The 144179-nt window shown below is 42.9% G+C and overlaps 5 protein-coding genes across 7 annotated transcripts; 4 read left to right on the top strand and 1 right to left on the bottom strand.

Moving 5' to 3' along the window:
- The first annotated feature begins 76752 nt into the window (after window positions 1-76752).
- On the top strand, window positions 76753-84325 carry LOC109900714 (heat shock factor protein 2-like). 2 transcript variants are annotated; one of them, XM_020496482.2, is made up of 12 exons: window positions 76790-76953; window positions 77390-77498; window positions 77587-77714; window positions 81038-81151; window positions 81655-81779; window positions 81885-81960; window positions 82112-82170; window positions 82261-82342; window positions 82562-82674; window positions 82763-83017; window positions 83167-83278; window positions 83576-84325. In XM_020496482.2, exons 1-12 carry the CDS (start codon window positions 76861-76863, stop codon window positions 83933-83935), a joined length of 1626 nt encoding a protein of 541 aa, XP_020352071.1. In that variant the 5' UTR covers window positions 76790-76860; the 3' UTR covers window positions 83936-84325. The 2 variants fall into 2 exon arrangements, with proteins under 2 accessions (XP_020352072.1, XP_020352071.1); XM_020496483.2 differs by lacking the exon at window positions 81038-81151 and having other exon boundaries at window positions 76753-76953.
- A 43-nt stretch (window positions 84326-84368) lies between these two features.
- On the bottom strand, window positions 84369-90623 carry LOC109900716 (serine incorporator 1-like). The gene is made up of 10 exons (XM_020496484.2): window positions 90492-90623; window positions 89062-89223; window positions 88755-88948; window positions 88519-88598; window positions 86880-87017; window positions 86558-86727; window positions 86342-86432; window positions 86095-86239; window positions 85733-85957; window positions 84369-85317 (listed from the first exon to the last, which is right to left on the bottom strand). The coding sequence occupies exons 1-10, from the start codon at window positions 90528-90530 to the stop codon at window positions 85179-85181; spliced, it is 1383 nt and encodes a 460-aa protein (XP_020352073.1). The 5' UTR covers window positions 90531-90623; the 3' UTR covers window positions 84369-85178.
- A 5406-nt stretch (window positions 90624-96029) lies between these two features.
- Window positions 96030-125964, top strand: LOC109900246 (cAMP-dependent protein kinase inhibitor beta-like). The gene is made up of 3 exons (XM_020495934.2): window positions 96030-96250; window positions 116107-116266; window positions 125104-125964. Exons 2-3 carry the CDS (start codon window positions 116134-116136, stop codon window positions 125190-125192), a joined length of 222 nt encoding a protein of 73 aa, XP_020351523.1. The 5' UTR covers window positions 96030-96250; window positions 116107-116133; the 3' UTR covers window positions 125193-125964.
- A 1222-nt stretch (window positions 125965-127186) lies between these two features.
- Window positions 127187-128932, top strand: LOC109900713 (fatty acid-binding protein, brain-like). Its single transcript, XM_020496481.2, has 4 exons — window positions 127187-127359; window positions 127517-127689; window positions 128072-128173; window positions 128648-128932. Exons 1-4 carry the CDS (start codon window positions 127287-127289, stop codon window positions 128696-128698), a joined length of 399 nt encoding a protein of 132 aa, XP_020352070.1. The 5' UTR covers window positions 127187-127286; the 3' UTR covers window positions 128699-128932.
- Window positions 128933-136978: 8046 nt separating this feature from the next.
- On the top strand, window positions 136979-143698 carry smpdl3a (sphingomyelin phosphodiesterase acid like 3A). 2 transcript variants are annotated; one of them, XM_020496479.2, is made up of 8 exons: window positions 136979-137243; window positions 137610-137823; window positions 139063-139207; window positions 139493-139589; window positions 139780-139943; window positions 140155-140335; window positions 141666-141790; window positions 142469-143698. In XM_020496479.2, exons 1-8 carry the CDS (start codon window positions 137141-137143, stop codon window positions 142769-142771), a joined length of 1332 nt encoding a protein of 443 aa, XP_020352068.1. In that variant the 5' UTR covers window positions 136979-137140; the 3' UTR covers window positions 142772-143698. The 2 variants fall into 2 exon arrangements, with proteins under 2 accessions (XP_020352068.1, XP_020352069.1); XM_020496480.2 differs by lacking the exon at window positions 137610-137823 and having other exon boundaries at window positions 136982-137243.
- The last annotated feature ends 481 nt before the right edge of the window (window positions 143699-144179 follow it).

Here is a 144179-nt window from a genome sequence, read left to right as displayed (position 1 = left end):
AAAAGAGAAAACAATCATTGGGTACCATCCAGCTTTTTTATCCTGGTTATTTTAACCTATTAGCAATTCATTGCTGAGTGAGAAAGTCATTTTATTGTTGAAATGACACAATCATTCATTTTGTCAATGACTGAAAATCCCACTGAGTGAATGTTGAGGCTTGAGCTCTTCACACTTTTAGAGTTCAAATGAGGTTGTCAGATTCTTCCTTATTAAAAAGAGATATTGAACTGCAAAGTCCTATTTTAGTACAAAATCACATTGATGCCAATATAAATGAACTATTTCATATGATTGCGCCATGCTAGGGTAGTTTTTCTGTTATTCTCCCAAGACACAGTAGGCTACTGGCAAACATTACCATCATTCTGATACACATGTATTACTAACTGTTATGTTTGTGAAAGATTGTCTTCTTGCCATTTATTCAATGTAATGTTTAAAGCTCATACTGTAGAAAGAACAGTTCTGTACTTTACACAATACAAAGCAGGATAAAGTCGTTAACATGCATCTGGCAACACTTCATGAACCTACAAATGTGCTTAAATTCAGTCAAATAATTTGGCTGACTTATACAGTGTAAACCTTTCCGAGGTAATGTTCTCAAATGACTAACAGTAAGTATATTAGTCAAGAAGTGTTTTATTGCGGTACTAGAGATGAATTGGTCATAAAGGAAGAAAGAAGGAAGCGTTCCTTATTTGGACTCACTATCGCTTCAATCAGTTTTATCCAGACAATCTGGAGGCCCAGTATACAGAAGTCAATTTGTGTTCTTGTATTCTAGGTCAACTGGAATAAACACTACATATTAGAAGCATACTGTATTCAGAGCATGGTACTGCAGACAGAAACATTGCCATGCATTCGGCAATTCTCCCACACACAGGCAATTGCAAATGTAAGCAATACAGTGCTATAAATGACAACTGTGCCTATTTAGCCTTGAATTACTGTCGTTGAGATGCATTGGTGGAGGGGGTTGTATACAGTACAAGAAAAGACGAACTGTCTTCTTCACCTTTAGTTCCCATCTCTAACATAGCAGAAAATCCTTCCTCAGTTATAATATGCTCCAACATTTGTCAGTAGTGGGTGACATGAAACACTCACCTCCTGCAAGGTCTCTGCAATTTAGGGCAATAGGAAATGAACAAAATATTATTGTCTGAAGTGTGCATGTACCACATCTATTACCCTAATTTATGGTCAGAAAAAAGCTCACTGACACATTTAGAAACCTGAGGACACTTAAATTCACCATGACTTTGTTTTGAAGTCAAGCTGCCATAAATCACAGACAAACAGGCACATTAATATAAATTCAACAGTATTTGGAACAGATATCCTGTTTTGTATGAAGAAAAGATTGGCTTCCTTTCACTTTATAGATACAGTAGATGGGTGTGAGTCATAAGCCGTGTGTTGTAAAACGGGTTCAAACCAGGACACAGGCCTACTATTGCACAGACCTCAATAAAGGAAGAATGAGTAATACAACAAAACAGTCTTGTAGCCTTCCATTAGTTCTCCAATAACAGCCGTTAAAGCATGTTTTGTTTAAAGGAAAACTCTTTGGGCATTTTTTTCATTAGTCCACTGTTGATTCAGTCCCAGTTTTCAAGATATTGGATTTTCAAGAAGCAAAGTGCCACATCATCATGATGAGTTTTGCATCATATGATGCATTTTGCATAATCATGATGATGTGGCATTGGACACTTTGCTTCTTGAAAGTCCAATATCTTGAAAACCTGATTGCCGACATGCAAAACATGTTTGGACTGTATTAACAGTGTACTAATGGAAAAAAATCCCCAAATAAAGTTTGTGTGGATTCATCTTTTAAACTTATGCATATGTTAGATTTTCATCACATAACAATGCTTTAGGATTTTGCCAACCTTAGCACCCTGCTCTCTGCTGGTTATCATGTGAAGCTAAGCAGGTTTGGGCGTGGCCAGTGCTTGGATAGGAAACCACCTGGGAAGATAAAGCTCCTACTAAAAGTGGAGGGTACTTATCCTTCTGGTCCAAGAGCCCAATACCTCAGGGTGAGGGTACATTGTCCTTTCTTGATGCATTTTCTCAAACTTAGCTCACAACAATGCATTTGGGCAGCAGAAACGGACTCTCTTAAACTAGCTAGGCTGTTCCATGCCTTGTGTACTCATTGTTGTAGCAACTTCCATAATTAAGATGAATGACCTTGTCAAAATGCTTCAAAGGACAAACCTTAGACATAAAATATTTATTTGTGGGAGAAAACTTACTGTATGATGAGTATCTTAGCTTTTAGTCATGGAAACAGACTATACGTGGAAAGCATTTATGGAAATGCAATTATTTCAAAGTAAAATAATTTGTAAAATGTCTGAAGAGAGACAACATTTCTTTCTGATTAGCAAACATGAAGGTAACAGTGTTTTCCTGGTAACTAAGACAGGACACTGACTTCATAAAATATTGGATAAAAAAGTAGTAGGGCCAGATATAGACCAAATATACAACGTTTTATGGACACGATATCAGACAACTTTCTTTGAACTTATCTCAAAGTCCTGAGTGACTTAAAAGGCAATGAAACATATGCTGCCGTAATTTCCATTTTTGGATGAATCCACATGCTGTCCCAAAGCTTTCCAATCCATTGTCACAGAAATAACAAACCCCATGGGAGGTTCATCATCATAGTTATTACTCATTTAAACTACAGCACCCGGTTTCACAGGAAGGCCAAGAAGATCATCAAGGACCTCGAGCCACCTGAGCCACGACCTATTAACCCCGCTACCATCTAGAAGGCGGCGACACTGCAGGTGCATCAAAGCCGGGTACTACTTCGGATTCTGGAGATAGAAACTGAAAAACAGCTTCTATCTCCAGGCCATCAGACTGTTAAATAGTCACTACTAGCCGGCCTCCGCCCAGTACCCTGCCCTGAACCTCACATGCTGACGTTGCAAAATAAATGTACACATACATGTTATTCATTAATTGCACCCACACCGCTCGTGAGCGGCAAACTAGCGTGTGTAGCCAGGCGCTAAAATAGAACATGGTTGTATTTGTGATGCTTGATGTGCTGCAAGTCCTGCCTCTCCCATCTCCTCATTGGGTTTTAGAGCATATTCCCACGTGCCATCTCCTCATTGGTTTTTAGGAGCATATACCCACGTGGGTGATTGAAAGATGAACTGAGGTACTGGGGTACTGTCACGCCTGACCATTGAGAGCTGTTTATTCTCTATGTTGGTTAGGTCGGGGTGTAGGGTGGGTTATCTAGGGGAATTAGATATCTATGTTGGCCTGGTATGGTTCCAAATCAGAGGCAGCTGTTTATCATAGTCTCTGATTGGGGATCATATTTAGGTAGCCATTTCCCCATTGTGATTTGTGGGATCTTGACTATGTTTTTGTGTAACTGCTTATGAGCAACCCAGAGCGTCACGTTTCATTTTTTTCTTAAGTTTTTTTTGGGTGAGTTTATTCTTTATTAAACATGTGGAATTCTACTTGGTCCAATCATTATAACGATCGTGACACTTGTACTCTAACCTGCATCTAACCTGTACTCTATCTTGCAACTAACCTGCACTCTAACCTGTACTCTAACCTGTACTCTAACCTGTACTCTAACCTGTACTCTAACCTGTATCTAACCTGTACTCTAACCTGCATATATCCTGTTACCTAACCTGCATCTTAGAAACTGCTGCCCAATTGTTTTGTGTTGTTAGGTATTGCTGCTCTGTAGTCGCTAGAAAGATAAGCATTTCGCTACACTTGCAATAAAATCTGCAAAAAATATGAGTACGTGACCAATACATTTTGATTTGATTTTATTTGAAAGTGTGTCATAGAAATACTCACTGCCTCTTTGTAATGTATCTAGATAAAAAGGTATCAATTCAAAGTCAATGGTCAGTCAAAGGTCATATTCAAGTTAGTTCCATTACATCCGTAACAGTGAGAGACACAGACGACAGAACCAACTCGAAAGTAGCCTCCTACAAGTATTCAAGTCTCCCTGCTTGGCTCCTGCAGCCAGTTGCCACTGCATGCAAGTTAGAGTACGCTCTTTGGGCGGGAGAGTGGGGAATGTTCAACGATTCAAAAGCTTATGAAATGAGCTAATTTGATGTGCAATTTGTTATATTTAACATTAAAAATGAAAAGAGACTCAAAATAAAATGTGAAAGTCATTCATAAAATAAAATCCACAAGATGTGAGGGCACTTTAGTGTTGGTCGGCAAAAGGCAGGTGCTCAGGCACTGGTTGAGCCCTATTTGTGCAAATGCCTGGCAATGTGCAATGCAAAGTTTTACACATAGTTTCTTTAGGGGTTAGCTATTTGATTTAGAATGAGTTTTCATTCTTGTTATTCCTTGAAGGAGAGTAGTTCTGCTTGAGTTGTGCACCCGAACTGAACAAAAGCACCATGAGATTTTGTCTTTGGCTGGGAAAACGTGAAGAGCACACTGAGGACTGGGACCTTCATGCTGCCTCCATTGAGACCCTCCATGGCTTGCAATTGTGCCAAAATTGGAATAAAAAGCTCATTCTGCTTCTCCCAACAGTGATTGAGTGCTCCCTCCTTACCCGGAGCCCTGTTTAAAGCCCTGAAAGTCAGAGTATTCTCCTTTATGAAAAGGCAACACACTCCAACGCTATCTGGAGCAATTTTGCTTTGGTTGTAATTCTTTTATTATTTCGAATTCAGGCTATATGAGCTGGTATATTAGTGGTGTGATGTTCAAAAACACACTTCCACATCTGGGAAAAGGCCTAGCTTTTCAAAGAAGCTGACATGATAACACACAGCCAAGGGGTATATGAAAAATGAAGTCTGTACTGAGGGTCAAATTGGGGCTGAAGTATAGTACTAGACATTGGATATGGTGGGAATTTAATTGATTGCTGTTAGAAAATTATCATGGTGTAAGGAACCAAATTGGAGTACAGTTGCTTGACACAGCCTACATATTCCCCACGAAACCACTTGTAGAATCACAGACACAAAACAAGTCTATTTTCAATGGTAGGATGATTGTTGATGATTCCCAAATACTCTTTGTGAGGCAGGTCCTGATGGAAATCACCAGATCAATTAAAGGGTGATTTACAGTATCTCCCTGCAGCAATCTCCAGTTAATACATCACAGCTGTGTTGTGACCTTTGTATTACTTAAATTCATTTGGTTTGTGTCAAACTTGTTTTAAAACTAATTGAGCGATGGTTCATGTTTAATGGAGACCTATTTTGTCTATGGAATGAAATATTGAGTTGGAAAAGGATTCTAATGATTTGATAATGTACGGGTTGTTTGTCTCCTGTAGTTTATTGTAACTCTGCTGAATTGTGGTTTCTGGCAAAGAAACTTATTGTATTATTTGTTGAAACCTTTTAAAGACCTGACAAATATTGCACAGACATTAAACTTTTTTTTGACCCAAAAACCTAAATCATTCTTACAGAGCCTTGTTTCTCATGGTTCTAGCATAAAAGTATATAATCGTGAACAAAACACAAAGGCGCATATCCTGGATAACTGCATACTGTATCTCTTCATAGTGAACAGCTAATCACTGTGCTGATCCTGTAAGAATCATAGGAGACATACAGTATCAAGAGGACATAGTGTTCATTTGATCCCAGCGTGATTGCCTGCTGTGGGACTCATCTTGTTGCAGTGTCCTCACTTGGCCTTGCCCAGCAAAATAAATTAATGGGTTTCAGCATACCCATGCCAACAGCAGTCCTTATAACCCAACCTGTGTGAGACATCCAAGACTCGTGCTTCCACAGGACTGTTTAAGGAGTAACAGGGTGCTTCAGTTCTGGTCAGAGCAGGGGTACTCATGTCAATCAGGGCTCTTTGCTGCTAAAGCCTGAATGCTCTCTCTCTCTCCCCTCCTCTTTCTCATGCCTACCCTCTTTTTCCTCTCTCCCGATCTCTCTCCATATGCCTCTCTCTATGCATGTATGTCTTAACTCACTAATTCACTCCCCTCCTCTCTATTCCCTCCCTCCCTTTCTCTCTCTCTCTCTCTCTCTGTCTCTCTCTCGGCCTCCTCCATCTCCCTCTCACTTTCTCCTCCTTCCTCCCCCAGAGTCATGGCAGGTTCCTAGCCTCCCAGGGGCTGCAGGGCTGCAGTAGGAGGTAGCTGGGCGGTTTGCAATGCTCCCATCGACCCTTTCTGACTGTGCGTAGCTTAGCCGCTTGTAAAGCCCTGTCAGCCGGACATGCCATTCAGACTGGCATGCTAATTGAAAACAGCACTGTTCCTAGGTTCCTGGGCTTTCACCCCCTTCGAGAGTCCCAGAACACATGCTGTAACGCGGTAACAGCTTGAAAATAGCATTGTTAGGTACGCAGTAAAATTGTTCTTTATACCCAATTTAGCGTTTTAAAATATAGAGCCTTGGTGCATTCCCCTGGTTCACTATATACCAATAAAGTCTACCTCTATGTGGAATGGAGAGAGAATGAATAAAGACTGTATTTTCCAGAATCCTATTTCTTTTAATAGTCTGATTATTTGGTGCCCTTGTTCGAATGCAGCAGTGATCTGCCAACACGCTGTACCTTTTGTGCGTCCAAACTGAAAAGTGATACATACTCTTAGAAAAAAAGGTTCCATCTAGAACCTAAAAGGGTTCTTTGGCAGTCCCCATAGGATAACGCTTTGAGGAACCCTTTTTGGTTCCAGGTAGAACCCTTTCCCAAAAAGGGGAACGGACTGATTGGGGGCCATCCCTCAGATTGCATATGAACATGTCATAAGCCATGGCAAAATGTTTAGAATTACAGGAAATGTGCTTAAAAACTGCAACATTTTCTCTCTGCCCCATGGCAAAATGGAGCTCATGAAACTACGGTATGTCACTGTGCCATTTCATGAACTTGTTCAATGTACTGTAATTCCAAGGGTTTCCCAAAGTGTTGTGTTTTTACAGTACTTCTGTTACTAAAGGGCTCCTTGTTTTAGAAGTGATAAAAACATTAAGTAAACACTTTAGGGCGGCAGGGTAGCCTAGTGGTTAGAGTGTTGGACTAATAACCGAAAGGTTGCAAGTTCAAATCCCCGAGCTGACAAGGTACAAATCTGTCGTTCTGCCCCTGAACAGGCAGTTAACCCACTGTTCCTAGGCCATCATTGAAAATAAGAATTTGTTCTTAACTGACTTGCCTAGTTAAATAAAGGTAAAAAAAATGTTTTTAAAAAAATTACAAGATAATTGTATGAATAAATATTAACTACGGCAAACTGGTGCAAAACCTTAGACTGCACCAATGCAATTCTGCAACAGACTAACAGACACCTCTTTGCAAGTGCTATATCAAATTATTTTTATTTAAATGTTTTATTTCACCTTTATTTAACCAGGTAGGCTAGTTGAGAACAAGTTCTCATTTACAACTGCGACCTGGCCAAGATAAAGCAAAGCAGTGTGACAAAAACAACAACACAGAGTTAAACATTGAATAAACAAACGTACAGTCAATAACCCAAAATAAAAAAAGTTGATATACAGTGTGTGCAAATGGCGTGAGGAGGTAAGGCAATAAATAGGCTATAGTAGCGAAGTAATTACAATTTAGCAAATTTACACCGGAGTGATAGATGTGCAGAGGATGATGTGTAAATGGAAATACTGGTGTGTAAAAGAGCAAAAAAGTAAATTAAAACAATATTGGGATGAGGTAGGTAGATTGGATCGGCTATATACAGATGGGCTGTGTACAGCTGCAGCGATCGGTAAGCTGCTAATATATCTGATGTTTAAAGTTAGTGAGGGAGATATAAGTCTCCAACTTCAGCGATTTTTGCAATTCGTTCCAGTTATTGGCAGCAGAGAACTGTAAGCAAAGGCGGCCAAAGAAGGTGTTGGCTTTGGGGATGACCAGTGAGATATACCTGCTGGAGTGCGTGCTACAGGTGGGTGTTGTTATCGTGACCAGTGAGCTGAGATAAGGAGGAGCTTAACCTAGCAAACACTTATAGATGACCAGGAGCCAGTGGGACTGGCAACGAATATGTAGCAAGGGCCAGCCGATGAGAGCATACAGGTTGTGGTGGTGGGTGGTATGTGGGGCTTTGGTGACAAAACGGATGGCACTGTGATAGACTGCATCCAGTTTGCTGAGTAGAGTGTTTGAGGCTATTTTGTAAATGACATCGCCGAAGTCGAGGATCGGTAGGATAGTTCGTTTTACGAGGGTATGTTTGACAGCGTGAGTGAAGGAGGCTTTGTTGTGAAATAGGAAACCGATTCTAGATTCAACTTTGGATTGGAGATGCTTAATATGAGTCTAGAAGGAGAGTTTACAGTCTAACCAGAAACCTAGGTATTTGTAGTTGTCCACATATTCTAAGTCAGAACCGTCCAGAGTAGTGATGCTAGTCGGATGTGCGGGTGTGGGCAGCGATCGGTTGAAAAGCATGCATTTAGTTTTACTAGCATTTAAGAGCAGTTGGAGGCCACAGAAGGAGCGTTGTATGGCGTTGAAGCTCATTTGGAGGTTTGTTAACACCAGTGTCCAAAGAAGGGCCAGATGTGTTCAGAATGTTGTCGTCTGCGTAGAAGTGGATCAAAGAATCACCCGAAGCAAGAGCGACATCATTGATATATACAGAGAAAAGAGTCAGCGTGAGAATTGAACCCTGTGGCACTCCCATAGAGACTGCCAGAGGTCCGGACAACAGGCCCTCCGGTTTGACACACTGAACTCTATCTGAGAAGTAGATGGTTAACCAGGCGAGGCAGTCATTTGAGAAACCAAGGCTGTTGAGTCTGCCAATAAGAATATGGTGATTGACAGAGTCGAAAGCCTTTGCCAAGTCGTTGAAGACGGCTCCACAGTACTGTCTTTTATCGATGGCGGTTAGGATATGGTTTAGGACCTTGAGCGTGGCTTAGGTGCACTCGTGACCAGCTCGGAAACTGGATTGCACAGCAGAGAAGGTAAGGCGGGATTCGAAATGGTCAGTGATCTGTTTGTTATCTTCGCTTTCGAAGACTTTAGAAAGGCAGGGCAGGATGGAGCTTTCCAATCTTTAGGGATCTCGGACGATACAAAAGAGAGAGGTTGAACAGACTTGCAGTAGGGGTTGCAACAATGGCGGTGGATAATTTTTGAAAAAGAGGGTCCAGATTGTCTAGCCCAGCTGATTTGTACGGGTCCAGGTTTTGCAGCTCTTTCAGAACATCTGCTATCTGGATTTGGGTGAAGGAGAATCTGGGGAGTCTTGGGCAAGTAGCTGCAGAGGGTGCGGCGCTGTTGGCCGAGGTTGGGGTAGCCAGGAGGAAAGCATGGCCAGCCGTAGAGAAAAGCCTTTTGAAATGTTCGATTATCGGTGGTGACAGTGTTTCCTAGCCTGGGAGGAGTTGCTCTTGTTTTCCATGGACTTTACAGTGTCCCAGAACGTTTTGGAGTTAGAGCTAAAGCTAGCCTTTGCTAGCTAAAGCTAGCCTTTGCTTTCCTAACTGACTGTGTGTGTTCGTTCCTGACTTCCCTGAAAAGTTGCTTATCGCGGGGACTATTCGATGCTAGTGCAGTCCGCCACAGGATGTTTTTGTGCTGGTCTAAGGCAGTCAGGTCTGGAGTGAACTGTTCTTAGTTCAAAATTTTTTGAAAGGGGCATGCTTATTTAAGAGGGTGAGGAAATTACTTTTAAATAACGACCAGGCATCCTCTACTGACGGGATGAGATCAATATCCTTCCAGGATAACCGGGCCAGGTCGATTAGAAAGGCCTGCTCGCAGAAGTGTCTTAAGGAGAGTTTGACAGTGATGAGAGGTGGTCGTTTGACAGCGGACCCATAGCGGGTGCAGGCAATGAGGCAGTGATCACGGAGATCCGGATTGAAAACAGCAGAGGTGTATTTGGAGGGCAAGTTGGTCAGGATAATATCTCTGAGGGTGCCCGTGTTTATGGATTTAGGATTGTACCTAGTGGGTTCCTTGATCATTTGTGTGAGATTGAGGGCATCTAGCTTAGATTGTAGGACGGCCGGGGTGTTAAGCATATCCCGGTTTAGGTCACCTAACAGAATGAACTCTGAAGATAGATGGGGGGCAATCAATTCACATATGGTGTCCAGGGCACAGCTGGGAGCTGAAGGGGGTCTATAACAGGTGGCAACAGTGAGAGACTTATTTCTGGAGAGATTCCTTTTTCAAATTAGAAGCTCGAAACTGTTTGGGCATAGACCTGGAAAGTATGACAGATCTTTGCAGGCTATCTCTGCAGTAGATTGCAACTCCTCCCCCTTTGGCAGTTCTATCTTGACTGAAAATGTTGTAGCTGGTGGCCTTCCTAAGCCAAGATTCAGACACAGCAAGGACACATTTTTTATTTTTTTATTTTACCTTTATTTAACCAGGTAGGCAAGTTGAGAACAAGTTCTCATTTACAATTGCGACCTGGCCAAGATAAAGCAAGGTTGCAATTGTAAATGAGAACTTGTTCTCAAAAGGCACCTAAATGACTCTAAGACCATAAGAAACATTGTCTGATGAATCCAAGATTGAACTCTTTGGCCTGAATCCCAAGCGTCACATTTGGAGGAAACCTGGCACCATTTGCACGGCGAAGATTCACCTTCCAACAGGACAACAACCCTAAGAGTACAGCCAAGACAACGCAGGAGTGGCTTCGGGACAAGTCTCTGACTGTCCTTGAGTGGCCCAGCCAGAGCACGGACTTGAACCCAATCGAACATCTCTGGAGAGACCTGAAAATAGCTGTGCAGCGATGCTCCCCATCCAACCTGACAGCGCTTGAGAGGATCTGCAGAGAAGAATAGTAGAAACTCCCCTAATACAGGTGTGCCAAGCTTGTAGCATCATACCCAATAATACTTGAGGCTATAATCGCTACCAAAGGTGCTTCAACAAAGTACTGAGTAAAGGGTCTGAACAGTTATGCAAATGGAATATTTAAGAATTAGACTGTAACATAACAAAATGTGGAAAAAGTCAAGAAGTCTGAATAGTTTCCGAATGCAGTGTATATTTAAGTCAAAACTGTAACTTGGCCACTCAGGAACATCTTCTTGGTGAGCAACTCCGGAGTAGATTTGGCCTTGTGTTTTAGGTTATCGTCCTGCTGAAAGGTGAATTCATCTCCCAGTGTCTGGTGGAAAGCAAACTGAACCATGTTTAACTATAGGATTGTGCTTAGCTCCATTCTGTTTATTTTTTATCCTGAAAAACTCCCGTCCTTAACATTTACAAGCATACCCAGAACATGATGCAGCCACCACTATGCTTGAAATATGGAGATTGGTTCTCAGTAATGTGTTGTATTGGATTTACCACAAACAGAACACTTTTTATTCAGGGCAAAAAGTGTATTTTTGCAGTATTACTGCCTTGTTGCATACAAGTGAAAAAAATCTAAATGTATGCCATTTTAAATTCAGGCTGTAACAGAACAAAATGTCGAGGGGTGTGAATACTTTCTGACAAAAGCAGTCAGTGGTCGAGCAACCAGTGATTAATTTGAGTACCTGGTATCCTAGCGGTTAAGGGTGTTGGGCCAGTAACCCAAAGGTTGCTAGTTTGAATCCCAAGCTGACTAAGTGAATAATCTGCTGATGTGCCTTTGACCAAGGCACTTAACCCTAATTTCTCCGGATATGAGGTTCTTCTAAATGATGTAAATGTAAGCAATGCTCTAAACATCCTTACATGCTCAGATAGGACGTTGTACCCAACTAGGGCATCAACACGCAAGGACATCAACATGCAAGGGCATCAACATGCAAGGGCATCAATATGCAAGGGCGTCAACATGCAAGGGCATCAACACGCAAGGACATCAACATGCAAGGGCATCAACACGCAAGGACATCAACATGCAAGGGCATCAACAATCATGAAATACAGAGAGCACTCCTAAGCAACTCTTCCTTAGGAAGTCATAGTATCTCCACTGAGTAGCCAACATTGGAGTTAAAATTACTCTTCTTTATCAACTTACACACACTCAACAACAAGCATCTTATCTGCAGCAGTATGAGTCATTGGCAGAATAACATGGCACAGATTCTCTGATAACAAGGCTGTGTTTATCTCTCAGACGTTTGTTTTAACAGCCCTTGGTAGAGGCCAGGAGTGATGCTGCTAACACAGACTGATGAAGGTCATAACATGAAATATACCTCAGTGGAAACAGAAGTACAGTTACTAAATCTTACTGTCAGAATTAGTCTGATGATAAGATATTTATTTTCTCCCCCTTTCTGTTTTCCCTTTAAAAATCATTCTCTACAGCACATCTTACTGAAGCCGTTGGAAATGTTGGATTGTAGTCCTCTGATGAAGCGGCATGTCTGTTATTATTCACCATGTCAGGGTTAATGACTTAACCACCCAGAGAAAAGCCTGTTGTTTTCTTAATTAAGTCACCCATCAAGGGCACCGTTAGACCGGCCTTATTTGGCTTTGAATAATAAAAGGCAGTCACACAAACACACAAGCTGTTCCACTCAGTTCAAGGTGAAGATAGACAGTGAGAGAAAATGACTGTTAAACCCAACAGCCAGTGGTTTACCAAAATACTTATTTGGCCTGGTACAGTATGTGACCAAGATGTCATGAAATGGGTAATTTAGCAATGTATTGAGGTTAACCCCCTGCCGACACGTAGCCAATACATTATCTTCTATGAGTTTGACCTACAGTGCCTTGCAAAAGTAGTCCGACCCCTTAGATTTCTTCACATTTTATTGTTTTACAAAGTGGGATAAAAGAAAATGTAATTTTTGTCAACAATGTACATAAAATACGTACATAAAATATATATATATATTTCTTTTTTTAATAACCCCAAAATATTACTTGCATAAGTTTTCAGCTCCCTGAGTCAATAAATACATGTTAGAATCCCTTTGGCAGAGATTACAGCTGAGTCTTCTTGGGTTCGTCTCGAAGAGCTTTACACAGCTGGATTGTGCAATTTTAGCCCATTATTCTTTTAATAATTTTTCAAGCTCTGTCAAGATGTTGGGGATTATGGTTTGACAGAAATGTTCAAGTCTGTCCATATATTTTCAAGCACATTTTAAGTCCAAACTTGGCCACTCAGGAACGTTCACTGTCTTCTTGGTAAGCGACTCCAGTGTAGATTTGGCCTTGTATTGTAGGTTACGTTTTTTATGTTTCTTCCACTTGGACATCTATTTTGTGTAGATTGCTGATAAAACAATACAATTAAATCCACTTTGTAAGACAATAAAATGGAAAGAAATTCAAGGGGTATGAATACTTTTGCATATACTGTATATAGGCTGTGACTGTAAACTAGCGCTCACAGACTCACTTTAAATGACGTTTTTATCATGTTGTTTTAGTAGCACTTGTTTGCTCAACAGATTTGAAATGCCACAACAGGACACCACAATTAGCCTTCTTGCTCTTTCATTTCCCAATCATCAATGTTACTGGTGTAACACCATGTGTCATTGATGATTGGGAAATTAAAGCGCAAGAAGGCCAACTGTCAATATGGGTAAATGAACATGAGGTAATGACAACATTGCATTTACATTGTTGTGTGAAGTCTCCTTTGGCAATGAATTAAGAATATAATTGTTGTATTGGGTTTCTTGGGAGTCCAATTAGTAAAAAATTACCATAAAACCAAACGTTCTGATGCTGTGATTTATTTTTAGTGACTTGTGGTATTTCAAATCAGAGGTGGCTTGAAGTTAGTGCACTGTTCCAATGTACCAAACACCCAGTGAGGGGGGTCAGTCAATGTACCATGATGGGGGCTTCTGGCCTGGGGTTTGAAGTGCCATTCATTCCCAGGCATGTGTCACTGTTCAGGGGCTCATTACAAGGCTCTCCTTGGAGGCTTGTACCAACCGAAGGCATGCTGACTAAGCACTTCATTTCAGGAAACTGGGCTTGCTCCGGCCCACTCAGCACAGAGATATATAAATCAATCTCTCTCTCTCTCTCTCTCGCTCTCTCTCAGAGTTGGAGGGCCCAGGGCCCACTCAACCAACCAATGCTGACATTGTGCAGTAATAAAACTAATCTGTAATCAGTTTTGTGTGCTCTGAGGCTGACGTGCTGCCGCTATCTCCAAAGAACATCTCCTAATTGCCTGCAGACGTTTGCAGATCTACAGTACATACCTAGACAGTTAGAATACTGTTAGTATGCAACATGTTTGCTGGCTGGTTGTGATCCCTTTAATTAAAAAAATAAATGTTCTCCAGGACTTCCTGGCATTTCTGATGAATCGCAGACACACTAAACACAGTGAACACAATGAGGTGCCTGCCCAGGTTTCCCCAGAATGATGAACAGGAAGGGATGGGACGACGGGCGTTGTACAGGATGTGGCCCGTGCACAATCATCTGGAGAGGGTATGTGTTAAAGCTGTTATAACAACCATGTTCCATAGACTACTCTGCTGACGTATGTGTGCCACTGTGTCCAAATGGGACTGAGACCTTGCAATAATAACAAAATTATGGTGGCATTTGGCTGGCAAGACAGTTAAACTAATACTTGTTATCATTCTCACGCTACAACTTGGATACCAGACACAATCTGAAATAGGACATTTTTCTTTTGTCTCTCTAAACTAATGCAGTACAATTTGTTTGGTTTTGAAGTGATAATCAGCATCTGGATGCCATAGGGCCACGGAGCAGTCCTTTGCCATGCCGCTCTCTGATACTGTAACCTCTCCGGGTTTGGTCGGTTACCACACCTTGTATTTGTGCCTAAGGTCAGAGAGCGCAGGAGAAACTGGCCTGGCACAGCACAGAAAGAGGCATTAGATGCTCATAGAGATATGGAAGGGGCCTATGTCACATTTTGGTCAGACTACCCTGCTCATTATTTCCTCCTCTGCTTCTCGGTCGGGAAGTGAATAGTGAGTGACTGAGGGAGGTTGGGTTACACCTCTTATAGAAGGATGTCATGATGCCGCTCCTCCCTTCCTCTTACTCACACAAACCTACAGACGGACTCTGGAAAAAGGAAAAGAAAGTAAGAGAGAGAGAGAGTGGTTGCATCCAGTACCTTTCTACATGTCTGTTTGACAGGATTCTCAAACGAGTGTTTGAGTGAGTGTGTACGCTTGTGTATGTATGTCAGCCCACTGAATAAGGCTCCAGAACCTCAGGGCTGACAGGGTTCTGATTCCTCCTCCTTACACAGTTCCCATGGTGAACAGTTCCTGTAGTTCCACAGTGGGGGATGTTTCAGCACCAGCAAAGGCTGTAAACAATGTCTGTCGCTAGTGTGTATGTATGATAGCATAAACATACTCTTGCATTACATGCAGAAGCAGTTCCATAATGACTTTAAGCCTCCCACGCCATTTTTGCCGCTTTGCAGGATGTTTGCAGTGAGAGCTGTGGGCAAGGACCACTCAGCACGTGCTCACAATGTTGAAACCAGTTGAGCTGGATCCACGTGTTACAGTGCTCTCCAAAAGTATTGGGAAAGTGACACAATTGTATTATTTTGGCTCTGTACTCGAGTACTTTGGATTTGAAATGATACAATAACTATGAGGTTAAAGTGCAGACTGTCATGTTTAATTTGAGGGTATTTTCATCCATATTGGGTGAACCGTATAGATATTACACTTTTTAGCACTTTTTAGCACTTTTTGTACATAGTCTCCAGATTTTAGGGGACCAAATTTATTGGCCCAAATTCCCTTATATGTGTATTAAAGTAGTCAAAAGTTTAGTATTTGGTCCCATATTCACAGCACCCAAAATCCTGTGACTCTTTTGCTGTTTGTGACTCATTTGCTGTTTGTTTTGGTTGTGCTTCAGATTAGTTTGGTTAATAATGTATTGTGTCATTTTGGAGTCACTTTTATTGCAAATAAGAATAGAATATGTTTCTAAACACTTCTACATTAATGTGGATACTACCTTGATTAAGGATAATTGTGAAAAATGCTAAGAAAGTTACAGGCTCACAAATATCATACTCCCCCCCCCCCTATAAATGCTAACCTCGCCCTGTTATTGTAATGGTAATAGGTTAGTTAGCATGTCTTGGGGTATGATATTTGTGCTTCTGTAACTTTCTCACTCATTATTCACGATTCCCCCCTTTTGCCCCCAGAACAGCCTCAATTCGTCAGGGCATGAAACCTACAAGGTGTCGAAAGCGTTCCACGGGAATGCTGGCCTATGTTGACTCCAGTGCTTCCTACAGTTGTCTCAAGTTGGCTGGATGTCTTTTGGGTTGCGTGAAAAACCCAGCAGCGTTGCAGTTCTTGACACACAAATCGGTGCGCCTGGTACCTACTACCGTAGCCCATTCAAAGGTACTTAAATCTTTTGTCTTGCCCATTCACCCTCTGAATGGCTCATATACACAATCCATGTCTCAATTGTCTCAAGGCTTAAACATAATTATTTCATCTGTCTTCGTCTACAGTGATTGAAGTGGATTTAACAAATTAAATCCATAAGAGATCATAGCTTTCACCTGAATTCACCTGGTCGGTCTATGTCATGGAAAGAGCAGGTGTTCCTAATGTTTTGTACACTTAGTGTAAATCCACACAGTGCGCTAACATGCAAGGCTCCTGCATCATCTACGACCATAAACTGCACTGTGAACCTGATGACCAGTTGAACTGATGTTACGTACACAGCAAATTGGCCAGTGTTACCTAGTGTTGATTTTTCAGTGTGACATTTCTAGTGTTGATTCAGAAGGTAACTTAACACTCAATAGTGTAAAATAACCCTGTGTTGGTGTTAATAACCAGAGTTAAACCAAAACCATGCCCTTCATATTTCCCAGCATACCCAATTGCAGGTAGATTTTTTTATGTACATTACTTGATTAATTAATCTTATACTCCTCAAATATAAATAACATACAAACATGGTCTTGTTTCACCTGTTACTGAAATGGTTGTTCCAGTTTAGACGTCTCATATCTTAATCTTCCCAAGCCGACAGTCATTCAGAGTGCAGGTTGCAGGTGAATATTTGCAGTGGGATATCCCCACTCTGGCTGAATTCCAATAGGAATTACACATGACTTTGCAAGCCAGCAGGCCTGATGTTGCCTGTAAACCATGAGTTTCAGGACACTGTATTAGGGTAAAACTATGCCCTCAAAATAACATTTTAATTATAATATATTATCTTAGGATCTCACTAGGCCTAGTGAGATAACAAATACAGTACCTAGTCAATAACAAATACAGTTATGGGTGGTAACTTTTACAAAAACACTTTCTGAAAAACACTTTCCAACACTTCACTGCCACTGACTCTAAGGCAGTTGTGCTCTATTTGTGTTCCTATATTGTGTTCCTATATTAGGTTGGCAAACCTGCGTTCATTAGAACCTGACTGCTGAGACACAAATCAAATCTCTGACAATGCTGCTGCTACTGATTCAATAGAAGAGGGATGACTGCAAATGGCCGGCTGGCTGCTATGGCCCAATAACACCTCATGTTTTTACATCGTCTTGTGCATTACAAACAGAGCACGTTAGAGTTCAATCTGGGCAAGGCAGATGCACAATATCAATGCTGGTCCAGACACTGGAACTGGTTTGATGGATTGTTGGATATAAACAAATTATGTTGCGTGCCTTTTCCACTCAAACGACCTTGAGGCATGAAAGCAACTGGTTGTTTGGGATAATACATTTGAGTTATTGGATTTTATTCTGCCACACATATATTAATATATTTAATGCAAGGAATCTTAACAGAAGGTTTACCTAAAGTCCCCAGTTTTAAACATATTATATGCTTGTCTAGTTGTTATCAGCAGTATTTTCAGCATAATGGCCTTTTGTAGATGTCATGCCATAGACATTTACTTAATATCCAATAAGACCAGCTAGCCTTAACACACCCAGGACCTCACAAATTACTACCTAATTGGGGAGCAGTATGTCCTTAAATTAAATCAAAGTTTTACAGTGCACTCTTGACCTTGGACTCTCTCCTAAGAGCTGCCCTGAACAGCATTCTTGAGTCCAAGTACAATACAAAACTAGATTTGCCTGTGTTTTCTATGTCTATTTCCACACTATGCATTTGGAATAACACTGTGAAATTGTGAAAAGTATGATAATGCCCTTTTAGTGGAAGAGTTATTTGAAATTACCATCTGAAATTTCAGCCTGTTTCGGTGGGATGGAGTTTTGGCCTGCCTGGTGACATCACCATGGGGTAAGTTCGTTAATAGACCAATAAGAAAGAATTTCAAACCACTCTGCCATTAGCTAGTTTTTAGTTTCCCAATCCCCACTTAGATCACTTCGAGATAGTCCTAGCAAAATTCTTGCTTGTCAAATTGCTCTTTGTCAAGCTATTTTTGTTTCTTTTTTAAAATCATTTTAATTTAAAACAATCACTGTATGGTACTTAATTGTTAACCAGAAATGATTTGATATTAAGATTTTTTTTAAATGGCTGCATTGGGCCTTTAACAGATAATAATAAATGATAGATACACATTTTGACGGAGTGAAATTTCTAAATTACATGCACACTTAAAATTATAGTTCAGATAATATAAGAATCTGAAATATTGACTGGTAAAGTCTCAAATCGCATACCAGGTCATGTTTCTACACTGACTCTCACTGGCCGCTATTGGTAGCTAGTGGCACACAAGCATTGTTGGGCCGCTCTAGAGATGTGATTGTGGATCTATGGTACATTACCATTTCCACGTGATGTTTAATGTCAGAACCGACAATGTGGCACTGGTAAACAAACAGGCTGCACCGCTGACCCTAAAAGCTAGTTTATTTTCCAGACAAATGTCAGCACATCGGACAGCCTGTTCCGAGGCTGGGGCAGCCTGCTCTATGTCCGGGCCCTGGCCCAGGCTAGGCAGAGAAACAAACTCCTATGCCCCTGACACACAATTGAAAACATGGGAGTTGTGTTTGTTTTCACTCAACATGAGAGGTAGAGTGAGAGTTCAGAGCTCCAGTTCACTGCCACGCTATACGCCAGCAGTCCAGATGTGAACACTTCCTGCTTTGGAGGTTGTGTGGGACTGAATGGGACTGGGACATGCTGCTGATCGCTCAATCGTTTTCAGCAGGGGAAAGATCGTCGTGTGCAGTGATGGAGTTTTCAGACTTGAGTCATTAGGGGAATTGCGGTCTGCTTGATATAGGACCTAGTAAAATAGGAAAGGAAACCAGCAATAGATCATACAGGAATTCTGTTTGCACTTGTCGTCCACTGCAGGAAAGGGAGGAATGTTGGGATTCTGTTCATAATGTTGAACATTTTTAAAGGCTTTTCAATCTTTCATGTACTTTTATTTATTTCTGCAGATGATGAATGTCTCTTCCTCCGCTGCATATAGAGACTGTGTTTGAAGCAGAACATGTGTGGAAGCATTTGCCGTAATTCACCCATGATCTGATCATCTTGTCTATTCTGCCTGATCGGGTCTTCTTGAAGATATGGTGGACCATACGAAGAAAACTGGATACGGAGTTCTCCCAACAAACTGTCACTCTGAGGCTGTATGCTGATGTCACACTGCTTCAACCTGTACTTTCAGAATATTCAAAATTGTATTCACCATCACCACCACCACCACCTCCTCTACAAATAAACAGTCAATCAGTCAATGCCCTCCCCAGACTGGACGGAGAGGCCTGTAGAGGCCTGTGTGATTCATGCAGCTTGTCAGTCCAGGCACAGGGACGGGACACTTTGAGAAGATCCAGTGTCTCTTAATGAGTCTCCCAGTCTGTGTACGTTCTCACAGGGACAGATATTTCATTCATACCAACTGGCATCAGACCAGACAGAAAGCTTAATTAAAGAATATATTGCATAGAGAAAATATATCTGGTACTGTATGTGCATGTGATATGTATGTGCACTCTATGCATTTTTTAATACATATTTGACTTATTTGTTTCGTTCTGTGAATTTCTCTCGGCCTAGTGGCGGACTTTATGCAATATTCCTATTCGAGAAGAAAGGTAATTCTGAAGATCACCGATAGTCTCTAAGGTCAACATCAACATAGCATTAACCTCTTTGTTTCGGAAGGCCCTTGGCATGATCTGTGTGTTTGTGTGTGTTTTCTGTAGACTCTGCAGTCTGCCTGTTTGACTTGCCTCAGATCACATTGTCAGCTGAACAGCAACTCTCCCCCCAGGGCCCGGGGTCAAACCAACTGAATCACCACATTCACTGGGAATACATTTCATAGAATGAAGAAACAATACTCCAAGCCGCAGTTCTATACTACTTGTCAGACACAGAGAACCAATACTATATAGTCGTTGTTGGGTTAGGATTGACATGGAGTGTGGAGGGTCTGTAGGTGGCTTTTGACCATTCCTTTGTATTCCTCGGGTCTAACTCATTGTTAGAAAAAAGTTTGATACAATTCTGATCTTAGGTACTATATTTACAGAATTTTATATAAATCTTATCAATTAAATGTATTTCTCAGAGATCAAATTATATTTAAACATAATAATATTGCAGGAATGCTAATATTATCTGTTTCTACAACAGAAACGATTTCAGAACAATCTGTCAAAATCCTTTTTCTTGTGCTTTTTGAGGTGGAACGACTCACATGTTGCTGGACGTGCTGAGCAGACCTGATTTAGCCATCTCATGCAACGTCTCTGTGAACATCTGTGTTTTGGTGTCAGGCAGCAGGAACTGATAGAGAAAGGAGCATGAGTTCACACAGCATCCTAGGATGGAGCAGCCATAGCCCCTGCCTTCACCCTGGCCTGGACAGCACTGCACTGCCAAGACACAGGCAGCTTTAGGAGGCAGAGTAGAGGGCCTGCTAATAAGGTGGACTACCCGCACACCCTCTGAGTTCAGCACCCTCTACACCGGACCTCATACGCATAAACATTTACATATCTATCTGTACAAAACACGTCCAGAGAACTAAACAAAGCAATTACACTTCACAGAACATTGCTGCTCAGTTGTATTGTAGACACATCACTCTTTCCTGGTGGTGGTGGAAATGATGTCTGGATGAAGTAACCTGTGGCCAGACGGACTGGCAAATATTATGGTTACCATGTGTTCACCACGCACACATGCCTCAGTGCTGGAAACGCACTCAGTAGTCACGTCAGCCCTCACCTAAGCAAAGCATCGTCTTACTATTGTGAAATAAAATATTGTATCTTCACATGTTTATTTTGGATGAAGTCGGTTTTGTTGTGAACTACATCACTGACAGCACACAGGCGTCTCCAGACGGAGCAGAGTAAAAGCATAAACCCAAGCTGCGTGAGAGAAAGAGTAAACTTTGAGGGAGGGAGGACCCAGCTCAGCCCATCGCATCAATTAAGAGGCTAATATGACAATCTATTAGAAATGTTTACAGATGGCAGGCTCTACTGAGTCACAAGTGTATGCATACAGGAATCAGCTTCATTGTTCTAATGCTGGTATATGAGCAGGAAAAAGAAGGCCCTCAGATTGCAGTGGGGATACATTTATCTGTACTTTAGTTCTTCCACGAGGCGTTGAGTGCTCCCCCCCCCCCACCTTCTCCTAACATCTGCAGAACACATGACAATGCAAGGTATTTCAACACCTCCAAATCTTTTAAAAGGTAAGAAAAAACACACTCCCAAAATGGACAGAAAAAATGTCTAGGAGAGTGTGCTGTCTCACGTCAAAATGTTCCAGAATATTTTTCAGTCTGTGGGCCTTGCACAGACAGTACACCCACCTTTTCCCTTTTTAACTCTAACCAGGGGTCCAGTAATGGGAAATGATGATGGGAGAGCCACCGTAGATTTGACCAATGTGATGTAGGCCTACGTGTGTTCTCATCCTCATCTTGTCTCCTCCAATGAAAGCTGATCTAAACTTAGCCCAAATATTGATATGACAAAGATGAGTGCTGTTTGGCCCCTGGGGGGATGTGTATCTATGTGGCGTGGAGGGGAGGAAGGCCATAGGAATGCACCAGACTCTATTTCCTTTAGGTTACTCCATTAGGGCCAAGTGGTGTCCTGAAAAGACTCCCGGGTACTGACCTCCATTCCTTTTTCATAATGATTGTGGATCAATCACCACATTGTTAAACTGCTTGTGACATCAATAGTTATACATTGCCAATAATGTAAAGGTTTAACACTATAAATGGACGTTTAGTGAATTCCTACGACAAAGTTAAACACACAGTTGGGTCTGTTTCAATCATAGAGGAGCTTTGGATGTTCATCATGTCCTTCTCATTGTGTTATAAGCCGTACCAGATCCAAACTCTGGATGGAACAACTCCCTCCATCTAGGGGATATTATTATATGCCTCACTTGTGGTCACAAGTGGTTACTAAGGCTCACTTCCCCAAATATGCAATATGATATAAATAACCCAGTCTGACAGGGCTGACCATCACATACTAAGAGTTATTGAGAAGGCATGAACTTATGAGGGGGTGAGTAAAACCTTGGCTTGTCTGTCAAAGCTGGTTGTAGCCCTTTGTATTTCTGTTCAACACATTTAACTTACAAAGAAACATGCCTACTAAAAATGCTGCCAGGAAGACAAAACCGTTGATACACTGATACTGACAGAGATCAAAGATTCATGTGATACCTTTTCATGCACTTACTGTAATGTACTGTAATGTTTCGTGATGGCAGAAAATAAGTCATCCACACAGTAAGTCATCCAAAGAATTAGTTAACACAAAATAAGTATTACATGTAATAGGGTCACGCCAATACTATTGCATGATGCTTAGTCTGCTTTAACACAGTGCCTCGGAGATGGCCAAACAGTGGTGCTAGATTATGCACATAGGCCCATATGCATCTGCATTCCCAATAGATCTGCGGGATGATAGAACATTGAGTACTAGTTCATTATCCACTTATCCAGTCACTACGCTGCCATAAATTATGTGGCGATTTATCCGCTCTGGAAATAGCAACGCTCTGTTCTTCGCTTCCCATCTCCTCTTTAAAGAGACTTGATGGAAGATACAAAGCAGGGCAAGCTGCTGCTCCACACTGACGTTTGTGTGTGTGTGTGTGTGTGTGTGTGTGTGTGTGTGTGTGTGTGTGTGTGTGTGTGTGTGTGTGTGTGTGTGTGTGTGTGTGTGTGTGTGTGTGTGTGTGTGTGTGTGTGTGTGTGTGTGTGTGTGTGTGTGTGTGTGTGTGTGTGTGTGCGTGCGTGCGTGCGTGTGTGCGGATAAGAGCGTCTGCCAAATTACTCAAATGTAAATGTAAAATGTTTGTGGACCCTGAAGCAGGGACATTAAAGCGACAGTACATGCCTTTGGAGACCAGCCGCAAATGATCTTCTGATTTAGGAGGAAATGATGGCGCCGGAGGGTAGGGCTGCCGTCTTATCAGCTCTCTACCAATCATGCTATTTTGTTTGTTTTTTCACGTTGTTCGTATCTTGTTTTGTACATAATGTTGCTGCTACCGTCTCTTATGACCGAAAAGAGCTTCTGGACATCAGAACTGGGATTATTCACCTCAAATTGGACGAGGAGTTCTTCTTCAATGAGTCGGACGCAAGGGATATACTGCAGACACCCGACCAGCGTGATTTGCCGGAGAAGGAAACTGAGATTTCAAGGCAAAAAAAATCTGGGTGCCTTGCGAGGATCAGGCGACGAGTGGCTAATCTGCCCTTGCCTTCCGTTCTGCTAGCTAACGTTCAATTGCTGGAAAATAATGGGACGAACTGAAAGCATGTATATCCTACCAGCGGGACATTAAAACCTGTAATATCTTATCTTTCACCGAGTCGTGGCTGAATGACGACATTAAGAACGTACAGCTGGCAGGTTATACACTATCGGCAAAACAGAACAGCAGCCTCCAGTAAGACACAGGGCCGGGGCCTATGCAATTATGTAAACAACAGCTGGTGCACGATATCTAAGGAAGCCTCAAAGTTTTCTTCACCGGAGGTAGAGTATCTCATGATAAGTTGTAGACCACACTCTCTCCCTAGAGAGTTTTCAGCTGTATTTTTTGTAGCTGTCTACATACCACCACAGAGCGAGGTTGGCACTAAAACCGCACTCAAGGAGCTGTATTCAAATCAAATCAAATGTATCTATAAAGCCCTTCTTAAATCAACTGATATCTCAAAGTGCTGTACAGAAACCCAGCCTAAAACCCCAAACAGCAAGCAATGCAGGTGTAGAAGCACGGTGGCTAGGACAAACTCCCTAGAAAGGTCAGAACCTAGGAAGAAACCTAGAGAGGAACCAGGCTATGAGGGGTGGCCAGTCCTCTTCTGTCACGTTCTGACCTTAGTTCCTTTTTATGTCTTTGTGTTAGGTTGGTCAGGGCGTGAGTTGGGGTGGGTAGTCTATGTTATTTTTTCTAGGTTGTTATATTTCTATGTGTTTGGCCTAGTATGGTTCTCAATCAGAGGCAGGTGTCGTTCGCTGTCTCTGATTGAGAATCATACTTAGGTAGCCTGTTTTCCTCATTTTGGTTGTGGGTGTTTACTTTCTGTTTAGTGTCTGTTCACCTGGCAGAACTGTTTCGTTTTCTCTTCGTTATTATTTTGTGTAGTGTTCATTTGTAATGAAAAATATGACGAACACTTACCACACTGCGTATTAGTCCGATGCTTCCTACTCCTCCTCAGAAGACGAAGACGAAAACCGCTACAGAAACATCCACCAACCAAGGAAACATCCACCAATCAAGGACCAAGCAGCGCAACAGGCACGAGAGGCAGCCCCCCAAAAATGTTTGGGGGGGAAACGGGGAGTGTGGCACACGGGGAGTGTGGCAGAGTCAGGTTGGAGACCTGAGCCCACTCCTCGTGCTTACCGAAAGCAGCGTTGTACTGGTCAGGCACAGTGTTATGCGGTTAAGCGCACGGTGTCGCCAGTACGCGCTCATAGCCCGGTGCGCTATAGGCCAGTCCCCCGCTAGTGCTATGCGAGAGTGGGCATCCAGCCAGGGCGTATTGTGCCGGCCCAGCGTGTTTGGTCTCCGGTACGCCGTTTCGGCCCAGGGTATCCTGCACCGGCGCTGTGTGCTGTGTCTCCGGGGTGCTGGGAGGGTGCAGTTCGCCCTATGCCTGCGCTCCATCCGTGCCGGGTGAATGTGGGTATTGAGCCTAAGGGAGAGGTGCGAGTGGTATGCACCAGATCTCCAGTGCTCACCCACAGCCTGGTTCAACCTGTGCCTGCACTCTGGAGGGTCTGGGCTAAAGTGGTCATCCAGCTTGGAAGAGAGGTGCCAAGGCTGTGCACCAGGGCTCCAGTGCTCCCCCACAGCCCGGTCCATCCTGTGCCTCCTCCAAGCACCAGGCCTCCTGTAGGTCTCCCCAGCCTGGTGGGTCCTGTGGCAGCCCCACGCACCAGGCTGTCTTTCCGTCTCCTCCCTCTAGGTTCTCTCTCCAGGCCAGAGCCGCCCGTCTGTCAGGAGCTGCCAGAGCTGCCAGAGCCGCCCGTCAGTCAGGAGCTGCCAGAGCCGCCCGTCAGTCAGGAGCTGCCAGAGCCGCCCGTCAGTCAGGAGCTGCCAGAGCCCGCCCGTCGTGCAGGAGCTGCCGGAGTCACCCTTCACTACGGCGCTGCCGGAGTCTCCCGCCTGTCCGGCGCTACCGGAGTCTCCCACCTGTCCGGCACTGCCGGAGTCTCCCGCCTGTCCGGCGCTGCCGGAGTCTCCCATCTATTCGGGGCCAGCTGCAAGGGTCCCCAGTCCGAGGTCTGCGGCGAGGGTCGCCGCTCCAAAGGCGCCACTTAAGCGGGCAAAGACTATGGTGGAGTGGGGTCCACGTCCCGCGCCAGAGCCGCCCCTGCGGACAGACACCCACCCAGACCCTCCCCTATAGGTTCTGCCAGGTGTCTGTTCACCTGTCAGAACTATTTTGTTTTCTCTTCATTATTATTTTGTGTAGTGTTCAGTTTGTTCAATTAAAACATGACGAACATTTACCACGCTGCATTTTGGTCCTCCTCTCCTTCCACCAACGAGAAGCGTTACATCTTCTGGCTGTGCCGGGTGGAGATTATAACAGAACATGGCCAAGATGTTCAAATGTTCATAGATGACCAGCAGGGTCAAATAATAATAATAATCCCAGTGGTTGTCGAGGGTGCAACAGGTCAGCACCTCAGAAGTAAATGTCAGTTAGCAGATGTTCTGAAAGAGCTGCAAAACCTGGACCCATACAAATCAGCTGGGCTAGACAATCTGGACCCTCTCCTTCTAACCTATCCACCGTCATTGTTGCGACCCCTCCCAGCCTGTTCAACCTCTTTCGTATTGTCCGAGATCCCTAAAGATTGGAACGCTGCCGTGGTCATCCCCCTCTTCAAAGGGGGTGACACTCTAGACCCAAACTGTTACAGACCTATATCCATCCTGCCCTGCCTATCTAAAGTCTTCGAAAGCCAAGTTAATAAACAGATCACTGACCATTTCGAATCCCACCTTACCTTCTCTGCTGTGCAATCCGGTTTCCGAGTTGGTCACGGGTGCACATCAGCCACGCTCAAGGTACTAAACGATATCATAACCGCCATCGGTAAAAGACAGTACTGTGCAGCCGTCTTCATCGTCCAGGCCAAGGCTTTTGACTCTGTAAATCATCGGCAGATAAGGAGATCTGGTTTTTCAAATGACTGCCTTGCCTGGTTCACCAACTACTTTGCAGACAGAGTTCAGTGTGTCAAATCGGAGGATATGTTTTCCGGACCTCTGGCAGTCTCTATGGGGGTACTGCAGGGTTCAATTCTCGGGCCATCTCTTTTCTCTGTATATATCAATGATGTCGCTCTTGCTGCGGGCGATTCCCTGATCCACCTCTACGCAGACGACAACATTCTGTATACATCTGGCCCTTCCTTGGACACTGTGCTAACTAACCTCCAAACGAGCTTCAATGCCATACAACACTCCTTCCGTGGCCTCCAACTGCTCTAAAACGCTAGTAAAACCAAATGCATGGTCTTCAACCATTCGCTGCCCGCACCCGCACACCCGACCAGCATCACCACCCTGGACGGTTCCAACCTAGAATATGTGGACAACTATAAATACCTAGGTGTCTGGCTAGACTGTAAACTCTCCTTCCAGACTCATATTAAACATCTCCAATCCAAAATCAAATCTAGAATTGGCTTTCTATTTCGCAACAAAGCCTCCTTCACTCACGCCGCCAAACTTACCCTAATAAAACTGACTATCCTACCGATCCTCGACTTCGGCGATGTCATCTACAAAATAGCTTCCAATACTCTACTCAGCAAACTGGATGCAGTCTATCACAGTGCCATCCATTTGTTACCAAATCACCTTATACCACCCACCACTGCGACCTGTATGCTCTAGTCGGCTGGTTCTCGCTACATATTCGTCGCTAGACCCACTGGCTCCAGGTAATCTATAAGTCTATGCTAGGTAAAGCGCCACCTTATCTCAGTTCACTGGTCACGATAACAACACCCACCCGTAGCACACGTTCCAGCAGCTATATCTCACTGATCATCCCCAAAGCCATTTGGCCGCCTTTTCTTCCAGTTCTCTGCTGCCAGTGACTGGAACGAATTGTAAAAATCGCTGAAGTTGGAGACTTTTATTTCCCTCACCAACTTTAAACATCAGCTATCTGAGTAGCTAACCGATCGCTGCAGCTGTACATAGTCCATCTGTAAATAGCCCACCCAATCTACCAACCTCATCCCCATACTGTTTTTATTTACTTTTCTGCTCTTTTGCACACCAGTATCTCTACTTGCACATCATCATCTGCTCATTTTTCACTCCGGTGTTAATCTGCTAAATTGTAATTATTCGCTTCTATGGCCTATTTATTGCCTACCTCCTCATGCCTTTTGCACACACTGTATATAGACTCTTTTTTTTCCTACTCAGTCATTGACTTGTTTATTGTGTTATTGGCGTGTTTATTGTTTATTCCATGTGTAACTCTGTGTTGTTATCTGTGTCACACTGCTTTGCTTTATCTTGGCCAGGTCGCAGTTGAAAATGAGAACTTGTTCTTAAGTAGCCTACCTGGTTAAATAAAGGTGAAATAAAAAACAATATATATATTTTTTAAGTCTCGGTCCAAGAGGCTTCTAAACAGCTTCCACAACCAAGCCATAAGACTCCTGAACAGCTAATCAAATGGCTACCCAGACTATTTGCTCTCCCTGACATGTTTTGATCAGATGTATGATGTAGAGACATATCGGTATTCAAAGCCACATGTCCTGAGAACAGAGCAACACTATGTTGTTAGGGATCCCCTTTGTGGGGTGAGACTGTGAGGGAGACTGCTGTGGTTCTCAGAGCCCTTTAAGAAGTGCTACGACTCACTAGCCTTTTCTTTTCAGCATGCCAACGGCTCTATGCAGCCCCAATCTGTCTCTGCCAAGTTTCGCGAGAGTCTGCCAGTCCGCTGCAGGCCTGTGTGCTGAAGGTTCTGCCACGTTAAAGCTGGACCAGATAGAAAATAAATGCCCCCAATGTTACACCAATCTGATGATTTATGGTATTATACACACTACATAGGCCATGTACTTAGTAGAAGTGAATGTTTCATAATGATTTGAGTCTAAGTGACAGGGATATGGATTTAGCATTGAAATGAGCACCGACTTCAAATCTAATTCCTTCCCTTTCTTTGCTGACTTTATTGACATAGGTTCCCTCATGGCCCATTATGTCTCCCGGTTCCCAGGAGACGAGAGGAGCTCTATAACATTCCCACCTCCCTAAGCGCACTGCCTTGCACAAACACTGGCAGTGCAGACCAAACACACATTTTTCCAGGTTCACACTTTCCAAAGACCCCCATTTAGCCCCATTTATCTTCCTGACCATGTGAGCCTGCTTAACATTTTTCACCCCACAGACACATACCTCTGGAGAGAGACCATGTGGTTAGTTACAAGAGGTAATGGCCAATTTATTCAACATTCAAGAATACATTGCCGGTTGTTTATATCCTCTATAAAAATGCTCTGACTCCTAAAAATAGTTATGGGAATAAAGCACCTCTCACATAAGCATCTTAACCTAAATGTTACTTATTTGGGCCCTCTCCATCTGGCATCCTCCATGTCACCTTAAATCATATGATTTAGGGTCAGTGGTGACACCCAAGATGTATTACCCTTTTCTTAGCCGTTTAAAATCATGTTAAAATGTCATTTTTTGCATTTCTAAATAACTTTGGAAACTCTATTCAGTGCATTCTGAAAGTATTCAGACCCCTTGACTTCTTCCGTTACGTTACAGCCTTATTCTAAAATGGATTACATTGTTTCTTCCCCTCATCAATTTACACACAATACCCCATAATGACAGCGCAAAAACAGGATTTCAGAATTTTTGGCAATTTTACATTTAGATAAGTATTCAGACCCTTTACTCAGAACCCTTTACTTGTTATAGCACCTTCGGCAGAGATTACAGCCTTGAGTCTTCTTGGGTATGATGCTACAAGCTTGGCACACCGGTATTTGGTGTGTAGATCCTCTCAAGCTCTGTCAGGTTGGATGGGGAGCGTCGCTGCACAGCTATTTTCAGGTCTCTCCAGAGATGTTCAATGGGGTTCAAGTCCAGGCTCTCGCTGGGCCACTCAAGGACATTCAGAGACTTGCGCTGTCTTGGCTGTGTGCTTAAGGTCATTGTCATTGTCCTGTTGGAAGGTTAATCTTTGCCCCAGTCTGGGGTCCTGAGCAGTTTTAGAGCAGGTTTTCATCAAGAATCTATCTGTACTTTGTTCTTTCCCTTGATCCTGACTAGTCTCCCAGTCCTCTGCCACTGAAAAACATCCCCACAGCATTTGATTTTTCATTTATTAGTTATTTTACCAGGTAAGTTGACTGAGAACACATTATCATTTACAGCAACAACCTAGGGAATAGTTACAGGGGAGAGGAGGGGGATGAATGAGCCAATTGTAAACTGGGGATTATTAGGTGACCGTGATGGTTTGAGGGCCAGATTGGGAATTTAGCCAGGGCACCGGGGTTAACACCCCTACTCTTACGATAAGTGCCAGGGGATCTTTAATGACCTCAGAGAGGCATGACACCCATTACACAGGGTAGTGTCCCCAATCACTGCCCTGGGGCATTGGGATATTTTTTAGACCAGAGGAAAGAGTGCCTCCTACTGGCCCTCCAAAACCACTTCCAGCAGAATCTGGTCTCCCATCCAGGGACTGACCAGGAACAACCCTGCTTAGCTTCAGAAGCAAGCCAGCAGTGGTATGCAGGGTGGTATGCTGCCACCACCATTCTTCACCGTAGGGATGGTGCCAGATTTCCTCCAGATGTGACGCTTGGCATTCAGGTCAGAGAATCTTGTTTCTCATGGTCCGAGAGTCTTTTGGTGCCTTTTGGCAAACTCCAAGTGGGCTGTCATGTGCCTTTCACTGAGGAGTGGCTTCCATCTGGCCACTCTACCATAAAGGCCTGATTTAAGAATGATGGAGGCCACTGTGTTCTTGTGGACCTTCAATGCTGAATAAATGTTTTGGTACCCTTCCCCAGATCTGTGCCTCGACACAATCCTCTCTCTGAGTTCTATGAGTAATTATTTCGACCACATGCCTTAGTTTTTGCTCTGACATGCACTGTCAACTGTGGAACCTTATATATACAGGTACAGTTGAATTCGGAAATTTTACATACACCTTAGCCAAACACATTTGAACTAAGTTTTCACAATTCCTGACATTAAATCCTAATATTTCAGTTGGGATCACCACTTTATTGTAAGGATGTGAAACTTCAGAATAATAACAGAGATCATGATTTATTTTCGCTTTTATTTCTTTCATCATATTCCCAGTGGGTCCGAAGTTTACATACACTCAATTAGTATTTAGTAGCATTGCCTTTAAATAGTTTAACTTGAGTCTTTTCAGGTAGCCTTCCACAAGATTCCCACAATAAGTTGGGGCAATTTTGGCCCGTTCCTCCTGACAGAGCTGGTGTAACTGAGTCAGGTTTGTAGGCCTCCTTACTCGTACACGCTTTTTCAGTTCTGCCCACAATTTCTCTATAGGATTGAGGTCAAGGCTGTGTGATGGCCACTCCAATACCTTGACTTTGTTGTCCTTAAGCCATTTTGCCACAGCTTTGGAAGTGTGCTTGGGGTCGTTGTCCATTTGGAAGACCCATTTGCGACCACGTTTTAACTTCCTGACTGATGTCTTGAGATGTTGCTTCAATATATCCACATACTTTTCCTGACACATGATGCCATCTATTTTGTGAAGTGCACCAGTCCCTCCTGCAGCAAACCACCCCACAGCATGATGCTGCCACCCCCGTGCTTCACGGTGGGATGGTGTTCTTGCAAGCCTCCCCCTTTTTCCTCCAAACATAACAATGGTCATTGTGGCCAAACAGATCTATTTATGTTTCATCAGACCAGAGGACATTTCTCCAAAAAGTACGATCTTTGTCCCCATGTGCGGTTGCAAACCGTTGTCTGGCTTTTTTTATGGTGGTTTTTGGAGCAGTGACTCCTCCTTTCTGAGCGCCCTTTCAGGTTATGTCGATATAGGACTCGTTTTACTGTGGATATAGATACTTTGTACCTGTTTCCTCCAGCATCTTCACAAGGTCCTTTGCTGTTGTTCTGTGATTGATTTGCACTTTTTGCACCAAAGTACATTCATCTGTAGGAAACAGAACACATCTCCTTTCTGAGCGGTATGATGGCTGCGTGGTCCCATGGTGTTTGTACTTGCGTACTATTGTTTGTACAGATGAACATGTTCCCTTCAGGAGTTTGGAAATTGCTCCCAAGGATGAACCAGACCTGTGGAGGTCTACAATTTTTTCTGAGGTCTTGGCTGATATCTTTTGATTTTCCCATGATGTCAAGCAAAGAGGGACTGACTTTGAAGGTAGGCCTTGAAATACATCCACAGGTGCACCTCCAATTGACTCAAATGATGTCAATTAGCCTATAAGAAGCTTCTAAATCCATACATCATTTTCTGGAATTTTCCTAGCTGTTTAAAAAGGCACAGTCAACTTAGTGTATGTAAACTTCTTACCCCCTGGAATTGTGATACAGTGAATTAAAATAATCTGTCTGTAAACATTTGTTGGAAATATTACATGTGTTATGCACCCTACCTGACACCCTAGACCCACTCCAATTTGCTTACCGCCCAAATAGGTCCACAGACGATGCAATCTCAACCACACTGCACACTGCCCTAACCCACCTGGACAAGAGGAATACCTATGTGAGAATGCTGTTCATCGACTACAGCTCGGCATTTAACACCATAGTACCCTCCAAGCTCGTCATCAAGCTCGAGACCCTGGGTCTCGACCCCGCCCTGTGCAACTGGGTACTGGACTTCCTGACGGGCCGCCCCCAGGTGGTGAGGGTAGGCAACAACATTCACCCACGACTGCGTAGCCACGCACGCCTCCAACTCAATCATCAAGTTTGCGGACGACACAACAGTGGTAGGCTTGATTACCAACAACGACGAGACGGCCTACAGGGAGGAGGTGAGGGCTCTCGGAGTGTGGTGTCAGGAAAATAACCTCACACTCAACGTCAACAAAACTAAGGAGATGATTGTGGACTTCAGGAAACAGCAGAGGGAACACCCCCCTATCCACATCGATGGAACAGTAGTGGAGAGTGTAGCCAGTTTTAAGTTCCTCGGCATACACATCACAGACAAACTGAATTGGTCCACCCACACAGACAGCATCGTGAATAAGGCGCAGCAGCGCCTCTTCAACCTCAGGAGGCTGAAGAAATTCAGCTTGTCACCAAAAGCACTCACAAACTTCTACAGATGCACAATCGAGAGCATCCTGGTGGACTGTATCACCGCCTGGTACGGCAACTGCTCCGCCCACAACCGTAAGGCTCTCCAGAGGGTAGTGAGGTCTGCACAACGCATGACCGGGGGCAAACTACCTGCCCTCCAGGACACCTACACCACCCGATGTTACAGGAAGGCCATAAAGATCATCAAGGACAACAACCACCCGAGCCACTGCCTGTTCACCCCGCTATCATCCAGAAGGCGAGGTCAGTACAGGTGCATCAAAGCTGGGACCGAGAGACTGAAAAACAGCTTCTATCTCAAGGTCATCAGACTGTTAAACAGTCACCACTAACATTGAGTGGCTGCTGCCAACACACTGACTCAACTCCAGCCACTTTAATAATGGGAATTGATGGGAAATGATGTAAAATATATCACTAGCCACTTTAAACAATGCTACCTAATATAATGTTTACATACCCTACATTATTCATCTCATATGTATATGTATATACTGTACTCTATATCATCTACTGCATCTTTATGTAATACATGTATCACTAGCCACTTTAACTATGCCACTTTGTTTACATACTCATCTCATATGCATATACTGTACTCGATACCATCTACTGTATCTTGCCTATGCCGCTCTGTACCATCACTCATTCATATATCTTTATGTACATATTCTTTATCCCCTTACACTTGTGTGTATAAGACAGTAGTTTTGGAATTGTTAGTTAGCTAGAAGCACAAGCATTTCGCTACACTTGCATTAACATCTGCTAACCATGTGTATGTGGCAAATACAATTTGATTTGATTTGAAGTAGATGTCCTAACCGACTTCCCAAAACTATAGTTTGTTAACAGGAAAAACAAGTTTTAATTACTCCAACATAAGTGTATGTAAACATCCGACTTCACCTGTTTGTGATTTTCCAAATCGTGTCCAATAAATATAATTGACCACTGGTGGAGTCTAATCAAGTGTTAGAACATCTCAAGGATGATCAATGGTAACAGGATGAACCTGAGCTCAATTTCAAGTCTCATAGCAAAGGGTCTGAATACTTATGTAAATAAGGTATTTCTGTTTTAAAATGTTAATACATTTGCAAACATTTCTAAAAATCTGTGATGAGGTATTGTGTGTAGATTGACGAGGAAATGTTTTTATTTAATCCGTTGTAGAATAAGGCTGTAACGTAACAAAATGTGGTTAAAATCAAGGGGTCTGAATGCTTTCCGAATGCACTGTATCTATGGGAGTTACAGGTCCCTCTAGCAGAGGAAGAACCAGAACTTAGCGTGTTGGTTATAAATATTGTAATGATCTCAATTTTAAAGATGCCCATGTTCTGGGAACATCAGGTGCATGTTTTGTCCACATTAAAATAAACATGGTTGTAGAATCATCCACACAACTGGTTTTTGTGTTTTGTGTACATATCTCTTGTCATGTCCCCACAATGTTCCCAGAACATAATGAAACATTCTGGGAACCTTTAAATAACTGATTAAATGTGTTATAGTAACGTTCTTGCCACATCAGGGGAATGTTTTATATGTGTTATGAAAACAGCTTGCAGCTACCAAACGAATGCTCTGGGAACATTCACAGAACCAATTTTCGTTTGCTGGGAAAACATTACTGGTACATTGTGTTATTACATTACCTGGAAACCTAAACAGATGTTGTGCACATTTTAGTGAAAGTTAGGAGAACATTCCAAGGATATACAGTATATATTTTTGGAAAATTAAAAATGTAAAGATTAAGTAACATTCTCTGAGTGTTTTTGGGAAGTTATCATCCTAAGGCTAGATAAAACCCTAACTAGAACTTATTTGGAATCTTAGCTAATGTTCTGGGAATGTTACCAGTTTGCTGGGATGTTCATATTTCTACTGGCTCTCTGAGTTTAATGAGGTTTGGTGTTCTTGGAAATATTTTCACATTTCTCAAATAAAAAACCTTACATAGCTCCCTTGTAGCCATTAATAGTGGGGGCAGTTCCTCAAGTGGCACAGAACTGTTACAACTATTTCTAATAAAGTGAGTAAGTGTCACCAGCGCAGCATTAGGCCTCCTTTAGGCCTGTACCTAGGTAATCTAGCACGCATAAACACACCACACTGGCTTGTAAATCAAGTCCTCTAAAGATTCTGATGAATCCATGGAGGGTTTGTATGAATCTGGACGCAATTGTTACATGCCATTGCTGAAGCCAAAGAATGTGGCGTTGAGCAAACAATGAAAAGATAATAGCAGCACAAGCCTAGGGCCAGGCCTGGACTGGGCCATGTAGTGTCAAGATGTGATCTGAGATACTGTTTTTGACACTACTGCTGATGAACCACTCATTTCCTATCAGCCCATACGCTAACACCCATTGGCATCATGGTTCTGACAGACGCCGGCAGAAAGGAGCCAATCCAAACCACGGGCAAATCAAACCAAAAGCTTAAAGTGTCTTCAGACTGAGGCATTACCTTGTTGATTCTGACAGCTGATCATCATGGTAAACACACCTCTCTATGTGCTCCTTTAAAGTATAAGCAAAACCTTCCAGTTAAAAAAAGCCAATCAGTTAAATACATAAAGACCACCAACTGCACCAGCGCCTGAGGCAGAGTTGGCCTTTCCCCCTCTCTCCTCCTCGTGGTGACGGTCTGAGGCGTAAGCTGCAGATGGAGCAGCCTTAACAGAGGTCAGCGGGTTGACAAGCTGCTTCGCCCAGCGAGCCACATTGAACCACTCAGTCTTTTTATTCCCCCACCATGTGAAAGAGCCAAAGCCCAAGCCTCAGAGCAGCAGTGCATGGTTATATCCTCCACTCCACCAGGACCACATGGATTTTATAGTATTTATTGGCTGTCTCCGGCACTCGGGTTTCGCCAGTACTGCAGCCCTCTCCAGTTTCTCCAGCGAATACCTTATCATCATGGGCATCTCCGTGTACAAACAGCAGCTGGCAGCCAAACCACAGAAGGCCTCAGAAATGAAATGCTTATTTGAATCAAAAAGAAATGGAATGTTATGCTTTTATAGTTGAAATCATGAGAGCAACAATGCTGGTGTAATAAAACAGCACAGATTCTGCTATAGATGGACCGACACTGAGGCCACCCAAAGCCAGTTTGCATCACATGACAAGAGAGAGTGAGAAAGGATCATTCTTTGAGACTGGTCTCTGCAAATAACTGGCCAACTTGGAAAGGCCTACCAATTCCATGAGCACATTGTCTTTTGAGAGTTTGCTTGACCGTGCTGGCATTCATCCACTATGTCCTGAATACTAAAGATGAGCAAATCCTGCAAGATCTAACCACCTTTCCTGAAGAACTGGTCAAGAGGCCTGTCACCCATGTAGTCTCATCTCATAAGATATGACTTGGAACCCATTATCAACACAATGGTAATTGTATGCTTTCTAAACACTTGAAATGTACAAAGTGCCAGTGCAAATTTGAAAGTCCCAGGAAAAACTTGATTGCCTTTTGACTGCATCATAAAATACTGTGGGTCTAATAAAGTTGATTCAATGATGAATTGTTGAGCTATTTACAGATTTAGAAGAGAACAATGGGATATTTTTATTGGATTATTGCCTTTTCAGTAAGAGCCAAAAATGATGTATTTGTACTTTTCTGGACCTGCTTTTTCATATGACGAAAATCAGACACAGGGTGAGTTAGCCGCTGGGTATAGGCTCTGGATATCTGTAACATCCCAAATCATCTAATTAAGAAAGTATTGCAGTGTGGGTAGGAGAGTGTGTGTGTGTGTGTGTGTGTGTGTGTGTGTGTGTGTGTGTGTGTGTGTGTGTGTGTGTGTGTGTGTGTGTGTGTGTGTGTGTGTGTGTGTGTGTGTGTGTGTGTGTGTGTGTGTGTGTGTGTGTGTGTGTGCATCTTAGCAACCTGACTTCCTTAACCCCGCTGAAAAGGTCAAGTAGCAAAACTTGCCAGCCATTTGCATCAGATAACTGTTATTGGGAGACAAAGAAATGAGTTGCAGAACTTATTTGGAATATGGTCAAAATAAAAGATGGCAATAACACAAGTGTTGGAGTCAAATTACCTCAACTGAACTGACCTGTACCCACGCACATACACTAGGTACCGGTACCCCCTGTATATAGCCTCGCTATTGCTATTTTATTGTGTTACATTTGATATTTTACTCTAGTTTATTTAGTTATTTAGTAAAATCATTTTCTTGAACTTGTTGGTTATATGCTTGTAAGTAAGCTTTGCAATTTGACATATACACCTCTTGTATTCAGTGCATGTGACATTTAATTTAATTAGATTTTAATTGTATGGTGGAAAACATAAGCATATGCACTAAATTCAAGGAAAAACGCTAACCTAATCAGTTAAAAATAGCCAGGTCCCATTTAAGAATAGAAGTGCTTCTCTGGTAACATGCAACATTCCAAGCGAACATTAAAATAAGGGATTTAGATTTATCACCCTCCGGCCCTCACCTGACTCACATGGTGTCATGAAGTTCAGTCATGGCTGGAATCATGTCGGAAACTTTTCTTTTTGGATAAATTTTTCATTCCATTCCATTCCATTCCATGCTGAATGTGTGTTATTACTATTATTATTGAATTCTTCTCGGCAAAAATGTGAACCACCTGCTGCAGGAACCCAGGGGAATAGAAGAGAGGTGGTGCACTGCGCACAGCATGGATTGATGCCCTGAGACTCTCAATAAACCCATGGCTTCATCTATAATACCCCTCTCTCTTGCTAATCATATAGAGTCCTTTGGTAATAAATGCCATGTGTTTTTCCAGGGCAGAGCATGACTGGGGGCAAGGAGTTGCCATGTTTTGTGGCCTAATACTTACCTGGATACCCAAACTTCTTGCTCCGGCCAAACGTTACACCACGCCCACGGATGTTAGTTTCTTCTCCCAGCAATAAGTCTGGATTCGATTACCTCCCTGACGATTTCTAGAATGAAAATCAATTCTAGACTGTCTGATCAGTCCCAGAAAGCGATTATTTTGGCCAGAGTCAAAACACATGTAGGTACAGCAGCGTGGGGGGGCATTCAAGGGCAGTGATATCTGAAAGTAAGAAAGTACAATAAGCTTAGCATTACACATTCAACACTGTATCAAATGAGGTTGTCCATTATCTATCACCTCTGAGCCCTGATAAACATACAAAACATTGTCCCATTCTGTATCTAATCTACAGAAGACACTTCACATTTTCCAAAGCATCTTTGGGGATATGCATTCCATCTGGGACTGCCAAGGTAAGCTGCAGTAGTGTTATTGCCAGCTATTGTGAAAATCATAGATGCCTTGCAAGACTTCCTACAGAGTATTGTTTTGCACTACAATTTCTCGAAAATGACATAAAAGAACATGGACAAAAACATTTTTTTGAAGACACTTCTGTTAGCTTGTTGTTAATAAGCATGATCAGTTGATCTTTAACACAAGGCACCACTACTGACATAACATTCGCGTTGAGATCACCTGGCCTTTAATCCAGCTTTTCATTATGTTTTTCTAAATCCTTTGAAGCATCTGAATATCTTTGTGAAGGTTGGCCAGCGGAAGCTCTGCCTTTGATCCTGTGTGATCCGAGATATCCCACATTGTCAGGGGTATTGATCTTAGCGTTGTGTGTGTCACAAGGGCATGTCACGCAAAGACTCGTAAGGAGAATACTCTAAACCTCAAAGCTCACAACCTCATCCACATGTGCTGGGGTGTTGTCTTTCACCAGTCAGGCAAGTCCCAATACGGACCGATACACAGACAAACAAGGCAAAACACATGAACTCCTTTGGCTGACAATGATGGGCTTTGCATCAGTTCAGTTCATATCACTTCAGGTAACCATAACAGCCCATTTTCAGTTGTATGACTGTCATGTTAACTCAGACCAGGTGCAGCTGGTATTATGAGATGCGGTCCCATTTTTAAGCAGATTCAGAGTGACTTCATAGAGTATTCACAAAGCCTTCATAGAGCATGCATAAAGCCCGCATAAGAATTACACATCATATTTCTAAAAAGTGAGAGGAAATAAACAACACTTATGTTTCAATGCTTCTCAAACTGTTTTGCTTACATATTGGACATGGCCTTAAACACAGGTGACTTCTGACATCAAAAAGGCCAGCCTGTAACCTGTACAGGAGTACCTAGGAGGCCGTTGACTACTGATGCATGTCCAACACAGTCCAGGATGTGTAATGTACTAGGGCTCCAAAGACCTTGTCTAGATCTTGTGACTTTGACCCTGGTGTTCTAGTTCAACAGTTCAATCAAGTTCTGATCTTGTTGATATGCAGTCCTTTCTACACGCTATTCTCATGTGGTAAGTCTTGCGGTCTCCCCTGTCTTTTAGTTGAGACAGCGTAAAAGAGCAAGGCCCTTCAGTATAAGCCTCTATGCTTTCTCAGAGAAGCAAAGGGACATTCTACAGTATGTGGGAACCCTGAAGAGATGGTAGAGAGGGGACATGGTACCAGCTGGTGCCACACTCTTAAATGATGTATGGTCTAGACATGACACAACATCAAAGCAGTGGTTGGAGTTTAAATGTTTGTGCAGCAGACTGAAACTTAACTAGGCTTTCATCATTTCATGCTTGGAATAGACATTGCACCAACTAGAGACGTGATGTGACACGTCATTTTTCTACACTCCCCCTTTGTTAATGGGGCTCGACGTTCAATTGTGGAATGATTACGCAGAGACGGTAATGAAGTGAAACAAACGATCTAAGGACGAGAAAGAAGCTGTGATAGTAGTTGTTTTGCATCCAGAAACCCCTCTCATCAGACGGACTGCAGATACCTGCACACGCTAAGCCAAATAGGGTGCTAGCTACTTCACGCAGGGTTCAAGTGGGGATTCTACATCACATGGAAGACCCACGTGTGTTTATTGTGACCAGTAGCTAAACGGCTGTGTGAATGCCCCCATTGTTGCCATGACATATTGAATCATCTGTGCCAATTTATGCCTAGTGTTTTAGAAAGAAGGTCAAAGTTCAGGCTTGAGCTCCATCCCTCTTTGTGAGTATCCGGCCCTTTATCCCTTTAGCCCCATCACACATGCTGATGGCTTTCTAGCATCCAGCCAAAACAGCCAGGCAAAGCAGCGCTGCCCAGCAGCCTCAGAGTACCTTCCTGCATGTTGAGAGAGAGCCTCCAACAGGGAGCCAGAAGAAATAGTGCATTTCTTCAGTGGTGAATGCTCATGCTTAGCAACAGCTTTGTCCCAACCACAAAATTATACCACTGAGGAACTTTTCATGAATTAAACATGCGGAAGACAAGGTGTTGGAAATGTCCTCACATTATTTACGGATGCTGTGTTATATAACAGTCGACAAAGAGACCCTATAATGTAGTTGAATACCTGGCAGGTCTCCATCAGAAAATAATCCTGTACAGGAGCATGATATTTCTGGGGAAAAAGGGTCCATCTGATGTAATTTTGATCAGATATTCTCCTCTTTTCCTTTACCTATCAGTGTGTATGAGTGATTGACCTGTCAGTGGAAATAGATGCACCTTAATGTGCTGTCCTTGCAGTCACTGACTGCTCACTGGCTCTGGTCTGCTCATCACACTGTTGTCCAACTGATGCAGCTTCAGGAGAGCAAAAGAGATATGAAGTCCACTGTCTCTCTATGCCAGGCTTTTAAAGGTTCAGGGTTTACTGCTCCGGACTGGTAGATAAAAACTCAAGCAGGAGTCTGACCACACAGAGTTTGCTTTAGCTGCACATGAATAACAAAGATACAAGTGCAAGTAAAAATACATTTCCATGAAGCCATGTCTTGAAACCTGCACAAATTACTCTCAACGTTGCATGGATTCTTTGGTGCCTTTGGTCATCAGTGTGAGCCAACAATACAGTGGAAGCCTCTGGTACACAAACACTGTCCACTCCAGAGTATGTCGTTTTCTATTTATTTGCCAGAGTACAGCAGCTTTGATTTCCATCAGGGGATTTGTTTACTTTTATTGAAGTTGTCTGAAATGCCAGTGTTCAAGTCCACAGGAAATTGAAACACAGGTACACAGGATAATTGAAATGTAGGGCGAACGAGTTCAAAGGCTACTGGGAATGTGGAATCTTCAGAGAGATTTACTTACATGCTGATGGCAATCTAGGTTTTAACCGCCTGAATATGAATCTAAAAACATCATTTTTGCTTGCCATGACCTTTAACGATCATAATCATTCACAGTTGTCATATATTACTGACTATGCCCTGAACATGGAGGTTGCCAAGGGAATTAAGAAACATACAGTCAGATCAAAATGTTAGTTTCTAAAGATTGTAAACATCCTCTAACAATGATTTAAGACATAGTGAAAAGGTCAATGTTGGAAGGGATAACTATCAAGATTTACATCGTAAATTACAGAGGAATAGGCTACACTACAGTAAATTAAAAGTAACTAAATTTGCTTCAATGTTAGCATGCATCTGTGTATGCATGTTGGCTTACTTAGCGTGTGTGCAGACTCTGGTATCTAAATGTATTTAGCCCCTCTATGGGAAAAATACCTGTCCTAATGAGTTAAACAGGAATGTGCCTCTTTGAGATTATGGTGAGTCAGAGACAAGAACCCTAACTAGAATCCATACCTTGGATCACGGTCAATCAATCTATTATTACTTGCTAATAAACTGACTAAGCAATCAATGCTAATCAGCCTCATCATCATGTGCTGCGTGGTTGTGAAATGAACTGACAACCGGCTCAGTGCCACTTCCAATCCCGAGGCTCCATCATTAAGTCTACCCCAGTAAATGACCTAAGTAACAGAAAAATGTGTGACCCCTTGTTGACTCGGAGAGTGTTCCTGTGTGGCATAAACTCTGAGCGTGTGTGATGGGCCTGAATCCCTGTGTAAGAGGTGTGGGGTTCACTCCCCTGACCTGGCGATCTGTAACCTGTCACGATAAAATGTATAAAAGAAGGACCTCTGCTGGAAGCTCTGCATTTATGGCCAACTCTGGTCCTGGTCCCGAGGGAGCTAAGAGGATTTAGACAGGGAATAGAGGATTATCCCAGACAGCTTTTATACCCCTCCAGCATCAGCTCTACAAAACCACAGTTACATACAGTGAAAAGAAATGTAAAACAGGTGACAGTACCGCTTTTGTTTTTAGGATATTCTATTTATTATTTTTTAAATGATGGGCTTTGTTTCATATGCACTAGATCAAAAGATTGCCTTTCACAAGCTTTGAAAGGCAAGTCGATGTTTTTGCTCTGACTTCAGCATGTCTTCCAGTACAGCTAACTTCGATTTGAAAGCACATGGTATAATGTAATTAAAACCACATTGCTACTACTAAATAAAACCGTTTGGATATAAATCAGTAACCATTAACTGATATGAACTTTGATGAGGATTATACTGTTTTCATTTTTCCATCCAGTTATTTCTATTTTATTTTAAATGCATATTGTTTAGCTTATACAATTGTCCAAGGGATGAGACCATCGTCATAGATAATGAAAAAGCCAGGTGTTCAGAACAATATTAGGCTGGCTAGAGTCAATATCCACTGGCCTGACATCATCAAGAAACTCATCATAGGCTCACTCTTGAGTTTTTTCTCTTAGTCTCTCCAATACAAGTTGTTTTTTTATAGTGTGATTATCAGGCATGACTATAATCAGTGGTGTCCGAATGTTGGACTTAGCAGTGATGCAGTTGGTATTTTAGAAGTATATATTTCAACCAACAGTACACAATGATGTCATCTAAAAACAGGTTTAGCAACTGTAGATGGACAGAATAAACACCTGCTATAGCCATTTAGATAGGTAGCATGCTAGAGAAGAGTTACTGATGGACAACATATTGTTTCATAGAGAAAGCTCATGCTGGTGAAACACTGAACTTGGTGTACAGTGCAGTCCCCCACATAGCCATGTGTGAGGTTCCTCCTCCACCATTCAAAATTACAAGTTAAATCCATTTAGTCCTTTAAGATCAGAGCCAGTGGATAATTAACATTCCCTTGCTGTTTACAGTAAATTATTTAACACAGTGGTTTTCTTTGGGAGCTGGTGATTACAGTGTCGCTTGTCTTCTAGTAAAAAAATCCCCTCTTTCAAAGGCCCATATCAAGGAGATTTCAGCTGAATGGAGCCCGTTATTAAGACTGAGACTAACACAAAAACAGCTATGTTTGGGTTTTCTTCCTGTGTATATCTTTGGAAGGACACAGACAAAATGGCCAGAGAACCAGACAGTGAGAAACACAGGTGTGCACCAGCCCTCCACCACTACTTCCTGGTGATAGCCTTACTACTAAAATGTGGATGAAGTATTGAGTTGTGGAGTTCTTGATACGATTTTAATTCATCTTGAGCATGTGGTGGACTCGTGACAAAACAAACTCATTTATCTCTCTCCATCACAGACAATTTTGGGTTGAAATTTCCTTAATAGTTTGTCCTAATAAAAATGGAACAGGTGTGGTCGACATGGCTGGACATACAGTATGAAGTTTAATTGAAAATAATTAGAGGGATATTAGCACATTTTATCAGTAGACACTTCAGCAAAAATAAGTTTCAGTAGCTTTTAAGCTCTTAAAATATGTTCAAGTAAGATTCTCAAATGTACATGTAAATACCTTGTACATGTAAATACCACTCATTATGCCACTTGTTGCCCAATGTTGGTTCTCCCACACTCCTGCCTCCTGAATATACAGGCTTGCTTGCCAGTGTTTACAATTTGATAAGTGCACACTAGTTAAAGGGTCTTTGTGTGTATCTGATGGTTATTATAAAACAAGCAAACCACTTTCGTGCCACACACACAACTAAACAGGCATGTAGCACTGCCACTGCCAGCAACATGCAGTTACTTGTAGTATTCAGATCCTTATACTTCCTTTTTAACGTATTCTCTCTTCCTCTTTGAGAATCCATAACCACATGATGCAGTGTCTTAAATGTGGCCAAAGGAGCACAGTAAAGGAGTGAACATCTGACATAAAAATGCCATTGGGTTCATTCTGGTACTTTAAACAAGTGGCTGACAACTGGGTCAACTTCAGTTACTTTTTAAGCCCAAGACCAATTTTGTTGAATAATGTTGTGTTTGTACACTATAATTTATAACATCATACAATAAACAGCTGAGATTATTTTCAAAAACTTAGTTTGACAATTAATTCAAATGTAATGTAGTACAACATAGCATCTTAATATATATATATATATATTTTTAAATTGTACCAGGTTTTCGGTTAGCATTGGGTAATATATGAGCATGACCGAAGCCATGCTATCAACTTCACGCACATGCAATACAACACATTAAAAGCAGCATTGTGGATATCTGTGGGTCTCTATGGGTCTATTCAATTGTTAATAGCAACTGTTTTGCTGAGTCTACTGAAATAAATATATACAGTACCAGTCAAAAGATTGGACGCACCTACTGACTCAAGGGTTTTTCTTTATTTTACATTGTAGTGAAGACATCAAAACTATGAAATTACAACAAAGTGTTAAACAATTAAAATATATTTTATATTTGAGATTATTCAAAGTAATCACCCTTTGCCTTGATGACAGCTTTGCACACTCTTGGCATTCTCTCAATGGAAAGAAATTCCACAAATTAACTTAAAAGGGCACATCTGTTAATTGACCTGCATTCCAGGTGATTACCTCATGAAGCTGGTTGAGAGAATGCCAAGAGTGTACAAACCTGTCATCAAGGCAAAGGGTGGAAACATTGAAGAAACTCAAAATATATAATATATTTTGATTTGTTTAACACTTTTTTTGAATACTACATGACTGCATATGTGCTATTTCATAGTTTTGATGTCTTCATTATTATTCCACAATGTAGAAAATAGTACAAATAAAGAAAAAACATTGAAAGAGTAGGTGTGTCCAAACCTTTGACTGGTACTGTATATTCCAAACCTTTGAACCTTTGACTGTATATACAGTACCAGTCAAAGGTTTGGACACCTACTCATTCCAGGGGTTTTCTTTATTTTTACAATGTTCTACATTGTTGAAGAATAGTGAATATACAGGTACATACTGTACATATATTTATATACAGTATATCACAAAAGTGAGCACACCCCTCACATTTTTGTATATCTTTTCATGTGACAACACTGAAGAAATGACACTTTGCTACAATGTAAAGTAGTGAGTGTACAGCTTGTATAACAGTGTAAATGTGCTGTCCCCTCAAAATAACTCACACAGTCATTAATGTCTAAACCGCTGGCAACAAAAGTGAGTACACCCCTAAGTGAAAATGTCCAAATTGGGCCCAAAGTGTCAATATTTTGGGTGGCCACCATCATTTTCCAGTACTGCCTTAACCCTCTTGGGCATGGAGTTCACCAGAGCTGGTGGATGTTAGAGACCTTGCACTCCTCCACCTTCCGTTTGAGGATGCCCCACAGATGCTCAATATGGTTAAAGGTCTGGAGACATGCTTGGCCAGTCCATCACCTTTACCCTCAGCTTCTTTAGCAAGGCAGTGGTCGTCTTGGAGGTGTGTTTGGGGTCGTTATCATGTTGGAATACTGCTCTGCGGCCCAGTCTCCAAAGGGAGGGGATCATGCTCTGCTTCAGTATGTCACAGTACATGTTGGCATTCATGGTTCCGTCAATGAACTGTAGCTCCCCAGTGCCGGCAGCACTCATGCAGCCCCAGACCATGACACTCTCACCACCATGCTTGACTGTAGGCAAGACACACTTGTCTTTGTACTCCTCACCTGGTTTCCGCCACACACGCTTGACACCATCTGAACCAAATAAGTTTATCTTGGTCTCATCAGACCACAGAACATGGTTCCAGTAATCCATGTCCTTAGTCTGCTTGTCTTCAGCAAACTGTTTGCGGGCTTTCTTGTAGCATCATCTTTAGAAGAGGCTTCCTCCTTTAGACTGGCAGATGTATCCTTAGGACATGACTGATTGGAAACCTGGTTTATTCCCCCCAGTAAGAAAATAACTAAATATGTGTGATAACATGCGTCTTGGTGAGAGGTGTAGGAGTCAGGCGCAGGAGAGCAGGGATGTCTGAGAAGCGTGTTTTAATAATATAGTCCACCAATACAAACGGCACAGAAAAAAATCCCAAAACTACGCTCTCGAATACTCGTGCAAACACATGGAGGAACAAACACAGTTCCGACACTTTACATACACGTGCGTAATAGCGAAAAAACAACAAACATCAAATACAATCGAGCGCAATACACACAAGTCTAATCCTGCACGAATTACGGCAGGTAACAGGTGCCCTATATACCAACAGAAATCAAAGCAATTGAAAACCAGGTGTGAAAAGGAACACAGACAAAACAACCAGAAGCACGACGACGCCGGCCTCGAGGACGACCCGGAGGACGAGTCGCAGGGTGATCCGGATGGAGGCGGTGAAACTCCCTTAGCATAGGTGGATCCAGTACGTCCTCCACCGGCACCCAGCATCTCTCCTCCGGACCGTACCCCTCCCAGTCCACGAGGTACTGAAGACCCCCCACCCGACGCCTCGAGTCCAGTATGGACCGAACTGCATACGCCGGCGCCCCCCCGATGTCCAGGGGGGGCGGAGGGACCTCCCGCACCTCATCTTCTTGAAGCGGACCAGCCACCACCGGCCTGAGGAGAGACACATGAAACGAGGGGTTAATACGGTAATACGGGGGGAGTTGTAACCTATAACACACCTCGTTTATTCTCCTCAGGACTTTGAATGGCCCCACAAACCGCGGACCCAGCTTCCGGCAGGGCAGGTGGAGGGGCAGGTTTCGGGTCGAGAGCCAGACCCGGTCCCCCGGTGTGTACACCGGGGCCTCGCTGCGATGGCGGTCGGCACTGGCCTTCTGCCGCCCTTCGGCCCGTTTAAGGTACCCGTGGGCGGCCTCCCAGGTTTCCCTTGAGCGTTTCACCCAATCGTCCACCGCAGGAGCCTCGGTCTGGCTCTGATGCCATGGTACCAGGACCGGCTGATAGCCCAACACACATTGGAAGGGCGACAGGTTCGTAGAGGAGTGGGGGAGTGAGTTCTGGGCCATCTCCGCCCAGGGGATGTACTTCGCCCACTCCCCTGGCCGGTCCTGGCAATACGACCGCAGAAACCTACCCACATCCTGGTTCACTCTTTCCACCTGCCCATTACTCTCGGGGTGAAACCCAGGAGGTCAGGCTGACCGAGACCCCCAAACGTTCCATGAACGCCTTCCACACCCTGGACGTGAACTGGGGACCCCGATCAGAAACAATATCCTCAGGCACCCCGTAGTGCCGGAAGACGTGAGTAAACAGGGCCTCCGCCGTCTGTAGGGCCGCAGGGAGACCGGGCAAAGGGAGGAGACGACAGGACTTAGAAAACCGATCCACAACGACCAGGATCGTGGTGTTGCCCTGTGACGGTGGCATATCGGTCAAGAAGTCAACCGACAGGTGTGACCAAGGCCGCTGTGGAACGGGAAGGGGTTGTAACTTCCCTCTGGGCAGGTGCCTAGGAGCCTTGCACTGAGCGCACACTGAGCAGGAGGACACATAAACCCTCACGTCCTTGGCTAAAGTGGGCCACCAGTACTTCCCAATAAGACATCGCACCGTCCTCCCAATCCCCGGGTGACCAGAGGAGGGGGACGTGTGAGCCCACCAAATTAACCTGTCTCTAACCTCCAGCGGAACATACACCCGTCCCGCTGGACACTGTGGAGGAGTGGGCTCAACACGCGATGCTCGCTCAATGTCTGCGTCCACCTCCCACCTTACAGGTGCCACTAGACAATAAGCCGGGAGGATGGGCGCAGGGTCAATGGCCCGCTCCTCTGTATCATATAGTCGGGACAGTGCGTCTGCCTTAGTGTTCTGGGAGCCTGGTCTATAGGAGATGGTAAACCTAAATCGGGTGAAAAACATGGCCCACCTTGCCTGACGAGGGTTCAGTCTCCTCGCTGCCCGAATGTACTCTAGATTACGGTGGTCAGTCCAGATGAGGAGAGGGTGCTGGGCCCCCTCAAGCCAATGTCTCCACACCTTCAGGGCTCTGACAACAGCTAGCAGCTCCCGATCCCCCACGTCATAGTTTCGCTCCGCCGGGCTGAGCTTCCGAGAAAAGAAAGCACAGGGGCGGAGCTTCGGTGGCGCACCCGAGCACTGGGAGAGCACGGCTCCAACCCCAGCCTCGGATGCGTCCACCTCCACTATAAATGCCAAAGAGGGGTCCGGATGCGCTAGCACGGGAGCAGAGGTAAAAAGAGCCTTCAGGCGACCAAAAGCCCTGTCCGCCTCAGCCGACCACCCCAGACGCGTCGGCCCCCCCTTCAGCAGTGACGTAATGGGCGCTGCCACCTGCCCAAAACCCCGGATAAACCTCCGGTAGTAGTTGGCAAACCCTAAGAACCGCTGCACCTCCTTTACCGTGGTTGGAGTCGGCCAATTACTCACGGCTGCAATGCGGTCATCCTCCATCACCAACCCCGATGTGGAAATGCGATATCCAAGGAAGGAGACGGCCTGTTGGAAGAACGAGCATTTCTCAGCCTTGACGTACAGGTCATGCTCCAACAGTCACCCAAGTACCCTGTGCACCAGAGACACATGCGCGGCCCGTGTAGCGGGAATAGACCAGAATATCAAATCAAATCAAATTTATTTATATAGCCCTTCGTACATCAGCTGATATCTCAAAGTGCTGTACAGAAACCCAGCCTAAAACCCCAAACAGGAAGCAATGTAGGTGTAGAAGCACCTTTATATCATCGATGTAAACCACCACACCCTGACCGTGCAGATCCCTGAGAATCTCATCCACAAAAGATTGGAAGACTGCTGGAGCATTCTTCAACCCGTACGGCATGACGAGGTACTCATAATGGCCGGATGTGGTACTAAACGCAGTCTTCCACTCATCTCCCTTCCGGATACGCACCAAGTTATATGCACTCCTGAGATCCAGTTTTGTGAAAAACCGTGCTCCGTGAAATGACTCAATCGCCGTGGCAATGAGAGGTAGCGGGTAACTATACCCCACCGTGATGGAATTTAGACCTCTATAGTCAATGCACGGACGCAGACCACCCTCCTTCTTCACAAAAAAGAAACTCGAGGAGGCAGGTGAGATGGAGGGCTGAATGAACCCCTGCCCCAGAGATTCCGATATGTATGTCTCCATAGCCACCGTCTCCTCCTGTGACAGGGGATACACGTGACTCCTGGGAAGTGCAGCGCCTACCAAGAGATTTATCGCACAATCCCCTCGTCGATGAGGTGGTAATTGGGTCGCCTTCTTTTTACAGAAGGCGATAGCCAAATCGGCATATTCTGAGGGAATGTGCACGGTGGAGACTTGGTCTGGACTCTCCACCGTTGTAGCACCGATGGAAACTCCTACACACCTGCCTGAGCACTCCTCCGACCACCCCTGTAGAGCCCTCTGTTGCCACGAAATCCTGGGGTTGTGACGGGCCAACCAGGGGATCCCCAATACCACCGGAAACGCAGGAGAATCAATGAGGAAGAGACTAATTCTCTCCTCATGACCCTCCTGCGTAACCATACCCAGTGGAGCCGTGGCCTCCCTGACTAGCCCTGACCCTAATGGTCGGCTATCTAAGGCGTGCACTGGGAAGGGTTTGTCCAGCTGAACAAGGGGAATCCCTAACCTGTTCGCTAAACCGCGGTCAATAAAATTCCCCGCCGCGCCTGAATCTACTAGCGCCTTATGCCGGGACAGAGCGGAAAATTCAGGAAAAACAATCTATACATACATGTGACCAACAGGGGGCTCTGGGTGAGCCTGGTGCCGACACCTGAGGTGTCCGGGCAGTGCTCGGCCTGGCGTCTCGACTCCCGGGGGGACCCCCCCAGCACCGGTCAGCAGTGTGCCCTCTGCGACCACAGCTGGCACAGGAAAGGCCCCCTCCTCCGGTCTCCCTTGCTGAAGCGCCTCCTAGCTCCATGGGTGTTGGAGTGGTGGAGCTGGGAGATGGAACTGACAGAGCCCGATCTGGACGTCCGCGGGTCGCCAGCAAGTTGTCCAACCGAATAGACATGTCGATCAATTGGTCCAAGGACAAGGTGGTGTCTCTACAGGCCAGCTCCCTACGGACGTCCTCACGCAAACTACACCTATAGTGATCGATCAAGGCCCTGTCGTTCCATCCCGCGCCAGCGGCCAAGGTCCGGAACTCTAGAGCAAAGTCCTGAGCACTCCTCCTCTCCTGCCTCAGATGGAACAGCCGTTCACCCGCCGCTCGACCCTCAGGTGGGTGATCAAACACGGCCCGAAAGCGGCGGGTGAACTCTGGGTAGTGGTCCCTCGCCGAGTCAGGATCGTTCCATACCGCGTTGGCCCACTCCAGGGCTTTACCTGCGAGGCAGGAGACGAGGGCGTTCACGCTCTCACCCCCGAAGGAGCCGGACGAACAGTCGCCAGGTATAGGTCCATCTGGAGTAAGAAGCCCTGGCACCCGGCCGCCGTCCCATCATACTCCCTCGGGAGGGCGAGTCGAATTCCACTGTGCTCAGGCAATGAAGGAGAGGGTAGTGGTACTGGTTGGGGTGTAGCTGATAACGGTGTGGGAAGGCCACCTCTCTCCCATCTCTCCATCGTCGCCATCACCTGATCCATGGCGGTCCCCAGTCGGTGTAACACTGCCGTGTGGTGTTGAACTCGCTCCTCCACGGACCCTGGAAGTGCGTCCGCTCCTGCTGACTCCATAATTATATTGGTGCAGGATTCTGTGATAACATGCGTCTTGGTGAGAGGTGTAGGAGTCAGGCGCAGGAGAGCAGGGATGTCTGAGAAGCGTGTTTTAATAATATAGTCCACCAATACAAACGGCACAGAATACACATTTGCTGCAGGGAAAAATATTATGATGGGAATGAGCACTATAAATCAGTATTCTATACTTCTGAGGGTCAGTGCCAGAGACAGATAGAGAACTCTAGGGCCCAAAAGTTTGTTTTAGCATGGGCAGCGCCATTAAGGACTTTCACCATTTTTTAAGTAGTCAACTGAGTGGGACTTCCTACAGATGTAGGATCTTAATTTGATAACCTATTTGCAGGAGAACTTTCCTGCAATGCTCAGGACATTTAAAATGTGTAAAATGTATTTGAAGTAAAACAAAAATTGAACGTTCATGGTGTGGAACTATTTTCCATTAAAGTTCTTGCTTCATTTATTGTTACAAGTTTAGTCACAATAACCTGAGCAGGGGACATGACTGCCAAAGACAACTTTTTCAGGGAAGTAATGAGATTTAAATAAATTTAACAACTTTATTTAACTCAGTAAACCAATTATTATTGGGTGAATTTGTAACATTGCTGGAACAAAAATGTAATATCTATTAAATGCTGATACTAATACCATAATTTATTTAGAGAATTGTTCATTTTATATTTCTACACACCTCATTGTCCAAAGCACAAAGGAAAATGTTCCCATATTGTATAGGTCTGCTCAGGCTTTCTAAACCTCTTAATCTCCCTGTGCCCCAAATAAGCGATGGACCTGTCTCTATTCAATCATAGCAAATGTAAGTAAAAAGACAATCTGTGTTTTATACCCCCGATAATTCAATTTCTTTATTATAAGTCACGATTTCTCTGGAGGGCACTTTGACAGACTAGAGAAAAGGGCATTGTCAAGGAATTCAATGTACTTTAATTGGGGCTACCCAATGATTACTGGACCTTTTTCATTTCTCTGGCAGTGCTGGTACAGCCCATCAGACACATGGTGAATTGTAGCGATTGACTTACAAAGGTTAACCTCTCCTATGGTACTGTGAGTGGTGGGGGGTTAGATGTGTATGGAATGCTTAAGTGAATTCACAATGGGGTTACTGGGAAAAGGGCACTGCAAAGCCAGACAAAGAGGTGCCCTGCTTTTTCAAGTGCACCCGGGACTTGGATGAACTCTCTCTAAGGAGTCATTAGAACTTACACTGTCGTAGAATAATGTAAAATAACAGAAGGGAAGATGCAGAATGTACATATTCACCAAATCTGATGGGTTTTGTGAGTACACTGAGTAGATTTGCTGACATAATCACCTCTAGAAACCACTGATGTTGAAGAATGCTGCCTATCTCCTTTGGCAAGTGTTTGCGCTTTATAAGTATGCCAAGGCCAACACATGTCCCCTGGAAGTAATTGCCTGCCCTTGACAACACACTCCTCCAATGTAACTGTAGTGTTCTCTACAGGTGGGAAAAGGCTGCCTAAATACGATCCCCAATCAGAGACAACGATAGACAACTGCCTCTGATTGGGAACCATACCAGGCCAACAAAGAAATAGAAAAAATAGATTGCCCACCCTCGTCACACCCTGACCTAACCAAATAGAGAATTAAAAGGATCTCTAAGGTCAGGGCGTGAGACAATAGTTTCTAGATATCAGGACAGCGATTACTCACCCGGGAAGAATTTACTTCAGACGTCCGACAAGGCCCTTATCCCCGTTATTCGCAGGAAAAAGAGACGGAGGTATCATGGATGAAGATCCGGTGCCTTATTAGGACATGTCACCGAGAGAGTAATCTACCTTTACCACCGGTTAGCCAACCAACATTCAAATCAAATTTATTTATATAGCCCTTCATACATCAGCTGATATCTCAAAGTGCTGTACAGAAACCCAGCCTAAAACCCCAAACAGCAAGCAATGTAGGTGTAGAAGCACAGTGGCTAGGAAAAACTCCCTAGAAAGGCCAACAACTAGGAAACAGGCTATGTGGGGTGGCCAGTCCTCTTCTGGCTGTGCCGGGTGGAGATTATAACAGAACATGGCCAAGATGTTCTAATGTTCATAAATGACCAGCATGGTCAAATAATAATAATCACAGGAAGAACAGTTGAAACTGGAGCAGCAGCACGGCCAGGTGGACTGGGGACAGCAAGGAGTCATCATGTCAGGTAGTCCTGGGGCATGGTCATAGGGCTCATGTCCTCCGAGAGAGAGAAAGAAAGAAAGAAAGAGAAAGAGAGAATTAGAGAGAGCATACTTAAAATCCACACAGGACACTGAATAGGACAGGAGAAGTACTCCAGATATAACAAACTGACCCTAGCCCCCCGACACAAACTACTGCAGCATAAATACTGGAGGCTAAGACAGGAGGGGTCAGGAGACACTGTGGCCCCATCCGAGGACAATGAATCGATAATAAAATAGACGTGTGTGTATATATATATATATATATATATAGACTATAACATCACGTATATGTCCTACCAACGGGACATTAACAACAGTCGTGGCTGAACAACGACATTAAGAACATACAGCTGGCGGGTTTCACACTCCATCGGCAGGACAGAACAGCAGCCTCTGGTAAGACATGGGGCGGGGGCCTATGCATATATGTGAACAACAGCTGGTGCACGATATCTAAGGAAGTCTCGTGGTTATGCTCGCCTGAGGTAGAGTATCTCATGATAAGCTGGGGACCACACCATCTACAATAAGTGCATCGAGGACTTTGTTCCCACAGTGACCGTACGTACATACCCCAACCAGAAGCCATGGATTACAGGCAACATTCGAACTGAGCTAAAGGGTATAGATGCCGCTTTCAAGGAGCGGGACTGTAACCCGGAAGCTTATAAGAAATCTCGCTGTGCCCTCCAACGAACCATCAAACAGGCGAAGCGTCAATACAGGACTAAGATCGAAACGTACTACACCGGCTCTGACGCTCATTGGATGTGGCAGGGCTTGCAAACTATTACAGACTACAAAGGGAAGCACAGGTGAGAGCTGCCCAGTGACACGAGCCTACCAGACAAGCTAAATAACTTCTATGCTCGCTTCAAGGCAATTAACACTAAACATGCATGAGAGCATCAGCCTTTCCGGATGACTGTGTGAACACACTCTCTGCAGCTGACGTCTGTAACCATGAAATGCTTTGAAAGGCTGGTCATAGCTCACATCAACACCATTATCCCAGAAAACCTAGACCCACTCAGATATGCATACCGCAAAAAAAGATCCACAGATGATGCAATCTCTATTGCACTCCACACTGCCCTTTGACACCTGGACAAAAGGAACACTTATGTGAGAATGCTGCTCAGCATCTACAGCTCAGCGTTCAACACCACAGTGCCCTTAAAACTCATCACTAAGCTAAGGACCCTAGGACTAAACACCTTCCTCTGCAACTGGATCCTGGACTTCCTGACGGGCCACCCTCAGGTGGTAAGGGTAGGTAACAACTCGGGGCCCCTCAGGGGTGCGTGCTCAGTCCCCTCCTGTACTCACTGTTCACTCATGACTGCATGGCCAGGCACGATTCCAACATCATCATTAAGTTTGCCGATGACGCAACAGTGGTAGGCCTGATCACCGACAACAATGAGACAGCCTATAGGGAAGAGGTCAGAGACCTGGCTGTGTGGTGCAAGGACACAACCTCTCCCTCAATATGATCCAGACAATGGCGATGCTTGTGGACTACAGGAAAAGGAGGACGGAGCACACCCCATTCGTATCGACAGGGTTGTAGTGGAGCAGGTTGAGAGCTTCAAGTACCTTGCTGTCCACATAACACACTAACATGGTCCACGCGCACCAAGACAGACGTGAAGAGGGCACGATAAAACCTATTCCCCTCAGGAGACTGAAAAGATTTGGCTTGGATCCTCAGTTCCTTTAAAAGGTTCTACAGCTGCACCATCGAGAGCATCTTGACTGGTTGTATCACTGCCTGGTATGGCAATTGCTAGGCCTCCGACCGCAAGGCAATACAGAGGGTATTGCATACAGCCCATCACTGGGGCCAAGCTTCCTGCCATCCAGGACCTCTATACCATGCAGTGTCATGCAAGTCCAAAAAATTGTCAAAGACTCCAGCCACCTTAGTCATAGACTGTTCTATGACTGGCTACCCAGATTACTTGCATTACCCCACCCCCTATTTTACGCTGCTGCTACTCTGTTTATTATCCATGTATAGTCACTTTATTTACTTGACCTACATGTACATATTACCTCAATTACTTCAACTAACCGGTGCCCCCCGCACATTGACTCGGTACCGGTAACCCATGTGTATAGCCTCGCTATTTTACTGCTGCCCTTCACCTATTTGTTACTTTTATTAAAAAATATGTTCATTAATTTTAGTTACATTTTTTATATATATATATAAAAAATTTAAAAAATGTAACTAAAATTAATGAACATACATGTATACACACATACATACACTTATATATATATATGTATAATTTTTTTGGGGGGGTGGCATTTTTACTTAAAACAGAATTTTTGATTAAGGGCTTGTAACTAAGCATTTCACTGTAAGGTCTACACCTATTGTATTCAGCGCATGTGACAAATAACATTTGATTTGAAGCTTGGCAGCAAGCAGGTTCATGCTCCGGACAGACATCTTTACACAGGATAGATTGTAACAAGCCACTGCAACCCAGTTAGTCAATATGTATAAAGAACCCCATTATTAGAGGCCAAGTTGCACCCTATATTACTGCAGATTTTAAAATAGTAAATTCACAGATGATTGAGTAAATGTGTTCATCATACTGCTCAGGTTTAAGAGGAAACTGCTTGTGCTGAGAGGATCTCATGTGCATTAAAGTCTACTAGTTTACTGTTCACCTATACATTTCTAGCAATGCAACATCTGACTTGCCAGGGCTGTAGCTACATAGGAGGATACCGAGGTCTGAAACTCACGTTGAATTACAGCAAATTAGCTGTGAATGTTATGTCCATCGTTAGTGGTAGAATGACCATACCAAGGTGTAGCATAGTAGGCATACATTTTCTTTATTAAATGTTCCACCAAAAAAAAAACAATACAACGAAAATAACACTTCGGCATGCAACAACCAAAGACAAGATCCCACTACCTAAATGTGGGAAAAGGGGCTGCCTAAGTATGATCCCCAATCAGAGACAACGATAGACAGCTGACTCTGATTGGAAACCACACTCGGCCAAAAACAAAGAAACAGAAAACATAGAATGCCCACCCAAATCACACCCTGACCTAACCAAATAGAGAAATAAAAAGGCTCCCTAAGGTCAGGGCGTGACAGTAAAACTGCAACAAAAGAAGGTTGTTTTTGTTTATTTTTAGCTATTAAAATATTTTTGGGGATCCTTCGTAGGTGTTAAATTATAGTTTTTAATCGCATTGCTGAGTTAATGTGTAGCAGCTAATTGTATAGCTAATAGGCTATATGTTTGTAGAGATGAATTAAGCCACAGCCTCTAATGTGATAATGGCTGGGGTCATTTTTTTGCTTGTTTTTGCTTTTCTCCAAATAGCATTTTAGAGTTTAAAAATGTATAGAAATGCAGTTGCTTACAATTCTTGGATGGGGGAGCTCACTAAGACTCAGATCCTGGCTACGGCCATGCCTGCCACATGTGACCGCCTAACACTCTTTATTCACGTATAAACAAACAAGTACCTCTTGAATTGGGATTTGGAAGTGATATAAGAAGGATGGTAATCTTCTGTATAAGTAATTCCCTCACATACTTCTCCTTCAAATTAAGCTTTGAACATTTGTTGCCATGGAGCTATGCCAAGGAAGGTGCTTTTTTAGTTATTTAAGCAGTCTTTCAGTGGGCTGTCAATTGTTCCACTTGTCTCTCTGTTTGCATTGAAGTGTTGAACTCAAGAGTAGCCTTATGTGTCATCATAGTTGAATATATTATTAAATAAGAAACACGGGCTTTCATTTATATTCTCTTAGAGTAATCAGGAAGTATTTAATGAAGGCTTATTCACTATTCTATTTGGATTATATGTCTGGCTAACATAAATTGGTTGGTAAAACAACCAGGTCAGTCTTATATAGTTCCTTCATGTTCGTTTAGAAGTTTCTCTGGAGGAACTGGAGGACGTGGGGGGGACGTGAACAGCTTCCATGGTCCAACTCAGTTTGACATGGTGAGAGGCACACCAAACACTGAAGGGGCAGAGCTGTGTATCAAAAACAGCCTAGAGGAGAAAACAGAACCAGACAGTGAATGTTAGATGGCACTGCAGGGATATACTGTTGAGAGCAGCTCTATTACCCAGTAAAATGTCTCTGTTAGGGAGGGGGCTGAAGGGGACATGTTGGTACTGAGAGAGAGAGAGCGAGAGGAGAGAGAGAGAGAGAGAGAGAGAGAGAGAGAGAGAGAGAGAGAGATAGAGAGAGAGATATATAGAGAGATATATATTTATATATATATAGAGAGAGGACCTGAGCATCTGCCAGTGATGTGGTAGTAATGCATCTGTTCTTATCAACAGCTCTATTGGAGCCAGTACATGAGTCTTATAGACAAACACATGCAGACCTCGATAGCTGCCTGAGAAACAAAGCATCACAAACTGAACATGTGCACTTCACCACAGGTATGTGGAAATGCTCTACACTGGAAATATGCTTCAGAGCGTTGGAATCACTGTCAGCCATGCCTAACAATCACAAGTGGGAATCATGTGCTGTTTATCTCAAAGCACCCTTAACAGGTCATCATCCGGTTTCTGCTGACCCTGTTCAGGCGTTTCTTTAACACCTGCAATGGTAGGTTAATCTCCAAGACTGCGAGGGATAGCCATTAAGATTACGCCCAAGCTCTTAAGAGGATACTGGCTTCAAGAAGCATTAGTGGCTCCACCTCTTCAAATACTCTCTGAAGCAGTGGTTTCCAACTTTTTTCAGTTACTGTACCACCATCTGAATTTGATCTGCCCAGAGTACCCCTGAAGCACCCCCTCATGTGCATTTTACCAGTAGGCCTATGTTCTCATGAGTCTTCTCAAGTACCCCCTGTGGACAGGTCAAGTATCCCCAGTGGTCTTAGTACCCCTGGTTGGGAACAACTGCTCTAAAGTGCGGAATCTGCAGAAGCCCAGTGGGCATCTAGCAGCTGGCACAGCACTGCTCCTCATCCTCTGTATGAAAACGAGACGCACTGTATTATTCCCTATTATCACAATAACATCTGGAATAGCACCGTTTGCTGGAAATGAAACTCACTTGCGCTTACATCTCATGTGCCAGTGGAGGCGGGTGAATTGAAAAATGGAGGAGGATGGGAGACCCACGGCATAGGCGCGGAACACACGAAGACCATGAAGTGTGTTTCAAAAATCGTCAAAGACAAATTATTTTAACCTAAAGCATTTAATAAAGGCATTTATAATACAATATTATGGGGAATGGGAATGAGAGGGCTACTAACACAGTGCTGGAAAGGGATCATAGCAGTAATTGAATGAGGGTATGAGGCATGAGTTGAGGTGTTCAGAGGCTTGACAGGGAAGACAAAAAACAATAACACAAGACACTACACAGTTATACAAAAGAGCTAATAATGAGTTAGTCCAAGCAAGGAGTAAAATCTTTGATGTGTAATAATGTGATTGTGTATGTGATTGACTCTACGTGCAGTAATGAAAGAAAATTGATAGGGGTACTCACATTTCTAAGTAGGGAAACATTCAATGTGCCAGTAGATGAGCGGGCACATGAGACATCATGGCTTCAGTTTTTCAGGAGAAAGTTGACAATGGTAGTGGAGTGGAGTAGTCATCACCACTTAATCATGGAACATGAGGGGACATAGCTGTAAATACAAATAGCAGACACATTCCATTACAGCTGCGCCATCGTAGGTTTGGACAACGAGTTTCTCTATGAACTCAGACATCTCAGAATTCATAAAGTCGAACACAGACTGCACATCTCGCCGACTTGACACATCAAAGTAGCTCAAGGAACGTTCCTGACTAAAGCCCTGATCATCCACATACCTGACGATAACTGACAACTGCAAGCAGTCTGGTGGCACCATAGGTCCCAGAGCGGTGGGGCAAATTTGACCTCCTGGGGCCTGAAGTTTTTCCTTATATATTAACCTGAGAAATGAAGGCTATTCTGGACCCTATAAGGTATGACAGTGATGAATCCGTTGTTAAAAGGTTTTATATGGGCTATGATGGGACCAGTTCTTCCTAATCAAGTCACATGGTTTTAAAAAACTCCTGAAAAAAACTCCTGGCACTGGGGGGATGAATCCATTTAAACTGCAGCTACCTTATATTTGTTCATATAAACTATATTTAGACTATATTAGGAGGGGCATTTCCTTCACCCAGACACAGACAACAACTGATAGGTAATAGAACTCACATGGCTGAGCTTGCTTTATCCATGTTTGCATCATGCAGGCCTATGCAACTGTAGGACTTATAAAAATGTACTCACATCTGACTGATTCATTCCAGGTAATCATTTTGATCAAATTTGATCACATTCACATTTTCTCCTGACACACAAACACTATAAATACATAACGTTACCAATTAGTTACCCTGACCAGATGGACAGAGCACATAGGCTGTATGCAGCTGCTCTTATTAGTACAGTTGATCAGATGGAAATATTGTCTAATTTTCATCCCATACAGCATGTCAGATTTCTAATGTTTAGGTGTAGCCTGGGCTGCTGCAACATTTATGCCATGAGTCCGGAGCGCAACATTTATGCCATGAGTCCGGAGCGAGTATGTGTTATCATCTTTGCTAAATAAATACCGGAGGAAAGTGGAAAGCCTACATGAGCGCACACAAAGAAAAGTGCTGTGTCAACCTTTCTCTTTACTCTATTTGAATGGATGATGTGATGGAACCTATCAAATCATTCGCGATATCCCAGAAAAGATTATCAGCGTGTAAAGAATCTTAACGTGCAATTACAACTCTAATGTACTTGTCCTCTTGCTTAGTTGTGCACCGGGGCCTCCCACTCCTCTTTCTATTCTGGTTAGAGACAGTTTGTGCTGTTTTGTGAAGGGAGTAGTACACGTTGTTGTACCAGATCTTCAGTTTCTTGGCAATTTCTCGCACGGAATAGCCTTCATTTCTCAGAACAAGAATAGACTGACGAGTTTCAGAAGAAAGTTCTTTGCTTCTGGCCATTTTCAGCCTGTTACTTGAACCCACAAATGCTGATGCTCCAGATACTCAACTAGTCTAAAGAAGGCCAGTTTTATTGTTTCTTTAATCGGACCAACTGTTTTCAGCTGTGCTAACATAATTGCAAAAGGGTTTCTAATGATCAATTAGCCTTTTAAAATTAGCTAACACAACGTGCCATTGGAACACAGGAGTGTTGGTTGCTGATAATGGGCCTCTGTACGCTTATGTAGATATTCCATCAAAAATCTGCTGTTTCCAGCTATAATAGTCATTTACAACATTAACAATGTCTACAATGTATTTTCTGATCAATTTGATGTTATTTTAATGGACCAAAAAATGGCTTTTCTATTAAAAACAAGTGACTAAGTGACCAACAATTTCTAAGTGACCACAAACTTTTGAACGATGGTGTACGTATACTGTATATATATATATATATATATATATATATATATATATATATATAAATATATATATTAGCATGGGTATTGAAAGATATCAGAGGGTGGATAACAAAAAAAGCAAAAACACTAATATAAGAAGTGGAAGGTACATGTTCTGTTTTTGGGCTAAATGTTTACATTATGATTTGCCTCAGGACTGTATGTGAACCCCTCTGCAATCTACTGGCACTAACCATTAAAATATAGGACTTCAACTATGCTATTTGCTCTCTTTCTCTCTTAGACTGCTAGCACAAAGCCTACGAGAAAATGAGATTTATCACAAAAGATCATGAAAAAAAATATCAACTGGCCCAAATCAGCTCTACATAATTCTGCAGGGAGGTGCGCAACTACCACACATTATACCCATTACACCAGTGGAGAAACTACGTCACCTATATAGGTATTACCATATCACTTTCAATTCACATTCTTTGCAGAAATAACTATTTGCAAACCTTTTAAATACCTAGAAAGGTATTTATACTTTAAAATACATATTTTATGTGAATGGATGTGTTTTAATGTCCTAATTTCATATTTTTTTCTTTACCTCCAACTCTATAATAGCCAATTGAGCGTATGAGGACCTTGGGGATCAGATTTACCATTATACCCATTGATCAAACGTATAACTGTCACGCTCCGATCTGTTTCACCTATCCTTCTGCTTGTCTCCACCCCCCTCCAGGTGTCCCTCATCTTCCCCACTTTTCCCTGGGTATTTATACCTGTGTTTTCTGTCTGTCTGGGCCAGTTTGTCTTTTTTGTTCAAGTCAACCAGCTTTTTCTTGTCCTCCTGGTTTTGACCCTTGCCTGTCCTGACTCTGAGCCTGCCTGCCATCCTGTGCCTTTGCCTCTATTCTGGATTATCAACCCCTGCCTGCCTTGACCTGTCAATTTGCCTGCCCCTGTTGTTGCAATAAACATTGTTACTTCAACCCAGTCTTCACTTGGGTCTTACCTGAAACCTGATAATAACAGACAGACACGGCTCAAAATGAGTTATTTGTGATATACACTCAGTTGCTGTTTTATTAAGTTCACCACCTTATTCAAAAAAATAAATTGCTCCTACATACTGTACATCGAGCCCCGTGGTCTTGGCTTGCTAGACACTAAATCATGCAGAGAAGTATTATGGAATGTTTACTCAAAACAAAATGTTGTAAAAGTATGCTAGACATTTATTCATCTGTTGGGGCCACAGTGTCTCCTGACTCCTCCTGTCTCAGCCTCCAGTATTTATGCTGTAGTAGTTTATGTGTTGGGGGGCTCGGGTCAGTCTGTTATTTCTGGAGTTTTTCTCCTGTCTTATCCGGTGTCCTGTGTGAATTTAAGTATGCTCTCCCTAATCCCTAAAACGTAAGAAGAGAAGGGAGGACAGCGAGGACGCCGGGGTTCGCTGCCAGGTAGAAAGCCCAAAAGACAGCCCAAAAAATGTCTCTGGACCATCAGGGAATCGAAGGAGGAACTCGCCGAAAGATTCCGGAGAGAGGTGGTGGCGATGAGTGTGCTGCAGAGCGGACGTGCTGAGGAGCGTGACACCAGTCCGGTGTCATCTGCACCAGTTTCATGCATCTGGCCTCCAGTGCGCCTCCCCTGTCCGGTACGTCCTGTGTCTCCTCCACGCACTCGCCCTGAAGTGTGTGTCACCATTCCGTTACAAGTTGTGCCGGTTCTAAGCATCAGGTCTCCAGTCCGCAAACATCGCCCAGTACGTCCTGTGCCAGCTCCCCGCACTCGCTGTGCGCAGTGTGTCATTGTTTCCGGTACAATTTGTGCCGGTTCTACACACCAGGTCTCCAGTGCGCCTCCACAGCCCAGTACGTCCTGTGCCTGCTCCTCGCACTCTCCCTCAAGTGCGCCTCCCCAGTCAGGTACGTCCTGTGCCTGCTCCTCGCACTCTCCCTGAAGTGCGTGTCCCCAGTCCGGTATGTCCTGTGCCTGCTCCTCGCACTCTTCCTCAAGTGCGCCTTCCCAGTCAGGTACGTCCTGTGCCTGCTCCTCGCACTCTCCGGAAGTGCGTGTCCCCAGTCCAGAGCCTCCAGAGAGGGTTCCCAGTCCAGAGCCTCCAGTGAGGGTTCCTAGTCCAGAGCCTCCTGAGAGGGTTCCCAGTTCAGAGCCTCCAGCAAGGGTTCTTAGTCTAGAGCCTACTGCGGGGGTCCCCAGTCCAGAGCCTCCTGCGACGGTTTCCAGTCCAGAGCCTCCTGCGAGGGTTCCTAGTCCAGAGCCTCCAGCGAAGGTTCCCAGTCCAGAGCTTCCGGCAATGGTCCCCAGTCCAGAGCTTCAGGCGACCGTCCCCAGTCCAGAGCTTCCGGCGAAGGTCCCCAGTCCAGAACTTCCGGCGACTGTCCCCAGTCCAGAGCTTCGGCGACGGTACCCAGTCCAGAGCTTCCGGCGACGGTCCCCAGTTCAGAGCTTCCGGCGACGTTCCCCAGTCCAGAGCTTCCGGCGACGGTCCCCCAGTCCAGAGCTTCCGGCGACGGTCCTCAGTGCAGAGCTTCCGGCGACGGTCCCCAGTCCGGAACCTCCTGATACGGTCCACAGTCCGGAACTAGTCCGGGACCAGGGCAAGAGCCTTCCTCTGCGCCGATGTCCAGTCCGAGCACGGCGTCCAGTCCAGCTCCAAGGCCAGAGCCTTCCTCTGCGCCAGTTCCCAGTCCAGGCACGGCGTCCAGCCCCTCTCCAAGGCCGGAGTCTTCCTCTGCGCCGGTGCCCATCCCAGGCACGGCGGCCAACTCAGCTCCATGGCCGGAGCCTTCCCCTGCGCCGATGCCCAGTTCAAGCACGGCGTCCAGCTCCAAGGCCAGAGTCTTCTTCTGCACCAATGTCCAGTCCAGGCATGGCGTCTAGTCCCGCTCCAAGGCCGGAGCCTTCCTCGGCACCGGTGCCCAGTCCAGGTACGGCGTTCCACCCGGCTCCATGGCCGGACCCGGAATCTGGGCGGGGCCAAAGACCCGCACCGGAGCCGCCACCGACGCTAGACGCCCACCCGGACCCTCCCCTATACAGTCAGGTTTTGCGGCCCGGGGTCCGCACCTTTTGGTTAGGTCGGGGAGTGACTAGGGTGGGGAGTGACTAGGGTGGGTGATCTAGTGTGTTTATATCTATGTTGGCCTGGTATGGTTCCCAATCAGAGGAAGCTGTTTATCTTTGTCTCTGATTGGGGATCATATTTAGGCAGCCTTTTTGTGGGATCTTGTTCTTGTGGAGTTGCTGTTGAGCACTGCATTTACTTCACGCTTCGTTTGTTCTGTATTGTTTTGGTGAGTTTAATTTATTAAACATGTGGAACTCTACGCACGCTGTGCCTTGGTCCGTTAATTCTTTAGATGATCAAGACATTAATGGGATTTTATAGATTGTATGTATTTCTATCAAATCATAACTGGAATGTTTACTCAAAGCAAAGGTTGTAAAAGTAGGATAGATATTTATAGAATAAATCATACCTAATTTGATGTTTCTGTGACAAACGGTGAATTAGTTATTGATTTATGTAGCTTTAAATTGCATTTTATGTATTTCTATCAAATCAGAACTGGAATGTTTACTCAAAGCAAAGGTTGAAAAAGCATACTAGACATTTATAAAAATAAATCATACCTAGTTTGATGTTGCTGTGGCAAACTGTGAATTACTTATTGATTTATGCCGCTTTTAATGGCATTTTATTAGATTTGATGTATTTCTATCAAATCAAAACAGGAATTTTTCCTAAAAAAAATGTGTAAAAGTATGCTAGACATTTAAAGAATATATCATACCTCGTTAGATTTTTCTGTGACAAACGGTGAATTAGTTATTGATTTATACATGGCTTTGTTGATTGTCTGTTGAATGTCCGAATGTGTGAATATTAAACCAACTTTACCACAGTCTATTACTGAGCTATACATTTGATACCAGTTGGTATTGAACGCCCTCAACTTTTCATCCTTCTTCATAAAACTGATCTCAGGCAGAAGTTGGCCCTCACTTCTAATTCGCACCTTCCATGTACCCCAGAGAATGAAAGGGGTTCTTCAACAAAAAGTCCACAGCATTTTGGTAGCGTTGGCCATTCTACCATTTTGGCAGTGAAAACTGCTGGTAGCTAGCTAGCTACTGAAGTTAGCAAGGCAAATTTAAATAAATAGCACTAACTGGACAACATTTTTTTAAATAAAAAAGTTCTAAACCCAAGAAACAATGTGTAATATACCTCCTCCGTCTCCTGTAATTTGAATTGAATAATATCCCAAAAATGCTCAACTGCCACTCTTCACTCTTAATCTTTATCCAACAATGTCACCAAGCTTCTCAACACATAACACCCCCCATAATGCTCTGTGGCACAATCCCAATACAACACACTGGGTTAGTTCTCTGATCCTACATCTATGATTGGACGGACAACATGTCAGTTCATACTACAAAAGCTTTGAGTGGTTGGAGGACGTCCTCCGGAAGTGATCATAATTACCATGTACTGTATGTCCATGGAAGAGAGTGAGGCCTACCAGCCTCCTAGGTTTTGTATTGAAGTCAATGTAGCCAGAGGAGGATGAAGGTTATCTGTCCTCTAGCTATTGTAGACCTTCATTTTAACCAATTATTTGGTGACATATGAATATATTTAGTATAGTTTATCTAAAAAGGATTACTTCTTTAATGTTTCACAATATTTATTTTTATGAAATTTCCCTGAGATGGATGGTCCTCCCCTTCCACTGTCATGTACAGAGAAAACTGCTGTCTATCTTTCTACACTCTTCAAGATCATACAACCATCAGTAAAAAAGGTTTGTCCTAATCACCTTGACTGAGCCAGGCCAAATCTTGGTTACCCTCCAGTGATCCATCTCCTCTCCTCACGTTGTAGTTCACTCCTGGGTCATGTATAAATGCCTAATGGGGCTGAGCTGTGTGTCCCCATGGCCTTGTGACATTGCTGTAAGTGTTTTCTGAGCCAGAAAGTACAAGAAAATGTTAATACCGTAGCATATAAACATGTGTGCCAGGTGGTTCTGAAAGTTTGGAGGCTTCATTTATATATTTATTTACTTTTATTACTCTTGGCATGCAGGAATGCAGGTCTCGCACTGGGATAAAGCAGCCTGCATGCAGGCCAAATTGCTTTATTTAATTTATCGAAAAGGAAAAAATTGGTGAGAAAGTGCAACAAGTTGAAGAGTGAGCAGGATTTTCAGACATGTATATCATGCAACTGGAAGGATTTGGAGCTAACCCCAAAGATGTGAAGGTGTTAGTTAGGTAATTAACTATATCTGTCTAGTTAGAACAAAGCCATATGTGCCCATGCTGTTTTGATCCCTGCTCTGCTGCTTTGCTAATGATTTTATGTAGGAATCAGGTGTTTTCTACAAAGGTTTGATATTGTTATTATAAAGTGATGTCATTGTACATAAAATGATGTCACCTCACGCAGATGGTGAGAGTAGAAACCCTGAATCAACAGTCTATAACCTGAATACAAAAAACAAATGCTAATCTGGATTTGTATCTGTCTATTCCTGCAGCAAATAAATTGAGAGAAAGGATAACGTTTGATACAATAAAATAACCAGTTTTATGTTTTGTCCTTTATAAAACCACATGATTAGAAGAACTCACGTTTGTGAGTCAAATAATGTGTGAGACTTACCATCTGCAAACAGTTAGTGTGCTAATTATGACTGGCTCACAGCATAGTCTCAAAAACCCGACCCTAGGCAACACAGTGACTGGTTTCAATGATGTACTCTTTTGGATTAGAGGAACTATGTCACTGCCACGAGGCAGACATGCCAGAATGTCCGATTTAAAACCAAAGTTTGCAGGCAAAACCTTTGCAGTGGTTTTAGTGAAGGTAGTTGATGCAAACTAGCCACTTGCGAAAAGCACTCATTAAAAATAACCTCTGTGAGCTCCATCTTGCTAGCTACTATTTTGTATTTTATTCAAGTGGATAAAGTAGTGACGCACACAGTGACGTAGTTTCAATGTGCCAAAAGAGCCTATCATTGAAACCAGACCCCAGTCACTGCTTTGCCTAGGGTCAGGTTTTTGAGACTACTCACAGAAAGCAAGGTACATGATGCCAACAAAGAGAGTGCAGAGCCTGAGACATATAAATCACATCAAATATCCAGGTAGAACTTCCATGTGAATCAGTGTGATTTGCAGCAGTAGTAGTCTATGCATCGTAGCAACATCGGTTCGGCTCTGAATTCCACAACAAGGTGTCTTCCAAGGTCCCACTGAGGTTCTTCACAGTCTGGAAGGTGGACACAATGGGGTTGTCAGTGATGATTGAGTGGTCTTGGAGCCCGAAATTAGACCTCTTTATGAATTATTTAATTTACTAATAAGACAAGGTCTAATTGCATTCCATAGAGAACGCGTTCCAGATAACTCACGATCAAATGACTGTACCTGTGTAGCAGCAGCCCATGTTCCACATCGGAATGTATAGGCTATCCATAGTCGGCAGACAGATCTTACATCACAGAGCAGTTCACAAGAAACTATTAAATCAAAGTGTTGGATGCTACCTACCCCTCCAGATCAAAACCAAACATGGATGGGGGGGGGCATCTAACAATTGCATGTAATGTTTTCCTGGGGGAAAAGCATAGCAAAACAGGCACAGACAATGGTTGGTAAATAAGTAGCACTGTGGGCTCATGTTAGGCGGCTAAGAGCAAACCGGACTTCCCAAGGTAGAGACACATACAAACAAATGTCCATCCAATTTATATAGCTATAAAGACATTTCTACATCACATTAATAAATATACATACACACTCACATTTTACAGTCAAATGGCCTATTAGCTACTTGTGTTACAGCAAAGGTTAACGTAAAGAAAGGAGAGACAGGCCATTTGTACAAAAACTGTAGCCATGAGAGCATCCCCTTATTTTAAGAAACAGCTGGTCAGGCAGAGAGAGGGGGGGGGGGGGCAAGAAAAACAGATTTCTCCCCAGATTTGAAAGGAAAATACCGATATATTTAAACCCCCTGTAGCCCATGCCAACACCAATCCAATGCGTTTAATTTTGTGGGGAGTAAGTAGTGCAGTGAGCAAGTGCACACTTCAGGAAGATGGAGAGATTATTGGGATCTGGGATGCACCAGAGAGAGTTGAAAGTGCATCCAGCTACCTACTTGGTCGGTCAACTACGAGTTAGTGTGACCAATCACTGGCCTATCAATGCAGGTTGGTTAATGCACTGTTTGGGAGGCCACAAAAGGCAGTTCGTTCCTCCATCTGCAAGTAAAAAGAGAAGCTAGAATTGTTTGTATGAAAGGTGTTAGCTAGCTAGCTAAACAAAAATGTATGTCAAATGAGAAAATGAGATGGCCGCGAAATTGACCAATAGACTAGCGAAGGATGCTGGAAGTTACACTGTTTAGCTAACTAGTTAGCTAGCTAGCCAGCGCTAGTTAGGTGTGCTTGCTGAAAGCCAAGCACAACTTTAGAAATGGTTTACACTTATTATTATTTGCCTTTCAAATCAAATCCAATCAAATTGATTTATATAGCCCTTCGTACATCAGCTGATATCTCAAAGTGCTGCACAGAAACCCAGCCTAAAACCCCAAACAGCAAGCAATGCAGGTGTAGAAGCACGGTGGCTAGGAAAAACTCCCAGAAAGGCCAAAACCTAGGAAGAAACCTAGGTCCCAGTCCACCACTGTGTGGGGTGGCCAGTCCTCTTCTGGCTGTGCCGGGTGGAGATTATAACAGAACATGGCCAAGATGTTCAAATGTTCATAAATGACCAGCATGGTCAAATAATAATAATCACAGGCAGAACAGCTGAAACTGGAGCAGCAGCACGGCCAGGTGGACTGGGGACAGCAAGGAGTCATCATGTCAGGTAGTCCTGAGGCATGGTCCTAGGGCTCAGGTCCTCCGAGAGAGAGAGAAAGAAAGAGAGAAAGAGAGAATTAGAGAGAGCATGCTTAAATTCACACAGGACACCGGATAGGACATGAGAAGTACTCCAGATATAACAAACTGACCCTAGGCCCTCGACACATAAGCTACTACTGGAGGCTGAGACAGGAGGGGTCAGGAGACACTGTGGCCCCATCAGATGACACGCCCGGACAGGGCAAAACAGGAAGGATATAACCCCACCCACTTTGCCAAAGCACAGCCCCCACACCACTAGAGGGATATCTTCAACCACCAACTTAACATCCTGAGACAAGGCCGAGTATAGAGTATAGCCCACAAAGATCTCTGCCACGGCACAACCCAAGGGGGAGCGCCAACCCAGACAGGAAGATCACATCAGTGACTCAACCCACTCAAGTGACGCACCCCTCCTAGGGACAGTATGAAAGAGCCCTAGTAAACCAGTGACTCAGCCTTTCACTGCCACCTTTAGGACCAAAACCGTAAAAGGAGCCAACACCAAAACAATGTTAGAACGTGCAGGCAGACTGTCTTCGGGTTACTTGAGAAAAAAATGATGTTTTGATGCAACTTGTACTTTTCACACTACACCATATTTGCATAAATCCCAATGCATTCCATTCCAATTCTGGTTGCTACTATTTTCAACGGTAGGTTCAGAATTTCTTGTGGTAGATTGGTGTGTGTACAGGGCTAAGCATGTCTCTCAAGGAGGATAAAAATGGATTTTGTCTTGTAAAGGTTGAATATTTTCAGAAAGAGTCGGGGAATTGGTTAATGGAGGAGGATTTGAGGGAAAGATAGAGGAGGTTGAAAAGACTGAGGGAGGCAGAGGATAGGTTTGAATCTGTTGAAGCTAGCAATAACAAGGGAGAGGGTATGTCGAGGAAGATTGGTGTCAAGTTCAAACAGAGTAATTTGGATGCCAGTTCGAGTTCTGGAGATGGAATGGAAGGGGTAGAAGGTGTTGTGAGGGACTCGGAGCCCGAGCCTTGTTGTGATGGAAATGGTTATTATAAAGATACGTTTGATCCAGTGGGAGTGAGATTTTTGCAGAGGGTGGAACTAGGCCTTTTGGCTGATCAATGGGTGGATTCAGGTTGGGTGGAAAAGATGGTGGGTGCTGTTGAGTTGTTGAAGGTAACCCAAAGTGGACTTGTGATGTTTGCTTGTGTTTCTTCAGATCAGAGGGAGCAGGCCTGTATCTTGCTTTGCACTTAGGTACAGGACACCATTGAAGGGAATGATTTCTGGTGTAGCATTAAGTGTGGAGGTGGAGCAATTGAAGTTGAAGATTCCTGGTGTTTGTGACGCTCACCGTTTGGTGCGACACAGACCTGGCAGAGAGGGTGGTGAAACAGAGGTTATGCTCTCTGTTCTTTTGAACTTTGATTTAGAGTCTTTACCTGACAAAGTAATGTTAGGATATATGAGTTATACTGTTAGAGCTTTTGTGCCCAATCCACTGTGGTGTTATAAGTGTCACATTTATGGGCATGTCGCAGGAGTGTGTAGGAGGGAGTTTCCAATATGTGGGAAGTGTGCGTGAGGACATGGGACAGAGTAATGTGTAGAAGTTGTGTGTGCAACAGCAGGGGTGCTCATTTTGCTGAGGATCGGACGTGTCATGGTGCGGGAGAGGCAGGTTGAGGTGGCCAGGGTCAGAGTAGTGCGGAAGAGGTTGTATGTTGAGGCAGTGAAGAAAGGAGAGCAGGATCAAGGGTCAACGATTCTGAGAGAATTCCTGTGAATAGTAGATCTGTGCCAGAACAGAGGGATAGGCCAATGAGTGATATACTGTATACTATAGTTCAGTTGGGAGCGGCAATGCAACATATTGGATGCCAACCACCGTTAAACCTCACAGAAGAAGAAGAAGAACTATTTCAAACTCAAACTGCGCAGACTGGTCTGAAATTGGTTGCACGTATACTGTTTTTTTGATACCATTAATAGTAAATATAATAATTTAACATTTGTCTCAAAGATCCATAGGCTTCACTGCTCTTGAACTGTTAAAGCTAAAAACACCAAACCAACGTTGACATGTTCAAACTGACTCAACTTAGATTGCTTGACAAAAGATTGTTGATACTATTTTGCTTTTTGAACTATAACCATTTAGCATTTGCATAAAAGCTCGATAGGCTTCAATAGGAAACAATGACTAGCTACTAGCTACGCCCCGGATCAAAGCTCTAGTCTGGCTCTAGTCTGCAATAAATAGCTTTGGTCCAGGGAGTAGTTAGTAGCTAGCTAGCTCTGGTCCACACTAGCTCTGGTCCAGCTCTGATCCAGGGTGTACATAGTATCTAGCCAGCTCTGGTCCACACTAGCATTGTCCCAGCTCTAGTCTGCACTAACTAGCTCTGATCCATGTTATAGCTACTAGCTAGCTCTGGTCTGCAGTAGCTCTGGTCTGCCCTAGTTGAGCTCTGTTACCCAACCCGAGTTCTATGGACTCCGACATCTTACATCGGGTTAGGGCTGGGTAGGGCCTTTTTTTTTAAATCAAAAACTAGGGTTACGGTCTGAGCTTCCGTATCATTTTCATGAATGATTAAATTGATTACTAACATTTTGAATCTAAGCCATTTGCTCTCTTCGGCTCTTCTGTGTAGTGTCCCTGTATTGGTCATATCTTACGATCGATCATAACATGGTGTCAGAAGTGTTTCAACCAATAGCAGGCCAACCTCGTAAAATATATAGTAAGACCAGAACATTGTCTGAGTCGACGAGAGATTATTTCTTAGAAAATGTGACTTTTGCTAGCTAGCTCTGGTCCGCAGTAGTTTAATTTGACTGAAATTAACGTCAGTAGCTGTCAAATTCTCTGTTGATAAAATATCTCATCAGGCATGTCACCTATAAAGTAAACAGACACCAAAATGCAGTAGCAAATCAATATTAGCTAGCTAGCTAAAGTGTACTGTCGCAAAGCACAACATCCACCCGAGTGGGAAATGTACAGGTTATTTTTTATTCTTTCTTTTTTAAGTTTCAAGTGATCGAGTGTACATCATTCCCATCAGCTGATGGAAGCTGGAGGCAAAAAGGGACATAAGACCATTTGGAAAAGGAAAAGTCTAAGTGGAAGAATCCTTGGGACATCTAACGCTGACATCAGTCAATTGAAGTTGAAATGTAAAATGGTTAAGGTAAAGAGGTTATGGTTAAGGTTGGGGCTAAACCTAGGGTAAGGGTAAGGGGTTAAGTTTAGGGTTAGAGTTTAGCGTAGGGATGTGCCTAGGGTCCCACTTTGAATCTACCTTTGGACAAACTACTTCATCAAAGATTTTAGATATCATTAGAATAAAGCCATCCATGTATTCCCAATACCATCATTGTTCCTTTAAGAAAATGAGAGAGATCTACACAAGCTGATGGGTAAGTAAGGACTTTGGTCAGCTTTCTGAATTCTGTCAATAGTTTTACCAGGCCTATACAGTATGTCATCAATCTGAAGACAAAGTTAAAACCAATTAACATAATACAAGGCCTCCATCCCAGTGCTATTGGCCTAAATGTCCTCTCTGCTCTTGGATATTGATACCATGCTGCAACCCATTTATTCTCAACCCAGGACCTAACACTAATGTGAAACGTGTAAACATATCTTTTATGGATTCTGGCTTGTAAGTAGTCATTTCATTTCCAAGTCTCACTGAGCTAAAAGAAAATAAATGGATGCAATGATCTTTTTACTAAGAACTTCCTCAAAGCAAAGAAATGAGTTTGAACATTTGTCTCTAACATCCAACTGAGAAGGTGTGTTTTATTGTTGCACATAGCTCTTAAAAATAACTACTTTGGTGAGATCATTTTATTTCAATTTGTGTGGTGCAATATGCAGCATCAATTAATATACAGAGGCATTCCCATTTGGTTCCACTTAATCAAAGATGTTTGAAACAGCAGTAAAACTTCTCCCTTGGCAGTCTAAAGGAAGTCTAATACCATCAGTACATGGCAAACTCCAAACGTATTTATTAATTAAGTAAAAAATAAATCTGCTGAGATCTGGACTAATATATTTTTCTTTGGTTCTTTTCTGTTCTGTTAGACTTCAAGATTAATCAAATAATGAGAGAGAACAACAACAACTGTAAAATGAGGGTCCAAGTTCTACATCCAATGGAAAATGTAAATTCATTCCAACATTTTTGTTCCAACTTTGCTGCAAAAAGAGGGAGAGTGAGTATGCAGCTTCACAACCACTACCTGAACACCCTGAGCCTGGTCCAGGGAATGGGCATGATTAAGGAATGCTTTGGTAAAACTTTAACCTAACAGTGCTTTGTTCCTCCTCACGGTTGCATACAAACACAGGCCTGAATAAAAGTAGATAATACGACAAGTATAGGTCAAGTCATGTAGCCAATTCCTTTTGGAACACTGTATCAATATTTTCCTATGGAATTAACACCTTACAAGTCAGATGGGAAGAGTGTCATAACCTTTCACCAAACGCAAAAGTTAAGCCAATTTAATCTTCTGAATTAGCCGTTTAACAATGCTGCCTGCAACCAAGTGAGACATACTGTGAGTCCCCATAAGCACTCTATTTGCTGGCGCTACGCCTACTCTCCAGCATTTTTTCAACAATGGAAGTTTTTCAACCGTGGCAGGGATATTGTCAAATATAATAAGAAGCAACTTACATACTTCAGCACCATACTGTCTAAATATACTAATGTTCAAGGGTCGAGCAGTATTTTACTTTTATCCAGGACAATCGTACATATGGCACTGAACTTACCTCCCTGTACTTATACAATGAAAGGCAGAATATCACCTGTCTTACTTTAATGTGCTGTGAATGTGCCTTTCCTATAATCTCTCTGTCTCAGAATCAAAGAATGTCCTAATTACTGCCATTTAAAAGGACTTCATGACGTCTTTTGATGTAATATTACCGTCTGTCCCAATTAGCTGTGCACTTGTCAACCTCATTTTGTTATGATGTCTGAATGTTAGAAGAGGCATGTGCTGTTGGCAACATAGATGTTTCTGCAAATTGTCCCCCACTCTGTGTAGTGTGCTTGCCTATGTTTTTAAGCCACACATGGAAAAAAGCACTGAAATTATGTTTATGTGTGTGAGATAAATACAGTACAATAGCATTACATTTTGTTCATGTGCAGCATTTAGGAATTCTTAAACATTTGCATTAATCCCTCTGAAGAATGCAATAAACACCAATCAAATGATTGGTGATACTTATTGAATTATACTTTTTATGGCAAATAAGAAATGCCCTCTATTGGGAATAAGTTATGTCCTTGCCTATCTGGTTCCCAAAGCAGGCAGATTTGGCCAACCAACCCCGACACATTGTTTCTGCTGTACTCTAGCTGCACTCTAGCAGGTAGGTAGTCAACAGTGGCTCTCTCAAACTGCGGAGGGAAATGGTTTTACTTAACCCCTGAACTCTCCATTATGGCTTTTTCCACTGAGATGACTATAATAATAAATAGATTTTTTTCTCTCAGTTTTTTCAGGACATTTTGTCCTGAACATTGCAAATATTTATTCCAGATACTCCAGAAATTGAATGAATGATCAAGAACAATTGACAATTTATTCTTAATTTCACTTTGATAATTGCTATACTTTTATTTGTGTTAGACCTTTATGCAGGGAATAGAGCTGAAAAAAAGCATATTGTAATGAAAACAAACAAATATTTACATTAGAAGAAAAGTGCCAAGAGCAGAATTTATAGGAGCAGAAATTTGAGAAATATCTGAGGTAGGAAACTATCCTAAACATGTTACATACTACATGATCTAAGGCTGACACCTAGTGGCAAGACATAGCATGACTCATCAATCTAATGTAAACAAAGCTAGGTTGTAGGGGGTGTTATGAGCATCCTTCCATGCCAGCTGAATTCAAGAGCGTCAATTGAAAGGCTGTCAATATCTGTGTGAGAACATTTCCAGTTACCTTAAAATAACTGTTCAGTGAAAATCTCACTTTTAAAAGTACATTTTCTCTTAACGCATACCCAAATAATGTTGTTGACTCATCCTATACTTGTATTTGTGGCAAAAGCATAAATTGGTACCCCACCTCAAACTTTTAACTCAAACAGATATTTCCTGATAGAGGATGATGTCATCCTCCTGAGGAGGATGAGCTGGCCAATCAGTGGTCTACTCGAATTAATATGTTTTATGAACGGTAAACACCCACACCATTCGGGTTTGCCAACACAGAAAAGTTGCTTTTAAACACTTATTTAATTTTTTTGGGAAGGAAATCTATTTTACTCATATTGTAATGAATTAAAGGTCATATTTCGTAGAAATCTGTAAACACTGGTCTGCCACTTTAAAGGTATTTGTATTTATTAAGGTTCCCCATTAGCTGCTACCAAGGCAGCAGTTACTCTTCCTGGGGTTCAGCAACATTAAGGCAGTTAATACAATTGAAAATATTACATTACATTACATAACAATTTTCACAACACATTAAGTGTGTTCCCTCAGGCCACTCCTCTACTATCACATAGAGGAGACATAGACATATCATATCTGACATACACATATCTGATATTGGCAGAAAGCTTAAATCATTTGTTATCTAATTGCACTGTCTAATTTACATGAGATATTACAGTGAAATAATACCATGCTATTGAGGAGAGTGCACAATTTTGAACATGAAAAGTTATTAAATTAGGCACATTTGGGCAGTCTCGCTACAACATTTTGAACAGCAATGCAATGGTTCATTGGATCAGTCTAAAACGTTGCACATACACTGCTGCCATCTAGTGGCCAAAATCTAATTTGCACCTGGCTGGATTAATACATTATGGCCTTTCTCTTGCATTTCAAAGATGATGGTACAAAACAAAATACAAAAGAACGGTTGATTATTTTCTTTGTATATTCTTTTACCAGATCTATTGTGTTATATTCTCCTACATTCCGTTCACATTTCCACAAACTTTATAGGGCCTGAGCTACAGGCAGTTCAATTTGGTTATGTCATTTTAAGTGAAAATTGAAAAAAAGGGGCGGTTCCTTAGAACACCCTCTGTATTATGTTAGACAGGTAACACTTTATCCACAATATAGCATGGCATGTGAAGCAATAACACATATGTTTTTCCATCGGCAGACTATGATTGATAATGTCAAAAGCCAAACAGATGTCGAACAAAACTTTTTATCATCAATTTCTCTCAGCCAATCATCAGTCATTTGTGTAAGTGCCATGCTTGTTGAATGTCCTTCTCTATGTGTGCTGAAAGTTGTCAATTTGTATACAGTAAAATAGTATTGTATCTGGCCAAAAGTTTACTAATGGTTGGTAACAGGCTGGTTTGTCGGCTATTTGAGCCAGTAACGGGACTATTTTTGGGTAGTGGAATTACTTTTGCTTCTCTCAAGGCCTGAGGGTTCACACTTTTTAGTAGGCTTAGACTGAATATATGGCAAATAGAGGTGGCAATATTGGCCATTATTATCCTCAGTAATTTTCCATCAAATTTTCCATCTTACACACTCACTTTACAAAATTCAAAATTATAATTATTGTCTTTCATAATTTTATCAGTTATACTTGGATGTGTAATGTCAGTGTTTGTTGCTGGCATGTCCTGACTAAGTTTGCTGATATTGCCAATGAAAAAATCATTAAAGTAATATCAGTGGGCTTTGTGATAAATGAGCTGATTCAATGAATGATGGAGCTGAGTTAGCCTTTTGCCCAACATTTCATTCAAGCTACTCCAAAGGTTTTTACTATCATTCTTTATATAATGTATCTTTGTTTCATAGTATAGTTTCTTCTTTTTATCAACCTTAGTCATGTGATTTCTTAATTTGCAGTACACTTTCCAATCGGTTGGGCAGACTTATTTGCCACTCCGTTTGCCTCATAGCTCTCAACCATACAATTTTTCAATTCCTCGTCAATCTACGGGGATTTAACAGTTTTTAGAGTCATTTTCTTAATGGATGCATACTTATTAGTAACTGGAATAAGCAATTTCATAAATGTGTCAAGTGCAGCATCTGGATGCTCCTCATTACACACCACAGACCAACAAACATTCTTAACATTAACAACATAGGAATCACGACAAAACTTATTGTATGACCTCTTATAGGTAGACTCAGCAAATTGACAATGCAGGTAGTACCACCTTAGATATTGAGAAGATACAAGACTTCTCTCTCACAAAGTCACACACAAGCGCATGTGCTTGGGTTCACATCATGCAGGCACCAAAAAGCCAGAGAAGTTGAGCCTCGCGCTTCAACGCTCTTAGTTGTTACAGAAAGTGACCCACTGTGCTGTTAAGTTTCTGCATCTATATCATATTGCTGAGTGTACCTTTAAATCATGTCAGAAAAACTACAACATTTCACCAATACTTAATTACCTTTTTTTGGAAGGAAAACGATTTAACTCATATTGCAATTTATTAAAGGTCATATTTAATAGAAATGTGGTCAGTTACTTTAATGCATGTCACAGAAAAACAAAACATTTCAGCAATAATTTGCAAACGTATAATGATCTATGCATTATTCTCCATGTTACACATGTGTAATGTAAGTCAACATTCAACCAATCAGCTGCTGCTCTTCAAACAGGAAGTCGTATGCATGCTTAGGACGCTTGTTTTCTTCTTCTCAGCGACTTGCTTCTTTCACCACCAAAAGGCATCTTTCCATTTTCAGTTTGCAAAATGAAACAAAATTCAAATGTACCAGCCTTTCTCACCAAGCTTTGGACTCTTGTGGAAGATTCTGACACAAATGAATTTATTTGTTGGAGTCAGGTAAATTACATTGCCCCACTGAGCGTGCCAGCCTGGCAGAGCTAGGTAGCGCTAGCACTTGACTCTGCATGGTGTGAAACGAGTTAGCCAGTTATAGTAGCTATGTCTGCCTTGTCCTAGATGCATGTGTCGATTAGTAGGATTCAAGAAGCATCGTTTTGTTTTGTTACTGATATTCTTTTGTTATTATTGTCCCTGCTGACTAAAGCTAGCACGTTATTTTGAATGATCTGTTTGTAAATTGGCTAGCTTCTGACAATAGCATATCAATAAAATTGGCTAGCTAACAAAAGAGCATATAAATAAGCATTCCTTGATAAAATTAAGCAAGAATACCCATGCACTATTTAGGTCCTGAAATGTAACACACATAAATGTAATTCATTGGAAGTAGTTGTAGACATTCTAGTCTCCTAATATATACATATTTATTTAGGAAGGTAACAGTTTCCTTGTCATGGATGAACAGCGATTTTCCAAAGATATCCTTCCCAAGTTCTTCAAGCACAACAACATGGCCAGCTTTGTCAGACAGCTGAATATGTGTAAGTAAGCGCTTCTATAAACATAGCGGCTCTGCTGTTTTAGTGGAATGCCTCTTGTGCAGCTGTCTAATGGGTGGTCAATTTGCAGATGGATTTCGCAAAGTGATGCACATCGACACAGGCATAGTAAAGCAAGAGAGGGATGGACCAGTTGAATTTCAGCATCATTACTTTAAACATGGTCAGGATGACTTGCTGGAAAACATCAAAAGAAAGGTAAGACTAGGGCTGTGGCGGTTTGTCAGCCGCTGATTGTCAAGCAAATAACTGTCGGTCTCACGGTAATTGACCATTAATTAACATAAACACATTTAACATCTCCACACATAGTCTTACAAGCCATTTTTAAAAGTCTAATAAATCCATGTAATATAGCCTACACCTTCACAATAAATCAATTATTTATTTATTTTTTATTTTATGTCCAAAGAAAATGTAGTCTATTTCAGAAGGAAAGAATAGCATAATATGAGTTTTCCTTATGTTAGATCCAGATGTGGCTATGCCAAATGGCTGTGGGCTACACAAGTTCATTTAGCAGACAAGATTTACTTATAATTCTTTTGCATTATTTTATAGTATGAAGAATACAATTGAACAAAGCTGAATAAAATATAAATATTTTCTACAAATGATTTGAGGCAGTGCGCACATGCGGCTATTCTGTGTTGAGCGGTTAACAAAGGAATAGGTATTCCTACACTACCAGTCAAAGGTTTTAGAACACCTACTCATTCAAGGGTTTTTCTTTATTTGTACTATTTTCTACATTGTAGAATAATAATGACATCAAAACTATGAAATAACATATGTAGTAACCAAAAAGGTGTTAAACAAATCTAAATATATTTTATATTTGAGATTCATCAAGTAGCATCCCTTTGCCTTGATGACAGCTTTGCACACTTTGGGCATTCTCTCAACCAGCTTCACCTGGAATGCTTTTCTAAAAGTCTTGAAGGCATTCCCACATATGCTGAACATGCATTTTCCTTCGCTCTGCGGTCCGACTCATCCCAAACCATCTCAATTTGGTTGAGGTCGGGGGATTGTGGAGGCCAGGTCATCTGATGCAGCATTCCATCACTCTCCTTTTTGGTCAAATAGCCCTTACACAGCCTGGAGGTGTGTTGGGTTATTGTACTGTTGAAAAACAAATAATAGGCCCACTAAGCCCAAACCAGATGCAATGTTATATCGCTGCAGAATGCTGTGGTAGCCATACCGGTTAAGTGTGCTTGAATTCTATATAAATCACAGTGTCACCAGCCAAGCACCCCCACACCATAACACCTCTTCCTCCATGCCTTAAGGTGGGAAATACACATGCAGAGATCATCCATTCACCCCCACCGTGTCTCACGAAGACGTGGCAGTTGAAACCAAACATCTCCAATTTAGACTCCAGACCAAAGGACAAATTTCCACAGGTCTAATGTCCATTGATTGTGTTTCTTGGCCCAAGCAAGTTTCTTCTTCTTATTGGTGTCCTTTAGTAGTGGTTTCTTTGCAGAAATTCGACCATGAAGGCCTGATTCACACATTCTCCTCTGAACAGTTGTTGATGTGTCTGTTACTTGAACTCTGTGAAGCATTTATTTGGGTTGTAATTTCTGAGGCTGGTAACGCTAATGAACTTATTCTCTGCAGCAGAGGTAACTCTGGGTCTTCCGTTCCTGTGGCGGTCCTCATGAGAGCCAGTTTCATCATAGCGCTTGATGGTTTTTGCGACTGCACTTGAAGAAACTTTCAAAGTTCTCGAAATGTTCCATATTGACTGACCTTCATGCCTTAAAGTAATGATGGACTGTCATTTATCTTTGCTTGTTTGAGCTGGTCTTGCCATAATATGGACTTGGTCTTTTACAAAATAGGGCTATCTTCACAACACAACTGATTGGTTCAAACAAAATCAAATCAAATGTATACACATGGTTAGCAGATGTTAATGCGAGTGTAGCGAAATGCTTTTGCTTCTAGTTCTGACAATGCAGTAATAACCAACAAGTAATCTAACTAACAATTCCAAAACTACTACCTTATACACACAAGTGTAATGGGATAAAGAATATGTACAAAAGGATATATGAATGAGTGATGTACAGAGCGGCATAGGCAAGATACAGTAGATGGTATCGAGTACAGTATATACATATGAGATGAGTATGTAAACAAAGTGGCATAGTTAAAGTGGCTAGTGATACATGTATTACATAAAGATGCAGTAGATGATATAGAGTACAGTATATACGTATACATTTGAGATGAATAATGTAGGGTATGTAAACATTATATTAGGTAGCATTGTTTAAAGTGGCTAGTGATATATTTTACATAATTTCCCATCAATTCCCATTATTAAAGTGGCTGGAGTTGAGTCAGAGTGTTGGCAGCAGCCACTCAATGTTAGTGGTGGCTGTTTAACAGTCTGATGGCCTTGAGATAGAAGCTGTTTTTCAGTCTCTCGGTCCCAGCTTTGATGCACCTGTACTGACCTCGCCTTCTGGATGATAGCGGGGTGAACAGGCAGTGGCTGGTGGTTGTTGTCCTTGATGATCTTTATGGCCTTCCTGTGACATCGGGTGGTGTAGGTGTCCTGGAGGGCAGGTAGTTTGCCCCTGGTGATGCGTTGTGCAGACCTCACTACCCTCTGGAGAGCCTTACGGTTGTGGGCGGAGCAGTTGCTGTACCAGGCGGTGATACAGCCCGCCAGGATGCTCTCGATTGTGCATCTGTAGAAGTTTGTGAGTGCTTTTGGTGACAAGCCGAATTTCTTCAGCCTCCTGAGGTTGAAGAGGCGCTGCTGCGCCTTCTTCACGATGCTGTCTGTGTGGGTGGACCAATTCAGTTTGTCTGTGATGTGTACGCCGAAGAACTTAAAACTTACTACCCTCTCCACTACTGTTCCATCGATGTGGATAGAGGGGTGTTCCCTCTGCTGTTTCCTGAAGTCCACAATCATCTCCTTAGTTTTGTTGACGTTGAGTGTGAGGTTATTTTCCTGACACCACACTCCGAGGGCCCTCACCTCCTCCCTGTAGGCCATCTCGTCGTTGTTGGTAATCAAGCCTACCACTGTTGTGTCGTCCACAAACTTGATGATTGAGTTGGAGGCGTGCGTGGCCACGCAGTCGTGGGTGAACAGGGAGTACAGGAGAGGGCTCAGAACGCACCCTTGTGGGGCCCCAGTGTTGAGGATCACATTAAGAAGTAAAGAAATTACACAAATTAACTATTAAGGCACACCTGTTAGTTGAATTGCACTCCAGGTGAATACCTCATGAAGCTGGTTGAGAGAATGCAAAGAGGGTGCAAACCTGTCAAGGCAAAGGGTGGCTACTTTGAAGAATCTCAAATATATAAAATATATTTTGCTTTGTTTAACACTTTTTTGGGGTTCAACATGATTCCATAGATTTGATGTCTTCACTATTATTCTTCAATGTAGAAAATAGTAAAAAATAAGATTAACCCTTGAATGAGTAGGTGTGTTCAAACTTTTGACTGGTACTGTATGTGTGACATTTGTTTTGATATAGAATGGACCATTATCATGCACCTGTATCGAAACAGGGGAAGTGGGGAAAAATACGCAATCTGTGCACTTAAATAGCGAATGGAGGACTTTTCCCTGTGGTTTTCATGCCAGCCAGGTAGGCTCTACTCCTGTTGTAAATATAAGCAATGTGCTTAGTAATAGGGAAGTTGAGAAAAAATATAGTAGGGCAAGCCAATAGAAGGCTGATGGGATCCTCCTCTTTTTATTAGCGGCCATCACTCTGTTTTCTCCCTCATAGTCTAAACAAATGAGCTGATGGGTTCTCATGAAGTGTTTGATTAGATTTTTGAAAACATTTGCATTGATGTTATAGTGATTAGAGGGACAATAGCATGCTGAGTACCAGGCAGTTAGCAAGTTTGGTAGGCTACTAATGACTAGCAGCAGCATCAGAGCTTAGAGAAGCCTAATTGCCGTGACTAAAAAGGTCATGTGGAATTTGACTGCCTTCTCGACTTGTGACCGCCGGTGTGTTGGTAATACGGTCACCGCAACAGCCCTAGGTAAGACCTCATGGAAACAAACATATAATGGTAAACAAATAAATCACCTATATCGGTAAGTACGTCAAACTGAATAAGGGCATATTTTTTTCAGGTTTCCAATGCAAGACCAAATGATACGAAGATCAGACAGGAAGACCTGTCCAATATTTTGGCCAGCGTTCAGAATGTTCACGGAAAACAAGAAAGCATTGATTCCAGACTCAACACACTGAAAAGGTAAGCAAACTACCATGCCCTGGCTATCAAATGGAGGTTAGAAAGTAGTATTGATGTGTTGGTTTGGAGAGAGTTCTATGCTCATGCTTTAATTTATGTTTACAGAGATAATGAAGGTCTATGGAGGGAAATATCAGACCTGAGACAGAAGCACTCCCAACAGCAGCAAATCATTAAGAAGGTGCAGCAAAACATTCTGCACCAAGAATGAGTTTCCATATTCAGTAGGAATTGAATTGGAAACAATTTGCTCACAATAAAATGCTTAACAATTGTCCTTTAGGGTATAATAGTTGTCTAACTTTGATAATAATTATCTTTATTCATTGCAGTTAATACAATTCATCGTCACATTGGTACAGAAGAACCGGATGAGTTTAAAACGCAAGAGGTAAGGCTTCGTAGTATAGCAATTCTTCCTTTGAATGACATCATCGATTACTAAACATTATTAATTCATTTCTGAATCTCCATTTTACAGGCCTATTCTACTGAACAGCAATGGAAAGAAGCCTAAATACATCCATGAAATCTACGATGATCCTCCTCTGGACCACAACAAAGTATGTGTAGAGGTCTGAATGGGTTTACCTCCCTATGTAAGGTGTACATGGTGGTGTCCATCCAATCAGTCAGGACGCTAATGATGCTAGCAAACAGATCCTTTCATTTTTTTATAATATTAAGGCAGGAGATTTTTTATAATATGAGTTTGTTACTTCAAAAGTCTGTTTTCTCAATGTAAGCTATTCTAAAGATGTACATTTTGAACTCTCTCCCAGCCCTCTGTCAGTGGTTTGAAGAGTGCTGATCTTACTGACGATGTCGTCATCTGTGATGTAACTGACGATGACACAGAGATCACAGAGGGCCCCTCAAGAGCATTGGATCAATCGTAATTCAACATAAAAAAAAATGTTTCATATATATTTCCATCTGCCATCATCCATCCTCATGCCTTTTCTCCTGTCCTTCATTCTTAGGGATGTAGAAATAGTTGAGGTCTTCAACAGCAATACTGTGTCACAGACAGACAGCGCTGACAGTATAGGACAGACGAACTCTTTAGTAATCGAACCAGAAGAGACCACCATAAGCACATATGATAGCCTTCCCACAAGCAGCACCTTGCAGCTCAACAAACAGTCAGGGCTAAGCCTGGAGGATCCAATGAAAATGATGGACTCAATCCTCAATGAGAGTGGAGCTATTTCTCAGAATATCAATCTCCTCGGCAAGTAAGTGGACCTGACTAGCTTTACGTTTGTGGCCTGTAGTTCATGAAGAACTTGAGAAGGCTTTCTCACATTATGCTCCATATTTGTAAGGATATAGGCCACATTATTGTCTCGTCTTACAGTTAATTGGCATCCAAATGTTTTAACAGGGTTGAGCTGATGGACTACTTGGACAGCATTGACTGCAGTTTGGAAGACTTTCAGGCTATGTTGTACGGGAAGCAGTTCAGCATTGATCCAGATATTTTAGAGGCCACAGAGGTTTGTTAATTACATTTCCATAGAAAATCTACAGTTTTGCACTTGTATAGAATTAGCTGGTTAACCCACTCAATTCAATATCCGGGATGTATTTGTTACAGAAACTGTTTAAGAACCAAACACAGCAAACGGAATGAAACATGGAGGGACCTACCTGAATTTGTCCAATAGAAACTTGTTTGCATTTCCCATTTGGAGTAAACAGTTTCTGTTGCGAAACCTTTTGCCATGATGATTATACCCCAAGTTTGTCTGAATTTTGTGTGTTTCTGAATACTCATTCATTTCACTCTTTAGGGGAGTGGTGGTCCCAAAGAAAATGCAGGGCTGCTATCCAAAGGAGACAAGTCTAGTTTCTCAGCAGACAACCAGCTGGTCCAGTACACATCCTGCCCTCTGCTGGCCTTCCTGGATGGCTGCACCCCTTTGGCCACAGAGGCAGACAGCAGCACAGCCACAGAGCTGGGAGACAGCCTGCTGCAGCACAACACTGAGGTCCCCACAGACCTGCTGGAGCGAGACGAGGAGCCTCCACGAAGCTCTCTGATCCGCCTGGAGCCCCTGACTGAGGCAGAGGCCAGTGAATCAACGCTCTTCTATCTGTGTGAACTCAACCCAGAAGGTGACACCACTGACTCGACGCAGCTGGAGATTTAACAAGGTTAACCAAGGAGCAGAAAAAGGATTGGACCTTTTCTAGATACTTGATAAAATGATCTATTTCCTGTTCAGAAGTAAGACATTCCGTCATTTAGTGGAATAATCTACTAACAGCTGTACGTAAACCCCGATTAAGATGAGGCTGCAATTGTTGGTTTAGGTTTCAGCATTTCTTGTGAAAAGGGGAATGTTTCACTATGTATTCTTGATATGTTAAGGATCACATTCATCTTTAATGAACAAAAAAAAGAAGTGCTTGTTTCCTTAGTAAAACCCCAATGTTGGTCATTTCAAGTACTGTAGTCTGATATGTACCATGTTTCATGTTAAGATTCATAGATTGTTAAGCTTCGCAATGACATTAAAAGAACAGCAAAAGCATCATTACATTCTGAATGCTTTGTTCTGTAGGTGAAGGTATATTCAGGAAAATGCATGCTTTGCCTTAGTTTATTAAAAGGTGGGTTACAATGCACTTTAATACATGTCAAAAGACAAAAACAATTGTCAGTCTGCTGGAAATACTGAATACACATTTCTAGTATGTTAAAGCATCTACAAAATAATTTATCCACTGAACATCAGTATTTTACATTAAGATAACTCCAGTGTGAATCATAAGTAACAAGGTACACAAAACTGAAGGACTAATATCTGACCTACAACAAGATGTGCATGATCACAAAAGGGAAAGCTGTAGTTTCAGTTTTGCAATTTGGGAGGATGTTCTGAAAAGGAAAGCACAGCAAAGCATGATGGTAGATTAGCCTATAATATGCCACTGGTACATCACTGATGGAAATGAACCTAGGATTACAACAATGAGCTAATATCTGAAACCCTGCACTTCACTGCTACATATGCATAACTTAAAGCAAAGTGTAGCATATTATCAAACATCAAGCAGTCTTGCCCATTTTGTAACAAATCAATGGTTCTTTCTGAATGTCTCTTATCCAGAGTCAATTACAGTTGACAGAGTCCTTTCACTGACCATCTCTCCAAGCCCCAGCTACATTTACAACCCCAACTCAGCAAAAAACATTCTTTAACTTTGCAATAGGATAAAACATGGTACATAAAACACCCACGTATTCAATACTATAGCATGCATGCAGTATATTAACAAAAAGGGTGGGTGGGGAATGCACATACAGTATTTACAGAGCTTGTTCACCTTACGAGTTGAATATTCAAAATGATCATGAGCAAATGATTGCCCCCCTCATTCTTTAGATCATCAGTCGAAGTCTCGGTTGACCAGGACCAGTGGGGCTGCTAGGGTCCACACATAGAGGGCAATGCAGATCCAGCTGGAGGAGATCTTCACCCACACCGAGGGCCACTTGCTGGTCATTGTCTCATAGTTGGAGTCAGGGCTGAGAAAATCAAAAACAGACAAGTCAAACTCACGAGCGATAGATGCAAAAGAGGTCAATCAAACTTGACCAAAACAATAGAATTACCATAGAAATGTGTGGGGGAAAAGGGCCGTGAGGGAAAGATCTCATTTAGGCTACTGTTTGTGTGCATTTCACACTGAGGTAAAAATTGGAGTATAATGCTTGTATGGATGTCAACTCAAATACATGTCCATGTAATACTTAACCAATCTATTGCATTAGAGTTCAAAATGACTGACTACCACCACAGATTTGTTTACTAGCTATAAATTTATGCACAATGGCGTACGCGCGTAGCCGGTTTGGGTTCAGTGTAAGGCTACAGACTCATTACTGTTGCCTAGTTATCATCCTACTAGACCAAATAATCCAGGAGAGTGAGGATACACACCTGTACCAGTTGGTGAGGGTCATCATGATGTAGAGGGAGGCCAGGAAGAGCATGAAGTGGAAGAAGGAGTAGCTGTAGGTGACTCCTTCCTTCTCGTTGTCCACGGCCCGGTTCTCACCATCTTCCACGTCAAAGTTCTCAGGGTGGTGGCCATCCTCAATCAGAGAAGACTCGTCACTGGTCAGAGTCAGTTTGTTCACCTGGGTGTTGGAGGAGTTGCGGATGCTATAGGAATGAATGGATAACATGTTATTGTCAGGGTCAATAGCAACTGCACAAAGCTGGTAACTGGTAAAATAGCATTAGCAGTTTCTTCGAAGAGAAAACTGCAGACGTTGTTTGGGTCGGACTTGTTTCCTTACCTTGAGTACAGAACACACATCAGGAACAGGACCAGCCCCACAATACCCTGGGCATCCCACCACTGAACAACAGGGTGGTCCTTACCAGCTGGGGTGGTGTTGTTGAGGCCAATGATACCCAGCAAGCTTGGGTTGCATTTCCTGTCTGTGGATGGCAAAGACAAACACATTTACTTGAGTGCTTGTCTTGATGAAGAGTTAGCCATTTATTGGTGTATCGGAGACATTTGATCATTAAACTTCTCACCTGGCTCGTTGGTCATGGCAGACCAGGTGAGATACATGGTGTACAGAGTCACAATGGAAGACTGCAGCAACCCAGACCTTGGCTGGGACTCCTGTTGAGAAAAGTGAATGTGTCAGAACATATTATAATTACATGTTTATTATACAAGATGAAGGTCCAGAGACTAAGGTTTCTGGGGTACAACAGGTGACATGCTGGTCCAATGCACTTCCTTACCTGAATCTTGGGCAGGACGGACATGACTGAGGCTCCGACACACAGCAGCATGTTGACAGTGATGAAGGCCTTGTTCTCAGTGCAGCCGTCAGTGTGGGTGTAGTAGACGTAGAACATGATCAGAGACACCAAGGACAGGATGTAGTTGATGGTTGTAGCAGACAGCAGAGCTGCACGGGAGAATTTAGACTTACTGGTTATTTCTGGACAATGGGGACAGGGGGAGTTAAAAGTGTAGACACAGGGTTGCTTTAACTCAACCTGTCACCAGTGCATTTTCACAAGGTATTCTTAAAAGAGAAGCTCCTGTTGATTACCATACCTGCATACCAGCAGCGAGAGTTGCCCTCCTCCATCTTCTCCACCCAGGACTCATTCCAGGAGTGGGCAAAGTCTATCAGCAGGACCAGCTGGATCAGGATGAAGCAAAAAGCTCCAGCCATTCCTATGTAGAACCAAACTAAGGGAGAGAAGTGTGAACTAGCTGCAGGCTAAGTGAGTATTATTAGCTACACTTTCAGTACCAGTCAAAAGTTTGGACACCTACTCATTCAAGGGTTTTTCTTTATTTTTACTACTTGATATTCTTCAAAGTAGCCACCTTTTGCTTTGATGGCAGCTTTGCACATTCTTGGCACTCCCAACCAGCTTCATGAGTTAGTCACCTGGAATGCATTTCAATTAACAGGTGTGCCTTGTTAAAAGTACATTTGTGGAATTTATTTCCTTGTTAATACGTTTGAGCCAATTAGTTGTGTTGTGACAAGAAAGGGGTGGTATACAGAAGAAAGCCCTATTTGTTAAAAGACCAAGTCCATATTATGGCAAGAACAGCTCAAATAAGCAAAGAGAAACGACAGTCCATCATTACCTTAACACATGAAGGTCCGTCAATGTGGAAAATGTCAAGAACTTTTAAAGTTTCTTCAAGTGCAATTGCAAAAACCATAAAGCGCTATGATGAAACTGGCTCTTATCAGGACCGCCACAGGAAAGGAAGACCCAGAGTTACCTTTGCTGCACAGAACAAGTTCATTAGAGTTATCAGCCTCAGAAATTGCAGCCCAAATAAATGCTTCAGAGTTCAAGTAACAGACACATCTTAACTTCAACTGTTCAAAGGAGACTGCGTGAATCAGGCCTTTGTGGTCAAATTACTGCAAAGAAACCACTACTAAAGGACACCAATAATAAGAAGAGACTTGCTTGGGCCAAGAAACACGAGCAATGGACATTAGACCGGTGGAAGTCTGAGCCCAAATGTAAGATTTTTGGTTCCAACCTCCGTGTCTTTGTGAGACAGAGAGTAGGTGAACGGATGATCTCTGGATGTGTGGTTCCCACCATGAAGCATGGAGGAGGTGTGATGGTACTTTGCTGGTGACACGGTGTGATTTATTTTGAATTCAAGGCAGACTTAACCAGCATGGCTACCACAGCATTCTGCAGCGATACACCATCCCATCTGGTTTGCGCTTATTGGGACTATCATTTGTTTTTCAACAGGACAATGACCCAACACACCTCCAGGGTGTGTAAGGTCTATTTAACCAAGAAAGAGATTGATGAGTGCTGCATCAGATGACCTGGCCTCCACAATCACCCAACCTCAACTCAATTGAGATGGTTTGGGATGAGTTAGACTGCAGAGTGAAGGAAAAGCAGCCAACAAGTGCTCAGCATATGTGGGAACTCCTTCAAAACTGTTGGAAAAGCATTCCAGGTGAAGCTGGTTGAGAGCATGCCAAGAGTTTGCCAAGCTGTCATCAAGACAAAGGTTGGCTACTTTGAAGAATCTAAAATGTGTTATTTCATAGTTTTGATGTCTTCACTATTATTCTACAATGTAGAAAATATTAAAAATAAAGAAATCCTTGAATGAGTAGGTGTCCAAACTTTTGACGAGTACTGTATATTTCTATGAGACAGAAAAACATTATTTGTATGAAAAGGGCCATTACCAGTTGTGAAGGGACCCTCTGGAATGAAGAATGCACCAATGGTAATGGCAGTCGCAGAAGCAAACTTGAAGAACCAAAACCTAAAAGAAAGCATAAGTATTTTAACTGATCGACCTGTTTGAACTTAAATATACTTATGGATACCCTTGTTCCTTATTTCTCTTCCTGCATTGCAGTATATAATGCTTACTGATATTGTCATTACCCATATATGAAGAGGACATAGTGCTATTTACCCATTGTGTATAGTAGCTCTGGGATCCTGGCTACTCTTGACTTTGACCATGAGGAGGGAGAAGAGCAGGAAGAACATTGCCATGCCGAAGCAGATACGGTACACAGCCTTGTAGCCAACCAAGACATCACAGTTGACATGACCCTCCACACCTGGAATTGATGTACCCATTCCCCCATCACAGAATCCTGGAATCTGCAAGAGCCAAGATGCACAAGTAACTCGTCAGGCCAAACAAAAATGTGTAGAATTAGTTGTCTTAACTGTAAATGTTGTATATCAAATACATAAAACACATAGTTTGGTACCTTCTTGAGCTGCTCTTCCATCCCTGGCATGAGCATAACGCATGCGATGCCCACACACAGCAGGAGGAAGAAGGCATAGATGAGTCGGGTGACAGTGGAGTTATTCCCACTGGGGCAGCATTTGCACAGCAGACAGGGGGCAGTGCCACACAGGCAGGGGATCTACAAGGCAAGAAAAGGGAATGGGGTTAAATATGATTAAAACCAATTAGCTAAGTCATACAAGTATAGAACTGATGCTGACAAAATAATATATCTGCCCACCGCTGAATGGTTTTACAGTTAGGCTATATTCTAAGTACAAAGTCAATAGGGTTTTCATTCATTGATCAAATTTAATACATCTACGTAGGGTTGACATAACACCAACACACTTGTTTTTCCCAAGTTGCTAACTGCGTTGGAAACCAAATCTCTGCTAATAATAGAGATCTGGCCACGGCATGTGTCAAACCTAATCAAGTTGATACCAATGTGGAGGAGAGACCAGGCAGTTAATGGTACACTTTTAGCTTAAATAGTTTCAGGAATATTATTAGTTAAACTAAATAGGAAACAATACCAGACATATGCCTAACTGAACTGAGTGCCGTTAAATTCAAAAGTATTTTAATGACCCACATTTCACAATGCACTGGTGGCCTAACTGGAGACGTCACAGTTAACGGTTATCTGACATTTGATTCTGTTTTGATGCCTAGCCACGGTGTTGCAATATTTCCAAGTACCGGGCAGTAGCTAGCTGGTTAAAATGATCATCATGTTATTGATAAACAATCGTCATATGCAGGTTGACAGTTCGCTCCCCGAACTGGTTTGCTTTGCTTGCTCTCTGTACGTTTACATTTTCAATTCTACAGCAATGTAGGCCTACTTGAGACCTAGCTAGATAACCGCTAACGTTAACTATGACGTCTCCAGTTAGGCCACCAGTGCATTGTGAAATGTGGGTCATTAAAATACTCTTGAACATATAGGCACTATCAATAACAAAGTGGCTATCTAGCTAGTAAGCTAGTCTCAAGTAGGCCTACATTGCTGTAGAATTGAACATGTAAACGTACAGAGAGCAAGCAAAGCAAACCAGTTCGGGGATCGAACTGTCAAAACCTGCATATGACGAGTGTTTATCAATGACATGACGATTTTAACCATCCAACGTTAGCTAGCTAAAATTGTGGTCATGTTTTAGAAAGAATACCCGGGGACAATTTGTATTTGATTAAAAGGCAATGCACCAAGCCACACTGAACAGGGAACCACCCTGGCTTTGTTGTTGTGCATTGACGCTAACACAGCTACAATTACTTTAGGATTACTGTAGCTAGTGAAACTGCCGTCTGAATAAATATTTGATTCGGTCCGTTTTTTAAAAAAGTGGATCTGAGTGATGTCGACTTATTTTAATTATCATAAAAACGAAGGCTTACCCAACTCGCCATGGAACACAGTCCGAGAACGGCCCCCATGATGTTTTGCCGAAATAAGACTTCTCTGTGCTGTAAAAGATGGATGCTTTTCGTCTGTTTACAACACAATCGCGCTTCTTCTTAGGATTTGGTTCGTGGATCGCATCCAATTGAAGGTGCATATACCGCCATCTACTGTACTGGTGTGTGAGGCATTTCACGGCCTACTGTACCTACATTAAATTATGTACCCACATTAAATTACACAAAATGTGAGAAAATTAAAAGTGCCCTGCCAACTATTAACCCTAAAAAAAAACACCCCATTCCACTATTTAACCCTATCTAATCCTACTCCAGACCAAAGGTCTGAGAGGATAGAACTCAACCACTCAACACCCCATGCAACTGTTCTGCAAAAAATCCTTGCAATCCAAAGTACTTCTCTGCGGCAGCCACCACAACCTCTATTTTCTGTGACTTCTGATCCATTTCTACAGTATAATTGACATCCATGGCTATGAATACCAAAAATCACACCTTACTGAAGCACAAATTCTTCCCATCGCTCTCTCTCTTGGGCTCTGCCTATCCACAGGAATCCTCTCAATATCCCTCACCCTGTACCCATCTTCCGCTACCATTCTCGTCACTGCTCCTGCACACTTCTCAGATCTACGGATCTCCCTACTACACACTACTGCAACATGCCCATAACTAGCATTTTCGGAAAACAAAAGTTCTCATGGGATAACTTACACTTCCGGCAATTAAACAAGCTAAGCATCAGTATAGAGACAAAGTAGAGTCGCAATTCAATGGCTCAGACACGAGAGGTATGTGGCAGGGTCTACAGTCAATCACGGACTACAAATGGAAAACCAGCCCTGTCTCGGACCACGATGTGTTGTTTAGTTTGTCTTGCTCCCAGACAAACTAAACAACTTCTTTGCTAGCTTTGAGGACAACACAGTGCCACTACATGGCCCGCTATCAAAAATATGTGGGCTCTCCTTCACTGCAGCCAACGTGAGTAAAACATTTAAACGTGTTAACCCTCGCAAGGCTGCTGGCCCAGACGGCATCCCCAGCCGCTTCCTCAGAGCATGCGCAGACCAGCTGGCTGGTGTGTTTACGGACATATTCAATCAATCCTTATCCCAGTCTGCTGGTCCCACATGCTTCAAGAGGGCCACCATTGTTCCTGTTCCCAAGAAAGCGAAGGTAACTGAGCTAAATGACTATCGCCCCGTAGCACTCACTTCTGTCATCATCAAGTGCTTTGAGAGACTAGTCAAGGACCATATCACCTCCACCCTACCTGACACCCTAGACCCACTCCAATTTGCCTACTTCTCCAATAGGTCCACAGACAACGCAATCGCAATCACACTGCACACTGCCCTAACCCAGCTGGACAAGAGGAATACCTATGTAAGAATGCTGTTCATCGACTACAGCTCAGCATTTAACACCATAGTACCCTCCAAACTCGCATTAAGCTCAAGACCCTGGGTCTCGACCCCACCCTGTGCAACTGGGTCCTGGACTTCCTGACGGGCCGCCCCCAGGTGGTGAGGGTAGGTAAAAACATCTCCACCCCGCTGATCCTCAACACTGGAGCCCTCTTCTGTACTCCCTGTTCACCCATGACTGCGTGGCCATGCATGCATTCAACTCAATCATCAAGTTTACAGACGACACTACAGTGGTAGGCTTGATTACCAACAACGACGAGACGGCCTACAGGGAGGAGATGAGGCCCCTCGGAATGTGGTGTCAGGAAAATAACCTCACACTCAATGTCAACCAAACAAAGGAGATGATCATGGACTTCAGGAAACAGCAGAGGGAGCAGTAGTGGAGAAGGTGGAAAGTTTTAAGTACCTGGTCCAGGTAATGGTCCACCCACGCAGACAGCGTGGTGAAGATGGTGCAGCAGCGCCTCTTCAACCTCAGGAGGCTGAAGGAATTCAGCTCGTCACCAAAAACACCTAAACTTTTACAGATGCACAATCGAGAGCATCCTGTCGGGCTGTGTCACCGCCTGGTACGGCAAATGCTCCGCCCACAACCGGAAGGCTCTCCAGAGGGTAGTGAGGTCTGCACATCGCATCACCGGGGGCAAACTACCTGCCCTCCAGGACACCTACACCACCCGATGTCACAGGAAGGCCAAAAAGGTCATCAACCACCCGAGCCACTGCCTGTTCACCCCGCTATCATCCAGAAGGCGAGGTCAGTACAGGTGCATCAAAGCGGGGACCGAGAGACTGAAAAACAGCTTCTATCTCAAGGTCATCAGACTGTTAAACAGCCACCACTAACATTGAGTGGCTGCTGCCAACACACTGACTCATCTCTAGCCACTTTAATAATGAAAAAATGGATGTAATAAATGTATCACTAGCCACTTTAAACAATGCGACTTTATATGTTTACATACCCTACATTACTCATCTCATATGTATATACTGTACTCTATACCATCTACTGCATCTTGCCTATGCCGTTCGGCCATCGATCATTCATATATTTTTAAGTACATATTCTTATTCATTCCTTTATATTTGTGTGTATAAGGTAGTTGTTGTGAAATTGTTAGGTTAGATTACTTGTTAGATATTATTACACAGTCTGAACTAGAAGCACAAGCATTTCGCTACACTCGCATTAACATCGTCTAACCATGTGTATGTGACAAATAAAATTTGATTTGATTTAAGAAAATAACTTGTCCTAATTGCATTTTCATATCACGTTGAATTGGCTTACTTCTTAGCTGTTTCCTAATTTTAATAATTGAGTCACACACATGTAAATACCCCCTGAGCACAAATGCTGTGGATAGAGAAAAAGAGAATGTGTGGGAAATAAGTATGATTCATGCATGGCTTTTTCAGTGAGCGAAGGGCTACTGTTAAAGTTCACAGTCGACAAATCATCCATGATGTTAGATCAGATATTTGGTAGCTCTATCACCTTTAGGCTATTTTGGATAAACATATTCTGGATATGGAGAATTAGGAAGTCATCCATGAGTGCTTTGAGTTTCAGAAGTAGCCTCGCACGAGCCTTGGCTTGTGAGTTTCACATGGGCATCAGTTTTCCAGATACCATGCTCAGGTGATAATTGAGCCTTTCCTCACTGAGCATGACCCTATTCTTTACCCTGTTTGGTTTGGATGAAAGCCTTACATAGGCCTACTCTGTACAGTAAGAGTCAGTGACTCCTTGTTCAGACAGTACTCATAAAACTAATTGCATTAATGGGAATCGGGAAAGATTAGGGACACCGTAGCCTAATTCTATCAAGGGTCGTCATGTATTAAGGCAGTTCGTTTTACCTCTCCAAGCTACTATAGCAAAGAAACTCTGACTATAGCCTGTCACTAATTATTTAGTAGAATAGGAAAGTCTAGGGGAAATTCATGCATAACACTTTTCTCACCATCACAAGAGACCAACAATTTGAGACTCTTGAAATGGATTTGCATCATTACATGTGTCACACCCTGACCATAGTTTGCTTTGTATGTTTCTATGTTTTGTTTGGTCAGGGTGTGATCTGAGTGGGCATTCTATGTTGGATGTCTAGTTTGTCTGTTTCTGTGTTTGGGCCTGATATGGTTCTCAATCAGAGGCAGGTGTTAGTCATTGTCTCTGATTGGGAACCAGATTTAGGTAGCATGTTTTGTGTTGGGTTTTGTGGGTGGTTGTTTCCTGTCTTTGTGTTTGTTGCACCAGATAGGGCTGTTTTGGTTTTGTATTATGTTCATGTAGAGTTTTCCTATTAAAAAACATGAACTATAACCATGCTGCATTTTGGTCCGCCTTTCCTTCCCAGGAGGAAAGCTGTTACAACAAGGTTCACAACACAAAATTGTGCTGTTAATCAAATTTAAATTTGATTTGTCTCATACACATTTTGCAGATTTTATTGCAGCTGCAGTGAAATGCTCATGTTTCTAGCTCCAACATTGCAGTGGCTTTGTCCCAGTTTAGTTAGTCTGTTTTCTCCAGCTGAAAAGGGGTGCATATGTTCCCTGTCCTCCCATGCATATTTAATATCACAATTATACCATGGAAAATTCATTTTCTCTTTGGCTGTCTGGTCTAGGATTCAGTGTTACATTTCATAATTGAGTACATTTCCAGAACCTCATTGCTCATTTTATTTCTGGGAAGAGAGCAATTGTGGAGGTGACACATCCCCTAGTGTTCAGTGATGCATAGGCATATTCTACAAATAGATGAACCACTACACAATAAATGAATTCAAGCATTCATTTGGTAGGATACCTTAATCCATTAGACTTTGCAATGACTGAAATAGGCCTGTGTCTCTTATTGTATGACCAGTACATTCAAACTTCTGACCCACTGGGAATGTGATGAAAGAAATACGTTTGCCCAGCAACAGCCCCAAAACATCACTGCTCTAGAGGAGATCTGCATGGAGGAATGGGCCAAAATACCAGCAACAGTGTGTGAAAACCTTGTGAAGCCTTACAGAAAACATTTGACCTCTGTCATTGCCAACAAAGGGTATATAACAAAGTATTGAGAAACTTTTGTTATTGACCAAATACTTATTTTCCACCATAATTTGCAAATAAATTCATTAAAAATCCTACAATGTGATTTTCTGGATTTTTTTTCTCATTTTGTCTGTCATAGTTGAACCTATGAAAATGACAGGCCTCTTTCAGCTTTAAGTGGGAGAACTTGCACAATTGGTGGCTGATTAAATACTTTTTTGCCCCACTGTGTGTGTGTGTGTGTGTGTGTGTGTGTGTAATATATATATATAACACAGGGCTGTAAACCCAAACAAAGAGTGAGATGTAAACCTCTAATAAATACATGGGACGAGACACATAATAACACTAGTACACACTAACATGCAAGTCACTACAACAGAGCACAGGTACTCACAACACCAACGGACATGGAGCAATAATCAACATGAACAGAGGGCACATATATACACATACTAATCAGGGGGAATGGGAACCAGGTGTGCTTAATGAGACAAGACAGTCCAGGGTTGGTGGTAATGATCCAGTTCAGTGACTCCTAGAAGGCTGGTGATATAGACCTCAGGAGCTGGTGAACAGAGTGTCAACATCAGTACCGGAGGAATCCGTGACAATACAGAGTACTGGTGACTCCTTACTCCCCCACTTCATTCACTGCAATGCAATACACGGTATATGGGATACTTTTTGGGTTGTAGAGAAAATACTTTTCTACTTCTCTCAGCTAAATTGGGGTGGGAAATACTCAGTAGTTCCTCTACTAACCAAATATGTGTAGTTTGGGAAGGGGACTGTGTCATACATATCCAGCAGCACTTCGTTCTCCACCAGCTCCATAGCCCAATGCAATACACTGTAATAGACTGTACATGGGATACAGAGAGAGAACTTTACTATCTGTCTCAGATAAAGTGGTGTGGGAAATACTCATTAGAGTCTCTACTAACCATAACATTGCTTTTATTTGGAAGGTTTCTTCATTTCCGAAAGAACGTGACGTCATCATTTGTGCTGCTGGTAGAATACTAGTTCTGGGTGATCAAAAAAATATCGTTCTGTGTGATGTCACCGCGGCGGAGATAGTTATCCTCGCACTTAAATAAAGAGAGTAGAGGAAATCACGATGAGGGCAGACTGTGTGCACCGAGTCCTTTCCATGGGTTGTCGATGGTGAAATATCTATTTCGTTGGAGCGCAAATAAATAACATTCTCGTAACAATCATTGTTCTACACATTGGGTAAGTAGGTGTCACAATATATCTTATTTTGGCAGGTTTCTCGTCGTCAGGTTGTTGCCAAATGCCGTCAAGTAGCCTACAATCTGCTGTAGCCTAATTTATGGGCAAGTTATAGGCTACAGCAGATTGTAGGCTACTACAAGTTTTTAATTCAGCTGGTTATTATTGTCGTTGCTGTTGAAACCTGCAACCAGAAAATGTTGGTCATGTCAATTCAACGCACGACCATGCCGTATGCAATGTCATGCATAAAGGCTACAATGCACAGAGATGTGTGAGAGCAACCTTTTTGTCAATTGATGGATTCGTTGCACATGTATTCCATCGTTATGGAAAAAAACATGTTGTATGTGATGCAGAAGAATATCAACGAATATCAGTCATACATATGCCACTTGGGATTGATTGATTATCAGGATCATTAAAAGGCATATGCTATTATTTGATCATAAATGCGTTTTATTTGAATGACACATCCTCCTCTCCTGTCTTCCCCAATGACGTTTGCCTTTGATGGCTATTGAATACTTGAAAACCCAGCATACCTATCTCAAACACAATGGTCTGTCCCTCTGTCTACCTGTCCGTCTACTTGGCTGATCACAAGGAACAAACATGATCATATTAATCAATGTTTCCTTTTAACTTTTGTTGATATTCTCCTGCTGATTAAATAAAGCATGGTTGTATAAACATGGGTCTTGTCTATTGAATGAGCTGTTTACGATGAATGTGAGTCAGCCAGCAGCTTTCTTATCACAAAATTCAACCCCGTGGTTTAAAATAGTGTTTGGCCATCATGCATCATGCAGTAAGATGTTGTAGTTATGGTGACCTCCAAGCACTAGGTTTATTATTGGTTGCAGCATGCATTTCATGCCAGTGCTCTGACTCTCTAACTCCTGCTGATTAGAGGGTAAGCACCATGTTATTCCCTCCACACCCACCATCAACACATCTACTGTACCAGTCAACACCTGCCCTGAGAGACCACATGCTTGGAAGAATAATAAGCCAGCCCGGGGAAATGTGTTGATTATGATATGGAGAAAGAAGAGATTGCAGACACATTCTAATCTTAAATCTGTCGACTGCCTACTCTAGTCTTTAGAATCCTGTGTAACGTAATTTCCAGACCCTCTCGTACAATCTGTCTGACCTTCTCCACCATCAAATCAAATCAAATGTTATTGGTCACATACACATGGTTAGCAGATATTAATGCGAGTGTAGCGAAATGCTTGTGCTTCTAGTTCCGACCGTGCTGTAATCTCTAACAAGTAATCTAATAATTTCACAATAACTACCTTATGCACACAAGTGTAAAGGAATGAATAAGAATATGTACATATAAATATATGGATGAGCGATGGCTGAACAGCCGAACGGCATAGGCAAGAGGCAGTAGATGGTATAGAGTACAGTATATACATGTGAGATGAGTAATGTAAGGTATGTAAACATTATATAAAGGGGCATTGTTTAAAGTGACTAGTGATACATTTATTACATCCAATTTTTTATTATTAAAGTGGCTAGAGATTTGAGTCAGTATGTTGGCAGCAGCCACTCAATGTTAGTGGTGGCTGTTTAACAGTCTGATGGCCTTGAGATAGAAGCTGTTTTTCAGTCTCTCGGTCCCAGCTTTGAAGTGACTATGCATATATGATAAACAGAGAGTAGCAGCAGCGTAAAAGAGGGGTTGTAGGGTGGAGGGACACAATGCAAATAGTCCGGGTAGCCATTTGATTACCTGTTCAGGAGTCTTATGGCTTGGGGGTAAGAAATGTTGAGAAGCCTTTTTGTCCTAGACTTGGCACTCCGGTACCGCTTGCCATGTGGTACTAGAGAGAACAGGAAGTCCAGGATCCGGTTGCAGAGGGAGGTGTTTAGTCCCAGGATCCTTAGCTTAGTGATGAGCTTTGAGGGTACTATGGTACTGAGCTGTAGTCAATGAATAGCATTCTCACATAATAGTTCCTTTTGTCCAGGTGGAAAAGGGCAGTGTGGAGTGCAATAGAGTGCATCATCTGTGGATCTGTTTGGCAGGTATGCAAATTGGAGTGGGTCTAGGGTTTCTGGGATAATGGTGTTGATGTGAGCCATTACCAACCTTTCAAAGCACTTCATGGCTACGGACGTGAGTGCTACGGGTCTGTAGTCATTTAGGCAGGTTGCCTTTGTGTTGTTGGGCACAGGGACTATGGTGGTCTGCTTGAAATATGTTGGTATTACAGACTCAATCAGGAACATGTTGAAAATGTCAGTGAAGACACCTGCCAGTTGGTCAGCACATGCCCGGAGAACACATCCTGGTAATCCGTCTGGCCCCGCAGCCTTGTGTATGCTGACCTGTTTAAAGGTCTTACTCACGTCGGCTACGGCAAGCGTGATCACACAGTCGTCCGGAAACAGCTGATGCTCTCATGCATGCCTCAGTGTTGCTTGCCTCGAAGCGAGCATAGAAGTGATTTAGCTCGTCTGGTAGGCTCGTGTCACTGAGCAGCTCGGGGTTGTGCTTCCTTTGTAGTCTGTAATAGTTTGCAAGCCCTGCCACATAAGATGAGCATCGTAGCTGGTGTAGTATGATTCAATCTTAGCCCTGTATTGACGCTTTGCCTGTTTGATGGTTCGTCGGAGGGCATAGCAGGATTTCTTGTAAGCTTCCGGGTTAGAGTCCCGCACCTTGAAAGTGGCAGGTCTACCGCTTTTAAGGTGCAGGAAATGTCCGTAAATACACCAGCCAGCTGGTCTGCGCATGCTCTGAGTTCGTGGCTAGGGATGCCGTCTGGGCTGGCAGCCATGCGAGGATTAACACGTTTAAATATTTTACTCACGTTGGCTGCGGTGAAGGAGAGCCCGCAGGTTTTGGTAGCGGGCCATGTCAGTGGCACTGTATTGTCCTCAAAGCGAGCAAAGAAGTTGTTTAGTTTGTCTGGGAGCAAGACGTCGGTGTCCGCGACGGGTCTGGTTTTCTCTTTGTAATCCATGATTGACTGTAGACCCTGCCACACACGTCTCGTGTCTGAGCCGTTGAATTGTGACTCTACTTTGTCGCTTAGCTTGTTTGATTGCCTTGCGGAGGGAATAGCTACACTGTTTGTATTCGTTCATGTTCCCGGTCACCTTGCCATGATTAAAAGTAGTGGTTTGTGCTTTCAGTTTTGCGCGAATGCTGCCATCAATCCACGGATTCTGGTTGGGGAAGGTTTTAATAGTCACAGTGGGTACAACATCACCGATACACTTGCTAATAAACTCGCTCACCGAATCAGCATATTACATCAATGTTGTTGTCCCAGTCCACGTGATCGAAGGAATCTTGAAGTGTGGAATCAGATTGGTCGGACCAGTGTTGAACAGACCTGAGCACTGGCGCTTCCTGTTTTAGTTTCTGTCTATAGGCTGGGAGTAACAAAATGGAGTCGTGGTTAGATTTTCAGAATTTTGCCAGCCCAGGTTTGCGCATTCGATATGCTGATAACATTTAGGGAGCCTTGTTTTCAGATTAGCCTTGTTAAAAATCCCAAGCTACAATAAATGCCGCCTCAGGATATGTGGTTTCCAGTTTACATAGAGTCCAATGAAGTTCTTTCAGTGCCGTCGAGGTGTCTGCTTGGGGGGATATACACGGCTGTGTAATCGAAGAGAATTCTCTTGGTAGATATTCCTGTCGGCATTTGATTGTAAGGAATTCTAGGTCAGGTAAACAGAAGGACTTGAGTTCCTGTATGTTGTTATGACCACACCATGACTCATTAATCATAAGGCATACACCCCCACCCTCCTTCTTACTCTAGTCTTTAGAATCCTGTGTAACGTAATTTCCAGACCCTCTCGTACAATCTGTCTGACCTTCTCCACCATATTGTAGTGTGTCATTTTAACATTCAAACAGTGCCACTCAGCTTGGACCAGGCTGTTGTTGTCTACTGACTGCTGTATTTTCTAAAGAGGATACTAAAAGTAGAAATGAAATGTTGTTAACGCATATCCAGAGTGACGGATGAAGTTGCAGGGGACATAGTATTTACAACCCCTCTACTTCCTCTGGGCAGCACTGACTCAAATAGACTCAGACGGGTGCCCCTTCACCTCACAACACTATGTCGTTATCATTATTCTCTGGAAATGTAAAGAGGGAGGTGAAGAACGCTGTTTACCCTTTTAACATTAGAGGTGGGGTTTGTCTGTCCCTAGCTGGCTGCTGCCTATAGGCTTATATTCCTGCTAACTGGAGCTTGTCCGGTGTTAGATATGCAGTTATTACTATTCATTATTCAAGTGAACTAGTGTCATACATCATCTGCCAGCCTGTCACTCAGGATCTAAATGTCACAGTAGGTAATTCCAATATGGTCAATCGTGACTGTACTTTAAAAAAACATTCAGTTAATGAGCTTAGGAGGATCCAGGTGCGTCCCATTTGTATTATCCTCTTAATTGGCTGTGTTGATGACAGAGAATTACCAATGGTGTCTGTCTACTAGTATGTGTAATTACACACATGGGAATGAAAAGTGCAGTTTGGTATCACTTATTTTCCTGTTGTCACATTGTGTCGTGTCTACACATTAATTGTTTTTCTCAGGCACGTCTGTTAAAACAAATGCGAAAAGAAACTGTGCCTGTTGTATCAAACAAATAAAGTGTAAGGTGCAACTAAATCAGTTTCATCAAGAGTGTTTGATCGAAGACACCCCTACCTGAAAGCCCCAGAGACCAACAAAGTCTTTTAAAGATGGTGTCTGAAGGGATTAGTCAGGTAAACACTGTCAATAGGTGATATTTCAATTTGGACATCCTTAACTACCTGCGAGCTGCGACTCAGGAAATATTTTTTTGTAACAGTTGTAGCTCACTCTGTTTGAAGTCTTTTTTTTCATCAAGTATCATCAAGGCGCCTGTGATTGTCTTTGACAGTTTCTGTGCTGGTATTTCACTGGCAATGCCCCAGGAGGGATCCTTTTTCCCATCATTCCTCTCTTCTGCCTGGCTCTCTCTCAGCTCAGTCAGCAGCACAGTAATTGGCTCTTGTGAAACCGGCTCAGTTTTAGCACATAGCCAAGCATGCTCTCGCTCCTCTCACTGTTGAGTCAATAAAATTATCACAAATCGGTCCCTCTGTGGAAGACTAACAGGTCCTTGTGGGGGTGGGGGGGTATGTATCAAAATCTATCACATTGGCATTCTGGACCACTCTGCCAGAGACAGAACAGCTTGCAGAGACTGCTGCACACATATGTTATCTCTGTGACATATTGACAATAAGACTAAACTATGTATTGGATGTATTACTAATGCTTTATTCATACTATTGGGTCGCATTTTGCCCTTTTTAGCCCCTTAAACCTCTGGCATTTTGGTAATGAATGGAGCCATGGGTTAGGTGGTTAAACAGCAAAACAATAAAATCCCATATTGTTGTGTTTATTTTGTGTACTGTAGTAGAGTGTTAAGGTCATCCCCTGGATTAGGGTTTTGGAGTAATTCGATCTTTTAGTGATTAAAGCTTCATTACACTGTTGTTGCCACGCTGGATTAGGATCCAAATGTGCTGATTGGCCCATCGACCCACTGTGAACCGCAGTATTCCTCAGAGGTTCCTACCCTATGGGTATGTCCATGTTCATCTGCCTGTATCTAAGTCCCTTTGGGTCACCAGCTGCCAGTTTGTCACTGACAAGAGAACAGTGGAGTACTATAATGTTGCAGTGCCAGTATTGCATGATACACATGCAGGAACCCGATGAGTGCACTTAGCTCTCACTGGTAGTGCCCACAATTATGCTACTCTAGTCTACACAGTGCAGTGGTGCATCCCAAAACGAGTCATTTTAAGACCACAACACAGGTTGTGTTCCTTGTTCCTAGGGCCACAGTTGGCAATCCATACCAGACATTGATTGTCTTTAAAACACAGATAAACTACGTTGTAAGTCTGATTATTACCATACATATCATTCACTTAGCACACACAATGCCGGGTGAAGAGCCCCACAGACACACAGCTCTGTGGCCTAATCCTTATCTTTATCCAGCCTTGTGTAAAGTCTGAGTTTTGGGCCAATAAAACGACCAGGATCGTGTTATCTTAAATCACTGGATTTGAACTGAGTTATCACAGAGGCTAAAAATAAACCACTAGCAATCTAGGCTGTACTCGTCGCTCTGCTTTATATCCTGTGTTACACTCTGAAAATAAATCTGCGGTTGAACAAGACACTGTATGAGGAATAACAAATATGAGACAGACCGCCTAGCTGTCAACGTTTGGCCACAACCGACCGCACAACTGCCTGGTAAACTCTTCAACAAGGAGGATGTTTTTTTCTAGACTGCCCTATGTGATTTGCAGAAATGGCACTCTCATTTCCTGCTAAACAAACTGCCTGTCTGCTAATGTAGTCTGTGACACATATGGGCCGATATAAAGACAAGTGTGGCATTCACAAAGTGTTTGTTATCAACCTCTGGCAAGAATTCTCTCTGATGTGAAGAAACAAATTATTTATTAAAGCCCATGATAATTAAAAGAGATGATTGTTTCTCCTTCCATGTGTAATATACCTTGTTAATCTGGATTGTTTTAAACATAATTTCTGTGGAAATTGGAAAGAGAAGTATTGATTGACTGATTATGAATGAGGGTCTGTAGGCCTACTACAAATGTACTATTTCACATGAGGCCAAATAGATACACTACATGGCCAAAAGTATGAGGACATCTGCTCGTCGAACATCTAATTCCAAAATGATGGGCATTAATATGGAGTTGGTCCCCCCTTTGCTGCTATAACAGCCTCCACTCTCCTGGGAAAGTCTTCCACTAGATGTTGAAACAGTGCTGCGGGGACCATTCAGCCACAAGAGCATTAGTGAGGTCTGGGACTTATGTTGGATGATTAGGCCTGGCTCGCAGTCGACATTCCAATTCATCCCAAAGAGGTGTTTGATGGTAGAGGTCATGGCTCTGTGCAGGCCAGTCAATGTCTTCCACTCCGATCTCGACAAATAATTTCTGTATGGACCTCGCTTTGTGCACAGGGCATTGTCATGCTGAAACAGGAAAGGGCCTTCCTGTTGCCACAAAGTTGGGAGCACAGAATCATCTAGAATGTCATTGTATGCTGTAGCATTAAGATTCCCCTTCACTGGAACTAAGAGGTATAGCACGAACCATGAAAAACAGCCCCAGACCATTTTTCCTTCTCCAACAAACTTTACAGTTGGCACTATGCATTGGGGCAGGTAGCGTTCTCCTGGCATCCGTCAAACTCAGATTCATCTGTCAGATGGTGAAGCGAGATACATCACTCCAGAGAACGCGTTTCGACTGCTCCAAATTCCAATGGCGGCGAGCTTTCGACCACTCCAGATGACATTTGGCATTGTGCATGGTAATCTTAGGCTTGTGTGCCGCTGCTCGGCCATGGAAACCCATTTCATGATGCCCCTGATGAACAGTTATTGTGCTGACGTTGCTTCCAGAGGCAGTTTGGAACTTTTTTTTATGCGCTGCGCGCTTCAGCACCCAGCGGCCCCGTTCTGTGAGCTTTTGTGGCCTACTATGACAGTGCCATTTTGAAAGTCACTAAGCTCTTCAGTAAGGCCATTCTACTGTCAATATTTGTCTATGGAGATTGTATGGCTGTATGCTCAATTATATACACCTGTCAGCAACAGGTGTGGCTGAAACAGGCAAATCCACTAATTTGAAGGGGTGTCCACATACTTTTGGTCATGAAGTGTAGGTGAATCACTATGACTCTTTGTAGTGAATGCCTGTGCATGTGTGTAAATATACACTGTACAATATATAAAGATTTCCTTCAAATATGCTTATATCATTAATTATTCAATTGTATTCACTCTTGCATGAGCAAAAACAGCTGTTTTCCATTCATAGGGTCTGTCAGTCAGAGCGCTTAATGGTGAGGCCATCATAGACCTGCCAGAGAGAGGAGTTGCGTGCATGCCTCTTCTGGCAGGTGTGTGTAATGAATTGGCTTTCAGGTGCATTTTCTCTCTCTGAGTCTTGCTCTCCCAAACATTAAACTCCTCATAAATCTTCCCAAGGTGATTTTTCAACAAAGCGTGGAGGGAGACGGCCTTCTCAAAGTCACAGGCTGCTTCCTGAGGGAGAGGTACATAACTTTTAAGCTACCCTTGGCAACACGATGGGTCACAGCTTCAACCAGCATCTAAGATATACATTAATTGTAATTATAAACTGGGTGGTTCGAGCCCTGAATGCTGATTGGCTGAAAGCCGTGGTATATCAGACCGTATACCATGGGTATGACAAAACATGTCTTTTTTCAGCTCTAATTATGTTGATAACCAGTTTATAATAGCAATAAGGGGTTTGTGATATATGACCAATATACCATGATTAAGGGCTTTGTCCTACACTCCACGTGTGTGACATGCATAAGATCACGTCACACACGTGGCTACGTTGAAACCTAAACAACCTTAGGGGAATGTTCTGTGGTGGTTGTTACAGATGTCGTGCACAGCATTTTAGTGGATGTTAGGAGAACATTCCAAGGATATTTAATTTAAAACATTTCCTGGGAAAAAAACATTATTTGAATGAATGCTTTTGAGATGTCATCATCCTAATGTCAGATAACACCATAACTAAATATTAATGGGAATGTTAGCTAATGTCCTGGGAATGTTCCCGGGTTGGCTGGGAACATACTGTTTTGTGTGAGAGGAATGTAAATAGCTGATTTTTGGTTTGGGTATTTATATATTTTGTGGGACTATTTTAGGCATCCAGAAGATTTTATAGATAGAACGACAAAATGCATTTTGTTTCTGCAAATGCTCAACGTCAATAAGATATCAATGTGTTGTATATTTTCTATAAATTGCCAACTTAGCCATGTGCAGCTGTTTTCAAAAGCTCTTTTGGTTGTGGAGTCTTATTTCAAAAGCAAATACTGTCTTTCTTCACTTCAAAGCACATAAGAAGATAAGAACCAATTGACTATCCAGTTCAAAGGATTTTTAGTAAAGCCTGGAGGGATTTGCTTTGACCAGTGCTTTCAGTGTGGGTAACCATTTTATGTGTGCTATCAGGAAGAGAACTGAATATGAAGGTGAATAAGACAATGTTTTGGTCTGCATGGGAAACAACCATATCTGTTTATTGCATTATTACGTTGCATTTTCTCTTCTATGGATGTTTTATGTGATGTTCTGATTACAGTATTTTAGTTATGAATGATGAGTTATATCATTATAGCTGATTGTATTTGCTAGCTGTCTGAATTACTGGGGATTATAATCAGTCCTGATTAAGATATACTGTACGTCTGGCTTGGTCTGCGTTAGTGAGTCACGTATTCAAAACTGAAGGAAAGCAAGATGCCACCTCCGATTTAGTCATCTACATTGTCTGAATAGGTGATAGCCTTCAACATGGCAATCGGTTTTAATAGCTTACATTATCTACTATGAATCATGGTGTGAGTCAACACAATAGACATGTGTGGTAGGCATGTTATGACTGAAGGTTTCATATCATTACTGAAAAGATGTTGTTGTTCACTTAGATGGTGCATGACTTCTATTCCTGATCTACTCTGTGAAATCCCTGGTAGCAATCCAGAGACGGGATTTGGGGAAAAGGGACAGTGTCTCCCAAAACACTGCTGGATCCCACAGATTCACTTTGGCATCTCCTACCATTGAAACATCACTTCAACAGCACATCCCATGCAGTCTTCTTGTGCACCATGATCATATATGCATCCCAAATGGCACCCTAGAGCCCTCCAAATGGCACCCTGGAGTCCTCCAAATTAGAAATCGACCGATTATGATTTTCTAATGCCGATACCGATTATTGGACGCCCAAAAAAGCCGACACCGATTAATCTGACAATTTTTAGATATATTTGTAATAATGAAAATACAACAATACTGAACGAACAATGAACCCTTTAATTTTAACTTAATATAATACATAAATAAAATCTATTTAGTCTCAAATAAATAATGAAACATGTTCAGTTTGGTTTAAATAATGCAAAAACACAGTGTTGGAGAAGAAAGTAAAAGTGCAATATGTACCATGTAAAAAAGCTAACGTTTAAGTTCCTTGCTCAGAACATGGGAACATATGAAAGCTGGTGGTTTAATATTCCCAGTTCTTCAATATTCCCAGTTAAGAAGTTTTAGGTTGTAGTTATTATAGGAATTATGCGCGTCAACTATTTCTCTCTATACCATTTGTATTTCATATACCTTTGACTATTTGATGTTCTTATAGGCACTTTAGTATTGCCAGCCTAATCTCGGGAGTTGATAGCCTTGAAGTCATAAACAGTGCTGTGCATCAAGCATTGCTAAGAGCTGCTCGCAAATGCAGTAAAGTTCTGTTTGAATGAATGCGTACAAGCCTGCTGCTGCCTACCCACCGCTCATTCAGACTGTTCTATCAAATATCAGATCATAGACTTAATTATGATAAACACACAGAAATATGAGACTTTGGTCATTAATATGGTCAAATCCGGAAACTATCATTTCGAAAACAAAATGTTTATTCTTGCAGTGAAATACGGAACCATTCCTTTTTGTCGGGTGGCAACCCTAAGTCTAAATATTGCTGTTACATTGCACATTACGGTCTTTGTTAGGAAGAAACACAGTTTGAAACGAGCCAGGCAGGACCAAACTGTTGCATATACCCTGACTCAGCTTGCACTGAACGCAAGAGAAGTGACACAATTTCCCTAGTTAATATTGTTCATAAGTTTAATGCTAGCTAGCAACTTACCTTGGCTTATTGCAGCCACAAGGTCCTTTTGACGCTGTACTCGCGTAACAGGTGGTCAGCCTGCCGCGCAGTTTTCTTGTGGATTGCAATGTAATTTACCATAATCGGCGTCCAAAAAGACCGGTTACCTATTGTTATGAAAACTTGAAATTGGCCCAAATTACTCGGCCATGCCGATTAATCGGTCGATCTCTACTCCAAATGGCACCCTAGAGTCCTCCAAATGGCACCCTAGAGCTCTCCAAAAGGCACCCTAGAGCCCTCTAAATGGCACAATAGAGCCCTCCAAATGGCACCCTAGAGCCCTCCAAATGGCACCCTAGAGCCCTCCAAATGGCACCCTAGAGCTCTCCAAATGGCACCCTAGAGCTCTCCAAATGGCACCATAGAGTCCTCCAAATGGCACCCTAGAGCCCTCCAAATGGCACCCTAGAGCCCTCCAAATGGCACCCTAGAGTCCTCCAAATGGCACCCTAGAGCCCTCCAAATGGCACCCTAGAGCCCTCCAAATGGCACCCTAGAGCCCTCCAAATGGCACCCTAGAGCCCTCTAAATGGCACCATATAGCCCTCCAAATGGCACCATAGAGTCCTCCAAATGGCACCCTAAAACTCTCCAAATGGCACCCTAGAGCCCATTGGAAGTACGCTGGAGGAGCCTTACTCAGTGACTTTTGAGTGCACTGAAGTCACTTGTTAGTTTGGTGCTCTGACATTTGAACAACCCTGGGAGGTGTATCCTCTAAAGCCGATTCAGCAGGAGGTCGCCTGTCCAAATATAGCCCTGTATTGAAGAGGAGAGCTCTCTTCTCTTCCTGGCTGCTATGGGAGACATGTACTTAATTAGCCTCCCTATGTTTCAAAATATGGAGGTCACTTTGTAGGCTTTGTTTCAAATGACGTCTTTCCAAAGCAAAAGGACAAATAGCAGGAAAATGAGGGGGAAAAAACAAAGGAAATATTGTGGCCTGGGATTTATTTCTGAATAGAAGAGGTCCAATGAGCAGTGTAACATGATCAGAAGGGCATCTGCTGTCAGAAGCCTTTATAGTAACACATGTAACGCTGAAATAACATTGTCTCTACAAATATTGTACTGCTGTGATTAATTTAATTGCATGTTTTTGCAATATAATGTGTTTTCTTATGAGTTACATAAACAAGCATTACGCTCCTGTAACATTCAAAGAGATTTTCTCCATAAATGGCTGTTTATTAGCGTATTTGTTTGTGTTTTATTTATGTTCTGCAGTGCCATTGTCAGAGGTTATCACAGTATTTTTCGGTTATGTTTGGCAGGCGTCCTCGGTGCCTTGGTGGGGTCTCTCTGTGGTGGCCATTTTATCTGACCGCTCACCTGGTCACATGCTGCCCTTTTGAACAGAGGGGTGCTGGGAAAAGTCTTTGAGCCTGCTGAGAGGGACACACCGAGGACGTGCTAGCCTTCCACACTGTCACTCACAGCGGCGTCAACAGCTACCACTGGGTTGGCTAAAGATCCCATAGGGGCAAGATAAAATACTATTGGATGACCATCTCTCACTGTCTCTTGGAAGGCCATTTCTCTTTTTTGTAGTAGAGTATTTGGGATCTGGAAAATCATTGTTTTCAAGAATACCTCAGTGGATAATTCGATAATGGTGCCTGATCAATGATATAATGTTATGCTTTGCACTGCTATATGACAGTGTAACAGTGGGAGTAACAGTGGTAGTGGAGAGGCAGGCAGTTCCCTATGCTCTGTGAGCAGGACTCTTGTGTTTGTGTGTGGCTACAGTTATGAGAGGCCCTGACCCACCAGGCCTTCCTGAATAATGAACAGTCAACTGTTCATTCACAATGCTGCCATGTGACTTCATTCCTTGAAGTTTCCCACTGAACACGGCTCATTATCGGACATTAGGAGCTCTCTCTTCTCTCAGTGGAGTGAAAGGAAGAGGGGGACCCAGGGACAGGGTCCTGATTGGGCCATGGTGGAGGCGTCTCAAGCCTGTTCCTCTCTCCATGCAGCTCGTCCACTTATCTCTGTCACTTTAAGCCTCCTGGGAATCGGACATACGTATACTGTCGATGAAAAACTTATCACAACAATGGCCTTCATGACAGCTGGTTGAATGTAATGTATTACCTAGAGAGAAAATACTACAAAGGTTCTAGAAATAGTTGGTTGAAATAGCACTACGTTCCTTTATGAGTACATGCACATGTTGACACTGCACCCCGTGTCTCATCTGAGCTGTTGTAAAAGCTCCACTTTCCCTCACTTATCAATCCTCTTACCACAATGGAGAGCTTATAAAAAGGTGCTATCTAGTATCTAAATGGGTAATTCAGCTGTCCCCAAAGAAGAACCCTTTGAAGAACCCTTTTTTGGTTCCAGGTAGGACTCTTTTGGTTCCAGGTAGACCCCTTTCCACAGAGGGTTCTACATGGAACCCAAATAAGTTCTACCTGGAACTTAAAAGGTTTCTACTATGGGGACAGCCGAAGAACCCTTTTCTAACCCTTTTTTCAAAGAGTGTGTGGATTAATAGGCATTGGGGCTATTGAAAGCTTGTTAAATTCTCCTTAGAATAGGAGGCTATGAGGAGGATACATGAACCTTGTGGCTGGCAGGGTGTGCAATGCTGGTGATGAGTGGTGGTGGATGTTTGAGCTTCAAGGTCAGCCTAGCCCATAGTAATCAGCGATTTCACATGGCATGGTTCTCTTTCAAGCCATTGTCACTGAGTAAATTGGCTGGGGCGGCTTTGCGTGTTGTTTGCTGTGCTGACACAGGAGGAGGAGCTTCCATGGCCGTTTCTCTAATCACACTCGGCCAAGCTGCTCTAGGTCATCACTCCACATTGGTCCCACCAGCACTGATGGACAGAGGGAGACTGTATTCTGTTTCAGCCTTTAATTCAAGTGACACTAAAATGTCAAAGCTTTGATGACAAAGGTTGTGAGAGCAGACTACATGACACAGGAGCACAACATTGGTTTTATAAGTGTGTGTGGGGGGCATAATATATACAGTACCAGTCAAATGTTTGGACACAACTACTCATTCCAGGGTTTTTCTTTATTTGTACTATTTTCTACCATGTAGAATAATAGTGAAGACATCAAAGCTATGACTATAAACAAATCAAAATATATATTCTTCAAAGTAGCCACCCTTTGTCTTGATGACAGCTTGGCACACTCTTTGTATTCTCTCAACCAGCTTCATGAGGTAGTCACCTGGAATGCATTTCAATTAACAGGTGTGCCTTGTTAAAAGTTAATTTGTGGAATTTATTTCCTTCTTAATGCGTTTGAGCCAATCAGTTGTGTTGTGACAAGGTAGGAAAGGAATACCCAGAGTTACCTCTGCTGCAGAGGATAAGTTCATTAGAGTTAACTGCACCTCAGATTGCAGCTCAAATAAATGTTTCTCAGAGTTGAAGTAGGGTTAGATGGGTTAGCCCAAGATGTTCAAATGTTCATAAATGACCAGCATGGTCAAATAATAGGTCTGGGACAGGTAACACGTCCAGTGAACAGGTCAGGATTCCATAGCCGCAGGCAGAACAGTTGAAACTGGAGCAGCAGCACGGCCAGGTGGACTGGGGACAGCAAGGAGTCATCATGCCAGGTAGTCCTGAGGCATGGTCCTAGGGCTCAGGTCCTCCAAGAGAGAGAAAGAAAGAGAGAGAGAGAGAATTAGAGAGAGCATACTTAAATTCACACAGGACACCGGATAAGACAGGTGAAGTACTCCAGATATAACAAACTGACCCTAGCCCCTCGACACATAAACTACTGCAGCATAAATACTGGAGGCTGAGACAGGAGGGGTCAGGAGACACTGTGGCCCCATCCGATAATAGCCCCGGACAGGGCCAAACTGGAAGGATATAACCCCACCCACTTTGCCAAAGCACAGCCCCCACACCACTGGAGGGATATCTTCAACCACCAACTTAACATCCTGAGACAAGGCCGAGTATAGCCCACAAAGATCTCCGCCACAAAGATCTCCGCCACGATACAAACCAAGGGGGGGTGCCAACCCAGATCACATCAGTGACTCAACCCACTCAAGTGACCTACCCCTCCTAGGGACGGCATGAAAGAGCACCAATAAGCCAGTGACTCAGCCCCTGTAATAGGGTTAGAGGCAGAGAATCCCGGTGGAAAGAGGGGAACCAGCCAGGCGGAGACAGCAAGGGCGGTACGTTGATCCAGAGCCTTTCCGTTCACCTTCACACTCCTGGGCCAGACTACACTCAATCATATGACCCACTGAAGAGATGAGTCTTCAGTAAAGACTTAAAGGTCGAGACCGAGTTTGCGTTTCTTACATGGGTAAGCAGACCATTCCATAAAAATGGAGCTCTATAGGAGAAAGCCCTGCCTCCAGCTGTTTGCTTAGAAATTCTAGGGACAATTAGGAGGCCTGTGTCTTGTGACCATAGCGTACGTGTAGGTATGTACGGCAGGACCAAATTAGAGAGATAGGTAGGAGCAAGCCCATGTAATGCTTTGTAGGTTAGCAGTAGAACCTTGAAATCAGCCCTTGCCTTGACAGGAAGCCAGTGTAGGGAGGCTAGCACTGAAGTAATATGATCACATTTTTTGGTTCTAATCAGGATTCTAGCAGCCGTATTTAGCACTAACTGAAGTTTATTTAGTGCTTTGTCCGGGTAGTTGGAAAGTAAAGCATTGCAGTAGTCTAACCTAGAAGTAACAAAAGCATGGATGAATCTTTCTGCATCATTTTTGGACAGAAAATGTCTGATTTTTGCAATGTTACGTAAATGGAAAAAAGCCGTCCTTGAAACAGTCTTGATATGTTCGTCAAAAGAGAGATCAGGGTCCAGAGTAACGTCGAGGTCCTTCACAGTTTTATTTGAGACGACTGTACAACCATTAAGATTCATTGTCAGATTCAACAGAAGATCTCTTTATTTCTTGGGACCTAGAACACGCATCTCTGTTTTGTCCGAGTTTAAAAGTAGAACGTTTGCAGCCATCCACTTCCTTCTGTCTGAAACACAGGCTTCTAGCGAGGGCAATTTTGGGGCTTCACCATGTTTCATTGAAATGTACAGCTGTGTGTCATCCGCATAGCAGTGAAAGTTAACATTATGTTTTCGAATGACATCCCCAAGAGGTAAATTATATAGTGAAAAGAATAGTGGTCCTAAAACGGAACCTTGAGGAACACCGGAATTTACAGTTGATTTGTCAGAAGACAAGCAATTCACAGAGACAAACTGATATCTTTCTGACAGATAAGATCTAAACCAGGCCAGGACTTGTCCGTGTAGACCAATTTGGGTTTCCAATCTCTCCAAAAGAATGTGGTGATCGATGGTATCAAAAGCAGCACTAAGGTCTAAGAGCACGAGGACACTAAAGGACACCAATAAGAAGAAGAGACTTGCTTGGGCCAAGAAACATCAGAAATGGACATTAGACCGGTGGCAATCTGTCCTTTGGTCTGATGAGGTCAGATTTGAGATGTTTGGTTTCAAGAGTATGTGAACGGTTCCAAGAGTTTTTGGTTCAAAGAGTATGTGAACGGATTATCTCTGCATGTGTGGTTCCCACCCTGAAGTATGGGGGAGGAGGTGTGATGGTGTGGGGGTTTGGGGGTGCTTTGCTGGTGACACTGTCTGTGATTTATTTAGAATTCAAGGCACACTTAACCAGCATGGCTACCACAACATTCTGCAGTGTTACGCCATACCATCTGGTTTGCTCTTAGTGCATACTATCATTTGTTTTTCAACAGGACAATGACCCAAACACACCTCCAGGCTGTGTAAGGGCTATTTGACCAAGAAGGAGAATGATGGAGTGCTGCATCAGATGACCTGGCCTCACGATGACCTGGCCTCACAATCACCTGACCTCAACCCAATTGAGATGGTTTGGGATGAGCTGGACCGCAGAGTGAAGGAAAAGCAGCCAACAAGTGCTCAACATATGTGGGAACTCCTTCAAGGCTGTTGGAAAAGCATTCCTCATGAAGCTGGTTGAGAGAATGCCAAGAGTGTGCAGAGCTGTCATCAGGGCAGAGGTTGGCTACTTTGAAGAATCTAAAATATATTTTGATTTGTTTAACACTTTTTTGGTTACTACATGATTCCATATGTGCTATTTCATAGTTTTGATGTCTTCACTATTATTCTACAATGTAGAAAATAGTCAAAATAAACAAAAACTCTTGAATGAGTAGGTGTGTCCAAACTTTTGACTGGTACTGTATAAAAGCCTTGATGTCCCTGAAATGGAAGACAGCTCTCTCTGTTGTTGACTAAAATAATTGCATGTTTTTTAGAGATATTCCACATTCATGTTTGCAGTTTGTAGCCTAACTGCTACCTTTTTTTAAAGGTTATTGTCAAGATTATCCATCTTTATCAAAATGTAGTTCTGGCCACCTTCGATGGAGAGATGTCAGTCATCTGGGCTGGGCTCAGTCAGTTTATTTGTCCAATATTTGTCCCTTTAATCACACCCCCCACTAATCACAGAATATATTCAATGAGCATTCCTCGAAATAGTCATGAACATTTCTCTCCATTAACAACTTCTTGAGGTCCTAGGTGGAAAGTTGTTCAGTATTAGAAGGAGGTAAAATGATGTGCTGCTCCAATGTTATTTAGGATTAGTACAGATCAAGACTGGATTAGCAGTCTTTTCTTTAGAGAGGTTGTTATTAGGTCATGTCTGTGTTGAGGTGTTGACTTTCAAGATATTTGACTTCCTTTGCATACTTTCGAGGGGAATATGTTTGCTGATTAACTAGGATATGTTATTCTTTAGTGGTCTAAACTGTGATCCTTTCTGATTGTGATAATATAAGCCTTTACACACCTACACCTTTCAACCCACATATGCACATGATGCTTTACAACGCCCTCCAGCAAGCTCAACCATATGGAGATAAGCTTGTGTTTCTAACAGCAATGGGCGGGCGATGTTCTCAGTAAAACACACACAAGCTGATGCCTCCCTCTTGCCTTCTGGCACTGGACACTCTCTCTCATTGGCTGCTTGGCACATGGGCCTGCTGGCAATGCACACAGCTCCTTTTATTCCAGTGGACATAGATGAGTGGAAGACTACAAGGAGAAGAATGCCAACACCAGTTCCTGCTGCTTCCACTCTCCGATGGCACTGTGGGTTCCACTGCTACCCAGAGCCTTCTGTTGTATGGACCCGAGTCCAAATACAGCAGTCTATCTGTAGTCACACACAGTTATGGATGCATGTGTTTAGCAGTGGGCCTTTAAACACACTCCTCAGAGCATCTCAGCACACACAGGGCCTTTAGGGCCACACTGCTTAACCAGCACAACACGTCTTCCAAAGCTGGCCACAGATAAAGGAGAGGGAGCTATGAGGATTAGAGGGCCCATTTAAGAAGTGTTGTTCACCTAGTGAATGTTTACATAACACTAAGTCAAGACAATTACATTTTTGGTCTAAATGGCCCTGCTTGGCTCTGGCCTCTATTCTGACTAACGTCTCCCCCTTATTCCATCTTTCACCGGTGCCCCAGGTGTTATGCTGGATCCCTGTTAATAATAGCGACAAATCTAATGCAAGAATTGCCTGTCTTGACTAAGGGGGGTTTGATTCAAATCTAAATGTTGTGACATCCAGCGAGTGCTTATCATCTACGGGACTGATACTCCCATTGGAGGTGATGCACCTTCTGTTGAATGATGACTAGTGTGTGTGTGTGTGTGTGTGTGTGTGTGTGTGTGTGTGTGTGTGTGGTGTGTGTGTGTGTGTGTGTGTGTGTGTGTGTGTGTGTGTGTGTGTGTGTGTGTGTGTGTGTGTGTGTGTGTGTGTGTGTGTGTGTGTGTGTGTGTGTGTGTGTGTGTGTGTGTGTGTGTGTGTGTGTGAGTGTGTGTGCGCAAATGTATGTGTGTGCATGCATGTGTGTGTGTTGTGTTCTTGGAGGTAGGATATGTTTTCTTTGTAAATGTATAGGGTGTCTAAATGTGTATGGTATTGTAGCGAATTCAAGGGGTAGCCCCGACCGGGACTCGTACCCATGTCAAGTGACTGGCAATATTTATTTCTGGTATTAAAACCTATTTGTAATCCAATGAAAGATAGTGAATAGGCCAGGAGAGACTGTAATCCATTGAAAGATAGTGAATAGACCAGGAGAGACTGTAATCTAATGAAAGATAGTGAATAGGCCAGGAGAGACTGGAATCCAATGAAAGATAGTGAATAGGCCAGGAGAGACTGGAATCCAATGAAAGATAGTGAATAGGCCAGGAGAGTCTGTAATCCAATGAAACACAGTGAATGGGCCAGGAGAGACTGGAATCCAATGAAAGATAGTGAATAGGTCAGGAGAGACTGTAATCCATTGAAAGATAGTGAATAGGCCAGGAGAAACTGTAATTAAATCTCGGAATATGTTTTATTTTGCATTAATTTAGCAACAAGAGGGAATGTTTAACATGCAGAGTCGATTTGTAATTTAGTCATACAGTACTGTACTGCTGTGAAATGAGCCCCCTGCTGGTCAAATTGTATACTGCATTGCATATTATTTTGAGACTTAATGGTTGGCGGTCCATTACTACATGGGGTCCCATAATGTAAAAGGCAAAGTTCTATATTTTAAGGGGAAATAGAGCTGCAGTAATGGCATGCAGGAAAGGTTGCATAACACATGGTTAAGTATTGATCACATGTGTACCAATGCCCCTGTAGTAATAAAGTAGTACCAATCAATAGTCATTAGGCCAAGGTAATGAAGGTTCTGGATATTTAGACTAGAGCTAAGGGACCACATGTCCTTAGAGCAGGGTATTGAGGCAAGCAGTGCTCTTTTTGAAAGCACTATTGTCTGTTATAGTGCTCATATTATGGTTCAGTGTGTACCATACCGTACTGTACCAGGCTTGAGGAGAAATTCACTACATCTTCTAGTCTTTTTAAAAAACGTTTGTGTGTTGAAAATGCCTAACCACTTGCATAATCTATTTGCATACACTTCAAACAGACATACAGTACCAATCAAAAGTTTGGACAACTTTTTTGTTGTGTTCCAGACTATGCTATGAGAACAGGGCCCAGCGATGACTGATGTGGAGCCTGTTGTCACTGATTTTGCAGCCACGGGGAGGACTGGCCGGAGGAACGCTGTACCTGATATCACTGGGGCAGGGCCTGCTGACCTGTCAGACAAACTAGCAGAGCTCTCTGTTGTAGGTGGGTAGTGAAATTTACTCTCAATTACATGCAGTACTTGATTGCAAAGTTTCTGCGATATTTACAATAATTGACATACGCCTACAGTACATGATTGCATGCTTTCACTCTGGTATGGATTAAGATGAATTGTAATTCAAAGTATTTTCATCGAAACATTTCAATTAGAATTTGAATCAGTTTATTTCAGAAGCAGTATTTGGTGAATATTAAAGATGGTACTGTGTCTGTTTTTTTAATCATAGAAGTACATGCAATTTTCCATAACAATAATTATCTGTATCTAGACATTATAGAAAAAGTGTGGTGGAGCAACACTTAATAAAGCACTGCCATTAAAGAAACTCTTTACTCAGATAGTTGAGTGCTTTTGTGAGGCCCTGCCAGCCCAGTACCCATCACCATTATCAAGTGTCTTGTCTGGACAGCCAGCTTTCCATTAATCAACCAGGGTTTAATGGGAAGGGCATCTGGACAATGAACCACAACTTTAACTTTTTAAATGGAAACAAATGAAAGAAACAGCCATCTTCCTATATTAGTAATAGCGCAAAGGCAGTTTGGAAAGGGTTAACTATCTATCAGTGAGGGAAAGGAATAACTATCTATCAGTGAGGGAAAGGGTTAACTATCTATCAGTGAGGGAAAGGGTTAACTATCTATCAGTGAGGGAAAGGGTTAACTATCTATCAGTGAGGGAAAGGGTTAACTATCTATCAGTGAGGGAAAGGGTTAACTATCTATCAGTGAGGGAAAGGGTTAACTATCTATCAGTGAGGGAAAGGGTTAACTATCTATCAGTGAGGGAAAGGGCTAACTATCTATCAGTGAGGGAAAGGGTTAACTATCTATCAGTGAGGGAAAGGGTTAACTATCTATCAGTGAGGGAAAGGGTTAACTATCTATCAGTGAGGGAAAGGGTTAACTATCTATCAGTGAGGGAAAGGGTTAACTATCTATCAGTGAGGGAAAGGGCTAACTATCTATCAGTGAGTGAAAGGGCTAACTATCTATCAGTGAGGGAAAGGGCTAACTATCTATCAGTGAGGGAAAGGGTTAACTATCTATCAGTGAGGGAAAGGGCTAACTATCTATCAGTGAGGGAAAGGGCTAACTATCAGTGAGGGAAAGGGCTAACTATCTATCAGTGAGGGAAAGGGTTAACTATCTATCAGTGAGGGAAAGGGATAACTATCTATCAGTGAGGGAAAGGGATAACTATCTATCAGTGAGGGAAAGGCTTAACTATCTATCAGTGAGGGAAAGGGATAACTATCTATCAGTGAGGGAAAGGGCTAACTATCTATCAGTGAGGGAAAGGGTTAACTATCTATCAGTGAGGGAAAGGATTAACTATCTATCAGTGAGGGAAATGGATAACTATCTATCAGTGAGGGAAAGGGCTAACTATCTATCAGTGAGGGAAAGGGCTAACTATCTATCAGTGAGGGAAAGGGCTAACTATCTATCAGTGAGGGAAAGGGTTAACTATCTATCAGTGAGGGAAAGGGCTAACTATCTATCAGTGAGGGAAAGGGCTAACTATCTATCAGTGAGGGAAAGGGCTAACTATCTATCAGTGAGGGAAAGGGTTAACTATCTATCAGTGAGGGAAAGGGATAACTATCTATCAGTGAGGGAAAGGACTAACTATCTATCAGTGAGGGAAAGGTATAACTATCTATCAGTGAGGGAAAGGGATAACTATCTATCAGTGAGGGAAAGGGCTAACTATCTATCAGTGAGGGAAAGGGCTAACTATCTATCAGTGAGGGAAAGCCCAGGAGGTTTGGAAAGGGTTAACTATCTATCAGTGAGGGAAAGCCCAGGAGGTTTGGAAAGGGTTAACTATCTATCAGTGAGGGAAAGCCCAGGAGGTTTGGAAAGGGTTAACTATCTATCAGTGAGGGAAAGCCCAGGAGGTTTGGAAAGGGATAACTATCTATCAGTGAGGGAAAGCCCAGGAGGTTTGGAAAGGGATAACTATCTATCAGTGAGGGAAAGCCCAGGAGGTTTGGAAAGGGATAACTATCTATCAGTGAGGGAAAGCCCAGGAGGTTTGGAAAGGGCTAACTATCTATCAGTGAGGGAAAGCCCAGGAGGTTTGGAAAGGGCTAACTATCTATCAGTGAGGGAAAGCCCAGGAGGTTTGGAAAGGGTTAACTATCTATCAGTGAGGGAAAGCCCAGGAGGTTTGGAAAAGGGTTAACTATCTATCAGTGAGGGAAAGCCCAGGAGGTTTGGAAAGGGTTAACTATCTATCAGTGAGGGAAAGCCCAGGAGGTTTGGAAAGGGCTAACTATCTATCAGTGAGGGAAAGCCCAGGAGGTTTGGGAAGGGCTACTATCTATCAGTGAGGGAAAGCCCAGGAGGTTTGGAAAGGGTTAACTATCTATCAGTGAGGGAAAGCCCAGGAGGTTTGGAAAGGGCTAACTATCTATCAGTGAGGGAAAGCCCAGGAGGTTTGGAAAGGGTTAACTATCTATCAGTGAGGGAAAGCCCAGGAGGTTTGGAAAGGGATAACTATCTATCAGTGAGGGAAAGCCCAGGAGGTTTGGAAAGGGATAACTATCTATCAGTGAGGGAAAGCCCAGGAGGTTTGGAACGGGATAACTATCTATCAGTGAGGGAAAGCCCAGGAGGTTTGGAAAGGGATAACTATCTATCAGTGAGGGAAAGCCCAGGAGGTTTGGAAAGGGCTAACTATCTATCAGTGAGGGAAAGCCCAGGAGGTTTGGAAAGGGCTAACTATCTATCAGTGAGGGAAAGCCCAGGAGGTTTGGAAAGGGTTAACTATCTATCAGTGAGGGAAAGCCCAGGATGTTTGGAAAGGGCTAACTATCTATCAGTGAGGGAAAGCCCAGGAGGTTTGGAAAGGGCTAACTATCTATCAGTGAGGGAAAGCCCAGGAGGTTTGGAAAGGGCTAACTATCTATCAGTGAGGGAAAGCCCAGGAGGTTTGGAAAGGGCTAACTATCTATCAGTGAGGGAAAGCCCAGGAGGTTTGGAAAGGGCTAACTATCTATCAGTGAGGGAAAGCCCAGGAGGTTTGGAAAGGGCTAACTATCTATCAGTGAGGGAAAGCCCAGGAGGTTTGGAAAGGGCTAACTATCTATCAGTGAGGGAAAGCCCAGGAGGTTTGGAAAGGGCTAACTATCTATCAGTGAGGGAAAGCCCAGGAGGTTTGGAAAGGGCTAACTATCTATCAGTGAGGGAAAGCCCAGGAGGTTTGGAAAGGGGTAACTATCTATCAGTGAGGGAAAGCCCAGGAGGTTTGGAAAGGGCTAACTATCTATCAGTGAGGGAAAGCCCAGGAGGTTTGGAAAGGGATAACTATCTATCAGTGAGGGAAAGCCCAGGAGGTTTGGAAAGGGCTAACTATCTATCAGTGAGGGAAAGCCCAGGACGTTTGGAAAGGGCTAACTATCTATCAGTGAGGGAAAGCCCATGAGGTTTGGAAAGGGCTAACTATCTATCAGTGAGGGAAAGCCCAGGAGGTTTGGAAAGGGCTAACTATCTATCAGTGAGGGAAAGCCCAGGAGGTTTGGAAAGGGCTAACTATCTATCAGTGAGGGAAAGCCCAGGAGGTTTGGAAAGGGCTAACTATCTATCAGTGAGGGAAAGCCCAGGAGGTTTGGAAAGGGCTAACTATCTATCAGTGAGGGAAAGCCCAGGAGGTTTGGAAAGGGCTAACTATCTATCAGTGAGGGAAAGCCCAGGAGGTTTGGAAAGGGATAACTATCTATCAGTGAGGGAAAGCCCAGGAGGTTTGGAAAGGGATAACTATCTATCAGTGAGGGAAAGCCCAGGAGGTTTGGAAAGGGATAACTATCTATCAGTGAGGGAAAGCCCAGGAGGTTTGGAAAGGGCTAACTATCTATCAGTGAGGGAAAGCCCAGGAGGTTTGGAAAGGGATAACTATCTATCAGTGAGGGAAAGCCCAGGAGGTTTGGAAAGGGATAACTATCTATCAGTGAGGGAAAGCCCAGGAGGTTTGGAAAGGGATAACTATCTATCAGTGAGGGAAAGCCCAGGAGGTTTGGAAAGGGATAACTATCTATCAGTGAGGGAAAGCCCAGGAGGTTTGGAAAGGGCTAACTATCTATCAGTGAGGGAAAGCCCAGGAGGTTTGGAAAGGGCTAACTATCTATCAGTGAGGGAAAGCCCAGGAGGTTTGGAAAGGGCTAACTATCTATCAGTGAGGGAAAGCCCAGGAGGTTTGGAAAGGGCTAACTATCTATCAGTGAGGGAAAGCCCAGGAGGTTTGGAAAGGGATAACTATCTATCAGTGAGGGAAAGCCCAGGAGGTTTGGAAAGGGCTAACTATCTATCAGTGAGGGAAAGCCCAGGAGGTTTGGAAAGGGATAACTATCTATCAGTGAGGGAAAGCCCAGGAGGTTTGGAAAGGGATAACTATCTATCAGTGAGGGAAAGCCCAGGAGGTTTGGAAAGGGATAACTATCTATCAGTGAGGGAAAGCCCAGGAGGTTTGGAAAGGGTTAACTATCTATCAGTGAGGGATAGCCCAGGAGGTTTGGAAAGGGCTAACTATCTATCAGTGAGGGAAAGCCCAGGAGGTTTGGAAAGGGCTAACTATCTATCAGTGAGGGAAAGCCCAGGAGGTTTGGAAAGGGCTAACTATCTATCAGTGAGGGAAAGCCCAGGAGGTTTGGAAAGGGATAACTATCTATCAGTGAGGGAAAGCCCAGTAGGTTTGGAAAGGGCTAACTATTTATCAGTGAGGGAAAGCCCAGGAGGTTTGGAAAGGGATAACTATCTATCAGTGAGGGATAGCCCAGGAGGTTTGGAAAGGGCTAACTATCTATCAGTGAGGGAAAGCCCAGGAGGTTTGGAAAGGGCTAACTATCTATCAGTGAGGGAAAGCCCAGGAGGTTTGGAAAGGGCTAACTATCTATCAGTGAGGGATAGCCCAGGAGGTTTGGAAAGGGATAACTATCTATCAGTGAGGGAAAGCCCAGGAGGTTTGGAAAGGGATAACTATCTATCAGTGAGGGAAAGCCCAGGAGGTTTGGAAAGGGATAACTATCTATCAGTGAGGGAAAGCCCAGGAGGTTTGGAAAGGGCTAACTATCTATCAGTGAGGGAAAGCCCAGGAGGTTTGGAAAGGGCTAACTATCTATCAGTGAGGGAAAGCCCAGGAGGTTTGGAAAGGGATAACTATCTATCAGTGAGGGAAAGCCCAGGAGGTTTGGAAAGGGCTAACTATCTATCAGTGAGGGAAAGCCCAGGAGGTTTGGAAAGGGATAACTATCTATCAGTGAGGGAAAGCCCAGGAGGTTTGGAAAGGGCTAACTATCTATCAGTGAGGGAAAGCCCAGGAGGTTTGGAAAGGGATAACTATCTATCAGTGAGGGAAAGCCCAGGAGGTTTGGAAAGGGATAACTATCTATCAGTGAGGGAAAGCCCAGGAGGTTTGGAAAGGGATAACTATCTATCAGTGAGGGAAAGCCCAGGAGGTTTGGAAAGGGTTAACTATCTATCAGTGAGGGATAGCCCAGGAGGTTTGGAAAGGGATAACTATCTATCAGTGAGGGAAAGCCCAGGAGGTTTGGAAAGGGATAACTATTTATCAGTGAGGGAAAGCCCAGGAGGTTTGGAAAGGGATAACTATCTATCAGTGAGGGAAAGCCCAGGAGGTTTGGAAAGGGCTAACTATCTATCAGTGAGGGAAAGCCCAGGAGGTTTGGAAAGGGATAACTATCTATCAGTGAGGGAAAGCCCAGGAGGTTTGGAAAGGGCTAACTATCTATCAGTGAGGGAAAGCCCAGGAGGTTTGGAAAGGGCTAACTATCTATCAGTGAGGGAAAGCCCAGGAGGTTTGGAAAGGGCTAACTATCTATCAGTGAGGGATAGCCCAGGAGGTTTGGAAAGGGATAACTATCTATCAGTGAGGGAAAGCCCAGGAGGTTTGGAAAGGGATAACTATCTATCAGTGAGGGAAAGCCCAGGAGGTTTGGAAAGGGATAACTATCTATCAGTGAGGGAAAGCCCAGGAGGTTTGGAAAGGGCTAACTATCTATCAGTGAGGGAAAGCCCAGGAGGTTTGGAAAGGGCTAACTATCTATCAGTGAGGGAAAGCCCAGGAGGTTTGGAAAGGGCTAACTATCTATCAGTGAGGGAAAGCCCAGGAGGTTTGGAAAGGGCTAACTATCTATCAGTGAGGGAAAGCCCAGGAGGTTTGGAAAGGGATAACTATCTATCAGTGAGGGAAAGCCCAGGAGGTTTGGAAAGGGCTAACTATCTATCAGTGAGGGAAAGCCCAGGAGGTTTGGAAAGGGCTAACTATCTATCAGTGAGGGAAAGCCCAGGAGGTTTGGAAAGGGATAACTATCTATCAGTGAGGGAAAGCCCAGGAGGTTTGGAAAGGGATAACTATCTATCAGTGAGGGAAAGCCCAGGAGGTTTGGAAAGGGTTAACTATCTATCAGTGAGGGATAGCCCAGGAGGTTTGGAAAGGGCTAACTATCTATCAGTGAGGGAAAGCCCAGGAGGTTTGGAAAGGGCTAACTATCTATCAGTGAGGGAAAGCCCAGGAGGTTTGGAAAGGGCTAACTATCTATCAGTGAGGGAAAGCCCAGGAGGTTTGGAAAGGGATAACTATCTATCAGTGAGGGAAAGCCCAGGAGGTTTGGAAAGGGCTAACTATTTATCAGTGAGGGAAAGCCCAGGAGGTTTGGAAAGGGATAACTATCTATCAGTGAGGGAAAGCCCAGGAGGTTTGGAAAGGGCTAACTATCTATCAGTGAGGGAAAGCCCAGGAGGTTTGGAAAGGGATAACTATCTATCAGTGAGGGAAAGCCCAGGAGGTTTGGAAAGGGCTAACTATCTATCAGTGAGGGAAAGCCCAGGAGGTTTGGAAAGGGCTAACTATCTATCAGTGAGGGAAAGCCCAGGAGGTTTGGAAAGGGCTAACTATCTATCAGTGAGGGAAAGCCCAGGAGGTTTGGAAAGGGATAACTATCTATCAGTGAGGGAAAGCCCAGGAGGTTTGGAAAGGGATAACTATCTATCAGTGAGGGAAAGCCCAGGAGGTTTGGAAAGGGATAACTATCTATCAGTGAGGGAAAGCCCAGGAGGTTTGGAAAGGGCTAACTATCTATCAGTGAGGGAAAGCCCAGGAGGTTTGGAAAGGGATAACTATCTATCAGTGAGGGAAAGCCCAGGAGGTTTGGAAAGGGATAACTATCTATCAGTGAGGGAAAGCCCAGGAGGTTTGGAAAGGGATAACTATCTATCAGTGAGGGAAAGCCCAGGAGGTTTGGAAAGGGATAACTATCTATCAGTGAGGGAAAGCCCAGGAGGTTTGGAAAGGGCTAACTATCTATCAGTGAGGGAAAGCCCAGGAGGTTTGGAAAGGGCTAACTATCTATCAGTGAGGGAAAGCCCAGGAGGTTTGGAAAGGGCTAACTATCTATCAGTGAGGGAAAGCCCAGGAGGTTTGGAAAGGGCTAACTATCTATCAGTGAGGGAAAGCCCAGGAGGTTTGGAAAGGGATAACTATCTATCAGTGAGGGAAAGCCCAGGAGGTTTGGAAAGGGCTAACTATTTATCAGTGAGGGAAAGCCCAGGAGGTTTGGAAAGGGATAACTATCTATCAGTGAGGGAAAGCCCAGGAGGTTTGGAAAGGGCTAACTATCTATCAGTGAGGGAAAGCCCAGGAGGTTTGGAAAGGGATAACTATCTATCAGTGAGGGAAAGCCCAGGAGGTTTGGAAAGGGCTAACTATCTATCAGTGAGGGAAAGCCCAGGAGGTTTGGACTCCAGGAATAGTAGCTGCTGTCTTGGTTATATACTAAAGCCAATACACATATTGCTTCATAGGTAGGAGGGGAAGTCATTGTTAGTTGCAGGCCTCTGTTTGTGTATAACGTTTTTACTCAGCGTTGCTCCCTTTCACTTTGTGGCTGCAGTGTTACACCCTTCAACTATAACGACTGGTCCATTGAGCATTAATGTATGAGTCAATAACAAGATTATGCACACACACGGTTGCACACATGCACAAACACAGACAGACAGACAGACAGACAGACAGACAGACAGACAGACAGACAGACAGACAGACAGACAGACAGACAGACAGACAGACAGACAGACAGACAGACAGACAGACAGACAGACAGACAGACAGACAGACAGACAGACAGACAGACAGACAGACAAACAAACACATACACACACACACACACACAGATAAACACAAACACACACAAGGGCTCAAATGGTCAAACAATAGCTTTTGTGAAATTCATCTCCTTCTGTTACTCACATTGGCCTTTTCATGACTTGATTTAAGCAGAGTTAACCATCCAGCAGCATATACTGTAGATCCTAATGTTGTAGAGGGCATGAACCAGATATATCACAGTTGCGTGCAATTAAAAATCCCCTATAAAATACAGAAAGGAATTGTCTGTCAAGAAGCAGTCTGTGTTGGCTCATTTTCTCTGAAGACGGTCATCTCAATGATGGTGAAGGCTCTCTGTAGAATAATTCACTTTGACAGTGTTCAAAACCGTATTAAAATGCTGAATATGAACAAAGCGGTTGAGTTGTGAGGATCTGTGTTAAGTTTAGTCTCTGTTGATATTCAAGGTGTCAGGTGCTGAGGTTGACAATCTCATATTCCCTTCATCTTGTGAATGCAAGATACTGTATCTTCCATGTCTTACAAACAAACACAAAATAGGGGAAAGTATACGCTACAGTTTGGATTGTGAATGGAATGCAAACATTTTCAACTACATGGGCAGTAAGGCATTTTCAAAGATCTGTTCCTGACTGAAATGATGAATGTTGCTCTGTGTGTTTCTCAGATGATGGAGGAGAAGGCGGAGAGTGCACGTCCTCTGGAAGCCCACCGAATTGCCCTATAGAGGGTGAGGAGAAGGCGGAGGGGACGTAATAGGGCCGTGGTCTCTGGCTAACTGACTACAAGAGAGGATGGAGAACAAGAGAGAGACTGGCTCTACTATGGCCGCTTCTCCTCAAACCAACCCCATTGACTAGACAACTGTAATCGTCATGCACTGTGCTATGCAATGCCAGGACATCTATGATGGAAACTGAAATATTTGGGTGAGAAAGGGAGAGCACTATAAAAAAGAAAAGTCTGTTTCTTTATAAGTTAAGGGGGTATTCGTTCAAGATTACCCATCATTTATTACATGTACAGAGAATGAAACTGCACTTATGTCCGGTTCATATTAGCATATGAAGTGAACTGGTGAAGTGGCATGACTGAAAAATGTCATTTTTATTTGAGCAAGAGGGACTTGTACATACTTTGCATACGGAGCTATTCCAATGAATGCATTTTTTCTCCGAATGTCAAAATGTAGTTGCAGGAATGTTTATATTTGCACAACAAAATAATAAACATTCCACTTGGTGATGTAAGTCAAATTTGTATCTTACAATTGTGGTTTATTAGAGCACTACAGTGCAACCTCTACTTTGTGTGTGTTTTTACTGTTAGAATATGCATAGTTAACAACTGAGTTATTAGAAACCAAAAAAAAGAGATGTATTTTTGGGCAGTAAATAGTTTTACATTATAGTTGCCACCCATTAAAGATGCATTTCAATGTCCGCTGCAGCTAATAAACATAATGCTTTATTTATATACGGCACTGTGGTAAATAGTTTTCAGATGCTATAATAAAACATTCTATTAACATTGTGTGTTGTCTTTGTACAAGGGAGGCGTCTCATTGCACAGTGAAATTGATACCAACTTACCTTGTTTAATCATTGGCAGTAAAATGGCGATTACATTGTCTCTCCTACTCTTTCTTAGTCATCTGCAATAATACAGTACATCAGCAAAGCTTTTCTTAGCCATGTTGGCCACGAATGAAAGGCTACAGTACCTTGAAAAATTAAACCATGTTGTTCGTTTTTGTAGATGTAATTTATATCTCTCCTTATATTGTACCATAGTGGCTGGTGGGGACTGATTTGGCCAGACGAGGGCACCAAACATGTCTTTCACACCAACATGAATGGATCTTTTACAAAATCTACAAATTTACAAAATACACTGCCAAATGTACTTTTTTTTTTTAACACCCTTTTTTTATTGTCATGAAATATAAAGCAACTTACTGAGTAGAAACAATACATCAAGGAGACATACTTCTTCAAATAGGGATTATCCATGCTACTGTAATAATACATATACATTCTATTAAACTACACATAAAAAGCTCTGTATCAAATTTCAAAGCTCTTGGAAGCAAAGCACTGAACATTATGCTGAAAATCTTTAGCTAAAAAGATGATTGTCTAGTAATGGTATTCATACATGCATAGTCCAAACCTGATCATGCTATGGAATAATTACAGTATCCATAGCCTACCCAATAATATGTCAAACATAAATGTTTGATTTTTACTTTCCTTCAGATTTAGGATACTGAAAATGAAGAACTATCTTTGCCTAAAACAAATACATTGGTACTTGAATGCACACAGAATGCATAATAACTGACCTCAATGCAGAAAGCCCATGGGACTGCTAGAGTGGATTAATCCACTTAATGACAAAGATTTGTCAAACAAACTCTGATTCCAGTTGGGTGGGTTTTCAGCACTAGATCTGACACATTCCATTTACTGTCTGTCTTGCAGAGCAGGGACAGTGATTAGTGTAGCTAGTATGCTAGTAAGTCACAACAAGACGGATCTGCAACTGCAATCAATGCACAAGCAGTTGATAAATAATATGTGTCTTTTGCAATAGGTGTGTCAAATCATGGCATGGCATATGCTATGTAAAGTGAAAATCAAAGCATAGCTTTACAAGCTCTCAACACCAATCAGAAGACAGAAAGTATCTCCTGAGCCAATAGGAAGTAAGTCTCCACCCCCTACGAGCATATTAATAAGCCCCAGACAAATAATGAAGGTTTATGTGAAAAAGCTCATATTGACTCCGGCACCATCCGTATCAACTTTACCTCAGTTCTCTTATTGCACGGTCCTCTAACTCTTCATCATGGTTGATGCCTTCTGTGCCACCTGGAAACTGGTCGACAGTGACAACTTCGATGAGTACATGAAAGCACTTGGTAAGTTTTCATGACTTTACAGTTATAACCTAATAATTAGAAAAGTTATTTATTACCTGTATATTTGTTCAATGACATAATGTACAGTAGTTGGCGTCAGGTGATTCATTTTGCATGATCCCACCTCTCTCATTGCCTTTTTTTCTTACTTTCACAGGTGTTGGTTTTGCAACAAGGCAGGTCGGAAATGTGACCAAACCAACCGTTATCATCGCAAAAGAGGGGGACAAAGTGGTCGTTAAAACCCAGAGTACTTTCAAGAACACTGAAATATCCTTCAAACTGGGAGAGGAGTTTGATGAAGCCACTGCAGATGACAGAAACTGTAAAGTAAGTGTTACAATATGGGATTTTTTAAAAGGGATATATGCACTGGACACTGCACTTGAATATAGGCTTTGTCAGCTAAACAGCTCTTCTATTTTTCACTGGGTTGGTTTGAGGAACCTGTTAAAGAACCCAGTCCAACGTTTTAATGTATTGTTTCCAGCGTGTAATAATGCATTGACTAACATGTTTACTTGACAAATTTCATTCAATTTGTTTCTATTTAGCCACATTAGTAATATGTAATATGATCTGGATTATGAAACATTGGAACTTTGGAAGTATTGCATTTATGTCTTCATATAATTTACCATAATATATTGTAACTATATTTAACTTGTTGTTGAGAGCAATATTCTGACCTATTTGTCCCATCTGGTTGCAGTCCACTGTGAGCTTGGATGGAGATAAACTTGCTCACGTTCAGAAGTGGGATGGCAAGGAGACCAAGTTTGTGAGAGAAATCAAGGATGGGAAATTGGTCATGGTAAGAGCCTTCTTAAATGTATTCTGAAATTAGAATTCCTGGGTAATATGGATTTTGAAACAAGGTGATGGGGAAGCAAGGCTACACTAGTACTAGTACTAGAAATGGTGTAGAGGGTATTTCTATGCTGAAAGCCTTTATGCTGAAGCTGGTACTGCTGAGCATAGTAGCATAGTTCTCAGTGTAGAGATACATGCAAATACATTTTTTTTTTTAAATGTGCATGTTCCTCATCAGTTTAACATTATGACTCTAGTTTTACATTTCCCACAAATTGTAGGAGTGACCTCTAATAGTCCATATTATGCAACTTTCAGTTCCAGTCTGACCTGATGTGACATAGGAACTGGACTCTTATTTTAAGAGTCCATCAAGCAATATCTTACTTTTCATTATGAATGTTATTTATACTGTATTTCATGTTTGATATCTTCAATGCACAGAGATGTATTTGTTATTTGATCTCATTCACAGACTCTTACATTTGAAGACATTGTGGCAGTGCGTACCTATGAGAAGGCATGAGCTGGGAGACATCACTAGTTAAATCATTTGAGTCCATTTTACTGGACTACAGCCAAGAAGTGTTTTGTTTTTACTGCATGCTGACCTTTGCACTTCATCCTTCCAAATGTTTTACAACATGGGCTGGAAGTCTTTTTTGTAAGACATTTTTATATGTGTTCATTTGGTGATTGCTCATCATTTGTAAACCTGTGTGAAACATACTAAAATAAAAGAACATGCACTCAAAATTCAGTATGTTTTACTCTATTATGTAAATGACTGTTTGATACCCATTGTTGTGCAATTTCCTCAACGTCAACATATTCACTCACTCAAGGATTGGGCATGCCTAGGAAACAGGTGTCTGCCACAATGTATTCATGTCATGACTATTCGATACAATATATCAGCAGAACTCAAGCTCACATGCCTAGGAAGACTATGTTGTAAAAGTTTTGCGAAGGGGCATTTGTCTGTGCGGCTGTGTCTGCGTGCACCAAATATTATTTTGCAGTGCTGCGCCGGCGAAATTAATAGAGCTCGCCAGCTCGTAATCCTAAAAAACGCAAATGATTTACTTCTGTTTCGTTCAGAGATTCCTATAGAGAAAATAAATGTGAAAGAATAGGTTTTTGCGATAAACACAGGAAATAAGGTCTGAGCTTAACAGGTTTGTTTAGGAGATCTTATGCGTTTTGTTCTGTGAGATAATATCAATCAGTTAACATGACCGTTGTGAAGTAGGAATCCTTTATGTGCTTTGTGTGCTTTTTTTAATGACATAAATGCCTCACAATTGACAAAAAGGGACGTCAGCTGATGAAGATGAACTTATAAAATGAACTTATAAGATCCCCTGGCTAAGCATGTGTTTACCGCAGAGCTTATTTTCTGCGTTTATACAAAAATCCTACAAAAACTCCATTAATTTCTCCATAGGCTTTGGCCAACGAGCCATGGAGTTAGTGCCCGTAAAAATACTCTAATACCATTGCTCTCTATGGGCCCAATTCTTTCCTACGTATGCTTTTCTTATGCACTTCCTATGCAGGTGCTTTACTGGCTTTGCAGGTGTAGTTCCATTGCATGCGCTGAATAAATGGAATTCAACCTCCCACTTGCTGGTCAACAGACTTTCTCATGGAGTTTTAATTTAATAGCATTTTCAGTACATTTATGTAAGATCGTCCCTTTAAATTTGGTGTACATTTAATTCGATTTTTTTTGTTGACAGACTCACTAGAATATGTGGAGAGAATGTTCAGAATATTAGGGATCAAATGAAAGAAAGCCACAAATACACGCATATATCTCATTTTCAGCACCAACTGGTAGGTAAGAAAATACTCTGATATTGTATAGTATTTAGGATTAGGAAAGTATTTGAAAAACATTAAAACATTAAACAGGTTTGGAGAGCCTTTATGCACAATATATATAAAGTACCAGTCAAAAGTTTGAACACACCTACTCATTCAAGGGTTTTTCTTTATTTTTTACTATTTTCTACATTGTGGAATAACAGTGAAGACATCAAAACTATGAAACAGTTAGTTAAATGGTTACCAGGACAATTTACATTGACCCCCTTCATTATTTATTTATTTATCTTAATTGTTTTTCACTAACACCCTTGCACTGGCTCTATTTACACTCACTAGACTCTACCCACACACTCAAAAATACTACACACACACACACACACGCCACACACTCACACATAGACATACTTTCACACTTCACATATGCTGCTAGTTGTCATGAACCCGTGCACTTGGTTTAAACTGCTATGTATGGTCTGTGTTCCATAATGATTCAAATAGACAACATGTCCCAAATTATTACACAACTTATAATACGTTAGCCTAATACACTATTGCTAGCATTTTACAGCTGCACTATCGAGAGCATGGTCGCATCACCGCCTGGTTTGGTCGCATCACCGCCTGGTGGTCGCATCACCGCCTGGTTTGGCAGCTGCTCGGCATTTGACCATAAGACGCTACAGAGGGTGGTGCGTACAGCCCAGTACATCACTGGGCCAAGCTTGCTACCATCCAGGACCTATCTACTAGGCGATGTCAGAGGAAGGCACAAAAAATTGTCAAAGACTTCAGTCACCCAAGTCATAGACTGTTCTCTCTGCTACCGCACGGCAAGCGATACAAGAATGCCAAGTCTAGGTCCAAAACGCTCCTTAACAGCTTCTATCCCCAAGCCTGCTGAACAATGAATCAAATAGCCACCAACTATTTGCATTGAACCCCCCACCATTTGTTTTTACACTGCTGCTACTCGCTGTTTATTATCTATGTATAGTCACTTTACCCCTGCCTACATGTACAAACTACCTCGACTAACCTGAACCCCCGCACATTGACTCGGTACCGGTACCCCTGCATATAGCCTCATTGTTGTTATTTTATGTTTTTTTTAAACTTTAGTTTATTTATCCCTAAGAGGTTAAAGATTTTCTTAACTCTATTTTCTTAAAACTGCATTGAAAGTAAGCATTTCACAGTAAGTTATTGTCACGCTCTGATGTGTTTCACCTGTTCTTGTTATCGTCGCCTACCCCTCCAGGTGTCGCTTGTTTTCCCCAGTGTATTTATCCCTGTGTTTCCCGTCTCTCTGTGCCAGATTGTGTTGTATGTTTTCAAGTCAACCAGCGTGTTTTTCCCGTGCTCCTGTTTTCTATTCTCTTTTTCTAGTCTTCCCGGGTTTTGAACCTTACCTGTTTTTTCTGGACTCCGTTCCCGCCTGCCTGACCCTTCTGCCTGCCCTGACATTGAGTCTGTCTGCCAAGCTTTACCTCTTGTACTCAGTACTGGTTTTGACCTTTTTCCTGTCCACGACCATTCTCTTGTCTACTCTTTTTGGATTGTAAATAAACAACAAAGACTCTAACCATCTGCCTCCTGTGTCTGCATCTGGGTCTTGCCTTGTGTCCTTATAGTACGAACTGGCCATGACAGACCCAGCAGACTTGCACCAGCTCCGCCACGCTGTCTCCCTGCAGGGAGCCACTATTGGGAGACATGAGGAGCTGTTACAGGACCATCTGGATGGGCTCCGTTCCTTGACGGAATGACACGAGCAAGGGTTTAAGGAGATTATGGAGCAAATCAGGGAGTTACCCCGGCTCCCCGAGAACCCCGCTTACCTCCTCCGGAGCGATATTCTGGGAAACCTGATATCTGCCGGGGTTTTCTGTCTCAGTGCTCTCTCATTTTTGAGCTACAGCCATCTTTGTTTCCTTCAGACCGATCTAAGGTAGCATAAGTTATTACGCTAATGTCGGGAAGGGCTCTTTCCTGGGCTACGGTAGTTTGGGAGTAACAATCCGCCATTGGTTGTCATCTGGAGGATTTCATGGCAGAAGTGAGGAAGGTATTCGATTCTCCGGCATCGGGGAGAGAGGCGGCCAGTAAACTTCTTTAATTACGTCAAGACTCCCATAGTGTGGCAGACTACACGGTTGATTTTCGCACGTTGGCCGCCGAGAGTGCCTGGAATCCAGAGTCTCTTTTCGATACTTTTCTTCACAGATTATCTGAGGTGGTAAAAGATGAGCTAGCTGCTCGGGAAGTACCAGTGGACCTCGACTCCCTCATCGCCCCCACCATTAGAATTGATGGATGCCTAAGGGAATGCAGGAGTGAGAGGAGGTCTGGTCTCGGGCACACTCGTTCATCCGCAGTGGCTTGCACACCTTCGAGAGGACCCAAAGCCACCCGAGCTCCCCCGAGAATCATCGACGACAGGTGACACCAGAACCTATGGAACTGGGAAGAGCTAGATTATCACCTAGGGAACGTTCACATAGGCTAAGCTCCAACAGTTGTCTGGATTGCAGTGCTGCAGGGCATTTCATTGATACCTGTCCAGTGAGGAGACCTAGATCATTAGCAGGTACAAATACTCTGGTGAGTCAGACTGGGAATTCCCTAATTCCTATTACCTGTACCCCTTTTGCTGTTATTCTGCAGTGGGGAGACCAGTCAACGTCTTTTCGGGTGCTCATTGACTCTGGGGCTGATGAAAGTTTAATGACGCTACCCTGGTATCTGAACTAGGTATTCCCACTCAACCCCTTTCCATTCCCATGGATGCCAGAGCACTGGACGGCTGTTCCATTGGCAGAGTCACTCACAGCACTGTTCCCATGACTCTGTGGATATCTGGTAATCACAGCGAGTCAATACAGCTGCTTCTCATTGAGTCTCCTCACATCCCTGTGATTTGGGGATTTTCTTGGCTCCAGAAGCACAATCCCAATATTGACTGGACCACGGGTTCAATCCTGGGTTGGAGCACGTTCTGTCACTCACACTGCCTAAAGGTTCTCCCTGCCTTCCCCTAAATGACTGCCTGCTGGATTAAGTTCAGCCTCGTATCTCTCTGCCGTTCCCACAGAGTATCATGACCTCCGGGAGGTTTTCAGTAAGGCTCATGCTACCTCCCTTCCTCCACATCGTCCTTACGATTGTGTGATTGACTTCCTCCCAGGCACCACACCGCCTTGAGTCCGGATTTATTCCCTGTCTGGCTCTGAGACCAAGGCCATGGAGGAGTACATTGATACATTTCTGGCGGCTGTAAGTATTCGCCCTTTGGCCTCTCCTCCCGGCGCAAGGTTCTTCTTTGTGGGAAAGAAGGACAAGACCCTGTGTCCATGTATTGATCGCCGGGGTCTCAATGACATCACGATCAAGAACCGGTACCCGCTACCACTCCTCTCCTCGGCTTTCGAACCTCTCCAGGGGGCAACCATCTTTTCTAAACTGGACCTCCAGAATGCATACGACCTTGTTCGGATACGCGAAGGAGACAAGTGGAAGACTGCTTTCAATACAGCAAGTGGACACTATGAGTACCTGGTCATGCCGTTTGGACTCACTAACGCTCCTGCTGTGTTCCACGATGTGCTCCAGGACATGTTGAATCAGTTTGTTTTTGTATACTTCGATGACATTCTAGGGTGCAGCTACAGCAGTTTTTGGGGTTTGTTCATTTTTACCTCCATTTCATTCGTGGCTACAGCAACCTGGTGGCGGCCCCCTCTTCACTCACCTCTCCCAAGGTACCGTTCACATGGTCACCAGCAGCAAACAAGGCTTTTGTGGATTTGAAGCAACCACTGCCCCCATCCTCATCCATCCGAATCCGACTCATCAGTTTGTGGTGGAGGTTGACGCTTCCGACGTGGGAGTAGGGCCCGTTCTTTCCCAGAGATCTGTCCAGGACCATAAGCTTCATCTCTGTGCCTTCATGTCCCGTCGTCTCAACTCAGCGGAGAGGAACTATGACATTGGCAACTGGGAATTCCTAACAGTAAAGATGGCCCTGGAGGAGTGAAGGCATTTGCTGGAAGGGGCGGAGCATCCATTTTTGCTTTGGACCGACCACAAGAATTTGGAATATCTCCGCACAGCTAAGCACCTTAACTCTAGGCAGGCCCGGTGGGCTCTGGGTTTAAACTAGGTTCAATTTCACCATCTCCTACCGCCCAGGGACCAAAAATGTGAATCCGGACACCCTTTCCCACCTGTGCAGTTCCGCTGCCACACCCTCGGAATCAGAGACCATTCTCCCTGCCTCATGTTTGGCAGCTGCGGTCTGGGGTATTGAGTCTCTGGTTCGCAAAGCACAATGTTACCAGACGAACCCTGGGGAAGGCCTGGCTAACCTGGATGTTCACTCCTGATTCGGTTTGGTCCCAAGTCCTGGAATGTGCTCATTCCTCCAGGCTGACCTGTCAGCCTGGTGCTCGTCGTACCCTGGCTTTCCTCCAACAGCGCTTCTGGTGGCCAACCATGGCTCCTGATGTCTCGGCCTTCGTCGCTGCATGCATGGTGTGTGCTCAAAGCAAGACTCCGCGGCAAGCTCCGTCTGGTCTCCTTCAGCCATTTCTTGTTCCTCATCGCCCCTGGTCCCATATTTCCCTAGATTTCGTCACTGGGCCTCCTCCGTCAAATGGCAACACCACCATCCTGATGGTGGTTGACAGGTTTTCTTTTTCTAGTCTTCTCAGTTTTGACCCTTGCCTGTTTTTTCTGGACTCCGTACCCGCCTGCCTGACCCTTCTGCCTGCCCTGACATCGAGCCTGTCTGCCACTCTTTACCTCTTGGACTCAGTACTGTTTTTACATTTTTTATTTAATCTTTATTTAACTAGGCAAGTCAGTTAAGAGCAAATTCTTCTTTTCAGTGACGGCCTACCAAAAGGCAAAAGGCCTCCTGCGGGGACAGGAGGCTGGGATTCAAAATTAAAAATAAATTCAATAAAAATATAGGACAAAACACACATCACGAAGAGACAACACAACACTACATAAAAAGCATGATAACAACACAACATCACAACAACATGGTAGCAACACAACATGGCAGAAGCACAACATGGTGGCAACACAAAACAGGGTATTGTCAAGTCTGCTCCTGCTCCTCCCCTCCAGCGTATGACGTCGCCAGAGTACTAACCACCAGTCCTGGGATTCATCATTACGCACACCTGGCACTCATCATTAATCTTTATGATTCAAATCTGGACTCCATTACTTTCACAATTTCCATTCTTCCATGTTCACCCCCCAAGTTGGTATTGTTCTTGTGTATCGGCGGTCTACCTTATGTTAATGTTGTGTTCTTTGTTTTGTTGTTTAATTAAAACGTTTCACCTGCTTCTGACTCACTCAACTGTCCACTTTGAGTATTTGTTGCAGCTCGTTCCAGTCGCTAGCTGCAGCGAACAGGGATGTGTGTGCTTTGGGGACCTTTAACAGAATGGGTGTTGAATGTGGAGGATGAGGGCTGCAGTAGATATCTCAGATAGGGGGGAGTGAGGCCTAAGAGGTTTTTATAAATAAGCATTAACCAGTGGGTCTTGTGATGGGTATACAGAGATGACCAGTTTACAGAAGAGTATAGAGTGCAATGGTCTGTCCTATAAGGAGCATTGGTGGCAAATCTGATGGCCGACTGGTAAAGGACGTCTAGCCGCTCGAGCACTCTTACCTGCCGATCTATAAATTACATCTCCGTAATCTAGCATGGGTAGAATGGTCATCTAAATCAGGGTTAGTTTGGTAGCTGGGGTGAAAAAGGAGCGATTACAATAGAGGAAATAAAGTCTAGATTTAAATTTAACCTACAGCTTTGATATGTGCTGAGAGAAGGACAGTGCACCGTCTAGCCATACTCCCAAGTACTTCTATGAGGTGACCTCATACAAGACCTCTAAACCCTCAGAGGAAGTAATCACACCAGTGGGGAAAGTGGCATTATTCTTACCAAACGACATTACCTTTGTTTTGGAGGTGTTCGGAAAAAGGTTAAGGGGCAGAGATAGCTTGTTGGACACTAAGAAAGCTTTGTTGTAGAGTGTTTAACACAAAATCCAGGGAGGGGCCAGCGGAGTATAAGGCTGTATCATCCACATATAAATGAGGGAGAGAGCTTCCTACTTCCTGAGCTATGTTGTTGATGTAAACTGAGAAGAGCGTGGGGCCTAGGATCAAGCTTTGTTGTACACCCTTGGTGACAGGCAGTGGCTGAGACAGCAGATGTCCTGACTTTATACACTTCACTCTTTGAGAGAGGTAGTTAGCAAACCAGGCCAAAGACCCCTCCCCAGCCAAGCATACGCCTGTTGTATTCGGAGCATGTGATAAATGAAATTTGATTTTGATCCTTAGAAACAACCACACAGAGGAAAGAAAGGCAAACCAACGATGTAATGTAATGATGCAAAACATAAGGAAACTAACGCTAAGGGGATAGACTTGATATTCTTCAGTTTGCTGCCATTTTTTCTGGTTTCACATTTGTCTTCAGTGATCATAAGGTAAAATGTATCTAAAACAATTGTAATTTATATTTACAATACCCTTATCCAAAGGTTTACTCATTTACCTAGCTCTATCAATAGCTCTTCTCAATTTGTAAATTACAGTGCATGGATAATGGTGTTATTTAATTGGAAAAGAGAAATATTTTGTTCCACTTGCAACCAACAGTTTGCTAGACCTTATTGAACGTTTCATCTCACATAAAGATAGTGGAATTATGATAGAAATAAATCAAGTCAGAATACAACATATCTGTAGACACACCTCCACCACACCTCCATTTCTATGATCTCCACCCGCAAAGAGTAGCAGGTGAATGGCATGCTATTCTCATGTTAAAATTTATGGTCAGAATAGGAGTAGAGAGAAGTGCACAAAAAGGGAATTACGTTCAATTTACGCGCGTTTAACTCGGGTCAGAATTCCCCCCATGCGCTCTCTTGACTCGCTTAGGAATTTATCACGTGACCGTACTGTTCGTTTCAGACCTGGACAAAGCAGTCACATGAGCGCCGTACTTCCCGTTTGTATCAGCTGAGAAAACGTCAATGATATATCCAAACAACTGCAATTTGTCTCACTGTTTTTTTGTTTTGTTTAATGTGACAATATGGGGGTCGTGTCCAATCTTCTATTTGGGCTGCTGTCCAACGTGCTGCTGATTTACGCGGCGCCACTTTCACCTGTAAATAGCATTCACCTGCCAAGCATAGGTAAGTTGTTTATAGCGTTGATTGCACCCATGGATTATGTTGAGTTGTCAAAATCATTTTGCTTAGAAAATGAAAGCGCATGCTGGTGTTTGCTGTTTGTGTTGTATTACATGCCCGTGTATTCTTGTGTTTAACGTTTAAACCAGGTTTTACTTCAGAAAAGTTTTATAACCCAACCTACTAAAATTACATATTTATTTTCTGGGGAAAAAATAATTTGTTACCTAGAGTTAATACGTCCTGGTCATTTGATGTGACTAGAGTTAATACGTCCTGGTCATTTGATGTGACTAGCATGATTTACATCATCCCCTACAAGTTATAAAGTAGATTGATATAACATGCCAAATAATATTTCAATTTCAGGGAGATTCTGGCACATCTCTGATCTGCATTTGGACCCCACGTACCATGTGACTGATGACCACACCAAAGTGTGTTTCTCCTCTAAGGGTGTCCCAGCCTCAAACCCTGGTCTGTTTGGAGATTTCATGTGTGATTCTCCCTACCAGCTCATCCTGTCAGCCTTTCAGCACATGAAACAAGTGGCCCCACAGCCAGAGTTTATGATCTGGACAGGGTTTGTAACTGTATATGTTATGAAGAGCCATATGTAGTGTGCCTGTGGATTCGTATCCCTATTTCACATACAACAACATTGGAGAAGTACAGTTTGAGAGGGTTAAAAAACAAAACAATAGTAAATAGCTTCCTCTTTCCTTTCATTGGATAACAAAAAATTATCTTGTCACAGATGGAATTGTTGTAACATAAGCAACAAATCAGTGATCTTTTGGAGTTAAGTTAAACGTAATCAATGTCTGTATAGCAGGGCTGCCCAATTCTGGTCCTGGACGGCCTATCCTTCCAAACGGGGACACCATGGGAGTGCAATTAACTACCAGGTAGAAACAAAAAACAGAAGTGTTTTGGCCCTCCAGGACTGGTATTGGGCAGCCATTGTATAGTCATTCAGCTGGAACATTGGTGTAGCACACACTGCCGCAGTATACGTAAGGCGGGCCCACGATAAAATATTAGCACGTCATAAGCCATGATTTTTTTTGGAGGGGGGACTACAGGAAATTAGCTTTAAAACTGGAGAAAAAAATCTCAGCCTCATGGCAAAATGTATAGAATGGCAGAAAATGAGCTCTAAAACAGCACAATTTTCTCTCAGCCTCATGGAAAATGTGTAAAATATGCTTGCACCTTACATTACGCCACTGGTCTTGAATCTGCTTTAAGCTGTGTGCGTCGCTATCCAAAATAAAATAAGTAATTTGCACATGAAGCCAAATAAACCATAAATCTTCAATACAAGACTTTCTGCTGATATGAAAATGAAGTGCTATAAAGTCATTAAAGCCAACGTGCAACCAGTGGGGGGAAGGACGACTCAGCATCAGATAGGTGTGCATACAGTATGAATAGAGTGAAGAGCGACGCATACGGAAGACTATTAAACATGAAGTAAATGCTAAGCTAATGCCTGAAAATATGAATTATACATCACATGAAGGGTTATGTACTGCATGTGTATGGTGCTTTGTCATTCCAACTCATAAATCTCCAGTAAATCAGTTAAGCCTGACATTTTATTGGCATGTATAATGTGTGTTAAGCAGAATTAATATGCTTTGGTGAAAGGCCCCTTCCACTGCACCTATATTAAAATGTGTGTTTAAAAAGCCAACCCCTGGATTACAAGGATTTAGGGGTAATACATGAGCACATATTTGTTTTACTTTATAAATTATGTCCTGGGCTCTAATAAGTTATTAAAACGGGCTTAACCCCCCCCCCCCCCCCCCCCCAGAGACAGCCCTCCACATGTCCCTGCAGGGGAGCTGTCCACAGACGTGGTAATCCAAGTCATCAGCAACATGACTCAAACCATCAGGGAGTTCTTTCCAGACATGCTAGTGTACCCCGCCCTTGGGAATCATGACTACTGGCCACAGGTATTTTATTTACAGTATTCCACTTATGGGGAGGTGATTTGGTGGAGAAGTACCTGTGATGTATAGTCATCTGGCCAAATGCCGATTGTGGTAGACTCTGGGTCAAACCAGAGATTGAGTCTGTACATCTGAAAGATGAATGTTTTTTGGAAATAAAGGAATTTTTAGCATAAATGAAAGATGAGCAGCAGCAGTTTGTCATTTTCTCTCAACAGAATGTTTGTTTCATTTTTGTCAGTCTATATGCCTACTCTATTTCCATGACACAGTGGTCATTCTTTTCAGGATCAACTTCCGACATCCACTAATGATATTTACCAGGCTGCAGCCAAACTGTGGGAGCCTTGGTTAAAGCCAGAAGCCCTTGTAACTCTCAGAGAAGGTAAGCTGATTGTGTTTAGAACATGGGAACTAGTGTTAGGCCTGCTGATCAGGCCTCTTGGTGCCTGGTATTACTATGCATTTGCTTTTTGCATTGTTTTTAATCTACATACACATGTACATATTGATAATCCTTTCAGAACTCACAATAACTTGATACAATAACCTTACTTGACCCTGAATTTGTGAAGGTGGATTTTACTCTCAGATGGTACAGCCCAAGCTGCGACTGATAAGCCTGAACACTATCCTATACTATAGCCCTAATAAAGTGACAGTGAATATGAGTGACCCGGCTGGACAGTTCCGGTGGCTGCAGGACACCCTGGAAGCATCTGCTCAGAGCAGGGAGAAGGTAAATAGGTCATCGCTACATTACTAATATCTCTTTGTCTATCCAGGTGAGGATGGCTTCTGAATAGTCCTGCATGGATCCTAAGCAGCCTTATACGGAAGACAGGATAATATACAGCAAATAACATGGAAGACTGATTATATCTTTTTAAAAGCAATATTTTTCTCTTCTGGTGCCTTAACATGCTGTTCCTCCTGTCGTCCCTCTGTAGGTCATTGTAATTGCTCATGTTCCAGTGGGTTACTTGCCCTTTGCCAGGAACACCACCGCCGTCAGAGAAGCCTACAATGAGAGACTTGTGAAGATCTTTCGTGACTACAGTGACATCATCTCAGGGCATTTCTATGGCCACACTCACAGAGACAGCATAATGGTCTTGCAGGACCAACAAGGTGAGTCACTGGCTAGTGTCAAAGCTCTGTGTTACTGTCATCAAGGGATAACTGACTGGGTCAGGATGAGGTTTGAACATTATTTTGTATTATCTGAGATCAAATTATTACATCTCCATCCTACATATCAGTTGCCTGACGACTCATACTGAATTTAATTCCACTGCTCTATCACAACATGCATTCAGTCTGAGACTGCCATCGTAGAAATCCTTTCTGCTGACATCAAATTGAGGGGCATTGTACAAAACAAGTTATCAGCGATTGGATCATCTCTAACCAATCAAAATAAACACTGTTGAAAGTTAAAATAGTGGAATTCACAAGGTGCAATTTCGAAAACATTTTTAGATTTGTTAAATTAGTCTAGCTAGCTCTCTTATTTTGTAGTATTCATGGCCAAATTGCCTCCAATTACCTTGCCTCCAGGTGGCCCCTATTGATTTTGATAGTCACACTCACTCAGATATATTAACATGGCATAAATCATGCCCAAATTTGTAGAATTGCAGGGAATTAGCTTTTAAAACTTCTCCCTACCCCATGGCAAAATGTGTAGAATTTCAGAAAATTGGCTATAAAACTGCAACAATAAAAAAAGTTACACGTGGATTTGTATACCTTTTTGTTAATAAAATCTTTTTTCTCTTAAGGATCCCTCTGTACGTTTTAAATGCTAGGTTTTAATCCTGGTTCTGAGTTAATGTGTAGCGGCTAATTGTATAGCTTATAGGCTATGTGTGTGTAGATTAACTGAGGTGAATGAAGCTACAGCCTCTAATGGGTTAATGGCTGGGGTCATTTTTACTTGTTTTTGCTGTTCTCCATAGCATTTTCGACCTCAGTATAACTCGGACCCTGGCTCCAGCCCTGGGCCCAACCCATCGGTTTCTGGGACCAATCAGATCGGCTTGAATGTGTTCGCATTCGAGAAGTCATCAAGGAGGAGAACAAATTTAGAATCATTCTAGAGAAGAAATGTTAATGGGCGTGGCGTTTGGCCGGAGCGATGTGGATTGGTAGCCAGACAAACACATCAGGGTGTGAACGAGGCATCATACACTGAGTAATCTTTTGTACCTTTCCAGATATAATGACGCATTTAGATCATGTTCAACACTGCCTCAAGTTAATCAGACAATTCAAATCCACCTTTCATCTCCTATGGGTTCAGTGTTACAATGACTGCCAGTGTTGGCTAGAATCCCCACGGCCACGAAAGTGCATGTTTGTCTTAACTAGTTTAACTCAATGGAGGAGGAACTGAGGAATGAATGCTTTTAGCCATTTATTTATTTACCCAAATCATCCTCATTTGTTTGCTTTGAAGGGGAACCGGTTAATTCCCTGTTTGTCACACCGGCTGTTACTCCAATCAAGAGTGCAGAAGAGCCATACTCCAACAACCCAGCCTTCCGCATGTACCACTATGACCCGCAGGACTACAGGCTGCTGGTAAGTGCAACCACCATTATCCAGTGGTTTTGGACAGGCCCCTTTCATTTGAACATGTTTGGAAATATCCATTGATATAATGTATTATCATCCTCGTGTCTAACCTCATTAACTCTCTCAAGGGGATGTAGGTAGCCAGAACTATTTCATCATTCCCACGCAGAGGCCGATTTCAGTTCTGCATTTTCATTTTCCCTCTTATCATTAAGGTCTGCACTGATCTGTCCTTGTCTTGGTTTATCAAAGTACAGAAATCCCCATGTGATTCTCGCTTATACAACATAGAGCTCAGAGTAGCTTACAGGTGATTTCAGTATCCCCCTTAGAGCTAGAACATGTTAGCACTGCAGTAAGCTCCACTGTCAACATTGGGGAGGGCATAGCCCTTAAATATCTAGTAGCTCTACTTCCTGGGGTAATCTGTTAAGAAAAGGCCAGGTGGAAAATAAGAGTCAGAAACATATTGACTAAACGTATTAAAATTGGGACCATTCAGGTCAACGTCATTTAGGTAAATTAGCTCTCAACAGCTTAACCAGCCCCTAGACCCACAGCAATGATGTTCCTTCATGATTAATGGTGCTGTCACACATCACTACTTCTAATCAAGGTACTTTCTCAGAGTGGGGGTTTTACATGGCTTTTCATGGTTTTGAAATAGTCTTTCTCTCTCTGAAGGATATTTGGCAGTACTACTTGAATCTCACCGAAGCCAACCAAGAAAAAAGATCTGACTGGAAACTTGAATATGTAATGACTGAAGCGTTTGGATTAAAGGACATTCAACCACACAGCCTGTTTAAACTTGTCTTGAGTTTTGAAATGCAGCAAAGTAAAGCATTTCAAAAGTATTTTAGCCATTTTATGGTGAGCTATGATGATACCATTGTGTGTGATGGGGCCTGCAAGCTGACTCAGGTCTGTGCGGTGCAGTCCTTAGACCGTGCCTCCTATTCCAAATGTATTGAAAAGGGACATTAAAACAATTATCTTCTTTTTTGTGTGTGAGTTAATCTGAAAATTCAGGGATTTTATACGTGTAGAGATATTTCTTACGTTTTCACATGACCATGAAATGTAAATGTATTTTTTGTAATACTCTCGATTGAATAATTACAAATCAAATCAAAGTTTATTTGTCACGTGCACCAAATACAACAGCTGTAGACATTACAGTGAAATGCTTACTTACAGGCTCCAACCAATAGTGCAAAGAAGGTGAACAATAGGTAGGTAAGGAAATACAACAACAGTACAAAGACAGGCTATATACAGTAGCGAGGCTATATACAGTAGCGAGGCTATATACAGTAGCGAGGCTATATACAGTAGCGAGGCTACATACAGACACTGGTTAGTCAGGCTGATTGAGGTAGTAGGTAGATATGGTTGAAGTGACTATGCATATATGATGAACAGAGAGTAGCAGTAGCGTAAAAGAGGGGTTGGTGGGTAGCAGCACACAATGCAGATAGCCCGGTTAGCCAATGTGCGGGAGCACTGGTTGATCGGCCCAATTGAGGTAGTATGTACATGAATGTATGTATAGTTAAAGTGACTATGCATATGATAAACAGAGTAGCAGCAGTGTAAAAAGAGGGGTTGGAGGTGGGGCACACAATGCAAATAGCCATTTGATTACCTGTTCAGGAGTCTTATGGCTTGGGGGTAAAAACTGTTGAGAAGCCTTTTTGTCCTAGACTTGGCACTCCTGTACCGCTTGCCATGTGGTAGTAGAGAGAACAGTCTATGGCTGGTGTCTGACAATTTTGAAGCAAATCTGAAGTCGAAATATGTATATGATACCTTGAAATGTTGATTATATAATTGCAAAAGGCAAGATATTTTGACAAAATTTCTCTCTGAAATGTTATAATCAAAGGGAAATAAATAACTAACTCCTATGCACATTGTCTGTTTATTGTTTGAAAATATCTGGCAGTTATTGAATAAACTCTAAACTGAATTGCTTTGCTTGCAGTACAAAGCAAATTAGCTCTAAGTGAAACTGTTGCACAGAAAGTGAGGGCATTCATGAGAAAGATGTTTTTATTTTATTTCAATGAACAGCTTGTTTATTTTTTTACAAATAAAACATGGCACAACAATTTACTCTGCATTTGTAAGTTGTTCTGATATTATTTCTCTGAGACACCTATCTGTTTTCTGATGTTACTGAGATCAAGCTGTCTGGATGAAAGGGGCCCTAGTTTTCCCAGCTGTAATGCTGCACTTCTCTTCATGTGCTCCCCAGCCCCTTATATAGCTGTACTGTGAGAGAGGTTAACGCATGACCTCGGAAATGCCTCGCTAGACCAAACCACTCTGTAGGGGAGATGGGGGTTGAGCGGATGGGAATCAGACAGCCCCAACCCCATTTGACCCCATC

This window comes from Oncorhynchus kisutch, linkage group LG12 (genome assembly GCF_002021735.2).
Source record: "Oncorhynchus kisutch isolate 150728-3 linkage group LG12, Okis_V2, whole genome shotgun sequence".
Classification (NCBI taxonomy): domain Eukaryota; kingdom Metazoa; phylum Chordata; class Actinopteri; order Salmoniformes; family Salmonidae; genus Oncorhynchus; species Oncorhynchus kisutch.
Note: the sequence above shows the minus strand (reverse complement) of the source record. Positions and strands in the feature narration are given on the sequence as shown.

Coding starts and splice junctions, on each gene's coding strand:
- smpdl3a (XM_020496479.2), top strand. CDS start 137,141: ATGGGGGTCGTGTCCAATCTTCTATTTGGGCTGCTGTCCAACGTGCTG. Junction 139,944..140,154: donor CTGCTCAGAGCAGGGAGAAG/GTAAATAGGTCA, acceptor GTCCCTCTGTAG/GTCATTGTAATTGCTCATGT. Junction 141,791..142,468: donor CGCAGGACTACAGGCTGCTG/GTAAGTGCAACC, acceptor CTCTCTCTGAAG/GATATTTGGCAGTACTACTT.
- LOC109900713 (XM_020496481.2), top strand. CDS start 127,287: ATGGTTGATGCCTTCTGTGCCACCTGGAAACTGGTCGACAGTGACAAC. Junction 127,690..128,071: donor CAGATGACAGAAACTGTAAA/GTAAGTGTTACA, acceptor ATCTGGTTGCAG/TCCACTGTGAGCTTGGATGG. Junction 128,174..128,647: donor AGGATGGGAAATTGGTCATG/GTAAGAGCCTTC, acceptor TCTCATTCACAG/ACTCTTACATTTGAAGACAT.
- LOC109900714 (XM_020496482.2), top strand. CDS start 76,861: ATGAAACAAAATTCAAATGTACCAGCCTTTCTCACCAAGCTTTGGACT. Junction 82,675..82,762: donor TCAAGAGCATTGGATCAATC/GTAATTCAACAT, acceptor CTTCATTCTTAG/GGATGTAGAAATAGTTGAGG. Junction 83,279..83,575: donor ATATTTTAGAGGCCACAGAG/GTTTGTTAATTA, acceptor TTCACTCTTTAG/GGGAGTGGTGGTCCCAAAGA.
- LOC109900716 (XM_020496484.2), bottom strand. CDS start 90,530: ATGGGGGCCGTTCTCGGACTGTGTTCCATGGCGAGTTGG. Junction 89,224..90,491: donor TGTGTTCCATGGCGAGTTGG/GTAAGCCTTCGT, acceptor CTTGCCTTGTAG/ATCCCCTGCCTGTGTGGCAC. Junction 88,949..89,061: donor TGGAAGAGCAGCTCAAGAAG/GTACCAAACTAT, acceptor TGGCTCTTGCAG/ATTCCAGGATTCTGTGATGG.
- LOC109900246 (XM_020495934.2), top strand. CDS start 116,134: ATGACTGATGTGGAGCCTGTTGTCACTGATTTTGCAGCCACGGGGAGG. Junction 116,267..125,103: donor AGCAGAGCTCTCTGTTGTAG/GTGGGTAGTGAA, acceptor TGTGTTTCTCAG/ATGATGGAGGAGAAGGCGGA.